Source organism: Vitis riparia, chromosome 3, assembly GCF_004353265.1.
Source record: "Vitis riparia cultivar Riparia Gloire de Montpellier isolate 1030 chromosome 3, EGFV_Vit.rip_1.0, whole genome shotgun sequence".
NCBI lineage: Eukaryota > Viridiplantae > Streptophyta > Magnoliopsida > Vitales > Vitaceae > Vitis > Vitis riparia.
In genome coordinates this window covers 3,254,498-3,393,987 of record NC_048433.1, presented here as the reverse complement: position 1 = coordinate 3,393,987, position 139,490 = coordinate 3,254,498, and the positions used below count along the sequence as shown (strand labels likewise).

The following is a 139,490-nucleotide window of genomic DNA, read 5'->3' as shown; positions in this document are numbered from 1 at the left end:
AACAGTTGGTGGTCCTTCCCCAAAAAGTTGGGAGGGTCCCTCACAAAGTCTGGACCATCGCTAGTCTCTTTTTCAAGAATCAAAGCCCAGATCTTTGATGGCTTCTCCTGGGCACCAGACGCCCTTTTACTTTGCTTTAGGGCACTATACCTTCCCCGGAACCCTAGAACTCCACCACCCATTTTTGGTCCATCCATTAGAATGCTGCAATTTGCATATATAGAATTTTAAATGGAGGCACTGTCTTTATATATATATTTCAGGATAAGCAGATAGACTATATGAGATTTGTACCAACCAAAGGGAATAATTTCTCTCTTTAGTTATTCATATACATATACATACTCCCCACGGCATGGTTGATAGCTACGTATTTGTCACATTCATGTTGGCTTAAATAAAAAAATAAAAAAATAAAAAAATAAATAAAAAATCCCGACTCCGAAAGCTTAAACTATTCGATAATAAATTAATAATATATACCAAATCGGGTAAATGATTAACCCTATAAGTGATAAGAAATACCATTTCATCCTATGCATGGCTTCAAATGGCATGAAGAAAAGGTATGGCTTTTTGAAATTTTAGTCATACATTCGTCAAGGGTCTTCATCTTGTGGATGGAGCTCGACGTTGATGACACATGGTTTCGAGATGGAAAATGGATAGAATTATTGGAATGGTTAATGTCATAATCTTGTTGGTCATAAAGACATAAACAGCCTGCAAGTGGGACAGATTTAGATTAGATTTGGTGTGCCATATCTTAAGGGGGACCTGTAATATGAATATGTGATACCATATGCCATGTGAAGCAGTACAAAATGGAGTCGATAAGTCCTTTTTTTTTTAGGCCCTGGGAATAAAGATACATGGACATGCAGCACCTAAACTTGGGCTCATTCACATTTTTATACCTACCATAATTGTTTTTATTTAGTGATATCATCATTTTATTGACTCATAGGAACAAAATTTATGCCCCTTGATTGTTGTTTGGACCATCTCCTTGGTTATCATATATGAATTTCACATCAATAATGTTTTTTCAATTTCTTTACAAAATATTTTTTCTAAATAAATGGAAAAATAATGAGGAAGAAGAAACATATTTAATACCATTTTCTTAAATTTGTAAGCAAATTAAAATATTAAGACCTTGTTTGGTTTGATTTTTGAGAAGTCAAAAACTCTTATTTAAGTTTTATTAAAAGTTTTTATACCTATTTGTTTAATTTTATTCAAAAAGCTTATAACTTAGGAAAAAAAAGTTTAATTTGAAAATTAGGAAAATATTGTTTCTCGTAAAAACTTGATTATGACTTATATAAAAATTATAATTTTGACTTTGGTTTCAACTTTTAATTAAGATGGTATTTGTTTTTTGACTGAATAGAAAATATCAAAATATTTGACTTTTTCTATTTATTTAAAAGTAACTTATTGACATCATTTAATATAAGTAAAGTAAATTTGTTATCAATAGGTTCAATTTAGTTATGTTGAATGATGTCAATAGGTTATTTTTAATTGAATAAAAGAAGTCAAATATTTTGATCTTTTCTATTCAAATAAAAAATAAATATCATCTAAAACTAAAATCGAGACAAACAAGACTTTAATCTACGGTAAAAGTGCTTTTTGATTGAAGCTAAACTAGATATTACATCGGTATTACTTATTCGAGAAATGTAATGAGATCAAAGACACGAATTATAGATAGACAATAGGTACAAGAAGGCAATTATTCAATAAGCACACTTTTTAGTTTCTTACCCTACACTTAAGACAGTTGTAGGTACTTATAAGCCTAGACCAAGTTGCATGATATATATGGCATAGGAAAAGAAAAAAGGTGAATATGATATGAAAAATATTATTATAAAATTTTGTTATGATAAATAGTGTGGTATAATTTTCCTTTGCCTAATACATTATGCATTAGAGCTTGTCCTGGGCAAATGATGGACACAGACTTTGATTCCCAGAGAAAAAATCAAGTTGAAATGACTCTAAGTATAAACCAGAGTTGGAGGCCAATTCCAAAGGGTACTTTAATTGTACAAGGAGAGGATCAAACTTCAAAATCTAACAGGATGGAGAAGATATAAGAGGAGTGGTAAAGAACAGAAGGCTAAAATTATTATATTATAATGATAACTCAAAACAGCTGGATGTCTCAAAATCATATTGACTTTGTTTACACCCAACCAAACACCATCATAATCTTGAAAGACTCCATCCCCCACCATCTTTACAGTTGGAGGAACCCACATTTTAAAAGAGCCCCCACAATCAATGCCCAAGGACTCCTCTACAGACCCTCCCAATCAAATTCATGGACCCCTTTTGCTGGGTCTCAATGGCATCATTTTATAATGAGTGAAGTTGAAGAAAATAATAAAAGCAAGGTGACTCTCCATAACAAAATATCAATTAGTGTCATTATGAGGACTAACATTATTGGCCAATAAATGGGTTCATATCTTATTGTCTCAATAAACTTAGCAAACTAATATGCTTACTCTCTAATCAAAGGCACACACATTAATCATTATAAAAAAATTTGCCCACTTTTACCAAAGATTAATGCAACCACTCTCAATGATTAGCAAGAGAATTCCCTCATTTGAGCCATGAAAATATGAAGCTATGAAAGTGGAGACATGAGAGAATTGAAGATGGTTAATCAAGTGAATAAGGATATATATTTGAGTGTTTGATGTTGTTGGAGGTATAATAATGTCGTTTTCAAGTCAAAAAATGAGTCACTTAGATGATGCTGATGATCAAATGTTATAAAAAGTTCAATCTATTCTTGTTTGATATCATTTGATTTTCAAATGAGATAGTTAAAACTCAATCTAAGAATTGACATTAGAACTGGGATCATGAGTTTGAGTCACGGGAGTTTCAAGTTGAGGGATTGATTGTTGAGGTGCAACAGTATCGCTCTTAAGCTCAATGATGGGTTATCTCAAATGATGGTGAACGAATGTCATTAAAGACTTAGTATATCATTATTAAATATCAATTAATTTTCAAACAAGATGGTTAAAATCTAATCACATGTGTCATGATCAATAAACTTTGCACAACTTCTATAATTATAAAGTGGTACCACCCCCCACTTTCCATCATCTTCAAGCTTCAATTCTCCAAGTTTAGTGTCCCACTGTCCTTTTGATGATGCTCTCCATGGGACATCATATTAATGTTATTTCTGATTCATGTTTGGAAGACAATAGGGAAGGGTGTGAAGGCTAGCCTAATTTGGGGACATGCCAAGGTGTATGATATATACTTGTGGTCAGTGGTTGGCATTGAAGCTTACTGCTTCTTCTCATGCAATAACTTTTTTGAGTTGTATATGATTTCCATGACAAATAGGAGTTTAAACTATATATTGAAAAAAAAAAAAAATCATACCTCAAATTAATGTCAAGGATTGTCTTTGGCCCCATGAAGACCCCTCAGAAGCAATCACTACCATGACCTACGCAGTATTAAATCCTCATCATCATCCAAATTATCAAAAAATTTATGCTTTAGAAATAGAGGTGATGATCATAGAGAGATAGGAGCGATGAATAATGAGTCGACAACTATCGATCCTCGGTAGGTATAAAGGGTCTTGGGGGGACACAAGCCAAGAATGAGTTGGAGCATACAAGGAAAATAGTGTAATGGTAAGAAGATGAACTGGTTTTGGTGGCTAAAAGAAATGGGGACACACCCATATGGGCTTATGAATTGGAAAATCAAACCTCCTAACTCTAAAAAATGCTTAAAGATGCCTTAAATTTCACTATGATAACCTCTCTTCAACCATATGAAGTTCATGAATTTAGGCTCTTCATGTCCTTGTACATAATGGGTTACCTCTGAAACTTCATGTGAGGCTGTCTCTCCAATTTCCTTTAGTTTTACATCATCACCCAACTCCAATTCCAAACAAACTTCAACTAGAAAGGGACAGCAGGGTAACATAGCTATCAAGGCCAGAATGAGGGGTAACTTCTCTTTTAGGCTTTTGCTTTTGGACTAGGACTAGGCATTGGAGTTGGTTGATGAAGCATCTCAAATGGGGTTTACTTTTAGGACCCTTTTTTAGGGTCTAATGGATGAAGGCACTGGTGGATGGAAATGGTCTTTAGGGTACTGTGCCACACCACTCAAAAAAGGGGTGTTGGAGAATTTTCAGTGGTCACTAAGAAAAGCCAGTTGGAAAATTGTGAAATGCTCCCTTTGGCCTTTTTCTTCCCTAAAGTTCCCCTGTCAAGCTATGGTGGATGTGTCATTAAAGTATATAGTACAAAATTTTGTAGTATGGTTTTTTATTTCCCAATTTTACCTTGCAAATGAAGAAAAGGAATTGTGGGCCTTTTTCACTTTTGAAGGATAAAATATTAAAATCCCAAAGCAATAAGAATTTCTAGTACAAAATTTTCAAAAGTTGAAGCAATTGGTCCCAAATAAATGTTAAAGAAGAGTGTATTTCTTCTCATCTTCATATACCATCACATACTGGATTTCTTTTCAAAATTGGAATACCACATTCCAAAGATCTTATGGTATCACTTCAAAAATGCAACTTTGTGAGGAGGCAAATTTTTGAGCATTTCCTCCAAACAAGAACAAGAAATGGTCAGCATTGAATTTTGAAGAAGTTAGACCCACATTACTCTCAATTCAAATGAGCAAGTAGAAGAACAATTCCCTACAAAAATGTGCACTTTTTTCTTATTCTAATGAGGTAGATCTCAGAACTCCATCATGCCTCATGGCTTCAAGATTTGAGTAGAGTAAAGCCAAACTGCAGCCCAATCTTGAAGGTTGGTTGTGAACTTTAGCACAGAAGCTAGAGGCACACATGCAAATGTGGGGAAGGAGGAATTGGACCAGAGTGGAAAAGGGAGTTGAGGGGCAAGAAGAAAGATTGAATAAGGATTGAGTTCCCTTTTGATTTTTGTTTTTATCAAAGGAAAATTTGTAGGAAGAGTGGGTATGTTGGTTTGGGGAAGATGATGTTTGGACATGAAACTTGTCTTTGCTATTGCAATCTGACATATAAAAATCATGTCTTTGACCTCCCCTTTTTGCTTATTGACTCATCTCCTACTGATTCATGCACCCAACCATCCCCCTCTAAAAAGCAAGAATCATTTCTCCTCCATATGTCTCCTTCCTTATCCTCAATTCCCTAATCATCATTCTTTCTCTTTCTTTTTTCATCTAAATTTCTAGATTTCATTTCCTAACATGCACTAAAAGACACTAAAACCATGATTTGGAAAAGGTAATATTAATATGAAAGTTTTATTAAATATAAAACAATTTACATTCACAAAAATCAATAGAATCATTACTTTAACTTTTTTGTTTTTCAAAAACCAAAATAATTCCAAGAAAATTTTAATGAAAAAAATGTAAAAAAAAATTATTTTCTTATCTTTGATTTACTATTAAAAAAAATTAAATACAATAAAAATTAATCAGAAACTCATGCATTTTTTAATTATTTAATCTTTATATAAAAGAATTGAAATAAATAAAATAAATTTGAATTAATAAATAAAAATTAATTTCTTGAGTTTATTTATTTTTTCTTTCCTTCGCATTTTTCTTTAAATTTTTTATGAACCAAACATATTCTCATCATCATAATTAAAATTTTATACATATATTTGCATTTTTAATAATATTTTATAAATAAAACTTAAAATTAAAATTTTTATTTTTAGTGAAAAAATTCTTAATATTTAAATTTTATTAAATATGAAACAATTTAATGTACATTTTTTGGGGTTTTTTTAAGTAAAAAAAATCATATAAAATTAAAACATTTTATAAAAAAAAATGTAAATTTACTTTATACCTTTAGAAGACATTTCCAAAATTTTTAAAATTTGAGGCACTAAAAATTTTTTATACCTTAGTTTTTTTTTAAACAATTTTTAAAATCGTTATTTTTTTTCAGTGTAATTTTCTTTTTTTAATATAAGCCTCTAAAAATTCATCTTATATAAAAATTATTACTATTTAAAACAAAAACAAAAGATATACATCCAAAATGGATACCTAATGCTTATATTATCAATAAAAATTTTATTAAATCTAAATTTAATGTGGACATAAAAGAAGAATGTTTTATTTTTTGCAATACATAAATAAAAGTCTGGCACATCAATGTACAAGCCTTTAAATGAATTGCCTTTTTGGAGATGGATAGGAATAAAAGCTAATGTGATCCAGCAGGCTGGTTTTGACATTTTACCAAGAAAAGTACACAAGAAAATGAAATAAAGGAAGAGAAAAATAATAATAATTAGAAAGAGTGGAGTATTGATACATAGCTTTCATACACTTTTTTGCCTGAGAAGTCTGAAATCACAACAAAAGGGCCAACCCCAGCTGGGAAGAAGTGCCCTTTGAGATGGGCAGATGGGTCTGTATGCCCTTTGAGATTATACCCTTTCATGGTCCCACCCACCTCTTGCCTGGCCCTAAGAGGAAAATTCTTCAATTTTGTTGGGCAGTGTCTCCCTACCTATGGAGGGTATAGGCCTGTGCCCTTCCTTTGGTCTACCATTCATTATTTCATTTGCTATTTTTTTTCTTTTTTTTTTATAAAAAAAAAAAAAAAAATCTTTTCTTTCCCCATCCATGCTATAGTTTTCTTTAATTATTGATTTAGCAAAAAAAAAATTTCAAGTTCCAAAGTCATGCATGCATAAATGTTCTGGGCAATATCCAAATTAATTAGTATTTATTTTTCTTTAAAAAATGTTTTTTATAAGTCCAAATAATTCTTAGAATAAAATTATATCTTAATTTTAAAATACCTATATTATTTTAAAAATATTAAAATTTTAATCACACATTTTATTAGGACACGTGCCAGTGTGAGCAGCAGACACCAAGGCAAATGAAAATTTCTGAAATATTTTCTGTCTAATTATTATTATTATGGAACTAAATTAATAAATTCAAGTATATAGATATAATAGAAAAAGAAAAAGTATGCATGAATGATCTGATGGGCAGAAGAGCAATTTCCCAAGAATCCCACAACATTATTTATGAGAAAAAACAAAAATAATAAAACTAAGAATATTAATATGGATTTCTTATAAGATCATTAGATGTCACGCGATTCAATGTACCTAGGTCACGTCCTCCCAAGTGAGGTATGATTTTAAACATATTTAATGAAAGCCCATTTACCATTAAAAATATAATTATTTAAAATATTTATTTTCAAATTGTTAGAGTTTGGTGACCCGAATTTTCTTTAACCCAACTCGATATGAATCAACCCGACCTCGTAGCCGACCATTAATCTCAATGAGGGTGCATTGGTTCCACTCCTGCGGTATGAACCAACTTTATTTATTACTCTCTCTCTCTCTCTCTCACACACATATGTATATATATATATATATATATATATATATAATGAATATTTTTAAGGTTATAATGATGATTATACTTCTTCTATAGTCACTTACAATTTCCCCCCTTATAACAATTTTTTGGCATAATGGATCTTCTTTTCCTTTATCCATGCTTTTTTCCTTATAGAGTTTTCCATGTAAATCTATATATATATATATATATATTTTTTTTCTTATTATCTATTCTCGTTATTTCATAATACAAATTAAGAGTTTTGGAAAAATTTTAAAAATTTTAAAATTTCTTTATAATAAATTTTCTAAAAGATATTTTTTTATCTTACCTAACATAGATAAAAACATAGGTAATTTTTGTGTATGTATTTTTAAATCATTTAGTTTTTTTTATATGAATAAGAGGATAAATAAGGGGAATAAATTTGAAAAATTATATAAAAATAATTTATTAATTTTAAATATTTTTTCTTTTTTCCTGTTATTTTTAATTTCTATCTTCTTTTCTTTATTTTTTTTTCAATTTTTTTAAGAACCAAACATTTAAATGACTATCCACAAAAAAATAAAAATAAAAAATATGAGAAAAATATTATATCAAAAAATTATTCACAAACCAACTCTAAGAAAAAGATCTAATACACTAGAAAGAATATAACATACAATCCCATGTAAAAAATTTAGTATATGGAATTATATTTGAAGTTGTATAATTATGTTAGGGTTTTAAAAAGCTATTTTGGTTCTTTATTAAAAAAAAAGTAATTCTTTAATATTTTTTAGAAACCAAATATACCCTTAAAGTTCTTTTCTACAAGTGAGTTTTCCTTCCTCTCCTTCTCCTCCTCTATGACATAAAAAAACAAAAAATAAATAAGTAAATAAAGAAGAAGAGGGGAAAGATTTTGATAGAAAAAAGAAATGTACGAAATGGGGCCTTAGAGATGAAGAAAGAAGTGGAGATGCATGTGTGAAGAGAGAGGAAGAAGCATTAAAAGAGAGAAGGGAGCCCATAGTTTGAGTTGGTAAATGTAATGATTAGAAATGGGAAGGCAAGGGAATGGGGTATGAGACAGAAGAGGAGTCTCTGGAGATGTCTCTCTTTAATAGGAGGAGATCAGGAGAGGAGAAGAGAAGGTAGAAGGGGAGGCTTGGCTTGGGGCTTGACCTCTCCCTTGGATCTGCTGCTGCAATGATGCTCTATGATATACCTATCTATCTTCTTCCAATGTATCTCTAATCTCTCCTCCATTATTTTATTTTTATTTTCATTTATCCATCAAAGATAAGATAAGAGAGAGAGAGAGAGAGAGGGAAACTAACTCCATATACGAATAAACTATTTCAATGTCAATGAGTGGTTCGTCCCTGTGTTTCTGCAACACCTTCCTCATATGCTGACAAATGCCTTTGCATTGAATTTTGGACTGCACACCCACCATTCACAAACCCCAATTCCTCCGCCCCTTTTTATTTTCCTCTCTGATTTGGTGTGGTTGAACCTCATTGGACCACATTCTCTGCACAATCCATGGGCATTGAAACATATGAGCCCATAGATTTCAGGGAGCCAAAGTTTGGAAATCATTTTCAACTTCTTAATTTCAGTGTAAAATAAAAAAAACAAATTCATAGAATCTAGGAGAGAATGGGCATGAGATATTCAAATGGAAAATGATGTCTTTCATTTGATATAATGTCAAGATTATTTGTTTCATTCGTAACTTTTAGCCAAGTTTATTTTTCAAATTATATATATATATATATATATATATAATAAATTTAATGTCAATAAAATATTTTTATATTTTATTTCTGTTGCACTTATTTTTATTTATGTAAATAATTAATAATTTAAAATTTTATAAAATGATAATTAATTTTAATTATATTTGATATTTTTGGAGCACACCCCACACATTTAATTTTTATTGACAAATTAATACCATTGTGCTCAAAATTATTATGATTGTTGCCTTTGAAAATTTGATAAAGAACAAAATTATACATATATATATATATATATATATATATATATATATATATATATATATATATATATAAAAGCAACCAAATTGCCATGCAGTTCCAAAATGACCAAAGTGGACATACTTTGATACCATACAATTTGTACAATAAATCTCTATATAAGGTAGTATTATACTTAAAAAGGAAAGAAGAAGCATTAAAGATAGAAATACATTGTCTTTATGTAAAGAAAGGAGAAGAAAAACACAAAGCAAAGAAAAGGAGAAATGGATAGGGGTAGGGGGGTAGGGGGTGGTTTTCTGTGATGAAGCCCACAGAGAAAGTGACTGAAAAAATAGGATAGAGAAAGAGAGGCCCCATTTGCCTTTAGTTTTGGTATTGAGTCATGTGTGAATGTGTGGAATTGAGAGTGAGTAAGTGAGAGAAAGAAAGCAAAGAGAGGCTTACTAATAAAGTAGAGGAAAAGGATTTGGAGAAGTTGATGATAGGGCCCCCATTAGGTGATAATGGAAGTAGCCTTCATCCTCTCTGGCCTTGTTCCCACCATCCCCCTGATTATATCTCCCTTTTCCCCTCCCATTCTTTCACTCTCCTCGATCTAAATACCTTTTACAACAAAAATTCTCGTAAATGGACTGTCGATAATTTCTGCTATCTATGATAATGACATATGATCTTATTCTAATTTAGACTTAGAAATGATAAAATCATCCTTAAATTGACTACATCTCAGTTTCCATCTTATCGGTATAATTATCGTTTCAAATATTTTTTTTTTGACAACTCCATTTAACTAATCCATCAATCAGTCTCGAGTAGTAGAAACATCGTTTTATTTTAATGTAGCCAAGAGTTTCAAGGGCTTTCATCATTTTGAAGTCAAATAAAGACTATTAATTAAGCAATAATAGATGTTAATCACGTTGTTGACTAATAAGAATAAATCTTTGCTAGAATCAAATCTAAAATCTAATATGGAGTTGATGGTTGTGCGGAAAGTCCATGCATTTGAGATATTTGGGGAAGGACTTTTTTTTGGGGGGTTTATGTAATTAGTAGAGATAGTTAGGGCTTTAAGTAGAAAGTTAGATATATGATTCTGACAATTAATGACAAAGGTATAACGATAGTGAAAGTATTAATGTATTATTATTAAAAAAATGAAAATATACTATTTTTAGGACTGACATCTTCCCTAACACCCGCAGAATCTTCAGCTAAAGCATGCAATCCTATGATTGCCGTAGTCCACGCCCCACAACGCGTGTGGAGAGCACTGTCTAGTGGGAGGAGGGCTGTGATTCCACGCTTCTCTGGAGGGTTAGGGTAGCCTAAAGCTTTCTGACATACCCTACAACTACCGGCCAATCAGAGGGCAGCCCTAGGCCCGTTTTTAGGGGGGTCGTCACGATCCACGTCATCAGTCTGACACGTCAAATGGGAGGCACCGGAGAGTGACACGTGTCGGAAAACCATGTGAGCGGAAGCGGAATGGGCCTGGGCCCGTTAGCCCAAAACCCCGTTTTCTTGAGGATCACCTCGTTTTTCAGTCCTCTGGACAAGCCCACGTGGTGGTCATGTCAGTGGGGCCCATCACCCACGGCCTCTGGTTATGGATACATTCGATCTTTCTCTCTATCTCACTCCTATCTTTCTCTCTCTCATTTATTCCGGCGAGAAGGGTCAGAATCCGGTAATTGCTGTCAGACTTCTCCGGTCACTTTTTTCACTTATATATACCCCACCCTCCTTACTCTTTTAGCCTTACACAATTCTTATTATTTTTTTCTCTTCTGCTCCCACACTAACTTCAACGCCGGCGACAAGCGCAAGTTAGTAATAGCCGTGTAAACACACGGTTACATGCTTACATAGGCGCAAGGTAGCAACGCCACCCCTTATGAAGGAGTATATAGCTGCCTAAAGCACCAAATTTGTACTAGGAAAGCACACTGCGTAGGAAGCAAGGGTGGTTAATGATGAACATGGCGTCGCCGGAGATGCTGCACTGCCTAAGTACGTCAGGGAATGTTGCCGGAAACGGTACCGACATGACTGTTTTCGAGAGGCAGAGAGTCCGGATGAAGTGGCAGCAAGAGCAGTTTCAGCAGCAGCAGCAGCAGCAACAGCAGAGCTATTTTGGTGGAAATGAGTTTAGTATGTTTTCCATGGGTGGTCAGGTTGGACAAGCTCAGCAGTTTCATGGGTTGATCAACGGTGACTCAGCGGGCGTCGGGGACTTGTTGGGCCGGGCGGTGAAGGCGGACCCCGGTTTGGAAAATGTGTGGCCGGAGTTTGGGAAATTGACGATGCCCGGAACCGGATTTAATGTGGAGAACGCAGGATTTGAGTCTGCAGGAATACTGAATTGCTCGGGGTTTGAGATGAATCATACTACTTCGAGAACCTCCAGTTGCCCACTAGCGGCGGCGGAGGCTAAAGTTCGGGAGTCTGTTTTGCCAGAGAAGATAGCTTCGGCGGTCGGAAGAGAGAGCTTCAAGAAGAGAAAGGCTGATAAGGTGCAGAGCCCAAAGGTATGCTTCTTCTGTTGTCTAAACCTTTGGAGGGTTTTGATCATTTGGTTTTTCTCTGATACAAGCCCGGAAAGTATAGATTTTTCAGTTCCTTTTTACCTTCTCTTCACTCATTTCTTGTCTCTCAAAATGACTCAATTCTCCCGTCTTGTCCTGTATGGTCTCCACAACTCTGTTTCTGCTCTGTCATTCACTTACATCCATCTAAGGCCCCATTGCCTTTGTTCACTTCACAAATCACTCAACTTGCTCATCAAAAACTGGGTCTGTTCAGGTTGTTGCAGAAGAGGAAACCAAAGATAAGAGGATTAAGGGATATGCAGAGGATGGGGAGTCCAAGATCACTGAGGCAAACAATAACAAAAACAGCACCACCACCACTACAACCACCGCAACCACCACCACCACCAACAACAACAATAGAGAAACATCAGCAGATACTTCAAAGGTTTCAGAAGTTCAAAAACCCGACTACATTCATGTTCGAGCACGGCGAGGCCAGGCCACTGACAGCCACAGCCTGGCTGAAAGAGTAAGTAGCAAGTTCATAAACGATTTTCCGCATGGTTTACCTTCTCTTGAGTAGTTTATCTAACTTATGTTGTGTGTGCCCTGTGTAGGTGAGAAGGGAGAAAATCAGCGAGAGAATGAAATATCTGCAAGATTTAGTTCCGGGATGCAACAAGATCACAGGGAAAGCCGGAATGCTCGATGAAATCATCAATTATGTACAATCTCTTCAACGACAAGTAGAGGTAAAGGGCCACAGACTCATCAATCTTAATACACAAAATATATCTACACATATATCTCCATGTTGCTGAATTCAGTCTAATTATCGAACCACTTTGTAAACAGTTTCTATCCATGAAACTAGCAGCTGTGAATCCCAGACTTGACTTCAACATCGACAACTTCCTAGCAAAAGAGGTGAGGGAGCCTAAAAATCAGTAAATCCATGCAAACATGCTAGTTTTTCATGATTCTCCTGTTTGTTCTAATTTCTAACTGTCATTTGCTTTTATGTCAACAGGTGTTTCCTGCTTGTGCAGCCAATTTTCCAACCATCGGAATGTCATCAGAAATGACTAACCCTTCATATCTTCACTATGATCCAATACAGCAAGTGGCTACATGTGGGGTGGAAATGGGAATAAATCCCGCAGAAATCGCGCTCCGCAGAACCATAAGCGCCCCAGTATCAATCCCTGATACTTTTCTGGACTCCTGCTTCACTGTAAATTTCCCATACTTGGTCTCTCACTAGTGTTGACATTTCTTTTCTCTTTTGGTATCGTCTCTCACATAGACCGCTTGCTTTACAGCAAATCCAGCCCTCTTCAACCTGGGATGCTGATTTACCAAACCTTTACGGCCCAGAATTTCATCAAGGAAGATTAATGTCCTTCCCATCTCAGGCAGCATTTACAGGTAAATACAATGAAAATGTCTTGTCAATGTTCTGATAATAAAGTAACAAATGACGCGAATGGATTAAAATATAGATGATAGAGACCATAAAGAGACCCACAAACGCTCAGCACTGGAGGGCTGGTCCGGTCCTATCTCTGGTTTTTTTTTTAAAAATGAAGAAATTGCTTATAAGGATCTTTCTTTTTACTGTCTTTTTTCCTCCTATATATCTTTTGAATGACCATATATTCCATATACTGTTCTTCCAAAAAGAAAAAGCTACTAAAGGAATTATGCATTAGGACTTGTTCAAGACATCTAACTGTTTACGATTCACAAGTTCAGACAAAATCAACGGTTCTAATGCCTGATCAGAAAGAATAAAATTATAGTGTCATTGGATAATAGGGGGAGATACTCTTCCATTTCTATGACAATTACATTTTCTCTAATCCGTAAACGAACATGTCACCTTGAATTGTTGGATCTAAAGGGGTTAAACTCACTTTTGCAGGTCCCATTGATGCTAGCAATCTAAAGATGGAGATGTGAATCGGAACATTAATCATACGATTTCTTGGATGAGTTTAATCCATATGCCATTTCGCCCTGATTCTTTTTCGATTTTTTTCTCCAAGTACATAAAGTATAATGTATGTATACTGCAGCATACTATAAATAATATCGATACGTATTGACCTCAATTGTTTCTTGTTAGCATCTTATAATAACTACAACATTATGAGACTCGTTCACACCATAGGTACCAAAAAAGTTTGATGGTGATGGAGGAGGGGACCGAGGAATTAGGGTTGAAGGCAAGTTTTAGTGTTGGGTGGGGCAAGGGAGCTAGGTTGAAATGGATGAAGGCAAGGAAAGGTGGTGTCATTCAGCAATCCTTTGCAATTACCCTTTTCTGATATCCTTGCTGGTGCTAGTCATATAACTGTTTCGAGGACTAAACTACCCTTGTAATCAGTTGAAAGACAAAACAATCCAAAGGTACACCAGTGCCACATACTATGATTGGGATTACAAGAATTGCCACAAAAATTAAGTGTTACTGAAGAAGAAATGCAACGTACTAATCCAGTGGCACAACTTGTCCCTGTGTTGGATACACCTAAGAGACAACTACCAGCATTCCAGTGAAGGACACAGAGCATGAGCCCACTGGTGGACCTCTTGGTTCTCTTTTGGTACAGAATAATGCATGTAGATTGAGACCGATGATTAGACAATGAGCCAGAATTTCTTTCTTTTTTCCTTTCTTTTCTTTTTTAGAGCTATCTTCCAGCTGAATCATGAGATAATTCATGCTTCAGACATCCTACGCAAGTCCTGTGTGAATAAGCAAGCAAAAATCATATCAACAACGCGTAAGAAAAAGGTGTCATTGCCCAAAGGTATCTGGGCCCTTCACATCTAAGCTCATGTCAGATGCTGAGAGCTCAGAATCAGTTAAAAGTAGCTTAGGCCTTCTTCACATTAAAGAGTTGTCCCATTTCAAATTCATATCAGTTTTAAACCATAAAACAAACTCATAGTATGATAATATCACCCATCAACTAAGCGGAAAGCTACTTTCCACGTGCCCGATTTACGTACATAAATCAGCGTCTTATCATTATTAATCACAACTATGATAGTTATCGTTAAGGAGGTTTACAGTTGTATCAGTTGGCAAGAAAACTTTGTTCACAATTGGAAGAGTAAAGTATTCATTTTGGAGCTTATGAAATGAATAGAGAGGTGAAGGAGAACTCTTAGGAAAGGAAGAGTATCCTTTTGTAAAGTTCTTTAATGCTTGACATTGTCTTAAAGATGAAACTAAAGTTTTCCAAAGTCTTTTAATATTTGAATATAGCCGTTATTAACGACTAAAAGCTTTGTATCCTTTGTCCTCATCTATGATGTTCTGGTTCTCAAATGGTCACAATTCACTGAACTACAACAGCCCTACTAGGATAAAGCAAAAATATAAAGGGTCAGTCCAAAAGTCATTCTACACAAGAATGTCACAGGGGGTAGAAAAGGAGCATCAACCAAGGATTAATCCTCTCCCTGTTTTGTTTCAAATGGACCTTAATATTTCTAAAATTCTTTCCCTTCCCTATTTTGTTTTGTGTATAAGAATTTGAACCTTTTTAGTGGTCTTGGGTAGGATTGAACCCTGTTTGTTAGGGTAGAAAGTTTGGAATAACTTTATTAGCAACATATAACATTCAGGTCACAGCATAAAGAAACACAATGAAAAGGGTAATTTGGATAAAGAATCTGTTTTTTTTTTTTCTTTGATAGGCAAACAGAGAATATATTAAACAGCATCTAATAAAAAAGGACGCATTCTATGCATACAGGCGGTATACAAAAGGCACCAATTTGGATAGACATCTCCAACAATGAGAAGTTCTAATTCTTCTATATTTCTAACATACTTGATCCTCTCATTCAAGATTTAAAACTTAAGAAAGGAGCTTTTCAGTGTTGGGTTGCCGCTGCAGAGGGCAGGGCCCAGCAGACGTTGCCTGCACCTTAACTGCATCTTCTTGTCCCTTGGATTGTAGGAAGCTGAGCTTTCCTTCGTTTTCAAGCTATTCATAATAGTGAGAAGGGTGGGGCCAGACCAATCCATAGGCAAGATCTCTTTGATTCTCTTTGCTTCATGGATGGAGAGAGATGATTTTGCCTTTTCTCTTTCCTGGGCCCACTTAAGCTAGTGTGATATTTTCCCTTGTTAAAGAGGTTACCACTCTTCTCACTTTTCACACAACGCAGTTCCAAAGAATAAATGCTAAAACTCACAAACACAGATTCTCTCAGCCATGTGCAGATATGAGTACAACTTTCAAGGGCCAATACTTGTTAGGAGAAATGTTATGTCTGCTCCCAAGTTTTATCCTTTTCTTGGCATGAGAATCCTAAAAACTTCCTTAACATGATCCTAAAAAATAGATGGTTGTTTGGTTAATAAGAAGAAACCAAACAAGGCTGGCACAAGAAGTCGGTTCGTTCAACCTCATGCCAATTTTTGAGCAGAAGGCCCATAGTAGGATAGTCCTCAAATTTGTCATTGCTGGGACCAACTCGACTACAATTTTGTTGGGCAATACAAGGCCAGGCCATTCCCAGCAGAGTCCCCAGTCTAGATCAACAGGACCCCTGCCTGTTTCTAAAAATAACCTGGAATCCCAGGCTCATCCACATCCTATATAAAATGAAGAACCAGACTAGCGAGGATGATAGGGCTGGATTGTGACCCACCTTATGTTAGAAATTTCTTTTCCATACTCCTACTGAGCAGCAGAAGATTAAAGACATGATGTTACTGCTAATGGGCTATTTTAAGTGGAATTAGGCTAAGTGGCAGTTAGATCCATGAGGCGTACAAGTGATAAATCCTAAAGCCTGAGCCAAACTTTGGTAATGAAAGCTGATTATAGGTCAACAGTTTCCACTATCAGCTAAATTGGCATAAAGGGTTGGCATTAGCAGGATCGTTTCTTTCTCCGAATCATAAACGGAAGTAAAATAATCAGGGTTTATAATTTATATTGCAGCTTATTGTATCAAAAAAAGGAGTAATAATACAATGATAATAAGTCACCTTAAAGAGGTGACTTTAGAATTGGAATGATTGGGACAGAAAATATATAGAAAGTGAAATTAATAAAGTCTGAATACTGGAGTTTTTCTTTTTTTTTTTTGTTTTTGGGAATAAAGGATATCCAGCCCATTCGCATCAAGATCAGTAGCACTGCAGCTGCAGCTTAATACTTTCTTGCACTTGCCCATGCTTCATGTCAAAGGCCGCTAATCAACATTTCTTAAGCCTTTAACTAAGACATATATGCACAATGGTCAAGCACTAAATTCCACTGAAGATTCTTTTCATAACATATCGGCTGAATAAGCAGGCAGTGGAGGCACACAACCTCGACAGAATGTAGATATTAGAATAACTAATTTGGATTATATATAGCTATAAAATTTTCAAATAAAATTTGTAATGAGATTATAGTTAAAATTTAATACCATAATGTTACAAATTTGAACAAGCTATCAGTTCTATTAATAACTTCAATAAATATAAATACACTCAAATGGCATTATGGTTTCCATGCAAGGGATGGAATCTATATGGGTGGGCAAATAAATTGTTCTATCCCATCACAGTTTCTAGCTTCATTGGCCATCCGAGCATTTTGTTTGAGACATCATTTCATTTGGTTCTTCCAGATTTTGCAATGGCTAGGCTTCACACACCCTCTGTTGAACTCTTTTAATAAGAATTGCCTTCCACAATTTAATGATTATTTTTCCAGGAAAGTTGAAATCCTGAACCTAGAATGCAAAGATGCAAATCAAATTGGGAAGATAAGCAAGTGCAATATTTTTTTTTTCTCCAAAGCTTGATCTGATCCTTCCACAGGACAGGAACTGAAGAAGAATGCTCTTCAAGCTCTGGAAGTTTGGGAAAGTAATAAGAAGCAGCAATTGTAGTGGCCTAGTCCTAACAAAACTTGAGATGGTTGGAAGTCAGCTGAATGCAGGCCAGCTAAATCATTTGAAAGCAAATTGCTCAAATTTGTATATTCGTCGTCTTATGAATTTGAGAAGGCCAAAGTTTTCTCATGCAGATAAGAATAGCCATCTAATATGTACACCTAAAAATTCCACAGAACCATACATCAAACCCATCATCCTAGATTCATTTACAGTATTCCAGCTAATACAAAGATATCAGTTAACAATACCATATTCAGTGCAATTCACATAGAATATCAAAAGAAAAACATATCTTCCATGCATTTCAGATTACATAAATGACAAAACCAACTTTGTCTTCTGCCCAAGCTCTACTATGATTCACTAGCATAACTCTTCAGGACTTACAGTTTCTTATCTGTCCATGGTTCCACCAGTTCAATGTTCCTCTCAAGCTTCTCCTAAAATCCAAAACAATAACTTACATGTAAAATTCCTTAAAAATTTAAACTCACTATAAGAAATTCAAGGGTTCAATAAATTTAAAATAATACCAATCCCAGGAACAATTATAACAGGCGCTGCTGTACAGTTGTGGAATACATGCTCGCTCACACTTCCCTGCAGCACACTGTACAAAAACCCCACAATAAGATATGTTTTTGAGCGCACACACAGAGTGAAGGGAGAGAGAGAGAGAGAGAAAACCTTTGAAGTAAACTTCGGCCTCTGGTACCCATCACCACAGCTACTGGCAGTATCCTTTCTGCTTCTTTGCAAATTGCCTTACCTGCATCCCCTTCTACGATCCTAGCCACAGTCCTCACCTGCTTCCATGTAGATCATACAAAATCCTTGATAAAAATATTCACATACCAACACAGTATTATTGTAAATTCTTGGCTCATAGTTGACGTGGGATTTTGTTCGTACAAGCAGTCCTGTTGGATTTTTCGTCTTTTGAAATGGTTTGGTTTAGGTTTATCTAATTTGATCAAGGCTCACATTTAACCAAACTTTAAAGGAAGCATATGATCAATTTGGGTAACAGGAAACAGGGATCAGGGAGGCAGAGTATGTTTATGACAGGTGCTCAGAAGTGCATATGAAGTGTTGAATTCAGAACACATTATCCAAACTGAGAATTAACAAATGATTGATTGCATGTAAATAATTTAACCATGGAGAATAACCACAGGCAATTGTTAAATTGGAGTACAGGTAATGAACTGGGATACTAATTTACAGAGGATTCACTTGTACGTAAACAAATTCGTTCATGAGATACAAAAATTTGATATTGTTAAATCCTATGCACTGAAACTTGAGTGCAGAATTGCATGACATCTAAATGCTGAATAAAATCATTATGTTGGGACCAAGACAGTGCCACTTGACAAAAGGGTTGAAAAAATTGGGCAACCAGAATTGAATTACTTGAGCCAAGGAAGGCATTATCACCAACCGCATGTCTTGAGAAGATGATAATGAAAACCCCAAGATCCAGAACAATCTATTTCAAATTTTTAAAAAGGAATTGCCACCATATAACCCACTAACATATGGAAGCACAAAACAATCTAATCATCCTAATCTCCTCATCATGTAGATAACCTTGGAATTTAATTTACATAATCTTACTTTGAGTTGGAGAATGTGACAGAAAAGGCTATATTCTTTTTTATTTCATCCCTTAGCTCAAACTTCTGTGATATGCAGAGTAGGTATATGCATGTACCGACTCTCAAACAAGGGAATTGGTATGGAAAGTAATATACAAATTGAAACTCCTAATTTCTGCCATTAAAAAAGTGGGATAAAGAAAAGAGATTTCGTCACTTTGCTTATTCTTCCGATCACAATTTTGAAGAAATAGCTACTCACCATGGCAACTTCATAAGCCTCTATCGCAAGCTTCTCCATTAGTGCTCGACTTGACTCGTAAACAACCTCATTCGACACGCCTGAAATAAAACCTAGAAAAATTAGGGAAAAAATGGGGGAAAAAATTCCAAACGAAGATGAAGATGAAAAGAGACATACTGGATACGGCGTTAACGAGGTGAATGGTATCAGCGAGTCTGCAGAGGTGGATAAGAGTCCAATCAAAGGCTAGCTTGCTGTTGGGACCATGATCGACGGCCACAATGATGTCACGGCCTCTCCTCCTCTCGCCAGTCTCTCTCCCGAGTTCCGGCGGGGGCACCACCGGAATCAGCGACGGCAGCTTCACTTCTCTCCATCCGTACTCTTCTACGTCTTCCTTCACCGGTTCCATCTCTCCCTCTCCCTGTCTGTCTTGCTGGTAGTCGCGACACCTGGTTTTGTTATTGGGCAGCCGCCCCTGAATTTCCGTGTGGCCGTTGAATATGGTGGAAATGTCAATGATCCGCGTATCTTGAAAACCTTTTCCGGAAAATTCAATTACTTCGGTAAGCGAAATCTCATTTTGATAACGGTAAAAATTTAATTAGCTTTTTCATTTCTAAAAGCAAAAAAGAACATAGAGGCGGAATAATTAAAATTTTTAAATAGTAAAATACAACGTAAACAGTTTCCATTAATTGTTTCCGCAAATAGTGAATACATTTTATTTGTAGTAATTATAATATTTTTATTCTCTCTCCAAAATTTTGCAATCCGATTTATCTTATTGGTAAATTTGAGGCTTGTTTGATAAAAAAAGGCTCAACTTAGTAAATACTAAAGAATTTTTCTAATTATCCAATAATTACTTAGGGATAATAATGAGATGATTTTTTTTTTCACCTACATTACCCTTAATGAGAAGAGTTTAGGATATAGATAAAAGAAATTTATCACTAATTCGAGAAATCTTTAAAAACCTAAATAGATTGTAGTATGACTTTGTCCCACCCATCTTATCCTAATTATACATAATTTTAAATTAAAAAGGTTAGTTGATTTTTTTTATTTTTCAACTTTTTTTTAACATAAATAAATATTATTTTTCACAAAAATAAATTATAAAACATTTTAAATATTTTTTATTTAAAAATCATATTTATTTTTAATAAAATTTAAATTTTAAAAACAAAAAAAAAAGAAAAAGAAAAAAAATGGAATGGGATGGGTATAAGAATTTCTTATACCGGTGTGTTTTAAATTTTTTAATAGAGATGAAAATATGTACTAACGTTCAAGCTTTGAAAATGTGTCGGGTGTTACATTAATTTTAAAACAAAAAATGTATATTTTTTAAATTTCGTTAGGTATTTTTATTTGACTCAAAGAACTAATAATACATTTGATGATTATTTTAAAAATTGATTATAATCTTTCTAATACAGTAATACTTAATAATACTTTGAATCACTTCCAAAAATTATTATCAAACAAAATTTTAAATAAATAAAAATGATAAGAACAATAATTTACGATGTAAAATAAAATTCAGTTAAAATTATATTTTTAAATTATTTAATTTCCGTAAAGAAAAAGTAAATAAAATTTAAAACACAAATAAAAATAATTTATTAATATTTTATCTCTTTTTTTTTTCACTCTTGCTAGCCTACTCCTTTTCCTCAAATTTTCCTTTTACCAAACATGGCGCTCTCTAACAAACAAGTTTAAGACTATATTTACCGTGCATTTTCTAATGTGTAGAAGTGGTTTTTTCTTCTTTTTTTTTTTTTGTTTCAAATTAAGTGTTAGTTTGGATAATTTTTTATTTGTAATATACAATTACTTTATGTTTTGTAAAAATTCTAAAATTTTATATAAAAATTATTACCATTTTCCAATTTTAAAAATAGAAAATCAAAAGCATATTTCTTAGATAGGGGGAAAATGTAAAAAATAAAAAGAAAAAAAATATATATATATACATATATTTAAAATTAATAAATTATTTATATATATATTATTTTAAATACATTTTATTTATATTAATTTTTAATATAAAAATAAAATAATTTAGAAATGCATAAAATTTTCATTAATTTTTATTACAGTCGGTTTTTTATATTTTTATTACTACAGTAAAATAAAACATTCTGGTCTAAAATAGATAATTTTAAGGTAAATAAAAAAAAGATTAATTTTACAAATTAGAGATGATTTGACCCTTTTAATTAAATAGTTCCTTCTTCCATCCTCAAGCAAAGCACACAAAAATAATTTAATTGCATTCCCACGTCAATTCAAGAGAAATATAAACAGGGGAAAAAAATAAAAATAAAAATTCATAAGCTATTTTATTCAATCTTGGAACTTATTATTTTATTCATTTTATATAAAAATATAATAATTAAAAAAGCCTAAAATTTCAAGTACATTTAATTTAATTTTATATTTTTTTTATGATAAATTAACCGAAATAATTTTTAAATTATTTTATTGTTCTCCTCTTCCTGGACCACACGTAGCAGCATTAGAAACGCCCAGAAGAAAAACCAAAAAGCATTTTGGCCTCCGGCGTAAATGGATCCAACAGCATGAAAGGTAATAATAAAAGTAACAAATAAATAAATGAATAATGAAAGAGGAAAAGAAAAGAGAAGAAAGAGGAAGGTGCTCAGAATGTATTGAATGGATAAGAAAGTATCCTCAATGAATTTTCAGATTAACGAGATCTTTTAACCTTCATCACAGCACCTCCTCTTTCTATGCATATCCATGGAACAGAGACAGACAAATTAGGGTTTGCTTTTCTCGCTGGAGGCTGAGGAGACTAAAGGAAAGGGAAAAGAAAAAGAGGAAAAGAATCAGCTGATTTAGGGTTTTAGGCTCGCGTCTGGATTATTTATAGGGAAATGAGAGTGGACTTGGGCCGGATCTCGGAACATTTCATATTTGGGCTTTTAGTTCTCTTCATTTGACTATTTGGGCTAGGCAACGGGCCCAAATTTTGAGTGGAGCAGAAAAATTGAATTCCCATGTCTGCTCTCCTACTACTATAAACAAATGAATTATGTTTTTACATAAATTTATATATCAATTTATCTTTGAATTTTAAATATGTTTTTAAAACTAAAAATTAAAATAAATTATATATTTAATTCTACTTTTTTTTCTAACTTGAACTCACATCAAATTGGGCCTCAAAGCAAAATCCCAAGGGCTTGTTTGGGATCATTTTTATTTTTCACTTTAGATGAGAGTAAAGTAAAAATTAAATTAATAATTTTAAAAAATAAATTTTATATTATAAATGTTTTATTAAACATAAAATGACTTTTTCCATGATTCCTTGCATCAATTTTTTTTTTTCTAAGTTATAAACTTCTTTAGTAAAAAAAAAAAAAAATTAAAAATACTTTTTAATAGCTTGTCTAAGCATCACATTTTAAGACACTCTAATTCGTGAATCCCGGAGACTTCTCTGGTGGTAAACTCAAAATTGCTGGTCTACTCACAGTTTGGTGGCAGTGGTTGTTGGTTGTTACAGGTTTGGAAAAACACAAACCCTGAAAGCATTTTTCAAAAACAGTTTTGATTCTTGTTCCCCAAGCACCACTCTCTGGCACCTGCTTCTTCATACAGCAACATCCCTTTTCTCCCCCCTTCATTCATGCAGATACATGTAGCCATCTCTCTACTTTAACTGTAAGCAACCCACCAATTCAGCCATCTATCCATTGACTTTCCTCAGGCTTTCCGTTATAATAAGGCCTAGCCCACCAAGTCATGCATTCACCTTCATTTTTTTTCTTTTTTTCATCAAAAGCCAGTAGTTTAATTTAATCCCATTTTTATTAATTCTCTGCACTCCCTCCAAGACAGAAAATTTCGACTTCTGCACATGGGTTTTGCTGCTGCGGCAATGAAGATGGTTCATCGTGGTTATATTGTTGTCCTTTTGGTTGAACTGCTTGTTTTCTGTTCTTTCATGGCTTCCTCCGCCACAAGCTCGAATGACATGTCTACAGCCATTCTCATAAGGGTTGACCAGTCCGGAAATGGAGATTATGGCAAGATTCAAGATGCCATTGATGCTGTTCCATCTAATAACTCACAGCTTTATTTCATCTTGGTCAAGCCAGGAACATACAGGTTGGTTTGCAGCTGTTCAAATAAAAATCAGGTTATATACCCTTTTAAGAATTCGGTTTCTGATATCTGATGCGAATCTCTCTCTCTCTCTTGTTTGTTTGTTTTTAATCAAATGGTTGAGCAGAGAAAAGATTGTTGTGCCTGCTGACAAGCCCTTCATAACATTGAGTGGCACACAGGCCTCTACTACCATAATAACATGGGGTGATGGAGGGGAGATATTTGAATCTCCAACACTCTCCATATTGGCTTCTGATTTTGTTGGAAGATATCTCACAATTCAGGTATTTGTTCTGATCATTTCAGTGTTTGAGTTCTTTCCCATGTTCTATACCGAATTTCCCAGAAATCACATGTTCTGTAGGTTAATTATTAGTCACATCCCTTGATTTTTCTGTAAATGAACTGAAGTCCTATGAGGTTTTTCCATGAAAACTGAATCAGCCCATTGTTTTCAGATAGGATTTGAAATGAGTTCTTTCTGCTAAATGACCTTGCAGGTGGGAAACTGCCCAAAAAAAAATGTGTAACAGTTGTTGGCCTTCACAAACAGTTATTTAGATCCAAACTCTTACTGAAATTTGCAATTTATATGATGATTGTTTACAGAATACATTTGGGACAAGCGGCAAAGCTGTTGCAGTAAGGCTATCGGGCGACAGAGCTGCATTCTACAACTGCAGGATCCTGTCTTATCAGGACACTCTCCTGGATGATGCTGGAAGACATTACTACAGAAACTGCTACATTGAAGGAGCCACTGATTTCATCTGTGGAAGTGCTGCTTCTCTCTTTGAAGTAAGTTTAATTTCTACTAGGTTTCAGGGGAAAGAAGTCTGAGTTGATATGCTTTGTTTCAGAATTTTCACCCAGTTGGGATGATGTTCTTGCAGAAGTGTCACCTGCATTCACTCTCTGAAGGAAATGGAGCCATCACTGCCCAACAAAGAGGATCTACTTCAGAGAACACTGGCTTTACCTTCTTGGGCTGCAAGATCACAGGCATTGGAACTCCTTACCTTGGAAGGCCATGGGGTCCTTACTCTAGGGTGGTGTTTGCTCTATCCTTCATGTCCAGTGTGGTACAGCCACAGGGATGGGATGACTGGGGAGACTCCAACAAGCAAAGGTATATATGTCATATGCCCTCCCGACCCAACCGTGTAAATATAGTCCGAATCAATGGACCCACGGCTTTAAAAAATGTACTTTTTTTTCTCTATCTAATTTAGGATATCACAGTCATCTCTACAAACACACAACATCCTTGTTGTATTTTATGAAATTGTAGAGTCAAACAAAAACACTTATTACATAATCAAACAAACAAACTCCCGTACCAAGGAAATCAACTTTGATACTATTTATAATATTCCACTCCCAATTATGTAAATATTGTCAATTTTGGACTCAATATGCTCTCACAACTTAAAAAAATTCTACATGGGTAAAGGAGTCTATATATACATACTATGATATCACACTTAATTCTTTCAAAATTGAAATTTCCTTCTCTAAGTTTGTCGATTATTGATTTTTTGATGGTGTATTTTGCTGTGCTTTTGGTTTTACAGCACAGTATACTATGGCGAATACAAGTGTTATGGTCCTGGTGCCAATAGAACGGAAAGAGTTGAATGGTCGCGGAGCCTATCAAGCGATGAAGCCGTACCCTTCCTGACGAAGGAGATGATAGGAGGGCAGGGCTGGCTTAGACCTGCACCAACCCACTTCATGAGAGGCTCTAGTGTTATCACCATGAATACTGATGGAAAAAACTAGAACAACACAGGATTTGTCAACTGATTGTTTGATTAATTTGGACTTCAGAATCTAACGAATTGTCTCTGTAATTGATAAACTATTCTTTGTAATTCAATAGAAAATTTTATTTGGTTGTACATGTTGATCTTCTTCACTTAATAATAAAAGGGCAATATGAGATCTCTTGTTCTGATAAAGTAGATAAAAGACAAGTGACATCAATGAGGTACAGTGTGAATAAGATTTATGATTATGTGCATACTTTTGTATGAAAGAACAACATCTGCCTGCAGTATTATGTTGGCCCACATGCTGTACACATCTTATTTTTTACCTGCGTAACAGAGGCTAAGATGAAGTAGATGGTGGAGGATACATATGCCCATTCATTGAATAATGGGTGAATTCAGTTCATTACCCAGAAGAAATCAAGATTAACCTTCTACCGCCCTGTTTGTATGATTTCAGATGCCTTCCGATGGAGGTTGAGCAAAATGGTAAAATCTCTTTAGCAATACCATAATCAAGAATAAAAACCGTAACAATCCACTCCCTTCCCTGTAGATATTGTTCATTGTGAGTTTGATGAATCTTCTCATGGCTTTAAAAGTGACCCACACCCTATATGGACGGCGAGACCAAACAAACTCTCACACTAGGGTCCGGATCAACTCTCCCTTCTGTATAGATATTATCCTTATTGGACTCAATAGATCTTTATAGCTTTCAATGCATCTACATGGTTATGGTTAAGAGAAATATATGTATAAATTTTTTCAAAAACTTTTTCTTCAACGGAGTATCATAATAATAGCTGTGGGATCATTAATGCAATATTATCTACCAAACCCTTTTAAAATTCAAGCATTACTAACTGCATCCACACTACAACTACTCACATCCAATCCAAGAATCATGCACCAACAGATATTTCATGGCTGATGGGCCATTCGCAGGCTCACCAATTTCCATGGACAACAACACTGAATTAATTAAGAAAACGATACAACTCTCCAGAGAGAATGTTAAAAGGGAATAGTAAAACTTAATAGCTAGTTGGCAACGTATCAACCACTTGGAAGTTGGAACCTTTCAAATCCCTAACGTACATTCAATGTCAAAATTGACGTTTGTCATGCATCAGTCTATGAAAATGAAATCGGTTGCTAAATATTTCAGACATATTCCCCAGAGTTACCCCGTTCTTTTTCTTTTTCATGATTCAAGGGAAAACAAAGCAGCGGCATCAATCATTCTTACCATTTTTTAGATCAAACTCAACCTTAACTTTATCACCAATCTAACAGCATTACATGACTTCTAATGAAACAAAACTATTTTACATCTGAGATGGCATTCTTTGACAGTGGATGCCTGCTTGTATAATAACAGTATCTAACGAATAACATATACTGCCATGAAAGCCACAACCAGTCTATTATTTCTGGCAGTTTTATTTGGAGTTGAACTCAGGATCAGCTTCACTTATTCAATCTTAATCCCATCGATGGTTATATTCATACAGTTGACCCTTGGTACCAAGGTTACCCAGATGTTCTCATCTTCGTCTGCCTCCAAGTCTTGTAATAATTCAGAGATCGATCCCTAATTTGATACTACTCTTCCTCATTACTGGCCAAACACCATGAGGAAGGCTAACAAAGGTCCCTGCAAACGCTATGAACTCTGGAGCTACCTTTGATGTCTCATTAAGTACTGCATTCACAAACACATCAAACTTAACATAAATGTCCGCCTTGACCTCAATTCATACACAACCAAGACGACCTCTTCTTCTTTGAAATCTTTCTATTTCTTGCTCCTATGCTTCTGTGGCCTATGGACCTTTACTCTTATGGTGGTGTCGATATATGGTGACATTCATAACTAGTCACCATAAACATAGGGTGTCACTACAACATAGAGTCACATTCTCCACTAACACCATAGAGGGTACTAATTGATGACGTATTTGGAAGTAACATCAAAGCAGATAAATGGTGACTCATTCAGAAGTGACACCATATATTTCTAGTGATGATGGAATGTCACATTAAATGCATCATCTTTGAGTTATGATGTCACATTAAATGCATCACATTTGAGTTATGGTGTCACATCATTGTAAATTATTGTAGAAGATATTATTGGTTTTAGTTGTAGATTTTTGTAATGCTTATGAATTAATAAGATTAACCTGTTTATATTTTGTCCATAAATATAACAATCATATTATATTTAACTCATTTTTTTGTAATGTTTCTAGAATAACTCATAATACATTGATCATCTAATAATATTTGTATATCAAATGTTCACAAAAAGATAGTACATCCAACATATCAAACCCATCAAAACTAAAAAAGAAGAGTGAATATATACCAAAACATGATTTAGAAATATTAAAGATCCCAAGATTCATGTATACCTCCATTTTATAAGCATAAAACCGGCTAACTATAAAATGACATAAAAGTCCCATTTAAAAACCTAAATTTCTCAGTACCAATTAAAGTAACGTTTATGTCCTACAATGTATGACATAAGAGTTGCATTTAAAAACCCAAAATCTTGTTGTCTTCTTCTTTCTTTTTATTCTCCATTCCACCCTCCCAAGAGTGCATACTTGCATTTCATAATTTAATGAGTTTTATAGATTTTTATTGAAGAAAATAAACATGGATCGATGTTATCATAAATGAACAAATCTAAGAACTATTTTTTTTTCCAAACAAAAACATTATTCAAAGAATAAGCAATACTATACAATACCTATGGAAAAATTCATGTAGTAGCTAAGGGACTCACCATGCATGGTGATCATGATGCATCAACATGATTCATGATTAGTTGTAGCACAAAAGTAGCCCATTCTCCTCTAATTTTATCGAATTCTACTTGAGAATATGTTTTTTTTATCACCAAACTGAAATCAAATAAGAAAATAACATTAAAATGCATAACATTTGGAAGGCTAAAACTATGTACAATTTATTAAATAAGTAATACCTTTGAAGCAATAATTGTAGGATAAAAAATTATCTCTTTAATGAATCTCATAACAAAGTAGTCACATTTGAACCCTCCTTCTTGTCTTGGACACTAATTGATCAATTATAAAATAACATTAGTACTCATATATATAAACGGTGCAAATGCATAAGCTAATGTGTAAAGAAAAATTGTTGGATGTCACCTACACTAGTTGCCAAGATGGCTCCCTCTTAGATGTTTTCTTTGCAGATATTCGAAGAGTCCTATGTAAATAAGTTCAATGGGTACATTTTTAAAATAGGTAAATGTTATAGGTTTTAATATATATAAATAATAAAAAAAATGTGTTTGAGGTGAATGTATTTTTTTTTTAAAATAATACTATGAAAAATAATAAGAAGAACTTACATGTTTACGATATTCTTTAAGTCTTCACTTGGTTTGTGATGCATAGGGTCAAGATAGTGGACTGTCATTTTCCTTGGCTCAATCACTACCAAGATCCAATGAAAGCTAAAACATTAAAAACAAAAGTAGCATTTAATTAGAAATATAAATCAATCATAAAACCTCAAATTAAAGTATAATATTCGTCACTTACTTGGGGTTGTAGGGCATGAAAACATATTTAGCATCTTGGCACTCTATCAAGCGCTTTGACAACAATTGTGCTCTTTTCTCTATTTGAGGAGTACTAAAGCCTGCTCGTGATATTGTAAAAGGATTAACAAATTTAAATTATGATTCCTTTTTGGCAATATGTAGTTGATAATACATGTGCCTAATATTGTATCAAAACACCAAAAGAAAATTATCATTAGTCATATCCAATCTCGATCAACATGGGCAACTCATATTAAAAAAATAAAAACAAATGAAAATAAAAGGTGCACACCATAAATAGAAGGAGATGCAGTTTGATGACACCTCTAAAGATGAAATAATGTATTCACAATTCTCTCTAGATATATATGTTTGAAATTCAACACCAAATAGTGAAATGGGGAGTTGTATTGGGTATGTCTTGTCATTACTAAGACAACCATCCACAAATTTCTGAAAATTTTTAATGACTTAATGATTTTGAGGCTTAGATTTTCCAATAATTGTTATCTTCACTATCTTCTTCTTTTCTTTATCCAACACCTATGAAAAGGGAAGGAATGTTAGTAATATATACTCCTAAACAATAAAATATCAAGTTACAATCAAATTTACTATAGGCATAAAATGACATACTCGAGGATGTTCAGTTTCAAGTATGACAAGGCTTGTTGGCTAGTCAAGCTCAAAGCCAAATATTAAATTTAAGTACTAAAATTTTAATTTTTAAATACTAAAAGTTATAAGTAATAAAAACAAATAACTAATAAAAACAAAAGTTACAAGCTCACTTTTTGTAGTGAATTCACCTTTAAAAAAATTAAATTCTATTTAAAATAAAAATGTATGGTAATTTCAAAATCATTTTTGATGAAATAATTTTTTTTAAAATTACACTACCTCTACAAAATGCCTATCTATGAATGGATAGATTTTACCCTATACATGAACTTTCATAATCAAATTTAAGTATCTTAAATTTTTTTTAGATATGAGTAAAACTCTAATATATAAAATATTGTATACAATATTCTCACTAACATATACTACCTAAAATATTTTAAATAGGAAAAATAATCCATATATACCTCCGATAAAAAACTTACTGTAGGACCTCAGACGCTACCAACTCTCCTAAAAGTAATTGCTTGTAGGAAAGGCGCATACCCTAACCTTATAGCACATTCACCCAAGTGCCCACGACGAACACAAGGGGAGTTGATGGACGCGGCCAACCCTCCAATCTGCCAACAATCTCCCCCCCAGCGACACCCCTAGGGTTCGAACCCGTGACCTCAACTCTGATACCACTTGTAAGACCTCAGGCGCTACCAACTCTTCTAAAAGTAATTACTTGTAGGAAAAGCGAATACCCTAACCTTATAACGCATTCACCCAAGCGCCCACGACGAACGCAAGGGGAGTTGATGGACGCGGCCAACCCTTTGATCTGCCAACACTTACTATTTCATTTTATTTTAGTTATTTTTTTTTTAATAAGACAACAACAAAAAGGGATAGTTATGTCATGTCAATATGTTTATATGGTAGAAAGAAGGTAATTGATACAAGGCAACCAATTTATTGTATATTCTCTTTTGGTAAGGAATATTATGTGAAATATTCATTTATATTCTTTTGTGAAAATAGATTTTCATATACTAGATGAGAATTTAAAAATATTTCTATAAATTTTAATTTGTGCATATTCAAATATTAACCACGATCCTACTCTGGGATATACAAGGAAACTAGCGTGAGAAAATTTTCAATATTTCATTAGAATCTGTAGGGAGGGTTTGGCAACCATGAAACCAGAGAGAATATCCAAAGAAACTATCAAACCTTCCTTTCCAACCCCACATTCCCAAAGATGGTACAAGTTCTCCGTATTCGATCAAATGAGTTATGGCGTGTATATTCCCATCATCCTATTCTACACCAGCAATGGCGATGATAACCCAATTACCTTTTCCCATAGATTAAGTGGGCTCAAGAAATCCCTCTCTGAAACTCTAACTCGATACTATCCACTAGCTTGGAGGATTGGGGATGGTGGGAGTATTGTCTTCTCGGATCGGTCCTTTTGGGGTTGGATACTCTCAACGAAATTCTATATCTCATTCCCACTTAGATACAAATAGAAAAATCATTCTTTTTTTTTTCTCTCTCTCGTTTTTGAGAAAGGATGAAGATTATATGGCAGTATATTTCAACAAAATTTTGTACCTGTCATTCTCACACAAATACATATTAAAAATCATTCATTTTTTCTTGTTTTTCACATGTTTTTAAGGAATCGGCCATGTGTTTGGTTCAGATTAAAAATTGAATTAATCTACAAGTTTTTTCTTCTATGCTAGAAGTTTAAACCTAAGTTTTTCTTCCCTACAACTCAAGAAAACGCAGTTCACAAAAATCATAATACAAAGATGTTGAAACAATCAATATAATGACATTAATAAAAGAAAAAAGATGATAGATCTAAGAGATTTTGGGTTACCTGGGAGTCCACAAAGAGAAGAATGTCGGTTGTGAGCGTGTTGACTATAGGTGAGAGAAAAGGTAGAAGAAGATTATGATTTTATATATAGGATTTATATACTAAGATTTTTTGGATTGTGGGTGGCATATGGAAACAATGAGCTTTTTATATATTGTCTCTCATTATTAATCCTAAAAGTGGGCTCAATTGGGCTCATTAAGTTATAATACTTAAAAAAATTTATTTTATATGATGTCACTTCTCGAAAAATGACACTACAAATATAAAACTAATATCATCTAACCACCTTAATTGAATATTTTTTATCTGATGTGTCACATTTATTAATTATAAACCCTATGATGTCATTATTTTAAAAGTGACACCATAAATAGTGACACCATAAATTATTTTTGTAGTAGTGGTTTAACCATGGGGTCCAAAGGCTACTGATACAATGAGGCTGCTTGGAAGGGTTGATCAACCTTGCTCATCTTCTTAAAAAATGATGGGGATTAATGAGCACCTGATTGTGGCATTGCCCTTTTATTGGAGCAGCCTCACAAGGGCAATGCCACAATCAGTTCCCAGCATAACAATGATGAATCAACCTTCTATCGAAATCTCTTCAGCAATGCCACAATCAAGGACAAGCTTTTCTTCATTAATGCGGGTCCCAGCATAACAATGATGGGGATTAGTCCCTACCAAACCCTTTTACAATTCAAGCACTACTAATTGCATGCACACTACAACCAATCACATCCAATCCATGAATCACCAGCTAATATTTCACGGCTGCTGGGCCTTTTGCAGGCCACCAATTTCCATGGACAGCAACACTGAATTAATTGGGAAAATGATACAATCTATGAACCAACTCTCCAGAGAGATCGTTGGAAGGGAATAGTAAAACTTATTGGCCTCCTGCTGACAACTTATCATGTAAATGCATCAAACTACAAGATTTCCATTTCTCTTTTGACTGTTTGTTCCAGTTGTCTCACAGTCTATGAAAATGAAACCAGTTGATAAATATTTCAGGCATTTTCCCCAGAGCTAGCCTACTTGAATGGATATTTAAAGTTCTTTTTCTCTTCTTTTCTTTCTTTCCTTTTTTTTTTTTTTTTTTTTTCATAATTAATGAGAAAACTAAGCTAGCTGTTTCAATCATTCTTTTCATTTTTTTATCAGGCTCACCCTTAGCTTTATCACCAACCAAACTGCATTACATGACTTGTAATGGAACAGAAAGTTATTTTACATCTGAAATGGCATTCTTTTACAGTGGATGCCTGCTTGTATATTAACAGTATCTAACAAATAATATATACTGCCATGAAAGCCAAAACTAATCTATTATTTTTGACAGTTTTATTTGGAGTTGAACCCAAGATCAGGTTCACTTATTCAATGTATTCAATCCTAATCCCATCAATGGTTACATTCATACAGTCTTCAGCTCTTGGTATCAAGGTTACCCAGATGCTCTCATCTTCATCTGCCTCCAAGTCTTGTAATAATTCTGAGATCCCCAATTTAAGATTACTCTTCCTCCTCATTACTGGCCAAACACCAATAGGAATGTTAACAAAGGTCCCTGCAAACTCTCTGAACTCTGGACCAACCATTAATGTCTCATCAACTGCATTCACATACACATCAAACTTAACATAACTGTCCTCCTTGACCTCAATTCCATACACAACCATGACCTCTTCTTCTTTGAAATCTTTCTGTTTCTTGCTCCTATGCTTCTTTGGCCTATGGACCTTTACCCTTATGGTGGTGTCCAGAGTTCGACCATGGGGTCCAAAGTGTGCTGATAAGAAGGGGCTGCTTGGAAGTTCCTGGTTGTTCTCATGATCAAGGTCTCTCATTTTTAGTATGTCACGGGCAATCTTGGGAGGGACTGAAGGCGGAGGACGGGCGTTGAGCCATGGCAGCTCGACCTCCTCATAAGCATACCTGAGCCTTGTTATGTTGACAACATCCTGGAATTTGATCCTCACAAGCTGGCTTTTCTCATCATGGAAGAAAAAGTAAGAATCTAGCCATTCAGTGTCAGTGATCTCTGAATTGTAGTACTCCCCTTGGAGCCTCCTCCAAACTTCCCAAAGACGGTCTACATTCCCATGGTGTCCATAGAAGATGGGGTCCCTTCCAGCAGAGTAGAATGAGCCCATGTCCTCCCTTCCAGGATTCAAACCGGTACCGGTCCAATCGTGTAATGTATTATGAGGTGCAAGCTCTATGGTGCCGGGTCCTTCACAGAAGCCTCCCTCACCTCCCTTATAAGGACAACCCATGAAGAGTTCAGTCGTCTTCGCACCTGATACCATTTGGGTATACATCAGCGCCATGTTGATCTTTATCTGCTCCTCAGGTCCCAATCCTTTCTCCTGTAAATTGTAGTTCAAGTCCACAACTTGGGGTGGAAGATGAGAATTCTCCCGATCAGTATCAACTAATGAACCAGTCACGTACATTTCAGGGATCACCATGCCATCAGGGTTGTCCCAGTTCCAAAACGGCAAAGCAAAACTGTCATCTCCGATCAGACTCCCGAGGATTCGCTCATGGAAGTAGAGCATCATTCTGTGCCAGGGAAAGAACAGCCATGATCTGTGGACATGAAGAGGAATATCTGAGTTTTTCTGCTTATAGGCGCCGGTGCAGTAAATACAATGGAGGTTCGCTTGGCGAAGGAAGCTCCTTGGATCATCATAAGGAAGGGATTTCATTATTGATACGGCGTTTCTGTACTTGGCTATGTAGTCATCATCAACGAGATGGGCCGCCCGGCGCAGGCGTAAAGGCGAGGAGGGATCGGGGAACTGGAAATCGATGAAGGGCTCTTCTGATTCGGGTTTTGGAGGGCAGCAGTACACGGAGAGACCAGGCAGAGGAACAGATTCATGGCACGTTGTTAAGTTAGGAGAAACAACATTCTTTGCATGTTTCTTTGCATCAACATCATGGTGTTGTGGGGAAATTTCTCCGACTGATATGCCCAGAATCATGTTCTTGAGATCCCTGAACTCATGGAAACCAAAGCCATGATCAGTCAAATGAACTCAGAATCTTGATCTTGTGGGAATGAAAATTTTGGAATGTTTCAGAGAAGACAAAAATAATCTTTCAGGAGCTTTAAAAAACCTTCTAGATGTTTTTTTTTTTTTTAATTTAATTAAAGGATGTTTTAAGCTGTAAATTTTGTAACTTATTTTTCATATTTTCAAATATTTTTAAAAAAATTTATTTTATATTTCGTTTTAATCTTTCTTTGTTCACATTATATATATATATATATATATATATATATATATATATATATATATATAATATAATAAAAAATTAAATAAAACCTATAAAAATGAATTATCAAAATCTTACCAAGAATAGTCCAAAATAATTATTTGGTACTACGTGGTACCATAAAATTCTCCTAAAGATAATATCTAACCTTAAATACATTTCAACCGCATCTATAGGTATTGGTATTGACGGGAAATTTATTTGGAAAAGTCCATAGTCGTGGCCACCCTTATATTATCTTTTACTTGTGTTACCTATAGCCACACTTTCTCATGGTCAAATTTCACGAAGAAATGAAGTCTTTTTATAGGTATGATTAATTTTTTAGGTTATGTTTGGTCTCGAAAAATATTAAAAAAAAAAAAAAATGTAAAAAAAAAATTATTTTCTTATATTTGATTACCCTGTAAAAAATAAAAATATATATATAATTACAATTGGTAAAAAACTTATATATTTTTAAATTATTTAATCTTTATATCAATGAATTAAAATAAGTAAAATAAATTGAAGTAGTAAATAAAAATAATTTATTTAACTTTTAACATATTTTTTATTTTTATTTTTATATTTTTTAATTTTATTTATTTTTTTATAATGTATTTTGAGTAATAATTGAAAATATGAACATTGTAGATAAATTCATAATACTTTTACATAAAATAGAAAAAATTGTTTCCTATATTTGTGTTCAAAACATAATTTTGTTTTTGAAAAACAATTTACAACTTTCCTTTTAAGAACTATCATCAAAACTGTTTTTTAAGATCTTCCAGAAGACTCAATTATAAATCCAGCAAAGGCCAACTAGCCAACAGCCAAGATTGAAGTAAGAAAAAAGAGAAAGAAAACATACCCCATAAATGCATACTGGTCTTCAGAAACACCATGGATGTAAACCCTCACAGACAAACACAACATGAGGGTTAAGGTGACACCAAAACCCCATCTTCTTGCTTCCCTGTTTAAGAGACCACATCCTACTTCCATAATCCCCCACTTTCTCAGCTCCCAAACACCTCCTCCCCTAAAAGTGACATGTGCCTGATTTGATCCTGATGGTTCTAGGTTCTAACTTATGTAACATGAACAAACTGAACAAGAAAGAAACCACAGTGAGGAAGATGCAAACGAAGACTGAGTATGCATGCCTGAAGTTCACTCCTGATGCTCTCTCTTTGAATAAGATCAGGAAATATGTAAGGGGCCCATGTCTTTAATGATTATTATCCTCCTGAGTCGTGACTCATTTCGATACTGTGTGATAGTGAATGGCATCCAGTGTATCTCACTCAAGTTCCTATCTTAGGTTAAATTGAGATTTGAGAGTAGGGGTTCATGACATATATACATGTTGAATTCTCAGCCATACACAACAACTCTTGCCTCTTTAACTGCCATGGCTCTGTCAGGACAGTTGAACTTTTTTTCAAGGCAATAAATTCAGGACAGACCAGAGACACAGCATTCCTGACCCTGCATGAACAAAATAAGAGAATTGTTGACTTCTTTGTAAGAGAGTCTAGACATCAAAAGAGACTTTACAAAGAAAAAAACGACAATGTTCACAGAGAATAAGTCACATGTGACTCTCGATTGATCTTCGAAATCAAGAAAACGTTATTACCGTCTTTCAAATTACGATCAAGGTGAAAGAATTAAAGGGATATGTTTTTTTGTAAAGAATATTAGTACGAAGATTATACCCATAATTTTATCAATTTTAATAAAATCTTTGTTTAACATTTTTTTTTTATTGTTTTGCTTTAAATTGCAGGACATTCATGAAATTTGTCCGTAGTTGATTTTTCTTTTCTCTTAATGACCCGTCCAGAGAAATGGGCTTGAATTAGGGAAGATGTGTTTCAATCTCCACCATTTTCTCTCTCTCTTAAATGAATGGTAACTGTTCAAAAGCAAGCGTGATTGCCTTCAAACAGTTCTGAAACTGGTGCATCTTAGCAAGGATGGACCACCCACACATGAATAATTCAAAACCAAAAGCATATTTTTGGTGAAGTGATAGCATGAGGAACGAGTTTGAGAATAATCATTCATTTGGCCATTGCAGATTTTGAGCCCACATTCAATCAATGACAATTCTAGCATTGAATTTGGCTTCCTTTCTGATTAGCCATGTCGCCTTCCTTTTCCACACCAAGCAGCCTAAAAGATTAATAACCTAAAAGAACAAAACTCTTTTTGATAATTGTTTTCGAAAACTGTTTTAAAAAACAGTTTTAAACAGTCAGCACTGAAAGCAATTTTGTCTACAAGCATGTGATACTATAGTTCTTAACCAGCCTGGCACACCAACTTTCCTCCACCGAAAGCAAGATTCATCTGCCAGTCAATTTTACTATTTACTATTCATTCATGGATGGTTACTATTTACCATTGGAGTCAAAAGTTGCATAGTGACTTATCGTCCACTATGTACTGTTTTTTATTCTTTTTTTCAGTTATTTAAGGAGGTTTGATCCTTAGTTGTAAACACAATTGAATTTTCACTCTTCTTCCCGTCTTAAGTTCTCCCTTCTCTCCTCTTCCTCTCTCATTATGTAAGCTCTTAAGCCCAAAAGCTTTCTTCAAAGCTTTTCCTGGCCTTTCCCATCGTAAGAAATTTCATCTCCTTGTTTCTCCTAATATGTATATTTTTTTTTAAGTTATGTAATATAAAGTTTTATATTTCTTTTCTGTAAATTTCTTTATTAAATATCCTGTGTATTTTATTTTAATTCTTAGCATAATTCATGTTTTCATTGCATATTACCTCATCGTGAGTGTCTATGGTATCAAAGTCATAAGAAGTGTTGTATATTTGAAGAGCTTATTTTGATTTCCTTATAGGAGGAAGGATACCCTCACAGTCTTCTTCGTTATCCGGAAGGTAATTTGATGTAGAATCATCTGATTCAGAATAAAAGTAATCTTGGGAAAAACTTGCTTTTGCTAAGAATTTTCTAAACAATTTTCGAAAATTGTTTTATAATAAATATTTTGTTATTTATTTGAAAATTTAAAATATTTAACTTGTTTTTGTTGTCTTTAAATATATTTTAAAACTAATTTTTATAATGCTTTATTTTAATCCTTCTTTATTCTTTATGTTTGTACAATTTTTAAAATAAACCTCAACAAACAAATGAAAACAGTTAAAAAATATTTTCAAAAAACAACATTTTTTTTGTTTTTAAGAATATAAACCATTTTCTATTTTATAGTTATCAAACTTGTTTTCCTTTTTTCTTTTTTGGGACAACAAAAAACTATTTTGGAAAACAATTATATAGCCAAACTCATTTGAATGTAGTGGACAACAACGGGCCAAGAATTGATGTGTATTCGAATCATTCGATACACTTTATTGTTGTTGTGATATATATTTATATATATATATATATATAGTATCAAATATAACTCTAGAAAGATTAAAAGTAATTAGAATTGTAATTGTACATACTTGTAAAGAACTCATATGTGACAATGGTATGATAATATGATATGTTACATAGATTGTTACTAGTACTCACTTTTTTAATCTTAAACCAAATTGTAAAGGTGGTTCAATGCAAATTTGGGCTTGGTTGTGCTAGAGAACTAGAAGATAAGACTGTTTCTCCCTCATCATCATTTAATATTTTTTTCAAATGTTTTAGAAGAAAATGCAAAAAAATACTTGGTTAAAAGAGTTGAAATAATCCCTAAATTGTGAATATTACTCTTCTCATGTTTTTACTTAAAAAATAATTCATTTTTTACATAAATACTCTTTTGCCATTTCAAATATTTACTTGTAGGCTTTCAAAGAAAAAAGTTATTTTTACAAGAAAATAATAAGGACGTTTTATCAACAAAAAAAAAAAAAAAAAATTGGTTAAATTTCAAAAATTAAGTTTTGACCATCTTAATCAAATAACCCAAAATACAAAACCTCTTGATTCTTGACCAATCTTTATAGGTAGGAAAATTGTGCCAACAGAGCAAACACTATCACAAACTCTATAAGAGAAGAAAAGGAAACAGATGGAAACAGATTGAGAAATCCAAAAACACTCATTGATAAATCAAAGAAAAAGAATAGAACCAAGAGTACTTTTGTTCAGAGCTTGAGCAAATCCCTGAGTTTCCACTTCATTTACAGTATAAGAATGGAAAATGACAAAACCACACAACAAAATCTCAGTTGTTATCAAGCAATATGGGAAAAGCAGACATCTATATGTGTATCCATGTATATATATACCAGACCCCCTCCTCTCTGAAAAACCCAGTAAGACAGAGATATGATTGTTCAATTCTTCAAGAAAGTCAAAATCAGGCATATCAATATCAAGACAAAGATGAGAGCTCCAAGACAATAAGTCCATTTCATCGACCTTTTCTTTAACTGCTTAGCAGAATCAAGCTTCTTTGTCCCCTCACTGATGTAATCTCCAGCCTGAGCCACATTCTGCTCGATATCATTGACCTCTTCCCCTTGTCTCTCAACCAAAACAGCCATGTCCAGAAAAACTTGATGGAGCTCTGTCAAGCTTCTCTGTATCTCCTTCAGAGCCTCATGCCTCTCCTGATTCTCCATTACCAAATCTGCCTTCCCATCAAAAACATTCACTTGCCCACCTCCCAAAATCATCTTCTCTACGACTTCCTCACTGGGTTCCTCTCCAGTGGCATTGAAGTACCTCCTCTTGAGACATTCTTTGTGGTCTTTCACAATCTGGTCTCTCAAGGACTGAAAATCATTCATCATGTCTCTTAGCTTAATTCTCAACCCATTTGTCACTGACATTCTGGTTCTATCAATTGGGCTTCCTTCCTTGTAAGCAGCTGATATACTGCGATTATCGATATTGGATTGATCAAGTGATCCCAATCTTGCTTTGATATTTTTCGCCTTTCGAAGAATAGTTACCATGTCTGAGTTTATTCGGTCTCTGAGCCCTCGAAGAACTTTAGCACTGTGCGTAGATTTTGACTCTTCATTTAGGTCTTGTAGGTCTAGAAGGAGATTGACGATCTCTTCCATATCTGTCTTGATTGCACCCACTTCTTCGAAGAAGTTAGTAAGGTTGTGTTCATCTGTTGGGTCGAGTTTTCCCATCTCGATGTCTGGCTCAGATTCGAGATCTTTCATGGCCTGTTTCTTCAATTCAACATAACTGAGGAACGATTTTGTCATAAGATCATTCATCTTGACAGATGTTTGTGAATACCCACCTGGAAATTAATCTGAAATCGTCAGTTTCTTAGAACGTTCATCGAATTTGAAATAAAAAATGAGAAAATTCAAATTGGTAAAACGAAAAATCTCATATGGAGAAACATAGATTTGAATAGTGAAACAGAGAAGTTAAATAGAAGATACCACAGATTCGGTCAAGATGAAGGAAAAGTGATGGGGTTGTACTGATGCTGGTATTTCTTTGATAAATGGGATTATGATTTCTCCAACAAGGGATCTGAAACCAGAGGGATTAATCATTCAAAGCAGTTGAATCAAAGACAGAGATCAATCTTGGTTCTGTTTTTGGTTCTCAAGAAAACTGAGGAAAAGAAAATGACATTGAAATTTCGCATCGTCAGTTGTTTGACGGGAAAAAAAATATGAAAACCAAAATCCTATTTCAAGCATCCAAAACAACACAACATCATGACACAATTTTCTTCAATTTTCTCATCAACCAAACAAAGGTCAAGAAAAACAAAAATGAGTCTTCGAGAAAATGAAAATAGATGCACACCAACCATCACAATATCTTTACATCTTCAAAACCCAATGATTGATCAGAGAAAAAAAAAATCCAAAGAAACAACCGAATAAATTAGGAACAATACAAACCTTGAAGAAATCGAATGAGTGCCCTCAAAGATCTTTTCTCCGAGATGGAGCTTTGAAACGTCGAAGATCGATGGGAAGGTTGAGAGCTCTGAGCTCGGAGCTTTGAAGGGATTCAGAATGAAGAGAGAGACTGCAACTTATAAAGATTAGGGCGATTGCTACCGTTATGTTTTCTTCTTGGTTTCAAATTTCAAATTTGAGACCTCCGTGAAAGGACCGTTATATTAGGGCGTTCGTTTTGTCCACGTGGCATGTTAGTCAATGCACTTATTTCAGATTTTCCCATTCTCTTTTTATTTATCTGTTTGTATTCTTAAAAAAAATTAATGTGAAGGGAAAAAGAATTAATTCCCAAAGCATCATGAAAAATATGAATTATTTGAAAATAGCTATAATATTCGCTTCTTTATTCTTCCAAAGAAAATAAATAAAGTAAAAAAAAAATCAGATTAAATTTTCTTATTTATTTAATTTAAAGCGTTTTTCACGGGAATTTTCAACACTATTATTTTTTAAAGTGTTTTTTAAATTTTTTTCAAACGCTTTTTTGTTTTCAAAAACAATGTTTATTTATTTATTTATTTTAATTTTGCTTCCTAAAATCACTTTCATACTCAAGTCTCGGCTTCTTGTTTCCTGTGAAGAGGTCTGCAACTGGAGTGGAAGATGGGAAAGAGCAGAGTACTGATAATCGGAGCAACCGGAAATCTAGGGCACCAACTCGCCAAAGCCAGCCTCCAATCTTCACATCCAACCTTCGCTCTCGTCAGAGACTCTGCTTTCTCTCATCCTCACAAGCGCCAAATCCTCCAAACCCTCTCCGACGCCGGAGCCACTCTTCTTGAGGTCTCTCCTTTTCAGTCTCTCTCGCATTTCCGTCTTGGGCCTCAATTATTGAATTGTTGTTTGTTTGAATTATAGGGTTCGATTGAAGATGAATCGAGCCTCGTTGAAGCGATGAAGCAAGTGGATGTAGTGATTTGCGCTGTTTCCTCCAAGCAGGTTCTGGATCAGAAGCCTGTTATTAAAGCTATCAAACGAGCTGGTTGCATCAAGGTCATTTTTCTCTGCTTTTTGGTGATTCTGGAGACTCTGGCAGAGATTTTAGGTAGAGATTCAATAGTGTTATCATTTTATTTCGTTGTGCACAGACAGCGTGATGCTTGCGGCAAAAAGAATAGGAAAATTGCACAGCTTCTAAAGAAAAGAAAATTGCACAAACCCTTTTCTAGGTCAAACTTGTTGATATGTTGAATTTTTGGTTAGAAAAGATAATAAATAAAGATCAATTGAAACGGAGAGAGAGAGAGAGATAAGATTTATTAACAATGAAAAATTGAAACTACGCGAAGGAGAAGAATCACATCACATGAACAAACAAATTTTCTTAGGGAGAGGGTTCTTTACATTGCTCTTGGTTGATGACATAGGTGAAAATGGCTGTTTTTTTCCTCAATTAGCTGCCATCATTTGTAGTACACAGTTTGGTTGCTGGTAAAATCTCGGAAGCATCATATATGGTGGAAGCTTTTAGTCAAATTCATTGATCATCATTGTGGGGGAGGGGTAATAGGTAACAGGGAGATGTTCATATGGGGAATTCTGTATTTTACGAATTTACTTCCTTAGATTGGACTAAATTTGAACTTGTTGACTTCTGTATTTTACATATCTACTGAGATGGAGGAAGATTCTGTTGTCCACTAAAGACTAAACTAATAAATAAATAGTACCAGGATTGTCTAAGTATAAGATTAAAATAAGTATGAATGAAGCTCATATTGATTGTTTGTATTTTATGTACATGTGTGTAGGCATGGAAACTGGTCCCATTGTTATACTAATAAATAATACTGGAATTATGTGCAAGATTAGACTAAGTATGAATGAAACTTCTATTGATTATTTGTATTTTTTGTTTGTGTGAGAGACTGAGACTGGTCCTCTTGTCTACTAAGGTGATAATACTAATAAATTGTTGAAGATGTTGTCTTGATTATGTTGAAGATTGTGCTGACTTCCCTGATTATGACTTCCTTTCAAGATTGTGTACAAATTGTATTTTAATTAGTTGCCTTTTATATATAGATGACCCTAGAAATTAATTTCGTGAAATTAGCATAATCTTGGAAAATAAGTGTCCAGCTTTACCTATTCATGTACATTTTTTTCATATATGGAGTACACAATTTTTCTGAAGCATTTTCTTCTTCATAATTAATACTGAAATTGCCTGTGTAGATTGGACATGTGAATGAAACTTCTATTTACTATTTTTGTATTGGGTGTGTGGGAGATAGGGAGAGAGAGAGAGAGAGAGAGTTGTCCAATAATGTGCTAATATTAATAAATTTGAATTTATGCAGAAGTTCATTCCCTCAGAATTTGGACTCGATCCAGAAAAAACTCAAATGTCTGATTTGGACCATGGGTTTTATTCAAGGAAAGCTGAAATTCGGCATCTTATAGAAGCTGAAGGCATACCCTATACCTGCATCTCATGCAATTTCTTCATGAACTATTTACTTCCATCACTAGTTCAATTGGGTGCAAAGACCCCTCCCATGGATAAGGTCACCATTTTTGGGAATGGAAATGTTAAAGGTGTGGTTAGTCAACATATGGCTCAACTCCATCTTCTTATTTTAGCCTGCTAGTGAGTTGTAATTTTACTTAGGAGTCAAGGAGATTTGGTAATTGATGGTATTATATGGGGTCCTTCTCTGCAGGTGTCTTTGTGAAGCAAAGTGACATTGCTGCCTTCACCATTAGTGCAGTGGATGATCCGCGAACTCTGAATAAGGTGGTGTATCTGAGGCCACCAGGAAATGTTTACTCCATGAACGAGCTGGTTGAGCTTTGGGAAAGTAAGATTGGAAAAAAGCTTGAGAAGGTTTATGTAACAGAAGAGGAGCTTCTTAAGAAAATTAAAGGTATGCTAGAAATATAAAAAGAAGTTTAATGAATGGAAAAAAAAAAGTAATTGGATTTAAATATGAAGAATTTTATAGTTGCCTTTTGCCTTCTGACGTTAGAAAAAACAGGGGTAAGATAAGCTAGTAGCAAAGTTCTTGTAAGTATCAAGTTCAATTCTGAATTCCACATCTTTGTGCAGAATTTGTTGTAACTTCTGCAAATTCTGGAATTTTCTTTTCAAATAGAACCTATTGGTTCCAGACAATGGAATTCAAATTTTCTGAGCAAATCCCTTTCTTCCCCCCCTAAATGCCCTCTGTCTGAAACCCAGTGGAAGTATCTCTTAGAGCCATTTACCATTTATTGCCAAAATGAAGCTCCATAAAGTATTTGGAAATTACCTCGAGCATGATTCAGCTTTAATTTGCTTAGATACACCAAATTCACCTATGGTAGAGGGAATGGTCATTCATGAAGTCCTCATATAGGTATTTTCATAAATGGTATTGCAACTTGAGAGCAAAAAATAAACTTGTTAAATGCTGTGACAACAAAGTGGAACAGTTTCATTTTCATGCTACATTTTAAAAATAGCTTTTCTTATTTTGTTATGCCCTAAATTATGTTGGCAATTATACCGAGCATCAATATCTTAATTTGAAGCTGGTACTTGCCCTATATTTAGGCATTGCTGAAGAAGAACACAGCCCCTTCCTTAGCAGTGCTTAACATAGATTCAATTTCATTTTGTGATTGAAAAATTGTTTATATTTCTAAGACTGTTGGGACATGGGGTTGGGTTAGTATCTCCATCTTTAGGCAGTGAAAAGGAAAGATACTCTTGAGACTTTTTCATGGCAAAAATGTGTTATTTCTTATTCCATTTGGTTTCTTATTGGTCAAGTTCTGGAATGAGAGAAATAGAATGCCTCTCTCTTTCTGTCATTTTGCTTGAACCATTCTGGCTGTCCTATATTATACCTAGTTTGAAGTTCTGTACTAAATATTTGTGGCTTATTTGCATGCCAGAGACTCCATTTCCAGACAACATGGATATGGTATTTATATATTCGGCTTTCGTGAAGGGAGACCAGACATATTTTGATATTGAGGCATCCGGTGGAGTTGATGGGACACAACTGTATCCACACCAGAAATATACTACAATCAGCGAATATTTAGACACCCTCCTGGAAGAAAAGTAACCTCTGTTCTTCATAAACATAACCTCTGTTCTTCATAAACTAGTCCTTAATTATTTCCTCACTTCTTTATGGATCGACAAGAAACTTCTAAATTCAAATTAAACACTGTAAACTTGAACAACTTCTTGAGTTGCATGTATCTGTTGGTAGAGCTGAAGGACAGATGGATTGCAAATGGATTTTGTTTAGGGCAGTTATTATTTTTGAAGTTGTGGAGAGATTCAGAAATGGTGATAGATGCCTTCAATGAGCAGAAAGTTACCCTCTGCAACTGCAATTAATTTTATAAATGGCATGGAAATGAATATGGAATATGCATATTTCTGATAATGCTCATCTCTCCATGTCTCTTTTGGCCTTCCTTGAAGTCTACTTTATAAATTATTCTCCTGTTATGTTTTCATCTTCCATCTTATGAAAGGCTGTGGGGCAAGGGATTCATCACATGCTGGCAAAATAATGTAGATTATCTAAATAATTTGTGGAAATTATAATAGAAGTGAGATTTTCTTGATTACTGTTGAGAAAAATGGAGTCATCCCTATATTTGGTTATTGGAAAATTTTAGGGAAAGAAAATAAGAATATAAATTTAATATTTTTTTGTATTTTTTATGGTAAGTCAAATATGAAAAAAACATTTTAAAACTTTTTTTTTTTTTTTAGTACTTTTCAGTAACATCATGTTTAAAAATGTTTCATTTGTTATTGCTATTTTAACCCATCTACTACATGCTTACGCACAGCTCAGATGATCTTTAACCACATTCAATAACCTCTAATCATGTGTTAATAATAATAATAATAATAATAATAATAATAGAAAAATATGAAAATTTGAAAAAGAAAAAGGGAAAAGTTCTACCATCTCCTTGTAAATTATAGAGAACAGAGGAAAAAAAGAACTTTACCTAATATTAAGTAGATTTTATTGGACATAACTCCATATTTTACTTATGTTAATTGAAAAAGAAAAAGGGGAATAATACGAAAAGAAAAAGGGAAAAATATTAAAATAATACTATTAAAAATGTGGGAAAATTTTTACCAAAAATTGAATAATAATATGAAAGTTTGAAAAAGAAAAAGGGGAATAATATGCCAAAAATTGGAAAAGAAAAAGGGAAAAATATGCCAAAAATTGAAAAGGAAAAGGGAAAGTTAAAGTTTTACCAAAAATTGAAAAAGAAAAAGGGAAAAGTTTCACTTAGCTTTATAGAGAATAAAAGAAAAGAAAAAAAAAACCTTTCTTGAAAAGGGAAAATTGAAAAAGACACAAAAGGAAAAAGTTTTACCATCTCCTTGTAAAGTTATAGAGAATAAAGGAAAAAAACTTTTCTTAAAAATGGAAAATCGAGAAAAGAAAGGGAAAAATTTTACCATTATTATAAGGAATAAAATAAAAATAGGAAAAACTTTTCCTTTTTGGACCATCATTTTTCACTTGCTCACCTAATATTAAGCAGGTTTATTGGACATAACTCCTTATTTTACTCATGTTAAATGTAGAAACTAAAATCGTGAACTTAGGCATATAATTTGCATATTAAAATTTCTATCCATTCAAGTAAATGGATAGACACGGGAAAATAAAAGAACCTTGTATGTAAAAGTTTGGTGAAGGTTTGTTGGGCTCGATCAAAGCATATGTGTTTGGTGGAGTTCAAGATGCGTTCTTGTCAGTTGTCACCTTCTACCTAACCCCCTCCGTCACACGATTTTCTCTTTTAGATTGTTCTCTCTTTTTCATTTTTCTATCAATATTCTTTCAAAGTACACATGAAATTATTTTTTTCTTAGATGTTTGAATTAAAATTCTTAAATTTATTTAAAATAATAAAAAGGAGAATCACGTAATTTATTTTATTAAAATATTGCTTTCAAATTAATAATCTGGACCCATTTTCAATGAGATGAACATGGACGCATTCATGAACTTCATTACCAAAACAGAGATTTCCACTAAAATACAAGGCTAGTTCTGTAATTACACATTCTTATAGCATGTAGTTCTATATCTGCTCTGCTCATCAGTGCTTAGTGCTTAGTGTTTACTCGTCTGGGCGCCATCTTTCACGCCGTCTTTTCAATTCCACATTTCTCGCGGAGATTGGCCGGAAGGGATCACGATGTCCGACAAGAGCAAGATTCTCGTAATCGGAGGCACCGGCTACATCGGAAAATTCATCGTAGCTGCTAGCGCCAGGTTAGGTCACCCTACCTTCGCTCTCATCAGAGAATCCACTGTTTCTCATCCTTCAAAGTCGGGAATCATCGAGAGTTTCAAGAGCTCCGGCGTTAGTTTGGTCTATGTACGTACTACTCGCTCTTATGTCTGGTCATTTTTTCTTTTCTAATTTTGACTTATTTTAGTTGCCGAGAACATGAGTAAAGTCAATTTGGAGTTCTAGTATTCTCGGATGTTTAAGTTCCCGAAGAAACAAAAACTGAAAATCGTCGTTAATCCGGAAAGAAAAGGGAATGTACGGATCCGCATGAAAAGAAAAGAGAAGTTTGGATGTTTATGCTTTCAAGTTGTTTTGGTTTCAGCAAAGTGAAAAAAACACACCCTGTCTTGAATTCCTACCTTTCAATTGGAGGATTAGAGTTATGAAAGAGTTGGTTGATTGGTTATGTTATGTTGCAGGGAGATCTATATGATCACGAGAGTTTGGTGAAGGCGATTAAGCAGGTGGATGTGGTCATCTCGACCGTTGGTCGCGCACAGTTGTCGGATCAAGTCAAGATCATTGCTGCCATCAAAGAAGCTGGAAATGTCAAGGTAAAGTTGTCCAAATTGACGAAATTTCTCTCCTCCTTTTCTCCTTTTCTCCTTTTCTTCTTTCTAATTCCTTCTTTTCTTTGCAAATCCAGTACTATGATATTTATTATTGGAATTTGTCATAATTTGTTGGTGATATCTTTATCCTTTGTGCATGATGTAATAATACCTCCTTTCGAAATGTTGAAAGTGCATGAAAGAACATTTCATATGCATGATATTCATTGAGGATCAACAATCTTGTCTAGATCCATGCGAGTTGACAGAGGTTGGATTGAGTTGAGTCTCAACTCTTAGATGCTTTAAAATCAATATTAATTTTTTTTTTATGTAAAAAGGAAAATATTTTAAATAATAATTCCCTTTAATAGGGCATGCTATACCACTTCCAATCCATAGTAACCCATGTTTTTTTTCATAGGCTAAAAACAAACTATATTAACATAGAAGCACCTAACAAACTATATCCTCCCGTTTTCATTTAGGTTATGTTTGGTCCTTGGAAATTTTGAGGGAAAATGCAAAGAAAAGAAAATAGAGAGGAAAAGTAGAAGGAAAGAAAAAGTGAAGAAAAATAAAAAATGGGTTTAAAGTTAATAAATTATTTCTATGTGTTTCTTCAAACTTGTTTCACTTATTTCCCTTCATTATATAATGATTAAATATACATAAATTTCTAACTAATTTTAATTAAATTTGATTTTCTTTTATATTTTTTGTAGTGAAACCAAACATGAGAAAACCATTTTATTTAACTTTTTTTTCTTTCCTTAGTACTTAACAGGAGCCAAATTTAGCCTTTGGTTTTTTTCTTCCATTTTTTAAGCATCCTGATTAGGGCGCATTTTCCTTCCATGAATGAAATTTAGTAGTTTTTTTCTTCCCATTTTTTACTTAGTTTTTTCTTTCACTTGTTAAGCATCCTGATCTGTGCACTTTTTCCTTCCATCATATGAATTGCTAATTTTATGTCTTTATCTGAACACTTGTATCCCATATAGGATCCCTGTTTGTGAGCTAAAATGACTAAATATATATGACTGGTTTTTCAATCTATTGAGTTATACAGCTTTTCTTAAAGTGTCTTATTTCATCCAGAGATTCTTCCCATCAGAGTTTGGAAATGATGTGGACCGTGTCCATGCGGTTGGGCCAGCAAAAAGAGCATTTGAGATAAAGGCTCAAATCCGCCGAACTATTGAGGCTGAAGGAATTCCCTACACCTATGTGTCCTCCAACTTCTTTGCTGCCTTTTTCCTTCCTACATTATCACAGCCTGGAGCCACCGCTCCCCCAAGGGATAAAGTTATTATTTTGGGAGATGGGAATCCAAAAGGTAAGCAACCTCTGAAAATCATCCAACAACTGAATTTCCCATTGCATTTTCTCCTTTTGATGTTAGAATGCACTGGCTCATATAATCAGCGACATCTGATGATAGTAGGCTTAAAAAGTAATACTAATCAGTGGGTTATGTAAATGAGCATGGGATCCTTTTGAGAGTGTTAATTTACCATTTCACCAACCAATAGCTGCATATTATCTTTCCAGGCAGAAAAATCCATGGGTTTGCCAGTGTTGTTGAGGTGAGAATGGTCCGTATTCCTGAAAATCAGAATGTGGCTATTTGAAACCTGGACAACCCCTCTCCACTCCCCCCTTCCCCAGCTGGTTAAACCTGTTCACCCAGAAACAAAACCTTCCAACAGTTGAGGTCAACTGCTTGGGTGCTACATTACAAGTGAGCCATAATCCAGGAAACTAGCATGATCCATGTGGCCTGGAGTGGTTGAACTGAAGGGACCATCATGCATTTTTAGTAATTAATCATTATTATTTGATTTTAAACTGAACTGGATGGGCTAAAGCCTCTTTTTTATATTGACAGTCCTCTTGGGTTGCTTTCCAGCTGAGAGTTTTTGACATAAGCATTAAATGAAAAAGAATAACTTGGTTTCACATCAAAATAATTTCAAGTTTGTGTTCTTCAAACGAAAAAAGTGGAATTTCCGAGTAGTCCAAGCTTGAAGGAATGGGAAGATGATTCTACTTTATTTTACTCATTTCATTTTTGCATCTCCAGCTGTTTTTAACAAGGAGGATGACATTGGCACCTATACTATTAAAGCTGCGGATGATCCTAGAGCCTTGAACAAAATCCTTTACATTAGGCCTCCTCAGAACACCTACTCATTCAACGAAATTGTCTCCTTATGGGAAAAGAAGATTGGAAAAACCCTTGAGAAGATATATGTTCCAGAGGAGCAAGTTCTGAAGAACATCCAAGGTTAGTGAGAAAAATCTTCTTTTTTTAAAAGTGTTCATACTTTGGTTTTCCTAGTTAATTTAAATTGGAATAGAGATTGGGAATGAAACATTCTCGTTATGCTACCTTGTTAAAATGAAATTGGTTCTTGATTCAATTGTTTTAACTTAGAAAATGTTAGCTGGCCTGCTGGTAAAATCAGGTGATCATGCCCCAGACCTCGATTAGGGTCTTCCTTATATATTCATATGACAGACTAACAATTTGCAATTGCTCAATGGATTTGAAAAATGAAGGAAGTAAAAGAAAAGAAAGAAAGAGGAGTTGGTTGAATTTGCAAGCATTACGTGTTTATATGAATTTTGGATAAAAAAGGCCTGTTTTGGTAAAATAATATTGAGTTTGGGTCATGTTTCAAACCATTGTTCAAAATTTGGCTTCATTATAAAATCAGAAAATGCATTTTCAACCTATGATTACAAAAATGGAAAAAAATAAAATAAAAATGGCACGTAGATGGCATCAAGAGTTTTGGCTTGAAAAATAAGTTTGGGAAGGCTCCTACATAGGGTAATTTTTTTACCATAGAGGCCATTTTTTGGCCCCAAACAATGTTTATATAGTTGATCTTTTAGACCATGTTTGGTTATCAGAAAGTATTAAGGAAAGAAAAAAATATTAAAGAAAATAATTTTCTTATGCTTGATTTCATTATAGAAAATATGAAAGAAAATCAATTATAATTAAAATTAATTAAAAATTTATACATTTTAAAATTGTTTAATTTTTATATAATAGTGGGAAATGGGTGAAATGAGTTTGAAATAGCATTTAAAAATAATTTATTGATTTTGAATCCATTTTTGTATTTTTTTTCTTTCCACTTTTCCTCTCTATTTTCTTTTCTTTGCATTTTCACTCAAATTATTCGAAACCAAACATAGTCTTAATGATGACAAATGTCTTCAAACTAATGGGTTTTCCTTGTTTCTTGCAGAAGCCTCTTTTCCACTCAATGTGATATTATCTATCAGTCACTCTGTTTTCATTAAGGGAGACCACACCAACTTTGAGATCGAGCCATCATTTGGAGTGGAGGCTTCAGAGCTATATCCCGATGTCAAATACACAACTGTGGATGAGTACCTTGACCAGTTTGTGTGAGAGGTAATTTCTGGTCCTGGTAGTTTTCATTGTCATGTTCTAAATAAGCAAGCATGTGTGGCCTCATTGAGCATATTCTGTAGTAGGATGATGTGTCTTTGTGATCTTATGCAAGTAGAAGTTTCTGGAATTAGATTTTCTTAGCCTTTTCAATTCATCTTCTCTGGTACCCTAATAGAGATGGAGCTTTGTTATAGTTCCTTTGCCTGCTTCTTGGCATTTTGAACAAAGTAAGGCAATTTAAAAAAAATATTTTTCAAAATTTCCATTCAAGGTTAAGGCTTGTGCATCAGCGGTGGGGGTTGATAATAAAAAATGACAATTATATATAAAGTTGTTTTTGGCTAGAAATGAATATATAATTTTTGTTTCTTCAAATAGGGTAAATTATCATTTTCCAACCTTAGGCCCCTATGTTCTATTGTTATAAAAGTATTAAACTTAGTTTTAAAGAATTAAAGTGACAGAATAAAAGGGAACCAAATGATGATTTAATAATATTTTTAAAAACTATTAAATTGTTTTTTGCTTATATTTTTTTATTTATTTTTCATTTAAGTCAGTTTTGACAATAAGGATATTTTTGGAAACATTGATTTGAGTACATAAAACTTAAAATATTTTTCTAAGGTTTTGAATTTTTCTATTTAGCTAAAAGTAACCTATTAATGCCGTACAATATAATTAAAGTAAATTTGTATATATTTTGATTTTTTCTATTCAGTCAAAAAATAAACACCATCTTAGTCCCTCTCACTTATAAAACAGAAAGTAAAAGAAAATCACTACATTTCTACCATCTTTTTATAAAACTAAAGAGAATAAAAGAAGGCGTATATTTTTTTGTTTTTTAAGATATCCAACATTCATAATCTAGTTTTTTAGCGGATCATTTTCCTTTCCTTTATTTATTTATTTATTTTTTAATTTCCTCCTTAATATGCAAGAAAACATTTTAAACTTGAATAAAGTGTGGAGTTTCATTCTTCAATGAGAGGAGTGAAAGGAATTTACAGTGGATAGTCCATAAAGGCATATATTAATGGCAAATAAAGGCTCAACCAAATCATCAGTTCAATTTTTCTTTACATTCATAACACATGACATTTGACCCTAAGCTATAATATTACCAATGTATATTTAGTCGATCATTTCTATTGTAAACTTATACAATGTAAAATAACACGAGTAATAGGTTATATAAATTCTTTGTATTTATGATTTTAGAGTATCCATTGCTACACCAAATTTTTATTTTTATTCTTTTTTACCTTTAACGGGTCAAAGTCTTTTGACATTTTACCAAATAACCAATGAAGCTATTTGGATGGAAATCTTTCTCAAACCAAATTAGCACCACGGAGTTGATTGATGTAGTGATGTAACTACGATTAAAAACTTTCCATTGTGAAGAGTTTAGTTCCGCATGCTTCTTTATATACTACTATGACTTAGCACATGTAACAACGGTCGTATCTTTGCCCTTCTACAACAATTTGAAAGGAGAAGGAAAGTACTAATACGAGATATGGAATATTGGCTATATTAAAAGTAAGATAATTAGGTTAATTTCACTTATTTCCCTCAAGTTTTGGTTAAATATACCTAGTTTTTATAAGTTTAAAATATCGTCAAATACTTCCTTTATTTTGAGTTAGAAGATAGGTAAGTGAAATAATCTGTGAGAAGGGTAAAGAAGGTATTTGATGAAATTTCAAACTAATATGAACTAAATATATTTAGTCAAAACCTCATGAAAAGTCAACAAAATTAACCTTAAAATAATTTGTTATTTCATCTCATGTTAGATTGTAGTTTGGAGTCTATTTTCGTTTTGTGGTTTGTGCTACTAGGGCATTAGAGTCATGGTCTCACCCAAAAAAACTTAATGTCGATTACTCAAGGTCATGCATCTTAACCTCATGGGAAAGGCTATAAAAACGATCAAAGAACAAAAAACTATTAGTGAATACATCCAAATCTTCGAAAGTATTGTTGATGAACTTACTATTATTGGTTCACTCTTGCACGATGATGATATGGTGGTTTACATTCTCAATGAATTAGGTTCAAAATACAAAGAGACCACTGTTGTTGTGAGAGCTCATGATACTGCTATCTCATTTAAAGAATTGCATGATAAGGCAATGGACTATTTAAAAAGAAAAGAAGATAAGAAAGAGACCAACCCCCTGATAGGAGATCATCAAATAATACTTTCAAGGGAAGTCATTGAATAAAGAGAAGGGTTAAGATGAGAATCAACGAAACAATTCTAGGCCTTAAAACCACAACTATTGGAATTGGGACAATCTAAATTACAACAATCAATAGGTTGGACACCTTTCTCCAAATGATAACCAATAACGTCTACACGAGTAGGTATTGGTGGATAAGAAATTTACATACTCAAAACCATTTAAGGGTTAACGACAAATTGAGCTCAAAGTTACCTATGCATTCATGTAGAATGTGGTGGAAAAAAGCAATCCCACATTAAAAGATTAGTAGTCAGAAAAAGTACTTTATAAGTATTTTGTAAGGTAAAAAGAAAACATGGTTTTTAACCTCAACTCACATATGCATGGACCTAACTGGATGAATGTGTACATGGGCATAACATAGGCTCACGTGTGCACAAGCCACATTGGATAGGTGTGATCCTACACCCACCTTCTTTTAGGTTTAATAAAAAATACACGGTTTTAAAAATTGGATCGAACCGGTAGGTCATAATTTCGATCTGGTTTGATGAATTAGGTCGAAAAGTAGTCAAACTGGAATTGGACCGGTTGAATTGACGATTTGACCGTTGAACCGTTCAACCTTTCTTTTATTTTTATTTTTTTTTTCCAATAAACCCTCTCACCCTACTACCCTAGCTGCTTCTTCCCACTATCGTTGATTGCTGATTGGTCGGACGTCGCTCCCTCACTGGCAGAACGAACCCCTTCCCCCCCCCCCCCCCCCCACACGATTTTAATTTTAAAACTAATTTTCTGATTTTCAAATAAAATTTTAATTTTTAAATAATACATACATTTTTATTTTTATTTTAATAATTTATAAATTATATATTTATGACGTTACTGGTTCAACTGCCAGTCCGATTAATGAATCGTGAACCAGTAATTTTTTTTATTTAATAATCGGTCCAATTTTAAAACATTGAAAAAAGGTCACCAACAACATAAAGTGAGATCTTCTTTAGACGCCTTTTCCATTTCTTATTAGATAGGTGCAACTCTTTCGATGGAAGTATTTCTTAGAAGATTACTAGTCGAAAAAGTACTTTATAAGTATTTTGTAAGCTTAAAAGAAAACATGGGTTTTTACATAAACTCACATATGCATATATCCAACTAGATGAATGTGGACTTGGGCCTAACATAGGCTCACATGTGCACAAGCCACACCAGATATGTGTGAGCCTAACCCCACATGCTTCTAGGTTTAATAAAAAAGGCACCAACATGAAGTGATACATTTTTTAGACGTCATTCCCATCTCTTATTAGATAGGTGCAACTCTTTTGATGGAAGCGTTTCTTTAAGGGACATCTCCATCTTTTAAAAAGGGGTCCGTTCCATAACATTTCATGATTCCAACAATCATCCCTCTCTCCCTTAATTCCAAATAAGCATGGTGCATTCCTAAATATTATCCATTTTGAATTATATTCCAATCCAAGTTAAGTGTAGTGCATTCTCAAATATAGTATTCTATTTAAGTCATGTGTCCATTTAAAGGGTCTAATTTTAAACATCCAAGATTTTGTAAAGAATACAAAAACATTGTTCAATTCATCGTTTTTTATAATTTGAAATGTTACTGTCACAAAAATAAAAATCATCATTCTATCGTGGAGTAGCAATAAACATTTGACCATGACAATTTTATATTAAATAGATAAATTCAAATCTTAGCATCAATCGATCACGTTTTAATTTGTATTTGCTTTAAGGACGTGAAAATGACCGTTCGCGTAAATTTTATCAACCTATCAATTAGACAACTTTGTGGGATCCCCAAGCAATATTTGCTTGATACTTGCAAATCAAATGCACGTTGAGCAAATGACAATTCAGTAGGAGAGGAGAAGGGGTGGTTATCCACGATAAGTCTCTAAAATATATTATTAAACATGGGTGGAGAATAAAAACGTGCAATAATGATTAAAATTTTATTAACCAAGATCTAAGGCAAATCTATGATATATATCAATATGGCCAAACGGAGTCAAAAGTGTGCAATAAGATATGAGAGCTAGAGATAAAATTAAACGTGACAAAAATAAAATAAAATATTAATGATTGCTACAATATATATATTATATGCTCTTGTCAAATTAAAGATGGTGTAGTCTTGTAAATTGGACTAATCTTGTCACGACCCAAATTCCGGGCGACCCAAAATTTGACCCGTGACCCCAGGTCAAAGGTTTGACCCTAAGGGTTCCTCCTATTCCACGTTGGCAGTCAACCAAAACACTCTGGATTTTTTTTTTTTTTACATCCCACTAAAATTATCATAAACTACAATATCCCAAAACTACTCAAAACAACAAGATTAAACAAATATTCATTATGATCCAAAATAAAAGTTCACAATTGACAACTTAATCAAAATAAAGTTTCATAACAAATCCGTGTGTCATAATTACTAAAACAAATCCCAAAATCCAAAAAAAAAAAACACAATAACAGAAAATGTCATGCTTCACTAGGCCGCTCCAGGAGCATCCTGAAGTCCTCCCTGCCCCACCTGTGGATCCTCAGGAGAGATATCTGCATCTAAAAAGGTGTAACAAGGAAGGGGTGAGCATTTCCACATTGCTCAGTAGGGTGCCTAACACCCAAGGGGTTAAGGGGATTACTAAGTTTCAAAGAATACGAAAAGGACACTTCAACACAAAATGAATAATTCAACAGTATCAATCAATCACATAGTTTAATATATAATATTATACACAATTTCACAATATTCAACAATTACATGAATGCACATGAACGTGTGACACACAGTCATACAATGCACTATTTTTCTCGGGCTTTCACCGAAGGATACGCGTCCGCACCCAAATACACTCCTCATTCGGAGTCTTCTCGAGGTAAACTTTTGGGTCTTTCACCCTAGGGATCTCTCTCCCTTCTTAGTTCGCCTCACACGGGCTTTCACTTTTCATCACTATTTTATTTTATTTTTCCATTTCATACACTTTTCACAATTTTTTTTTTCATACAACCATGATGCAAATGAATGCCACAATTCCAATGTTCCTCAATAATTCAACAATCTCAACATTCCCTAACAATCCAATAAAATAATTTCACACATTAAAATTTCCGATAATATCCCAAATAAATATTAAAAAATTTGCATATCAAAAATCTTGAAATTTTACCACACTTACAAAATTTTTCAACCCTTCTAATAATTTTTAATATCCAAAATTAACTAACTTTTTACCCTAAAATTTCCGAAAATATTCTAACCAATACCTAAAAATTCACAAATCATTATATTTGAGACTTAACCCAAATTTTGGAATTTTCCAACCCATCTAATAATTTTTTTAACATTTCCAAACAATTAATTATCAATCAAAATCAATTTCCCGATATTCCAAAATTTCCAAACAAATTCCAAATATTCTAGAAAAATTCATACAACACCCATAATTCCTAATTAACTCATAATGACAATATTTACAATTTTTTTTTAAGGGAAAAACATAAAAATTTAAGTTTTAGGGTTAGGGTCCCCTACCACAAATCTGAGAATTTGGCCGTTAAAAACGAAATCATCCACTGTAGACTTGTTCCTCTAGTCGAATAGAGTACTTCCTCCGAATTTGGGCCGAAACGGAGATCGTTTGGCCGTCCAAACGGCCGGTCAAAGATCCGGCGAGTGCCCTAATTTATGCACAGTAGCCTTTCTGTCTCTCTCTCCCCGCCCCGTGCTGCAGTTTTCCAATTCCCTTTTTTTTTTTTTTAACAGCCCACTTCACATGGCTTTTAAAAACCACCAGCCCACTTACACATGGCTTTTAAAAGCCACCAGCCACTTAAGCCCGTATCCAAGCCCAACTCAATATCTAAGCCCAATCCATTATTATTATTATTATTTTCTTTTACAACCCATTACAAACAGCCAATATTCAAAGACCAATGAATATTTTTATTTTATTTCTTTTATATTCTTTTCTTTTGTTTATTCTAATTGTTTTATTTGATTTCCAATTCATTTTTTTTTAACACACAATTTATTTATGAACACCAATCTAAAACTAAATTTTCTCAATTTTATTATTCATCAATTTAATTTAATTTTTCTTAATTAATTCTAATTAATAATTTTTTTTAATTAATTCATTTTTTTTAATTTTCCGGAAAATTTCAATTTCTAAAATCCTAAGAAATTTTCTACCTTAAGGCTGACATGGCATAAAATTTCAACTCATTTAATTGACCGACACAATAAAACGAAATTTACCAATCCGAAATTGACACGTGTTCTCCAAACAATTTTTTTTTTTACTTTTCAACCATCACACACAATAAGACTTTTCAAACTAAAAATGCTAACGTGGCATAAAATACCCGGTCATTACAAATCTAAGCCGATTTTCAAACAAATATGAATTGGGACAGGTGAATCATACAAAGATCGAGCCATATGATGACCAAAGCGGGAATTACTGCTGAAAGAAAAGGCTAGTTTCGTAATTACATAATCTATATAGCCTCAAGCTTTGTTCTATAAGAACACTGCAGTAGTGCACTACTCGTCAGTCGTCAGTGCTTCCTGCTTACTAGCCTTTTCCAATTCCACATTTCTTGCCGGAGATTGGTCGGAAAAACTCACAATGGCCGAAAAGAGCAAGATTCTCATCATCGGCGGCACTGGATACGTCGGAAAATTTATCGTTGCTGCCAGCGCTAGGTCCGGTCACCCTACCTTCGCTCTCGTCAGAGAATCCACCGTTTCGAATTCTTCCAAGTCGGAAATCATTGAGAGTTTCAAGAGTTCCGGCGTGACTTTGGTATATGTACGTACTGTTCGCTCTCATTTCTCGCCATTTTTTCTTTTCTAGTTTTTGTTTCTTTTGGCCGCGGAGAAAATGAACGAAGTTCATTGGAGTTGGATGTTTAAGTTCCTAAGAAAAAGAAAACTGAGACTCTTCACTCATCCAGAAAGAAAGAAAAAGTAGTGTTCCGCAGGAAAAGAAAAGACAATTTTGAATGTTTATGTTTTGATTTGTTTTGGTTTCATCAAAGTGGAAACACACACCTATTTTTGAATTCTTACTTCTTATTGGAGAATTAGAGCTCTGAAATAATTTTTTGATTGGTTATGTTATGTTGCAGGGAGATCTACACGATCACGAGAGTTTGGTGAAGGCCATTAAGCAAGTGGATGTGGTCATCTCGACCGTTGGTCGCGCACAGTTCTCGGATCAAGTCAAGATCATTGCTGCCATCAAAGAAGCTGGAAATGTCAAGGTAAAGTCGTCCAAATTGACGAAATCTCTTCCTCTCCTTTTCTTCTTTCTATTTCCATCTCTTCTTTGCAAATACAAGTTACTATGATTTTTATTGTTGGAATTTGTAATAATTTGTCGGTAATACCTTCATCCTTTGCGCATGATGTAGTAATACCATCTTTAGAAATGTTGAGAGTGTTGAAAGTGCATGAAAGAACAGTCCATCTTCACAATATTCATTGAGGATGGATGAACAATTTTGTCTTGCTGGATCCATGTTAATTGACTGAGGTTGAGCTTAGATGTTTGAAAGTCGATTTTAATTCTTTAGGTATAAAAAATTATCCTTGTTAATAAAAAATATTTGGGTTGGGGATTTTTTATCCATGAGAAACAGAAAGAAAAGGATAGAACTCTAAGACAAAGCCATTCTTTTAAAAAAATCATTTGTGGACAGTGGTAAAAGATAATTTTATTCATAAGGTTCAATAATGCAAGAGCATTTTTTGAAAGTCGGCAAGCTCATGGGTCGAATGAAGGCCTTGGGGGAAATCGATGAGGAGGACAATGATAAAAGCGAGGCATCATCCAAGGAAGGAGGGGACAATGAGGTGGATAGGATATTATTATTTTTATCTTCTCTTCTATCTTTTATGCTTTGTTTTATTATTTCTTCATATGATTATTCATTTTTTGTTCTTAGGCTCCAATAGGGTTTTTGTCCTGGAATGGCTTTACACCCATAGGCTATGTCCCTGAAGGCCTAGCTGCTAGGGACCAATTATAATAGGGTCCTTTCAAGGAGGTTCTCAAACTTGGTTTTTACTTTGCACCCTTAGGCTAATGCCCTTGAAGATCTAGCCGCTAGGGGTCAGCTGTAATAGGAACATTTCAGGAAGGTTCTTGACCTATATTGACTTTGTGCCCTTAGGCTAATGCCCTTGAGGGTTTGGCAGCTAGGGGCAAGTTAAAATAGGATCGTTTCAAGGAGGTTCTTGACCTTTTGTTGGATTAATATATAGATACTGATGGGCAACATGATATACATTGTGGGCTTAAATCCTAACAACTTAAGTTTTAGGTAAATCGGTTGTCCAACATGGCATAAGATCCTTTTTTGGTTGGAAATCATGTGTTCAAAATTCACCATTTATTCATTTTCTCAATTTATTGAATCCATGTGTAAGGAAGCTATACTTATGCAACAAACATAGGGTACTGGATGACTTGATATACGTTATGTCAAATGACTAATTTAATAGTGTCAAATGTTCTGAGCACTAATTAAATAAATAAAAATTAAAAATTAAAACTGAAGTGATTCAGGACAGAGTGAGGTTTGGTGGGTTTTTATTTTTTTATTTTTTTTGTTTTACCTTTTTTGTTTTAGTTTTTTCTTCCACTTTTTAAGCATCCTGATTGGTGCACTTTTTCCTTTCATGAATGAAGTTTGGTAGTTTTTTTCTTCACCTTCTCCATTTAGTTTTTTCTCACTTTTTAAGCATCCTGATCGGTGCACTTCTTCCTTCCATCATTTGAATTGCTAATTGTAACTTTATTCTTGCTGAACACTTGTATCAAGTTCATCATAGTGTATCCCATGGATGATCCCCGTCTGTGAGCTATTATAACTGAATAGATATGACTGGTTTTTCATCCATCAAGTCATATGGCTTCTTCTCAAAGTGCTTTACTTCCTCCAGAGATTCTTCCCATCAGAGTTTGGAAATGATGTGGACCGTATCCATGCGGTTGGCCCTGCAAAAACGGCATTTGGGATAAAGGCTCAGATCCGCCGCGCTATTGAGGCTGAAGGAATTCCCTACACCTACGTGTCCTCCAACTTCTCTGCTGGCTTTTTCCTTCCTAGATTATCACAGCTTGAAGCCACCGCTGCCTTTTTCGTTTCTAGATTATCACAGCCTGGAGCCACTGGTCCCCCCAGGGATAAAATTATTATTCCAGGAGATGGTAATCCAAAAGGTAAGCAACCTCTGAAAATCATAGAACAACTGAAATTCCTGTTTCATTTTCTTCTTTTGACCTTAGAATGCACTCGCTCCCATAATCAAAGACATCTGATGATAGTGGGCTTAAAAGGTAATACTAATCAATGGGTTATTTGAATGAGCATTCATCAACCACTAGCTGCATATTATCTTCTCCAAGCAGAAAATTTGATGGGGTTGCCAGTGTTGTTGAGGCGAGAATGGTCTGTATTCCTGAAAATCAAAATGTGGCTATTTGAAAACTGGACAGTTGGGGTCAACTGCTTGGGTGTGACACTGCAGTTGAGCCATAATCCAGGAAACTAGCATGATCCAGGTGACCTGGAGGGGTTGAACTGAAGGAACCATTATGCATTTCCAGTAACTAATAATTACTATTGAATTTTAAACTGAACAGGATGGGCTAAAGCCTCTTTTTTTTTTTATCAACAGTTCTCTGGGATTTGCTTTCCAACTGAGAGTTTTTGAAAAAATAAGCATTAAATGAAAACAATAACTTGGTTTCATATGAAAATAATTTTAAGTTTGTGTTTTGTAAAAGAAAAAAGGTGGAATTACAGAGTAGTCTAAGCTTGAAGGAATAAGAAGGTGATTCTATTCTATCTTACTCATTTTCACTTTTGCATCTCCAGCTGTTTTTAACAAGGATGATGACATTGGCACCTATACTATTAAAGCTGTGGATGATCCTAGAACCTTGAACAAAAACCTTTACGTCAGGCCTCCTCAGAACACCTACTCATACAACGAAATTGTCTCCTTGTGGGAAAAGAAGATTGGAAAAACCCTTGAGAAGATATACGTTCCAGAGGAGCAAGTTCTGAAGAACATCCAAGGTTAGTGAGAAACATTTTTCTTTTTGGAAGTGTTCAAGCTTTGGTTTTCCTAGTGAATTTAAATTGGAACAGATATTGTGAATAGAACATTCTCTTTATGCTAGATTGTTAAAATGAAATTGGTTCTTGGTTAAATTGTTTTAACTTAGAAAATGTTAGCTGACCTGCTGGTAAAATCTGGTGATCATGCCCTGGACCTCGATTGAAGTCGACTAAAATGCTTTTAAAATCGAAATAATGACTTCCCTTTGAGAAATGACCAATTTTGGACATTTTTACTCTTCTTTCTTTCCTCCAAAAATGTCCCTTCCATTTTTTTATACCTAGCCTTCTCCTTCTCTCTAAGTTCATGTTCTATCTCTTTTTCTGGTGAAGTCCAAACCCTTGAACAAACATTAGAGCCTTATCTATTTCAAATTTTAGGAGTTGTTTTTTGTTAGGGGTTTTGCAACTTCATTTGAACTTCTACAATATAGAAGATGAGGTCAGATCTTCTATCTCTCTTTGTTTTTCGTCATTGTTTTTTGCTAAGGTTTTTTGTAGTTTCATGTAAATTTCTATAGTGATGAAAATGAGATCGAATCTCGTCTTTCTCTTTGTTTTTAGTTTGGTTTTTTGTCATTGTTTTTGGCTAGAGGTTTTTTTTTTTTTTTTTTGGGGGGGGGGGGGGGGGGGGGGGGGGGGTTATTTTACAATTTCATTTGAACTTCTACAATGTTGAAAACGAGATCATATAGAAAGTTATCATTGACTAAATCTCTCATCTAACTTTATTTTTACCGAGTCCGATGTTTTGGTAATTAAGTGCAAATGAACATTTTAATTAAGACCTTGATCTTATTCAAGTTCTTTGTAGGTGAAATGAAAACTTAACCCCGATCGAGTTCTTTTTAAATGAAACTTAACCAGAGGATGGTTCAAGTTACCATAATCAGGTTCTTTGTAGATGAAATAGAAATCTAACTCCACTTAAGTTTTTTGTAAATAAAACTTAACCATAGTGGATTTCATATTACTATTATGATTGAAAATTTAACGCTAACTAAGTTTTTTACAACCAAACATAACACTAGTGCAATTCAGCTAACCAATCTTAATGAAAATTTCACCTTAGTTAAATTCGTAATAAATAAAATTTAATCATAGAACACTTTAGGTGAACATCACGAATGAGAATGAGAAGTTGTTTGAGAGATAAGAAAATTCAGTGGGATATTATGAAATGAGATCGAGTTTTTTTGGAGTGTCATTAAATGAAAAAGAAATAGAGCAAGTTTAAGATAAGGCCAAAAAAAAAAAAAAAGTTGGGAAGAAAAAGACTAGGTTTGATTATATGATTATTTTGACTGTTGAGATCTCTCAACAAAATTGAAAAAAGGGTTATTTTTACAATTTGATAATTATTTTGACTTGTGTGTCCAAACACTCTTTTCAAAATGCATTTTCAACTAACATTTAAAAAGGAAAAAATTAAATTAAATGACTCCTAGGTGACATGAAGAGGCCTAGCTTGATAATAAGTTCAAGAAGGTATCCACATATGATAATTTTTCGGTCATAGAGGCTATTTTGGCCCCAAAATCTTTATATAGTTGATCTGTTAATGATGGCTAAAATCTTCATATTGATGGGTTTTCCTCTGTTTCTTGCAGAAGCCTCTTTTCCACTCAATGCAATATTATCAATCGATCACTCTGTTTTCATTAAGGGAGACCAAACCAACTTTGAGATCGAGCCATCATTTGGAGTGGAGGCCTCAGAGCTATATCCCGATGTCAAATACACAACTGTGGATGAGTTGCTCAACCAGCTTGTTTGAGAGGTAGACTTTGGTCCTGGTAGTTTTCACTGTCATGCTGCACTATCTAAACAAGTAAACATGTGCAGCTGTCTTAATATATGTTGTGTGGAAAATAGTGGGTTATTTCCTTGTCTATGCCATTGGGCATATTCTGTAATAGGACAATGTGCCTTTCTAATCTTATGCAAGTAGAAGTTTCTGGAATTAGATTTTCTATGCCTTTGTAATTTATCTTCTTTGGTACCTTATTAGAGATGGAGCTATACAAAAAGGAGTACCTAGCTCCTAATATAATATTTCTAGCTCAAAAGAGGGAGCTTGAAAGAATCAGGCTTGATGAAGAAATGCATATAAAACAATTAAAAGGCTTATTCTATTGAGGCAAGAAAAGGCAATAATGTTTAGTTCATGAACTATTCAAGTTTTAAAATCATGATACGAGAAATTTGATAGAATGTCGGTTTATTATGTTATGTTTAGTTTGTTGAATATAATATAATATAAGATAAAAGATGAGATAATATATTTTGTATCATGTTTGGTCGGTAAATGATGGAATAACTCAATCATAGTCTCTTTTGCAATTTTCCTCGCTTTTGTATCTCTATTTGTTAAATACAACAATCCTAAGGTATAACCGACATTATAAATTTATTCTTCTTAATAAAAGAATTAAAAAAATGTATATATAATCATAAACATTATTAATAAAATAATAAAAATTATTTATTAAAATAAAAATAAGAGAAGAATTTCTAAATGATATTAAATACAATATTTTAAAATATTATATTCAATTAGAAATAATATCTCATAATATATATCCTCTCTTTGTCCTGATCCTTTGTCCTTCTAACTTATAGTTATAGATCCCTTGTCCTTTCTCTTTCGTTTCTGAATAAGTGGAACATAATAACATAGTCAAGTAGGAGGCAATGCAACTGAAGGTTCACTAGGTCAATTTATTCTCAATTCATTTCCTCCTACGAATTGTTCATCAATATTTTCTTCTTTAAACTCTTATGATTAGTTGATAAAATTCTAATAATATTTAATAGTCTCATTTTTTTTTTGTAAAGTAGAGTATTTAATCTTAATCCTTTATCCCTTTCAACTAAAAAAGTATAAAAAATAGAGATAGCAACGAGACTAGTTTGAGACGAGTTGATCTCATTTCAACCTTATCTTGTTTATTCAAAATAATTCTCATTTCTATCTTATTTAAAAAATTAAATAGGGCAAGTATGTGAATTTTTCATGCCCATCTCGTCTTATTTATTTATTTATTTTGATTTTTTTAAAATTTAATTACATTAAAATAAATATATTTTATAAATAATTTAATATATATATATATATATCAAATAGGGAAATAAAAATAAAACTAAATTAATTTTATATATAATTTAGACAGGATGAGAAAAGACAATAGCTGGTACCAAGTTTTTAAAAAAAATCCCAAATTTGTTCTAATCCCGTTTATTTAAATTTTAAACCCATTTCATTAAGAACAAGATAGACAAATATATAAAAAAACTCATCTTATTATCATTTCTAATAAAAAGGATGAGTAAGTGTTTAAATTTAAAAATAGAAGACATGTTTTAAAAGGAGATTTTAGTGTTTTATAATTATTTTTTTGGGCCAATGAAATTATAGTGAAAATATTCTAAAAGGTTTAATCATTTCAATTGAAATCTCAAATCCATGTCTTTTGGCTAACTTGGAGTGTCTCGCGGAGACATGTAACTTATTTGAGGTAGCATTTTCTATTGGAAATGTACTAAACTATACTAATAATCCCAGCTATATATTAATAATTACTCACCCATGGAGTAATTACTACTCTACAAAGTCATACCAGAATTTAATAGATCCATTGACTAACGACCTGATAAGAAATTTAATAGGTAGGGAATTTAACCACCCTTTAAGAAGACCAGGTTGTAAGCCTTAATTAAACTAGTATCTTTTTCCTTCTCTCATGCCTTTTCAAAACTCATTTTATAAAATGGCTCAATTTTTCAAATATCTTAAATGCAATAAATGAATAAAGACAGAATGGTGGATTCATAATATGACATCCCACATCCAATAGGAAAAAAAAAATCATGATACTATATATGTAAAGACTCTTCTTAATCATGTAAACATGTTTTAAAACTGTAATGACATTTCAAACTTAAAACGGACAATATTTATACAATTTAGAGTGGATCGTTACAAATGATATCGGAACTGATCTCTGATCTCGATGTGGGAGTTTGTTTGCCCTCGTAGAGAGTGTTTGTCTATTTGACTCCACAATTCCATGAGATATAACAAGAACATTGTGTCTACATGGGAGATGTTGTGACATCCCACATCAGATGGGGGGAAAGTTCATAACACTATATAAGTATACTTTTTTTAAAAAATCTTGTAGAAGCATTTTAAAGTCGTGGGGACCTTTTTAGGTTCTGTGAGTTATTATAAATAATATCAATCTTAATAATGTAGACATTTTTTTAAAGTCAGGAAAGTCATTTTTTGGGTCCAAAATGAACAATATTTACCCGATTGGGAGAGCAAATCATTACACATAACTACATTAAATTATCATTTTGACTCCACAATTTCATGAGATACAACAAGGACGTTGTGTCTGTATGGGGATGTTTGTGACATCCCACATCAGATAGGGGGGAACGTTACACATAACTACATTAAATTATCATTCTGATTCCACAATTCTATGAGATACAACAAGGACGTTGTGTCTGCATGGGGGATGTTACGATGTTTGTAACATCCCACATCAAATAAGGGAGAAAGTTCCTAACACTATCTAAGTATAATTTTTTTTTTTTTTAATATTGCAAATGCATTTTAAAGTCATGATGACCTTTTTAGGTTTTGCGAGTTATTATAAATGGTATAAATCTTAATCCTAGACGTTTTTTTAAAGTTAGGAGAGTCATTATTGAAAGAGCGGGTCGTTACACATAACTATATTAAATTATCATTTCATGTACTCGTTGAGTACATAAAATTTAAATTATTTTTAAAGGGTTTTATTTTATAATTATTTAAAGGGTTTTTATTTTGTAATTATTTTTTACATTAGTGTGTGAAAATACATTTTTTTCTATTTATAAATCTCTCATGTAATATACACTTTTTCACTTCCCAATCTAAACCAATTTTCAAACTAGCGAACTTTGACACATTCATGAATCACACAAAAATCAAGCCACATGCAAAATATAACCAAAACGGAGATTATCGCCAAAACACAAGGCTAGTTCCGTAATTACATAATCCTAATATCCTCGAGCTCTGTCCTATAAGAGCATTGTCTTTGGCCGTTGGTGCCCACCAACTATCCAGTCACCTTTAGCTTAGTCCTCTCAATTCCACATTTCTAGCGGGAGATTCGCCGGAAAAGCTCACAATGTCCGAAAAGAGCAAGATTCTCATAATCGGCGGCACTGGCTACATCGGAAAATTCATCGTCGCTGCCAGCGCTAAGTCCGGTCACCCTACCTTCGCTCTCGTCAGAGAATCCGCCGTTTCGAATCCTTCCAAGTCGGAAATCATTGAGAGTTTCAAGAGCTCCGGCGTGACTTTGGTGTATGTACGTAATATTCGCTCTCATTTCTCGCTATTCTTGGTTTTCTAATTTTTGCTTCTTTTGGCCGCCGAGAAAATGAATGAAATTAATCGGAGTTCTTGAATTTTTGGATGTTTAAGTTCCTAAAAAAACGAAAACTGGAATTCTTCATTCATCCAGAAAGAAAAAAAGTGGCGATCCTCAGGAAAAGAAAAGTTCGGATGTTTATGTTTTAAGTTATTTTGGTTTCAGTAAAGTGAAAAAACACACCTGCTTTTGGATTCTTACTTCTTAACTGGGGAATTAGGGTTATGAAATAGTTTATTGATTGGTTATGTTATGTTGCAGGGTGATCTATACGATCACGAGAGTTTGGTGAAGGCGATTAAGCAGGTGGATGTGGTCATCTCGACCGTTGGTCGCGCACAGTTGTCGGATCAAGTCAAGATCATTGCTGCCATCAAAGAAGCTGGAAATGTCAAGGTAAAGTTGTCCAAATTGACGAAATTTCTCTCCTTTTCTCCTTTTCTTCTTTCTAATTCCCTCTTTTCTTTGCAAATCCAAGTACTATGATATTTATTATTGGAATTTGTCATAATTTGTTGGTGATATCTTTATCCTTTGTGCATAATGTAATAATACCTTCTTTAGAAATGTTGGAAGTGCATGAAAGAACATTCCATATATACAATATTCATTGAGGATCAACAATCTTGATTCTTGTCTAGATCCATGTGCATTGACTCAGGTTGGATTGATGCTTTAAAGTCAATCTTAATTTTTGATGTAAAAAGGAAAAAAATTTAAATACTAATCCCCTTTAATGGGGCATGCTATACCACTTCCAATCCATAGAATAACCCATGTTTTTTTTTGATAGGCTAAAAACAAACTATATTAACAGAGAAGCGCCTAACAAAAAAAGACGCACACCCAATGTAGACAGATGTATACAAAAGGCTTGAAAAAGCAGCAAGACAACTAAACAAGAATGAAGTTTTTTTTTTTTTTTTTCCTCCTATTTTCATTTAGTTTTTATTCTTCCATTTTTTAAGCATCCTGATTAGTGCGCATTTTTCTCCTATGAATGAAGTTTGGTAGTTTTTTTCTTCACATTTCTTACATAGTTTTTTCTTTCACTTTTAAGAATCCTGATCAGTGCACTGCTTCCTTCCATCATTTGAATTGCTAATTGTATGTCTTTATCCTTGCTGAACACTTGTATCAAGTTCGTCAAAGTGTATCCCATGTAGGATCCCTGTCTGTGAGCTAATTTGACTAAATAGATATGACCGGTTTTTCAATCTATTGAGTTATACAGCTTCTTCTTAAAGTGCTTTATTTCATCCAGAGATTCTTCCCATCAGAGTTTGGAAATGATGTGGACCGTGTCCATGCGGTTGAGCCAGCAAAAACAGCATTTGAGATAAAGGCTCAAATCCGCCGCACTATTGAGGCCGAAGGAATTCCCTACACCTATGTGTCCTCCAACACATTTGCTGCCTTTTTCCTTCCTACATTTTCACAGCCTGGAGCCACCGCTCCCCCCAGGGATAAAGTTATTATTTTAGGAGATGGGAATCCAAAAGGTAAGCAACCTCTGAAAATCATACAACTTAATTTCCCATTGCATTTTCTCCTTTTGATGTTAGAATGCACCGGTCCATATATCAGTGACTTCTGATGATAGTGGGCTTAAAAAGTAATACTAATTAGTGGGTTATGTAGATGAGCATGGAATCCTTTTGAGAGTGTAATTTACCATTTCACCAACCAATAGCTGCATATTATCCTTCTCCAGGCAGAAAAATTGATGGGGTTGCCAGTGTTGTTGAGGTGAGAATGGTCTATATTCCTGAAAATCAGAATGTGGCTATTTGAAACCTGGACAACCCCACCCCACTCCTCCTTTCCCCAGCTGGTTAAACCCGTTCACCCAGAAACAAAACCTTCCAACAGTTGAGGTCAACTGCTTGGGTGCTACATTGCAATTGAGCCATAATCCAGGAAACTAGCATGATCCATGTGACCTGGAGTGGTCAAACTGAGGAACCATTGTGCACTTCTAGTAATTAATCATTATTATCTGAACTGGATGGGCTAAAGCCTCTTTTTTTATATTGACAGTCCTCTTGGGTTGCTTTCCAGCTGAGAGTTTTTGACATAAGCATTAAATGAAAACAATAACTTGGTTTCATATCAAAATAATTTCAAGTTTGTGTTCTGTAAACAAAAAAAGTGGAATTACCGAGTAGTCCAAGCTTGAAGGAATAGGAAGATGATTCTACTCTATTTTACTCATTTCATTTTTGCATCTCCAGCTGTTTTTAACAAGGAGGATGACATTGGCACCTATACTATTAAAGCTGCGGATGATCCTAGAACCTTGAACAAAATCCTTTACATCAGGCCTCCTCAGAACACCTACTCATTCAACGAAATTGTCTCCTTATGGGAAAAGAAGATTGGAAAAACCCTTGAGAAGATATATGTTCCAGAGGAGCAAGTTCTGAAGAACATCCAAGGTTAGTGAGAAACATTTTCATTTTTTGAAACTGTTCAAACTTTGGTTTTCCTAGTAATTTAAATTGGAACAGAGATTGGGAATAGAGCATTCCCATTATGCTACATTGTTAAAATGTAATTGGTTCTTGATTCAATTGTTTTAACTTAGAAAATGTTAGCTGGCCTGCTGGTAAAATCAGGTGATCATGCCCCAGACCTCAATTAGGGTCTCCCTTAGATATTCATATGATAGACTAACAATTTGCAATTGCTCAATGGATTTGAAAAATGAAGGGAATAAAAGAAAAGAAAGAAAGAGGAGTTGGTTGAACTTGCAAGCATTACGTGTTTATATGAATTTTGGATAAAAAAAGGCCTGTTTTGGTCAAATAATATTGAGTTTGGGTCATGTTTCAAACCATTGTTCAAAATTTGGCTTCATTATAAAATCAGAAAATGCATTTTCAACCTATGATTATAGAAAGGGAAAAAAATAAAATAAAAATGGCGCGTAGATGGCATCAAGAGTTCTGGCTTGAAAAATAAGTTTGGGAAGGTTCCTACATAGAGTAATTTTTTTACCATAGAGGCCATTTTTTGGCCCCAAACAATGTTTATATAGTTTATCTTTTAGACCATGTTTGGTTCTCAGAAAGTATTAAGGAAAGAAAAAAATATTAAAGAAATAATTTTCTCATACTTGGTTTCATTATAGAAAATATGAAAGAAAATCAATTAAAATTAAAATTAATTAAAAATTTGTACAGTTTAAAATTGTTTAATCTTTATATAATAGTGGGAAATGAGTGAAATGAGTTTGAAATAGCATTTAAAAATAATTTATTGATTTTAAATTCATTTTTTTTATTTTCGTTCATTTTTTCTTTCTTTCCACTTTTCCTCTTTATTTTCTTTTCTTTATATTTTCCCTCAAATTATTCGGAAACCAAACATAGTCTTAATGATGACAAATGTCTTCAAACTAATGGGTTTTCCTCTGTTTCTTGCAGAAGCCTCTTTTCCACTCAATGTGATATTATCTATCAGTCACTCTGTTTTCATTAAGGGAGACCACACCAACTTTGAGATTAAGCCATCATTTGGAGTGGAGGCTTCAGAGCTATATCCCGATGTCAAATACACAATTGTGGATGAGTACCTTGACCAGTTTGTGTGAGAGGTAATTTCTGGTCCTGGTAGTTTTCGTTGTCATGTTGCACCATCTAAATAAGCCAGCATGTGTGGCCTCCTTGTCTATGCCATTGAGCATATTCTGTAGTAGGATGATGTGTCTTTGTGATCTTATGCAAGTAGTAGTTTCTGGAATTAGATTCTCTTAGCCTTTTCAATTCATCTTCTCTGGTACCCTAATAGAGATGGAGCTTTGTTATAGTTCCTATGCCTGCTTCTTGGCATTTTGAACAAAGTAAGGCAATTTAAAAAAAATATTTTTTAAAATATAATAATTCAAAAAATATTTCTAATTCTATGACACCTCGAAAGAATCCAATTAAATATTGTCTTTTGAAGACATAACTTAGTTGAATTTTAAAATTTACCTACCTTTTAAGATATGAAGCTTTGATCATTGAAATGCACAATTTTTATCCTATGTGCTAAATATCTTTGAAACCAAAATTTCCATTCAAGGTTAAGGCTTTTGCGTCAGCGGTGGGGGTTGATAATAAAAAATGACAATTACATATAAAGTTGTTTTTGGCTAGAAATGAATATATAATTTTTGTTTTTTCAAATAGGGTAAATTGTCATTTTCCAACCTTAGGCCCCTATGTTCTATTGTTATAAAAGAATTAAATTTAGTTTTAAAGATTTAAAGTGACAGAATAAAAGGGAACCAAATGATGATTTAATAATATTTTAAAAAACTATTAAATTGTTTTTTGCTTATATATTTTTTATTTATTTTTCATTTAAGTCAATTTTGACGGTAAGGATATTTTTGGAAACATTTATTTGAGTACATAAAACTTAAAATATTTTTCTAAAGTTTTGATTTTTTCTATTTAATTAAAAGTAACCTATTGACATTGTCCATCATAATTAAAGTGAACTTGTATATATTTTGACTTTTTTTGTTCAGTCAAAAAAACAAACACCACCTTAGTCCCCTCTCACTTAATAAACAAAAAGTAGTTTTCAAAAAGAGAGAAAATTGCTGCATTTCTACCATCTTTTTATGAAACTACTGAGAATAAAAGAAGGCATATATTTTTTTTGTTTTTTAGGATATCTAACATTCATAATCTAGTTTTTTAGCGGATCATTTTCCTTTCCTTTATTTATTTATTTATTTTTTTAATTTTTTAATTTCCTCCTTAATATGCAAGAAAACATTTTAAACTTGAATAAGGTGTTGAGTTTCATTCTTCAATGGGAGGAGTGAAAGGAATTTACAGTGGACAGTCCATAAAGGCATATATTAATGGCAAATAAAGGTTCAACCAAATCATCAGTTCAATTTTTATTTACATTCATAACGCATGACATTTGACCCTAAGCTATAATATTACCAATGTATATTAGTCGATCATTTCTATTGTAAACTTATACAATGTAAAATAATACGAGTGATAGGTTATATAAATTCTTTGTATTTATGGTTTTAGAGTATCTATTGCTACAACAAATTTTTATTTTTATTCTTTTCTACCTTTAACGGGTCAAAGTCTTTTGACATTTTACCAAATAACCAATGAAGCTATTTGGATGGAAATCTTTCTCAAACCAAATTAGCACCACAGTGTTGATTGATGTAGTGATGTAACTACGATTAAAAACTTTCCATTGTGAAGAGTTTAGTTCCGCATGCTTCTTTATATACTACTATGACTTAGCACATGTAACAACGGTCATCTCTTTGCCCTTCTACAACAATTTGAAAGGAGAAGGAAAGTACCAATACGAGACATGGAATATTGGCTATATTAAAAGTAAGATAATTAGGATAATTTCACTTACTTTCCCTCAAGTTTTGGTTAAATATACCTAGTTTTTATAAATTTAAAATATCGTCAAATACTTCATTTATTTTGAGTTAGAAGATAGGTAAGTGAAATAATTTGTGAGAAGGGTAGAGAAGGTATTTGATGAAATTTCAAACTAATATGAACTAAATATATTTAATCAAAACCTCATGGAAAGTCAACAAAATTAACCTTAAAATAATTTGTTATTTCATCTCATGTTAGATTGTAGTTTAGAGTCTATTTTTGTTTTGTGGTTTGTGCTACTAGGGCATTAGAGTCATGGTCTCACCCAAAAAAACTTAATGCCAATTACTCAAGGTCATGCATCCTAACCTCATGGGAAAGGCTATAAAAACAATCAAAGAACAAAAAACTATTAGTGAATACATCCAAATCTTCGAAAGTGTTGTTGATGAACTTACTATTATTGGTTCACTCTTGCGCGATGATGATCTGGTGGTTTACACTCTCAATGAATTAGGTTCAAAATACAAAGAGACCACTGTTGTTGTGAGAGTTCGTGATATTGCTATCTCATTTAAAGAAGTGCATGATAAGGTAATGGACTATTTAAAAAGAAAAGAAGATAAGAAAGAGACCAACCCCCTTATAGGAGATCATCAAATAATACTTTCAAGGGAAGTCATTGAATAAAGAGAAGGGTTAAGATGAGAATCAACGAAACAATTCTAGGCCTTAAAACCACAACTATTAGAATTGGGACAATCTAAATTACAACAATCAATAGGTTGGACACCTTTCTCCAAATGATAACCAATAACGTCTACACAAGTAGGTATTGGTGGATAAGAAATTTACGTACTCAAAACCATTTATAGGTTAATGACAAATTGAGCTCAAAGTTACCTATGCATTCATGTAGAATGTGGTGGAAAAAAGCAATCCCACATTAAAAGATTAGTAGTCAGAAAAAGTACTTTATAAGTATTTTGTAAGGTAAAAAGAAAACATGGTTTTTAACCTCAACTCACATATGCATGGACTTAACTGGATGAATGTGTACATGGGCGTAACATAGGCTCACGTGTGCACAAGCCACATTGGATAGGTGTGATCCTACACCCACCTTTTTTTAGGTTTAATAAAAAATACACGGTTTTAAAAATTGGATCGAATCGGCAGGTCACAATTTCGGTCTGGTCCGATGAATTAGGTCAAAAAGTAGTCAAACCGGAATTGGACCGATTGAACCGACGATTTGATCGTTGAACCGTTCGACCTTTCTTTTATTATTATTTTTTTTTTCCAATAACCCCTCTCACCCTACTACCCTAGCTGCTTCTTCCCACTATCATCGATTGCTGATTGGTCGGATGTCGCTCCCTCACTGGCAGAACGAACCCCTTCCCCCTCCCCCCATCACGATTTTAATTTTAATTTTAATTTTAAAACTAATTTTCTGATTTTCAAATAAAATTTTAATTTTTAAACAATACATACATTTTTATTTTTATTTGAATAATTTATAAATTATATATTTATGACGTTACTGGTTCAACTGTCAGTCCGATTAATGAACTGTGAACCAGTAATTTTTTCGATTTAATAACCGGTCCAATTTTAAAAACGTTGAAAAAAGGTCACCAACAACATAAAGTGAGATCTTCTTTAGACGCCTTTTCCATTTCTTATTAAATAGGTGCAACTCTTTTGATGGAAGCGTTTCTTAAAATATCACTAGTCGAAAAAGTACTAATAAGTATTTTGTAAGCTTAAAAGAAAACATGGGTTTTTACATAAACTCACATATGCATATATCCAACTAGATGAATGTGGACTTGGGCTTAACATAGGCTCACATGTGCACAAAGCCACACCAGATATGTGTGAGCCTAACTCCACATGCTTCTAGGTTTAATAAAAAGGGCCACCAACATGAAGTGATACATTTTTCAGACGTCATTCCCATCTCTTATTAGATAGGTGCAACTCTTTTGATGGAAGCGTTTCTTTAAGGGACATCTCCATCTTTTAAAAAGGGGTCCGTTCCATAACATTTCATGATTCCAACAATCATCCCACTCTCCCTTAATTCCAAATAAGCATGGTGCATTCCTAATTGTTATCCATTTTGAATTATATTCCAATCCAAGTTAAGTGTAGTGCATTCCCAAATATAGTATTCCATTTAAGTCACGTGTCTATTTAAAGGGTCTAATTTTAAACATCCAAGATTTTGTAAAGAATACAAAAACATTGTTTAATTCATCATTTCTTATAATTTGAAATGTTACTATAAAAAAAAAGTACTATCATTCTATCGTGAAGTAGCAATAAACATTTGAACATGATAATTTTATTTTAAATACATAAATTCAAATCCTAGCATTAATCCATCGCGTTTTAATTTGTATTTGCTTTAAAAATGTGAAAATGACAGTTTCGTGTAAATTTTGTTAACCTATCAATTAGACAACTTTGTGGGATCCCCAAGCAATATTTACTTGATACTTGCAAATCAAATGCACGTTGAGCAAATGACAAATCAGTAGGTGAGGAAAAGGGGTGGTTATCGACTACAAGTCTCTAAAATATACTATTAAACATGGGTGGAGAATAAAAACGTGCAATAATGATTAAAATTTTATCAACCAAAATCTAAGGCAAATCTATGATATATATCAATATAGCCTAACGGAGTCAAAAGTGTGCAATAAAATAAGATATGAGAGCTAGAGATAAAATTAAACGTGCCAAAAATAAAAATGAAATAAAAAATAAAATAAAATATTAATGATTGCTACAATATATATATATATTATATGCTCTTGTCAAATTAAAGATGGTGTAGTCTTGTAAATTGGACTAATCTAAGCCCGATTTTCAAACAAATATGAATTGGGACACGTGAATCATACAAAGATCGAGCCACATACATATGATGACCAAAGCGGGAATTACTGCTGAAAGATTTCGTAATTACATAATCTGTATAGTCTCAAGCTTTGTTCTATAAGAACACTGCAGTACCGCACTACTCGTCAGTCGTCATTGCTTACTGCTTACTAGCCTTTTCCAATTCCACATTTCTTGCCGGAGATTGGTCGGAAAAACTCACAATGTCCGAAAAGAGCAAGATTCTCATCATCGGCGGCACTGGATACATCGGAAAATTCATCGTTGCTGCCAGCGCTAGGTCCGGTCACCCTACCTTCGCTCTCGTCAGAGAATCCACCGTTTCGAATCCTTCCAAGTCGGAAATCATTGAGAGTTTCAAGAGTTCCGGCGTGACTTTGGTACATGTACGTACTGTTCGCTCTCATTTCTCGCCATTTTTTCTCTTCTAGTTTTTGTTTCTTTTGGCCGCGGAGAAAATGAACGAAGTTCATTGGAGTTGGATGTTTAAGTTCCTAAGAAAAAGAAACTGAGACTCTTCACTCATCCAGAAAGAAAGAAAAAGTAGCGTTCCGCAGGAAAAGAACAGAAAATTTTGGATGTTTATGTTTTGATTTGTTTTGGTTTCAGCAAAGTGGAAACACACACCAATTTTTGAATTCTTACTTCTTATTGAAGAATTACAGCTTTGAAATAGTTTTTTGATTGGTTCTGTTATGTTGCAGGGAGATCTACACGATCACGAGAGTTTGGTGAAGGCGATTAAGCAAGTGGATGTGGTCATCTCGACCGTTGGTCGCGCACAGTTCTCGGATCAAGTCAAGATCATTGCTGCCATCAAAGAAGCTGGAAATATCAAGGTAAAGTCGTCCAAATTGACGAAATCTCTTCCTCTCCTTTTCTTCTTTCTATTTCCATCTCTTATTTGCAAATACAAGTTACTATGATTTTTATTATTGGAATTTGTAATAATTTGTCGGTAATACCTTCATCCTTTGCGCATGATGTAGTAATACCATCTTTAGAAATGTTGAGAGTGTTGAAAGGGCATGGAAGAACATTCCATCTTCACAATATTCATTGAGGATGAACAATCTTGTCTTGCTGGATCCATGTTAATTGACTGAGGTTGGATTGAGTTGAGTCTCAACGCTTAGATGTTTGAAAGTCAGATTTTAATTCTTTAGGTATAAAAAATTATCCTTGTTATAAAAAAATATTTGGGTTGGGGGATTTTTTATCCATGAGAAACAGAAAGAAAAGGATAGAACTCTAAGGCAAAGCCATTCTTTTAAAAAAATCATTTGTGGACAGTGGTAAAAGATAATTTTATTCATAAGGTTCAATAATGCAAGAGCATTTTTTGAAAGTCGGCAAGCTCATGGGTCTAATGAAGGCCTTGGTGGAAATCGATGAGGAGAACAATGATAAAAGCGAGGCATCATCCAAGGAAGGAGGGGACAATGAGGTGACATAGGATATTGTTATTTTTATCTTCTCTTCTATCTTTTATGCTTTGTTTTATTATTTCTTCATATGATTATTCATTTTAGTTCTTATGCTCCAATAGGGGTCTATTGTGATGGGGTCCTTCTGAGGGGGTTCTTGTCCTGGAATGGCTTTACACCCATAGGCTATGTTCCTGAAGGCCTAGCTGCTAGGGACCAATTATAATAGGGTCCTTTCAAGGAGGTTCTCAAACTTGGTTTTTACTTTGCACCCTTAGGCTAATGCCCTTGAAGATCTAGCCGCTAGGGGTCAGCTGTAATAGGAACATTTCAGGAAGGTTCTTGACCTATATTGACTTTGTGCCCTTAGGCTAATGCCCTTGAGGGTTTGGCAGCTAGGGGCAAGTTATAATAGGATCGTTTCAAGGAGGTTCTTGACCTTTCGTTGGATATAGATATTGATGGGCAACATGATTTGCATTGTGGGTTTAAATCCTAACAACTTAGGTTTTAGGTAAATCGATTGTCCAACATGGCATAAGATCCTTTTTTGGTTGGAAATCATGGGTTCAAAATTCACCATTTATTCATTTTCTCAATTTATTGAACCCATGTGTAAGGAGGCTATACTTATGCAACAAACATAGGGTATTGGATGACATGATATACATTATGTCAAATGACTAATTTATTAGTGTCAAATGTTTTGAGCACTAATTAAATAAATAAAAATTAAAAATTAAAACTGAAGTGATTCAGGACAGAATGAGGTTTGGTGGGTTTTTTATTTTTTATTTTTATTTTACCTTTTTTCTTCCACTTTTTAAGCATCCTGATTGGTGCACTTTTTCCTTTCATGAATGAAGTTTGGTAGTTTTTTTCTTCACCTTCTCCATTTAGTTTTTTCTCACTTTTTAAGCATCCTGATCGGTGCACTTCTTCCTTCCATCATTTGAATTGCTAATTGTAACTTTATTCTTGCTGAACACTTGTATCAAGTTCATCATAGTGTATCCCATGGATGATCCCTGTCTGTGAGCTATTATGACTAAATAGATATGACTGGTTTTTCATCTATCAAGTCATATGGCTTCTTCTCAAAGTGCTTTATTTCCTCCAGAGATTCTTCCCATCAGAGTTTGGAAATGATGTGGACCGTATCCATGCTGTTGGCCCTGCAAAAACAGCATTTGGGATAAAAGCTCAGATCCGCCGCGCTATTGAGGCTGAAGGGATTCCCTACACCTACGTGTCCTCCAACTTCTTTGCTGGCTTTTTCCTTCCTAGATTATCACAGCTTGAAGCCACCGCTGCCTTTTTCGTTTCTAGATTATCACAGCCTGGAGCCACTGGTCCCCCCAGGGATAAAATTATTATCCCAGGAGATGGTAATCCAAAAGGTAAGCAACCTCTGAAAATCATAAAACAACTGAAATTCCTGTTTCATTTTCTTCTTTTGACCTTAGAATGCACTCGCTCCCATGATCAATGACATCTGATGATAGTGGGCTTAAAAGGTAATACTAATCAATGGGTTATTTGAATGTGCATTCATCAACCACTAGCTGCATATTATCTTCTCCAAGCAGAAAATTTGATGGGGTTGCCAGTGTTGTTGAGGTGAGAATGGTCTGTATTCCTGAAAATCAAAATGTGGCTATTTGAAAACTGGACAGTTGGGGTCAACTGCTTGGGTGTGACACTGCAGTTGAGCCATAATCCAGGAAACTAGCATGATCCAGGTGACCTGGAGGGGTTGAACTGAAGGAACCATTCTGCATTTCCAGTAACTAATAATTATTATTGGGTTTTAAACTGAACAGGATGGGCTAAAGCCTCTTTTTTTTTTATCAACAGTTCTCTGGGATTTGCTTTCCAACTGAGAGTTTTTGAAAAAATAAGCATTAAATGAAAACAATAACTTGGTTTCATATGAAAATAATTTTAAGTTTGTGTTTTGTAAAAGAAAAAAGGTGGAATTACAGAGTAGTCTAAGCTTGAAGGAATAAGAAGGTGATTCTATTCTATCTTACTCATTTTCACTTTTGCATCTCCAGCTGTCTTTAACAAGGAGGATGACATTGGCACCTATACTATTAAAGCTGTGGATGATCCTAGAACCTTGAACAAAAACCTTTACATCAGGCCTCCTCCGAACACCTACTCATACAACGAAATTGTCTCCTTGTGGGAGAAGAAGATTGGAAAAACCCTTGAGAAGATATACGTTCCAGAGGAGCAAGTTCTGAAGAACATCCAAGGTTAGTGAGAAACATTTTCCTTTTTGGAAGTGTTCAAGCTTTGGTTTTCCTAGTGAATTTAAATTGGAACAGATATTGTGAATAGAACATTCTCTTTATGCTAGATTGTTAAAATGAAATTGGTTCTTGGTTAAATTGTTTGAACTTAGAAAATGTTAGCTGACCTGCTGGTAAAATCTGGTGATCATGCTCTGGACCTCGATTGAAGTCGACTAAAATGCTTTTAAAATCGAAATAATGACTTCCCTTTGAGAAATGACCAATTTTGGACATTTTTACTATTCTTTCTTTCCTCCAAAAATGTCCCTTCCATTTTTTTATACCTAGCCTTCTCTTTCTCTCTAAGTTCATGTTCTATCTCTTTTTCTGGTGAAGTCCAAACCCTCGAACAAACATTAGAGCCTTATCTATTTCAAATTTTAGGAGTTGTTTTTTGTTAGGGGTTTTGCAACTTCATTTGAACTTCTGCAATATAGGAGATGAGGTCAGATCTCCATCTCTCTTTGTTTTTCGTCGTTGTTTTTTGCTAAGGTTTTTTGTAGTTTCATGTAAACTTTTACTGTGACGAAAACGGGATCGAATCTCATCTTTCTCTTTGTTTTTAGTTTGGTTTTTTGTCATTGCTTTTGGCTAGAGGTTTTTTCTTTTTCTTTTTTTTGGGTTATTTTACAATTTCATTTGAACTTCTACAATGTTGAAAACGAGATCATATAGAAAGTTATCATTGACTAAATCTCTCATCTAACTTTATTTTGACCGAGTCCAATGTTTTGGTAATTAAGTGCAAATTAACATTTTAATTAAGACCTTGATCTTATTCAAGTTCTTTGTAGGTGAAATGAAAACTTAACCTCGATCAAGTTCTTTTTAAATGAAACTTAACCAGAGGATGGTTCAAGTTACCATAATCAGGTTCTTTGTAGATGAAATAGAAATCTAACCTCACTTAAGTTTTTTGTAAATAAAACTTAACCATAGTTGGGTTCATATTACTATTATGGTTGAAAATTTAACTCTTAACTAAGTTTTTTACAACTAAACATAACACTAGTGCAATTCAGCTAACCAATCTTAATGGAAATTTCACCTTAGTTAAATTCGTAATAAATAAAATTTAATCCTAGAACACTTCAGATGAACATCATGAATGAGTATGAGAAGCTGTTTGGGAGATGAGAAAATTCAGTGGGATATAATGAAATGAGATCGAGTTTTTTTGGAGTGTCATTAAATGAAAAAGAAATAAAGCAAGTTTAAGATAAGGCCAAAAAAAAAAAAAAAAAAGAAAGGTTGGGAAGAAAAATACTGGGTTTGATTATATGATTATTTTGACTGCTAGGATCTCTCAACAAAATTAAAAAGAAGGGTCATTTTTATAATTTGATAATTATTTTGACTCATGTGTCCAAACACTCTTTTCAAAATGCATTTTCAACTTACATTTAAAAAGGAAAAAATTAAATTAAATGACTCCTAGGTGACATGAAGAGGCCTAGCTTGATAATAAGTTAAAGAAGGTATCCACATATGATAATTTTTCAGTTATAGAGGCTATTTTCGCCCCAAAATCTGTTTATATAGTTGATCTGTTAATGATGGCTAAAATCTTCATATTGTTGGGTTTTCCTCTGTTTCTTGCAGAAGCCTCTGCTCCACTCAATGCAATATTATCAATCGATCACTCTGTTTTCATTAAGGGAGACCAAACCAACTTTGAGATCGAGCCATCATTTGGGGTGGAGGCTTCAGAGCTATATCCCGATGTCAAATACACAACTGTGGATGAGTTGCTCAACCAGCTTGTGTGAGAGGTAGACTTTGGTCCTGGTAGTTTTCACTGTCATGCTGTACTATCTAAACAAGCAAACATGTGCAGCTGTCTTAATATATGTTGTGTGGAAAATAGTGGGTTATTTCCTTGTCTATGCTATTGGGCATATTCTGTAATAGGACAATGTGCCTTTCTAATCTTATGCAAGTAGAAGTTTCTGGAGTTAGATTTTCTTTGCCTTTGTAATTTGTCTTCTTTGGTACCTTATTAGAGATGGAGCTATACAAAAAGGAGTACCTAGCTCCTAATATAATATTTCTAGCTCAAAAGAGGGAGCTTGAAAGAATCAGGCTTGATGAAGAAATGCATATAGAACAATTAAAATGCTTATTCCATTGAGACAAGAAAAGGCAATAATGTTTAGTTCATGAACTATTCAAGTTTTAAAATCACGATACGAGAAATTTGATAGAATGTCGGTCTATTATGTTATGTTTAGTTTGTTGAATATAATATAATATAAGATAAAAGATGAGATAATATATTTTATATCATGTTCGGTCAGTAAATGATGGAATAACTCAATTATAGTCTCTTTTGCTTTTTTCCTCACTTCTTTATCTCTATATGTTAAATACAACAATTCTAAGGTATTTTTTTTTTATGAATAAAAATGGGTTAGAGATCCACCGAAGTGGAGTGCCTTAACCGGATATGTGTTAACAGGAAAGCCCGAAGGCTGTTCCCGGCCCTGTCAGGGGAGATGCCAACCGTCTCTCCTTTCTACGAACACAACAACAATTCTAAGGTATAACCGACATCATAAATTTATTCTTCTTAATAAAAGAATTAAAAAAATGTATGTATAATAAAATTTATAATGATCATATTAATATATAGTATCATTTAATTACTAGTAATGCTTTTAAATATTTAGCATATTAGTATATAATATAATTTAATATATATTATTTATAATCATAAACATTATTAATAAAATAATAAAAATTATTTATTAAATAAAAATAAGAAAAGAATTTCTAAATGATATATACTATTAAATGCAATATTTTAAAATATCATATTCAATTAAAAATAATATCTCATAATATATATCGTCTCTTTGTCCCAATCCTTTGTCCTTCTAACATATAGTTATAGATCCCTTGTCCTTTCTCTTTCGTTTTTGTATAAGTGGAACATAATAACATAGTCAAGTAGGAGGCAATGCAACGGAAGGTTCACTAGGTCAATTTATGCTCAATTCATTTCCTCATACGAATTGTTCATCAATATTTTCTTTTTTAAACTCTTATGACTAGTTGATAAAATTCTAATAATATTTAATAGTCTCATTTTTTTTAAGTAGAATATTTAATCTTAATCCTTAACTTTAATTCATTTATCCCTTTTAACTAAAAAAAAATATAAAAAGTAGAGATAACAACGAGATTGGTTTGAGACGAGTTGATCTCATTTCAATCTTGTCTCGTTTATTCAAAATAATTCTTATTTCTATCTCATTTAAAAAATTAAATTGAACAAGTATGTGATTTTTTCATGCCCATATCGTTTTATTTATTTATTTTTAATTTTAAAAAAATTAATTACATTAAAATAAATATATTTTTATAAATAATTTAATATCCATATATATATATATATATCAAATAGGGAAATAAAAAATAAACTAAATTTATTTTATATATAATTAGGGCCGGATGAGACAAGACAATAACCAATATGTACCAAGTTTTAAAAAAAATCTCAAACCCATTCTAAGTCTATTTATTTAAATTTTAAACCCATTTTATTAAGGGTAAAAGATACTGAAAAAACTTATTTCATTGTTATCTCTAATAAAAAAAAGTGAATAAGTGTTTAAATTTAAAAAGAGAAGACATGTTTTTAAAAGAGATTTTAGTATTCTATAATTATCTTTTTGGGCCGAATGAAATTATAGTGAAAACATTCTAAAAAGGTTTAATCATTTCAATTGAAATCTCATATCCATGTCTTTTGGCTAACTTGGAAGTCAAGTCTTGGAATATGCTGAAATTCGTGAGTGTCTCGCGGAGACATGTAACTTATTTGAGGTAGCATTTGCTATTGGAAATGTAGTAAAATATACTAATAATCCCAGCTTCATATTAATAATTACTCATCCGTAATTACTACTCACTCTACAGAGTCATACCAGAATTTAATAAATCCATTGACTAACAACCAGATAAGAAATTTAATAGGTAGGGAATTTAACCACCCTTTAAGAAGACCGAGTTGTAGGCCTTAATTAAACTAATATCTTTTTCCTTCTCTCATGCTTTTTCAAAACTCATTTCATAAAATCGTCCAATTCTTATACTTTCATCAAAATTCATAAATTTTTCAAATATCTTAAATGCAATAAATGAATAAAGATGAGTGGCAGATTCATAATATGACATCCCACATTCGATAGGAAAAAAATTCATGACACCATATATGTAAAAAGTCTCTTTAATTCTATAGACACATTTTAAAATTATAAGGGCCCTTTCGGGTCTAAAACAGATAATATTTATACGATTGGGAGCGGATTGTTAAAAATGGTATCATAATTGATTTTTCATCTCAGTGTGAGAGTTTGTTTGACCTTGTAGGAAGTGTTTGTCTATTTAGCTCTATAATTCCATGAGACACAACAAGGACGTTGTGTCTACATGGAGGATGTTTGTGACATCCTACATTGGATAGGGGGAAAGTTCCTAATACTATATAAGTATGAACTTTTTTTAATCTTGTAAACGTGTTTTTAAATCGCGAAGACCCCTTTAGGTTCAAAACAAACAATATTTACACGATTGGATACAGGTTATTATAAATGGTATCAAAGTCGATCATCGACCCCTGTGTGGGGGTTTGTTTGGCTCCATAGGGAGCGTTTGTCTATTTGACCCCGCAATCCCCTGAGACTCAATCAATCTCTATATATGTAGAAACTCCTCTTAATCCTGTAAACGCAACATTATTTATATGGTTGGGAGCGGATCGTTACACATAACTACATTAAATTATCATTAAAGGGGCTCAAAGCAGACAATATTTACACGATTTGATACAGGTTATTATAAATTGTATTAGAGTTGATCTTCGACCCATGTGTGGGGGTTTGTTTGACTCCATAAAGAGTATTTGTCTATTTAGCCCCGCAATCCCTTGAGATACAATTAAGACGTATATATGTAGAGACTCCTCTTAATCCTATAAACGCATTTTAAAACCGTGAAAGTCATTTTGGGTCCAAAACTAACATTATCTATACAGTTGGGAGCGAGTTATTACACATAACTACATTAAATTATCATTTCATGTACTCTGCATAAAATTTAAATTATTTTTAAAGGGTTTTTATTTTATAATTATTTTTACATTAGTGCGTGAAAAATACATTTTTTTCTATTTATAAATCTCTCATGTAATATAGACTTTTTCACTTTCCAATCTAAACATTTCGGAGTTTTGTAAATTTGACCAATCTAGACCAATTTTCGAACAAGCGAACTTGGACACATTCATGAATCACATAAAAATCAAGCCACGTGCAAAATATAACCAAAACGGAGATTACCGCCAAAACACAAGGCTAGTTCCGTAATTACATATTCCTAATGTCCTCGAGCTCTGTCCTATAAGAGCATTGTCTTTGGCCGTTGGTGCCCACCAACTTTCCAGTCACCTTACGCTTAGTCCTCTCAATTCCACATTTCTCGCAGGAGATTCGCCGGAAAAGCTCACAATGTCCGAAAAGAGCAAGATTCTCATAATAGGCGCCACTGGCTACATCGGAAAATTCATCGTCGCTGCCAGCGCTAAGTCCGGTCACCCTACCTTCGCTCTCGTCAGAGAATCCGCCGTTTCGAATCCTTCCAAGTCGGAAATCATTGAGAGTTTCAAGACCTCCGGCGTGGCTTTGGTGTATGTACGTAATATTCGCTCTCATTTCTCGCCATTCTTGGTTTTCTAATTTTTGCTTCTTTTGTCCGCCGAGAAAATGAATGAAATTAATTGGAGTTCTTGAATTTTTAGATGTTTAAGTTCCTAAAAAAACGAAAACTGGAATTCTTCATTCATCCAGAAAGAAAAAAGTGGTCATCCTCAGGAAAAGAAAGTTTGGATGTTTATGCTTTCAAGTTGTTTTGGTTTCAGCAAAGTGAAAAAAACACACCCTGTCTTGAATTCCTACCTTTCAATTGGAGGATTAGAGTTATGAAAGAGTTGATTGATTGGTTATGTTATGTTGCAGGGAGATCTATACGATCACGAGAGTTTGGTGAAGGCGATTAAGCAAGTGGATGTGGTCATCTCGACCGTTGGTCGCGCACAGTTGTCGGATCAAGTCAAGATCATTGCTGCCATCAAAGAAGCTGGAAATGTCAAGGTAAAGTTGTCCAAATTGACGAAATTTCTCTTTCTCCTTTTCTTCTTTCTAATTCCCTCTTTTCTTTGCAAATCCAAGTACTATGATATTTATTATTGGAATTTGTCATAATTTGTTGGTGATATCTTTATCCTTTGTGCATAATGTAATAATACCTTCTTTAGAAATGTTGGAAGTGCATGAAAGAACATTCCATATATACAATATTCATTGAGGATCAACAATCTTGATTCTTGTCTAGATCCATGTGCATTGACTCAGGTTGGATTGATACTTTAAAGTCAATCTTAATTTTTGATATTAAAAGGAAAAAAATTTAAATAATAATCCCATTTAATGGGGCATGCTATACCACTTCCAATCCATAGTATAACCCATGTTTTTTTTTGATAGGCTAAAAACAAACTATATTAACAGAGAAGCGCCTAACAAAAAAAGATGCACACCTATACAAAAGGCTTTAAAAAGCAGCAAGACAACTAAACAAGAATGAAGTTTTTTTTTTTTTTCCTCCTATTTTCATTTAGTTTTTGTTCTTCCATTTTTTAAGCATGCTGATTAGTGCGCATTTTTCTTCTATGAATGAAGTTTGGTAGTTTTTTTCTTCACATTTATTACATAGTTTTTTCTTTCACTTTTAAGAATCCTGATCAGTGCACTCTTTCCTTCCATCATTTGAATTGCTAATTGTATGTCTTTATCCTTGCTGAACACTTGTATCAAGTTCGTCAAAGTGTATCCCATATAGGATCCCTGTCTGTGAGCTAATATGACTAAATAGATTCAATCTATTGAGTTATACAGCTTCTTCTTGAAGTGCTTTATTTCATCCAGAGATTCTTCCCATCAGAGTTTGGAAATGATGTGGACCGTGTCCATGCGGTTGAGCCAGCAAAAACAGCATTTGAGATAAAGGCTCAAATCCGCCGCACTATTGAGGCTGAAGGAATTCCCTACACCTATCTGTCCTCCAACACATTTGCTGGCTTTTTCCTTCCTACATTTTCACAGCCTGGAGCCACCGCTCCCCCCAGGGATAAAGTTATTATTTTAGGAGATGGGAATCCAAAAGGTAAGCAACCTCTGAAAATCATACAACTTAATTTCCCATTGCATTTTCTCCTTTTGATGTTAGAATGCACCGGTCCATATATCAGTGACTTCTGATGATAGTGGGCTTAAAAAGTAATACTAATCAGTGGGTTATGTAGATGAGCATGGAATCCTTTTGAGAGTGTAATTTTCCATTTCACCAACCAATAGCTGCATATTATCCTTCTCCAGGCAGAAAAATTGATGGGGTTGCCAGTGTTGTTGAGGTGAGAATGGTCTATATTCCTGAAAATCAGAATGTGGCTATTTGAAACCTGGACAACCCCACCCTACTCCCCCTTTCCCCAGCTGGTTAAACCCGTTCACCCAGAAACAAAACCTTCCAACAGTTGAGGTCAACTGCTTGGGTGCTACATTGCAATTGAGCCATAATCCAGGAAACTAGCATGATCCATGTGACCTGGAGTGGTCAAACTGAGGAACCATTGTGCACTTCTAGTAATTAATCATTATTATCTGAACTGGATGGGCTAAAGCCTCTTTTTTTATATTGACAGTCCTCTTGGGTTGCTTTCCAGCTGAGAGTTTTTGACATAAGCATTAAATGAAAACAATAACTTGGTTTCATATCAAAATAATTTCAAGTTTGTGTTCTGTAAACAAAAAAAGTGGAATTACCGAGTAGTCCAAGCTTGAAGGAATAGGAAGATGATTCTACTCTATTTTACTCATTTCATTTTTGCATCTCCAGCTGTTTTTAACAAGGAGGATGACATTGGCACCTATACTATTAAAGCTGCGGATGATCCTAGAACCTTGAGCAAAATCCTTTACATCAGGCCTCCTCAGAACACCTACTCATTCAACGAAATTGTCTCCTTATGGGAAAAGAAGATTGGAAAAACCCTTGAGAAGATATATGTTCCAGAGGAGCAAGTTCTGAAGAACATCCAAGGTTAGTGAGAAACATTTTCATTTTTTGAAACTGTTCAAACTTTGGTTTTCCTAGTAATTTAAATTGGAACAGAGATTAGGAATAGAGCATTCCCATTATGCTACATTGTTAAAATGTAATTGGTTCTTGATTCAATTCTTTTTACTTAGAAAATGTTAGCTGGCCTGCTGGTAAAATCTGGTGATCATGCCCCAGACCGTAATTAAGGTCTTCCTAAGAGATTCATTTGACAGACTAACAATTCACTATTGCTCATTGGATTTGAAAAAAGAAGGGAATAAAAAAAAGAAAGAAAGAGGAGTTGGTTGAACTTGGAAGCATCACGTGTTTATATGAATTTTGGGTAAAAAAAGGCCTGTTTTGGTCAAATGATATTGAGTTTGGGTCATGTTTCAAGCCATTGTTCAAAATGTGGCTTCACATAAATCAGAAACCGCATTTTCAAAATGCAGTTTCAACCTATGACTAAAAAAGGGAAAAAATAAAAAATTGTGCCTAGGTGGCATCAAGAGTTCTAGTTTGATGGTAAGTTTGGGAAGGTTCCTACATAGGATAATTTTTTTACCACAGAGGCCATTTTTTGGCCCTAAACTCTGTTCATATAGTTGATGTTTTAATGATGGCAAATGTCTTCAGATTGATGGGTTTTCCTCTGTTTCTTGCAGAAGCCTCTGTTCCACTCAATGTGATGTTAGCAATCAGTCACTCTGTTTTCATTAAGGGAGACCACACCAACTTTGAGATCAAGCCATCATTTGGAGTGGAGGCTTCAGAGCTATATCCTGATGTCAAATACACAACTGTGGATGAGTACCTCAACCAGTTTGTGTGAGAGGTAATTCCTGGTTCTGGTAGTTTTCATTCTCATGCTGCACCATTAAATAAAGAAACATGTGTTCCAGAGTGACTGAAGAACATCCAAGGTTAGTGAGAAACATTTTCCTTTTTGGGAGTGTTCCAGCTTTGGTTTTCCTAGTGAATTTAAATTGGAACAGAGATTGTGAATATGACATTCCCTTTATGCTAGATTGTTAAAATGAAATTGGTTTTTGATTCAATTGTTTTGAGTTAGAAAATGTTAGCTGGACTGCTGGTAAAATCTGCTGATCATGCCCCAGACCTCGATTGAAGTCGACTAAAATACTTTTAAAATCGAAATAATGACTTCCCTTATTCATTCGTTAGAGAAATGACCAATTTTGGACTTTTTTACTCTGCTTTACTTCCTCCAAAAATGTTCCTTCTATTTTTTATATCTAGCTTTCTCCTTCTCTCTAAGTTCTTCCTTCTATTTTTGATACCTAGCTTTCTCCTTCTCTCTAAGTTCATGTTCCATCTCTTTTTCCAGTGAAGTCCAAACCCCTGAACAAACATTAGAGCCCTTTACATTTCAAATTTTAGGAGTTGTTTTTTGTTTGGTTGCAGCTTCATTTGAACTTCTACAATATAGAAGATGAGGTCAGATCTCCATCTCTCTCTTTGTTTCTAGTTAGCGTTTTTTCTTGTTGTTTTTGGATGAAGCTTTTTGTTGAGGTTTTTTGTTGTTGTTTTTTGTTAGGAGTTTCATGTAAACTTCTACAATGGCGAAGATGAGATCGAATCTCATCTTTCTCTTTGTTTTTAGTTGGGTTTTATGTCATTGTTTTTTGTTAGGATTATTTTGCAATTTCATTTGAACTTCTACAACGTCAAAGATGAGATCAAATAGAAAGCTGTTATTTACTAAATCTCTTATCCAACTCTATTTTTATCGAGCCCTATGTTTCGGTAGTTAAGTGAAAATGAGCATTTTAACAAGATCTTGATCTTATTCAAGTTCTTTGTAGGTGAAACAAAAACTTAACCCTAATTAAGTTCTTTTTAAATGAAACTTAACCAGAGTATAGTTCAGGTTACCATAATCAAGTCCTTTGTAAATGAAATAGAAATCTAACCCCACATAAGTTTTTTGTAAATAAAACTTAACTTAGTGGAGTTCATAGTACTATTATGATTGAAAATTTAACTCTAATTAAGTTTTTTGCAACCAAACATAACACTTGTGCAATTTAGCTTATCATTCTCAATCAAAATTTGACCTTAGTTAAATTCGTAATAAATAAAACTTAACACTTCAGTTGAACATCAAGAATGAGAATGAGGATTTGTTTGAGAGATAAGAAAATTGGGTGGGACATTATGAAATGAGATCAAGTTTTCCTAGAGTGTCATCCATTGAAAAAGAAACAAAGCAAGTTTAAGATAAGGCCAGAAAAATGAAAAAATTAAGTTGGAGGTCACACTTAAAAATGAAGTCATGGTAATGCAAGAGACTCAGTTAGAGAGTTAGGAAGGAGAGAGATAAATAAAAAAAATGAACTGAAAAGATAAATGAGTTTGGAGAAATTGAGAAATGTATAGAATGAATAAAATAAGTAGGGAGATGATCTTTCTGAAAGAAAACAAACTACAGCAGGGTAAAAGTGTTTAAAGAAGAACATCTCCCAATAAAATTAAAGAGAGGGGTCATTTTTGCAATTTGATAATTATTTTGACCCATACATGCAAAAACCCTTTTCAAAATGTGGTTTCTAACATAATTTTGGAAAGGAAAAAATTAAATTAAATGACTCCTGCTTGACATGAAGAGGTCTACCTTGATAATAAGTTTAAGATGGTCTCCACAAAGGATAATTTTTCAGCCATAGAGGCCATTTTGGCCCCAAAATCCGTTTATATAGTTGATCTGTTAATGATGGCTAAGACCTTTAGATTAATGGGTTTTCCATTGTTTCTTGCAGAAGCCTCAGCTCCACTCAAGGCAATATTATCAATCGATCACTCTGTTTTCGTTAAGGGTGACCAGACCAACTTCGAGATCGATCCATCATTTGGAGTGGAGGCTTCAGAGCTATATCCTGATGTCAAATAGTATGAGGTTAGACTCTGGTCCTGATAGTTTTCAACCTTTTCATTTTCATGCTGCACTATCTAAATAAGCAAACATGTGTGGCTGTCTTAATTCATGTTGTGTGGAAAATAGTGGATTATTTCCTTGTCTATGCCATTGGGCATATTCTGTAGTAGGACAATGTGCCTTTCTAATCTTATCCAAGTAGAAGTTTCTGGAATTAGATTTTTTATCTTCTCTGATACCTGATTAGAGATGGAGCTATACAGAACGGAACACCTAGCTCCTACTATAATATTTCTAGCTCAAGAGAGGGAGCTTGAAAGAAACAGGCTTGATGAAGAAATAAATGTATATAAAACAATTACAAGGCTTATTCTATTGAGACAAGAAAAGGCAATGATGTAATTCATGAACTATTCAAGTTTGAAATTTGATACAACGGTTGTCCTTTATGTCTTGTTTAGTTTGTTAAATATAATCAAATATAATATAAGATAAAAAGATAAAATAATATATCTTATATGGTCCATGAATGGTAGGTAGAATAAGTGGAATCCACCTTTTATTTAGTTTATATGTATGTCATAATGCAGTAATATATATATTAAATACCCCGATCGCATCTTCCCACACTTTTGTATATTAAATACAACAATCCTTAAGTATAGCTGACATCATAAATGTATTCTTCTTAATAAATGTATGTATAATAAAATTTATAATGATAATAGTAATATATAATATCATTAATTACGAGTAATGCTTTTAAATATTTAGCATATTACTATATAATATAATTAAAATACTTAAATATTTAGCGCTTTACTATAATATTAAATATGTGTTCATTATATGTAGGTAAATAAAACAAAAAAAATATTAAAATTAAAATTAAATTAATTATTTTGACTTAATACTTAAAATTCTTTTTAAATATTAGTTGTGAAATTAAGTTATTTCATCAAATATGTTTAATCTATTTAATAACTTAAATTGAGTTATTAAATTACTTTAACTCGTTAAGTTGATTTATTAAACATCCTCTTATAATTATCATTTTTATCGGATCAAATTATAGTAAAAACTTTGGAAAAAGGTAATCATTTCAATGGGGTAAGCATGCATTTAAATTTTAAAAAAGTTGTGTTTTTAAAAGAGATTTTAGTGTTTTATAATGAATTAATTGGTTAAAATGATGAAATAATTTTCATATTTATAAATTTAACATTTTTCTTATTTTTGCTTGAAAAATAATTATTTTTGACAAAAATACCCTTGATTATTTTAAGTATTTATATATAGGTTTTAAAAAAATTATTTTTACAAGAAAAGAATAAGAGTATTTTAATCAAAATATGATTAAAAAAAAAGGGTTAGATTTTTAGTGTCCTTTTAATCAAATAACCCTTTTATAATTATTTTTTAACCAATGAAATTATATGGAAAACATTTGAAAAGGTTTAATCATTTCAATTGGAATCTGATATCCAAGTCTTTTGGCTCGCTTGGAAGTTGTCTTGGAATCTGCGAAAGTTCTCGAGCGTCTCGCTGTGACGTGTAACTTCTTCGAGGTAGCATTTGCTATTGGAAATGTAGTAAAATATAATAATAATCCCTGCTTCATATTAATAATTACTCTCCCGTAGACTAATTACTACACACCCCACCAAGTCATACCAGAATTTAATAAATCCATTGACTAAAAGACTTGGCAAGAAGTTTCATAGCAATAAAAAAGAAGACTTGAGTTTAGGTAGGGAATCTAACCACCCTTCAAGAAGACCGGCTTGTATGCCTTAATTAAACCAATATCTTTTTTCCTTTCTCTCTCATGCTTTTTCAAAACTCAATTTATGAAATTGTTGAATTGTTATGTTTTTATTAAAATTCATAATTTTTAAAAATTTGTAAATGCAATAAATGAATATAAAGGCCAAGTCTTTGGGTTTGTATTTATATAATATTTTCAATTCAAATTTATAAAATATTTTATAAATTTTACGTAATTATCTAAAAATAATTATCATTTCATATACTTTTTAGTTAAAGGTAAAACCGGTTTGATATTTGAAAGAATATGTGTGTAAGTCTACAAGAAGGAACAAAATTGAGAGAATATTGGAACAATAAATGTAGAGGAAGAGATAAATGCAAATATGAAATATACATTTGAATGTAATATAGGGATTTTGGTGAATGATTTATTTTTTATTTCAGTAGAAGATATCTTCCTACCATCAATGGAGGATTTCCCGCTATCAAAAGGTATCATCTTTGATAATTTAAGTACTATATTTTAATGATATATGTATTACTATTAACCATTTTAGATATTATCTTTAATCGATGAATGCTTGAAACTTGAATTATTTTTAAAAAATTAATATTTTATAATTAATTTTATACTAATGTGAAAAAACACAATTTTTTTCCCTTTACTAACGGAATGTACACTTTTTTCGCATTCCAAACCAAACATTTTGGTAGTTATGTAAATTTGACCGATTCCAACCCATTGTCAAACAAATGAACTTGGACACATTCGTGTATCACATAAAAATGAAGCCACATACAAAAATAGCCAAAACGGAAGTTACGGCTCAAACACAAGGCAGTTCCGTAATTACACAATCTTAATATCCTCAAGCTCTGTCCTATAAGATCGTCGTCCTTTGTCATTGGAGCCCATCCACTTCCCGGCGACCTTTTACCTTAGTCTTCTCATTCCACATTTCTCGCCGGAGATTCGCCCGAAAAAAGTTAACAATGTCCGAAAAGAGCAAGATTCTCATCATCGGCGGCACTGGCTACATCGGAAAGTTTATCGTCGCTGCCAGCGCTAAGTCCGGTCACCCTACTTTCGCTCTCGTCAGAGAATCCACAGTTTCGGAGAAGTTTGAAATCATTGAGAGTTTCAAGAGCTCCGGCGTGACTTTGGTTTATGTACGTTCTATTCGCTCTCTTTTCTCGCCAGTCTTGCTTTTCCAACTTTTGCTTCTTTTGGCCGCCGGGAAAATTAACGAAATTTGTTGGAGTTCTAGAATTTTTTGGATCTTGAAGTTCCTAAAAACACGAAAACTGAAATTCTTCACTCATCCAGAAAGAAAAAAGCGGCGATCCTCGGGAAAAGAAAAGTTCGGATGTTTGTGTTTTAAGTTGTTTGGTTTCAGTGAACTGGAAAAATACACCTATCTTTGGATTCTTACTTCTTAATTGGAGAATTAGGGTTATGAAATAGTTTATTGATTGGTTATGTTATGTTTCAGGGAGATCTATACGATCACGAGAGTTTGGTGAAGGCGATCAAGCAAGTAGATGTTGTGATCTCCACGGTTGGCCACGCACAGTTACCGGATCAAGTGAAGATCATTGCTGCCATCAAAGAAGCTGGAAATGTTAAGGTATAACCGTCCGAACTGATGCAATTACTCCGCTTCTCCTTGTCATTTCTCCCTTCTTTGCAGATCCTAGTACTGTGATATTTATTTATTATTGGCATTTGTAATCATTTGTCGCAAATATCTTTATCCTTTGTGCATGATATGATAACACCTTCCTTAGAAATGTTAAAAGAGTCTTTGAAAGTGTACGAAAGATCTTAACCTTCTTTTCTTGCTAGATCTATGGTATTTCAGTGAGGTTGGATTGAGTTGAGTATTCTTTTCCAAGAAAAAGGTACCATAACCCACTCAATCTCAGCTATTAGATGTTTGAAAATTGCTTTTAATTCTTGATGTAGCCTGATTACAAGTGATCTATTCTTCCCGGCTGAAATGGGGTTTATTGTACTGCTTTCAGGGCCATAATATAACCCCTATTTTGATTATCATAATCAAAGATTTGGTTTGGGAAATAATTTATTTTTTTAGAAATGATTAAACCCCTCAGACGAGGCTACTCTTATAGAAATCATTTGCTGAAAACCGTAAAGACAATTTCATCTACATACAATAAAAATCCTATATTTTCAAAGAGCATAGGAAAAGGAATCAAAAAACCTCAAATTTTAAAGAGGTTATTAGCCCTTCAAGTAGTACTGAAGTATGGCTATTTCCTTCTTTTGGTTAGTATAACAATAAGCCTTTACCATGAGATGTAAAGCTGCAAAAGGAACCCTGGATGTCTAGATCTCTCATAATGGAGATGTGGCTGGATGTCACTTCACCATGAGGTCAGGAGCTCCAAATTGTTTCTTCTAGAATGGGTGCTGTTGAACTTTATGTTGAATGGAGAACCATAAGAACTTGGTATTTACCCTATGAGATGATGGATCCATTTCTGTTACTTAACTATGCAGCTGAGCCTGTCATTGGATATGGATAATTATTCAACGATACGTAGCATTATTTTCTCTCATGGCGGTTGTTCTATTTAGCCTGATTAAATCCTGCCAAATGTTTTGAAATCACTCCCTAGGGATTATAATTAACTAATAAAGATGAAAATTGATCTTGAAGTGATTTGATACAGAATGAAGTTTTGTAGTTCTTTTCTTCCCTTTCATTTAATTTTTTTTCTTTACATGTAAGTATCCTGATCAGTGCACTCTTTCCTTCCACCATTCCAAGTACTAATTGCATGACAACTTTATCCTTGTAGAACACTTGTATCATCTTGTTAACGTTTATCCCATGTATGATCTGTCTGTGAGCTACCATGACTGAATATATATAACTAGTTTTTCATACATTGTCTCAAAGTGCTTTATTTTGTCTAGAGATTCTTCCCATCAGAGTTTGGAAATGATGTGGACCGTGTCCATGCTGTTGAGCCAGCAAAAACAGCATTTGCAACTAAGGCTCAAATCCGCCGCACTATTGAGGCTGAAGGAATTCCCTACACCTATGTATCCTCCAACTTCTTTGCTGGCTATTTCCTTCCTTCATTGTCACAGCCTGGAGCCACTACTCCCCCAAGAGATAAAGTTATTATTCTAGGAGATGGGAATCCAAAGGGTAAGCAACCTTTCTGAAAATGATAAAAGAGTTGAATTTCCCTGTTGCATTTTGTCCTTTTGACATTAAAATACACTGGTGCATCTGCTCTGAAACATCCAATGGTAATGGGTGTGAACAGTAATTCTAATGAAAAGTTATTTAAATGACCATGAAATCCATGTGACTGTTAATTTACCATTTCATAAACTGGTATCTGCATATTATCTTCTCCAGCCAGGGTTGCCAAAGTTGTTGAGGTGAGAATGGCCTGCATTCCTTCAGATCAGAATGTAGCCATTCTAAACCTGGAAAATCCCTCCTCACTCCCCCCTTCTCCAGCTGACCAAACCTGTTCACTCAGAAACAATGCCTTCCAGCAGTTGGGTATGGTGCTTGGGTGCAACAGTGCAATTGAGCTATTACCCAGGCAACTAACAAGATGTTGAACTGAAGGAATCATCATGCATTTCCAGTTATTAATCATTATTAACCTTCTGTTTTTAACTGAATTGGATGGGCTAAGCCTCCTTTATTGAGTCAACAGTTCTCTGGAGTTGGCTTTCCAGCTGTGAGTTTTTTTATCTATATATATATAATGACAAAGAGAACTGAGCAGTCCCAAGATTCTAAGGTAAAGGAAAATGGTTCAACTCCTATCTTACATGTTTCGTTTTTGCATCTCCAGCTGTTTTTAACAAGGAGGATGACATTGGCACCTATACCATCAAAGCTGTGGATGATCCTAGAACTTTGAATAAAATCCTCTACATCAGGCCCCCGCAGAATACTTACTCATTCAATGATATTGTCTCCTTGTGGGAGAAAAAGATTGGGAAAACCCTTGAAAAGATCTACGTACCAGAGGAGCAAGTGCTGAAGAACATCCAAGGTTAGTGGAGATGTTGTTGTTGGTTTTTTTTTTTTTCCTGTTTTAGAAGTCTTCAGACTGCTGCTTTAGTTAATTTAAAATTCAAATAGTAGATTGATAACCAGGCATCTAGTTATGCAAAAATGTTGAAATTAAACTGATTCTTGAATCAGTTGTTTTAACATTGAAACTGCTAGCTGGCCTGCTGGTTAAGTTTGGTGATCCTGACCCAGGCCTCAGTTACATGACAGGGCAACTATTTACTACAACTCAGTGGATTTGAAAAGAGAAAAAAAGGATAACAAACAAACAAAGAGAGTTGGTTAAACTTGGTAGCATATTACATGCTTATTTTGTAGAGCTATCAGTGGTGGCTAAGATCTTCAGATTGAATGGTTTTTTTCTCTGTTTCTTGCAGAAGCCTCTGTTCCACTCAATGTGATATTATCAATCAGTCACTCTGTTTTCATTAAGGGAGACCACACCAACTTTGAGATAGAGCCATCATTTGGAGTTGAGGCTACAGAGCTATATCCCGATGTCAAATACACAACTGTGGATGAGTACCTCAACCAGTTTGTCTGAGACATGAACTCTGTTCCTGGCAGTTTTCATTGTCATGCTGCACCATCCTAGTAAATAAACATGTGTGGCTCTGTCTTAGTCTTTGTTGTGTGAATAATAGTGGGGGCTTTCATTTTCCATGCCACTGAGCATATTCTGTAGCAGGATGATGTGCTTTTATGATCTTATGCCGATCGACGTTTATGAAATTATATTTTTCTTATTTTTTTTGTTTTCATTTTATGTTCCTTGATACTTTATTAGAGATGGAATGAAGTGATTTTAGGAAGTGTTTTTAGTATTTTTACTACTTAAAAATGATTCTTTTGATAAAAAGTTCAATTGTTACAAAGGTTAGAAGTGCCCCCTATAATCACTACCAAACAGTTCCTTAGTTGATTCTTCACTCATGCATGAAATTTGAGACTAGTAAGACCAGTTTTTCATTGATTCATTAGTCCCCTCACACAGTATAAGGAGCAACTAGTGTTGATCAAGGCGATTAGAGTTGTAATGTGAATACCAAAACCGTCCCTTCATATGGTGTTATGTGAATACCAAACAAGTAGGCGGAGCGTGTTAGAAGGTTAAGTCATGCCAAACTCGGTTATGTTAATCTGCTTATTAATATTTTAACCTGTGTCAAAGTTGGCCCAAGGCTTGGTTGAAAATTCTTAACCTATATCAAATTCAGGGCCAATTTGAGTTCTCAATGTTGATTATCAAACAAAACAATTATCGAATTTATAAAATAAGAAATTAAAAGTTAAATATTTTAAAATTATAAAATAAATAATTAGTTACTTATTTAATATAAATAAATATTTATAAACTAAAACTTCAGCTATCAAAGATAATTTAATAATTAAATAAAGTGATAAACTTATTACTCTTATACAATTAAAAAGTAAGAAATATTAGAATTTATTATTATTATTTTTATTTTTTCTATATTTAAATAAAGCAATGTACAATATAATTAATAATAAATAAATAAACCTAGTATTTTCGGCTGGTATTTTTTTTAACCAAAGTCTAATCCTATATGTTCAAATCAAGCAAGGTCCCGTGGCACTCGTCATGGCACGAGTGGTGGCACGCGTCACGTGTCTTGGATCGGCTTGTGGGCACCATGCAAGGTCCCGTGGCACACGTCATGGAACGGGCGGTGGCACGTGTCACGTGTCACGTGTCTTGGCTGGGCTCGTGGGTACCGTGCAAGACCTCGTGACACGCGTCATGGAACGGGCGGTGGCATGCGTCACGTGTCTTGGCTCGACTCGTGGGCACCATGCAAGGTCCCGTGGCACGCGTCATGGCACGAGCGGTGGCACGCGTCACGTGTCTTGGCTCGGCTCAGCTCGTGGACACCAAGCAAGGCCATGTGGCACGCATCATGGCACAGGTGATGACACGCGTCACATGTCTTAGCTCGGTCATGTGGGCACCATGCAAGGCCTCGTGACACGCGTCATGGCACGGGCGGTGTGGCACGCGTCACGTGTCTTGGCTTGGCCCATGGTTGACCATGCCAACCCATCACCGGTTTTGGGCATGAATTAGGTGGGTTGGACTCATTAAGTGTGATGCAATGGCATTGGGCACTGTTCTCATTCATTCCTACTCAGGAATCAAATTATTCTATAACTATGTGGAAAATTGTTTTGACAAAAAAAATAAAAATAAAAACAATGGTTCATAAAATATACAATCACAATGATTAGATCGCCCCTCATTAGCGGATTTCTTCACCTCCCAAATGAAAATATTGGAAACTGATGGAATATTGGTGGTGGATTTTACAAAAAAATTTGAAAAAATATCACAAATATTGGACAGAAAATTTGAAAAAAAAATATTAATTAGATAAAAATAGATTAAAACTCAAAACTATTAGAAAAATTCTATAAAATGGTAAAACTAGTCATAATATGCATATTGAAGTTATTTTATTGAAATATATATATATATATAAAATAAAACTTATAATGTTCACAATAATATAAAATATGTTGATAAGAAACACGAAGTTTGAAAATATATACTTAATACTAATTTGGAGTAAATATTTGGTTTTAATAAATGCTAATAACTTATATATATTACATTTGAATATGATTTTCTTTAATACAAGTATTCAGAACAAAGAAAATCATCTTAATGAAGATGAAATTGATATTATGACATAAATTTTATGTAACATCGATTGTAATAACAAATATGTTATACACAAGTCTCTTAACTTCTACATGCTACCACTCTATAGATGGGAAATTTCATGTTCACTCATATACTTGTTTGAAATCCTTATTATAACTTATTTAAAACGTCATATGACATTTGTATAGAATGATAGTTAGTCATTATAGGTTGAACTTGAGTTCGTTATTTGGTTTGGAGGATACTAGTCATACCTCATAACATAATCGGCATAAATGTTAACTTTGTCCGATGAGGCACAATGTTCACTCCCTATGCTAATAGATCACATTTTGACTTGATCTTTTTAGGTTCATAACCAATTTTTAAAATATTCTAAATTCAATTAATATTTCAAATAAAATGAGGTTCTAGTACCACCCAAGTTACATTTATGAACTTTATTGATAATAAATAAATAGAAAATTGTTCACCTTTTACCTTAAACTTGTATCTATGAATAACTTTTTCAATGAAACATTTTTAGAGTGAGGAATTTTTTTTAACTGAGTTAATAATTGTCATGTTTCGTAACAAAAAAGAAAAAAAAAACAACAATAACAACGACAATATACCATATAAAATAAGTGTAACAAAATAAAAATAGTTATTTGGTAATAATTCTATGAAATCAACTTATGACACATGTCACATGACCTATTCATCGTCAAAATATTAAAGAACATCAATAAATTGATAACCTTGATTGAATAATGTTTTTTATTAGTCCCAACTTGGATAAGGTACTAAATTAATAATTCCCTAGTATGTTATTAAATTCAACTAATTAATTTATAAGATTTTCGTAAAATATATGTCCAATATTACTTGTTCCTTCTTAAAATTAATGTCAACTTGAAAGTTAGTTTGTAATAATAAATATTCAATTTACTTAATTACAATAAAACAATATTAAATTCAATATTTTGAAAAAATAAGGAATACGTTCATAAATTAATAATTTATCAATTAATCAATAAATTATTAAATTATTAAATTATTAAATTATTAAATTATTAATTAACCAATTAATCAATGTTTGCTTAATAATAGATTTTTCTTGGTATTAAAGCTATTAATTTATCAAGGTTTAATGTAAATAAAGAAATAAAGTTTTTGGTAATTAAAATATAATTATTAAAATAAATAAAAATTATGAATTTGAACGTGAAAACACAAATATCAAGCATTCGAAGCTCCAAAACGCAAAATCGAGTAGCCTTCAATTCAAGATCAAGCATTCGTGAACTTGTGAATTTGAGCCAAGCCAAAGTTGCCGAGACAAGTTAAGTCCAAGCACAAACCGAAGAATCCAAACCAAGGTTCGAACTGAATGAATGCTCAAGTTAATTTTCTTGCCAGAAGAATCGGAGGAGTAAATAGAGATTGTGCATCATCCCCCAAGGTCGATTCGAATTTCAAATTTGGCACTAATTTTCCTTTTAAGAAAAATTTGTGTACAGGCGCAATGTCCGAAAAGAGCAAGATTCTCATCATCGGCGGCACCGGCAAAATCGGAAAATTCATTGTTCCTGCCAGCGCTAGGTCCGGTCATCCTACTTTCTCTCTCGTCAGAGAATGCAGCCTTTCGAATCCTGCGAAGTCGAAACTCTTTGAGAGTTACAAGAGCTCCGGCGTGACTCTGCTGTATGTACGTACCATTCGCTCTTATGTCTCGCCATCCAATTTTGACTTCTTTTGCCTGCCGAGAAAATGAACGAAATTAATTGGAGTTCTAGAATTTTAGGATGCTCAAGTTCCTAAAAAAACGAAAACTGTATCGGCAGGAAAAGAAAAAAGAAAAGCAAAGAAAAGTTTTGATGTTTATGTTTGAAATTGTTTGGTTTGAAAAACACACACCTATTTTTGAATTCCAACTTCTTTAATTTGGAGAATTAGAGTTTTGAAATAGTTTATGGATTAGTTATGTTATATGTTGCAGGGAGATCTGTACGATCACGAGAGTTCGGTGAAGGCGATCAAGCAAGTGGATCTCGTGATCTCTTCGGTTGGCCACATGCTGTTGCCGTATCAAGATAGGATCATTGCTGCCATCAAAGAAGCTGGAAATGTCAAAGTAAAACTCACGCAATCTCTCCTCTTCTCCTTCTCATTTCCCTCTCTGCTATGCAAATCCAAGTACTATGATATATATAACTTAGAGATGATAAAGAGTGTTTAAAAGTGTATGAAAGACCAAAGATGATCAACAATTTTGTATTGCTAGATCTATGTTAATTCAGCGAGGTTGGATTGAATTGAGTTTCTTTTCCAAGGAAAAAGTACCATAATCTACTCAATCTCAGTCATCAGATGTTTGAAATTTGCTTTTAATTCTTGATGTAGCCCGATTACAAGAGATCTACTCTTCTTGGACGATAATGGGGCCTATTGTACTGTTTTCATTACCATCAAATTTTGATTATCACAAACAAAGATTTGGTTTCGGAAATGATATATCTTTTTTTATCAATTGGAAGCATAAAGAGATGGTTGAAAGCGGTAAAAGATAATTTCATCAGCATACAATAAAAAACACTTTGATTAAATAATAAGGATGAAAATTAAAGTTGAAGTGGTTTGATACAGAATGAAGCTTAGTAGATTTTTCTGCCTCTCTTCTTCTCCTCCTTGTCAGAAAAGGGTTGCAAAAGGGGACTGCAGTTTTGTTTGTGGCCTAAGGGCGGAGGTTGTTGAAGCGTATGTGAGTATTCCTCCTCTAAATGTGGTTTTGGCTTACGGGAGTTCTACAATGACCTCTTCTGGGGAGGAAAGGGCTCTGGTAGTGGTAGGTGAGGCGAGCCTCAAGGAAAGGGACAATTCAATGGGGTGGCTTAAGTGTGGAGCAGAGTCAGCTAAGGAATGGAAATCATGTTGTCTTGCCCAATTTAGTGACTTTTTGGGCATGTCGACTATTGGTTTTGAGGAGGAAATTCTAGTTTTGCTCAAGAACTGGAAATTGAGGAAAGAATAAAAGGATCAGTGGTCTAGGTCTAAAAAGGTAAAGGTTGAATCCTCAAGGTTTGAAAGGGAACTTAGAAGATTGGAATGTTCCATTAATTTTAAAAGTTCTGAATATGGAAGAGCTCTCTCCCGAGAGAGTAGGGGTATAGTTTCTATGGGTAAATGAAGTTAAAAATCCTCTCTTTGAATGTGAAAGGAGCAAATGATGGTCATAAAAGAAAGATCATCAAATTTGTAGTCAAGACTTAGAAAGTGAATTCGGTTTTTCTCCAAGAAACCAAATTCCAAAGTTTGTCGCGTAGTTTGGTTTGGTCTTTAGGGGTAGGCAGGTTCTTGGAGTGGGGCGCTTTTAATTCTCAGGGTATGACAAGGAGAGGGGTGTTAGTCTTTTGGGATAGTAAGGTGTTAGAGCTTACTGGAATGGAAATTGGAGATTTTTCAGTTTCCTATCGGTTTAAGAATGTGGAGGATGGCTTCTGCAAAGTTTTTACATGTATGTATGGCCTTCTGTTGGGAGGCTTAGGGAAGAGTTCCAGGAGGAGTTGGGAACCATCAAGGGTTTGTGGCAAGATCTGTGGTGCATAGGAGAAGATTTTAATGTCATTAGATTCTTGAGAAAGAGGAATAGAGTTTCAAGACTGTCTTCAACAATGAGAAGGTTCTCAAAAGTCATTGAGGATTTGGAATTGCGGAATCTCCCATTGCAGGTGGGTTCTTTCACGTAGATGGACAGTTTATATAATCAATTAAAGTCAAGGTTGGATAGATTTGTAGTTTTTGAGGATTGGGAGTGCTATTTCAGTGGGGTAGTTCAGTGTGTTCTTCCTAGACCTATTTCTAACCACTGCCCAATCTTGTTGGGCGGCGGATGAGCGAGGAAAGGTCATTTCCCTTTTAGATTTGAGAATATGCGATTGAAGGAAGACAATTTTTTTTTTTTTTTTGGATTTGGTAAGGAGTTGGTGGATGGGTTTCCAATTCAGAGGGTCTTTTAGTTTCACTCTATTTGAAAAACTTAAAGCGCTTAAAGCTACCTTGAAGACTTGGAACAGAGAAGTGTTTGGAAATACCTCTGCTAGAAAGGAATCAACCTTGAAGCATATGGTATTTTGGGATTCTGTAAAAGAAGACAGGATGTTGTCTACAGAAGAGCAAAGTCTCAGAAAGTAGGCTTTGGGGTAGTACAAGAAATGGGTGATAATGGAAGAGACCTATTGGAGGCAAAAGTTTAGAGAGTTATGGTTGAGGGAGGGAGACAGAAATACTGGCTTTTTCCACAAAATGGCTATTGCTGATAAGAGAGGTAACTCTATGGCGAAGATCAAAATAAATGGGACTTGGGTAACGGAAGAGTGAGACATCAAAGATAGAGTGGTTTAGGTTTTCCCTTATTTTTTACTGAAATAGAGGAGTGGAGGCCCAGATGCAATGAGCTACAGGTTTGGATCCTTGGAGAGAAGGATGCAGCAATGTTAGAGGCTCCTTTCTCTGAGGAAGAAGTTTTTGGAGCTCTCTTGGACCTCAATGGAGTAAAGCTCCTGGTTTTGATGGTTTTTCAATGGCGTTTTGGCAGTTCAGTAGGAGTTTTCTAAAAGAGGAAGTTATGGGGTTCTTTAAGGATTTTCATAATCAGGACAAGTTTGTGAAGAACATTAATGTCTCTTTTCTAATTTTAATTCCTAAGAAAGGGGAATCTAGAGATCTCAAGGACTTTAGGTCTATAAGCTTGATGGGTAGCCTTTACAAGTTGTTAGCAAAGGTGTTAGCTAATAAGCTTAAAAATGTGTTTGGAAATACCCCCAGGGACACCTTCTCCGACTGCTACTCCTGATGATTGCGCTCCCACTCCGTCACTGAGTCTCATGACCGACGCACCTCCTGCTGCAACCCCAACTCAAACTCCGGGGGCCCCACCACCAACAGCCACTAAACCACCTCCAGGGACACCTTCTCCCACTAGTAATCCTGATGATTGTGCTTCGACACCATCACCCAACCCTATGACTAGTTCACCAGCTCCTGCAATCCATCTCTAGATGTTTCTCCATCATCTGCCGTCTTTGCAAGTGCCCTTGCCTCCTTGGTGTCCGTGGCCATGAGTTTCTTTCTCTAGATAGAAGAGTAGACTCATATTTGACACTGTTTGAGGTCTGTGGTACAATATTACACTTGAGGTTGGAGTCTTGTACTAGACCTTGTTTGATCTATATATATATATATATGCATCAAGTGCATCCCTGATCAATTATGAATATTTCTATCCTTCTTTACAATATATCTATTTGTACTAAGTAACAATTTTTGTATCATAAAATAAATAAATAATTAATTAATTATAATTTTTTAGCCCATTTAGATTTCTCTAAACGAAATAGATATAAGTTGATCTTTAATTCCATATTTTTCTTCGACTATATCATAAAAGGCCCCGTAGAAAGTTTAATATTAATGAAAGTGTTGTTAAAGATAAATTTTTGAGGTTTGGAGTTTCAAGGATTTAGTCATCAACAAAAGTCATACACCAAGGCTTTAATCAGGCGTAACTTAAGGAAATTTAGAGACCCATTGAGTAGGTTGTAGGACAATTCTTGGAAGAAAGCATGGGATAGTGCTTACTAGTCATGAACTTTCCCCTTAAGTTCTAACCCAACTGGGGCAGGTCCTAATGAATATATAGAGAGGACCAGCACCACCGCTTACCGTGGTATAATCAATCTACCATGAGTTCTTTAGAGGTAGTTCATTCAAGTAAAAAATGACTCATTTTGTCCTAAAGAAAAAGTACTTAGATATAGAAGTACCTCATCTCAATGTTATTGTTACATTGACATATCTAATAAATTATACACGACCAAATATAATATCACATGTTAACTTACATGATATAATTCTGCACCAATTCAAAAACATTAAAATGAGGTCAAACATATACTATGGTACTTTTATGGAACAACCAACATAGATTTATTTTATTTGAAATGATCAAAATTTAAGTTGCTTGATATGTGAATGTTAGTTATATTTCATGTCCTTGCAAAGTTTTATGATCTTAAATAAAGTATTTATTTACTTGTGATAGTATAACAACATATAGAGATCAATTAAGTAAATAATAGTAATCACTTCTTTAAATCATTTCGAGATACTCACATCAATTCATAAAATAAGTTATAAATGGACACAGTTAAGATCAATGATCTAACATATTGGTAATGCAAAAATAAGTTACCCTTGGAAGGGGATATCTAGTCATAGTAAGTCCTCAAAAAGGGAAGATGTTAGTCTGGCAAGAGGTATCCACCAGACTCACTACCTCCAGATCAAACCAAGCTAGCCCATGACCTGGCCACTAGTGGTGTCACCCTAACAAACCGTGTTACCACTTTGCCACTTAGCAAAAAGCCTGCAAATAGCCTGCAATAAAGCCAACCGTCGCCATTCGTTGCCAACCATTGTCTTCCTCAATGTCTCTTACTCTTCAATGGAGAAGCCTGAAATTTACAGAGCCCTCAATAAACAATAAAAATGGGAGTTGGCTCTCATTCTTATTGTCTCTGGTTTATGAGAATTGAGAAGAGAGGTGATTCAAGAATTTCTCTCCAAACTCTATTTGGCAAATAATTTCTAGCGTGTGTTATTTTGTTTCTCCAAGGGCTGTTTGGGTGGCTTGTTTTGAACATAGAGTATGTTATCTAAAACAATTATTAAACAAGTTCTTAATCTTCTCAATTAATTTTGGCTTCTATTTCACCCATCATTTCAATAGGATTATATTGCAATTTGTGGTGGCACTTTAATCATCTTAATTCATTTTGGCCTTCAAATTCTATTTCATCAACGATTTTAACAGGGTTTTGTAGAATTTGTAATTGCGAAGAACTTCAAATCACTTTGTTCCCTAGCCCTAGATCATATAGGGTGTATGATATCTACCTAGGCGTCTCTAAATCTAATGCAACAGAATATATAACATCAAAAAACCATTATAATAATTAGATATAGAGAATGTAATAATCATATATTTAATTTGAATGTTTTTGAATCGTTTCTAATCTGATGAAGATGTCAAAGACCATTGTAGAAGTTGTCTACCCGGTACTCTTTCATTCGCTCTCTTTCAAGGGTATAAACATGAGAAAATGGTGAACTTTTCTCTTTAGAAGACAAGTAGGGTTTTTCTCTCTGAAGGCTCTTTGGAAGATGATAGAAAGAAGACTAAAACCCTATCCCTTAAGGGGTATTTATAGGGTTCTTTGTTAAACTTAAGTGACTTGATCCTAAATTCGATTTAGGTCACCTAAACCAGTCCACTTGAGTCTTAATTGATTATTTAGTTATATTAGGTTCTAATTAATTAATTAACTCTATCAAAAAAAAAATCATAAGATTTAATGCATCTTTGCATTTTTACCAAAAACATCCTTATGAATAAATTTACTTTATATTTTTCAAATTCATTTTAAAAAATTTTAAATTTTGGGATAGTAAATTTTCTTTAATATTTCAATTTGTTAAATTATTGGAGTTCTTATATCTTATATAAAGAAACTACTATTTTCTCATTTTATAAATAAAAAACAAAAAGCATTTTATAAAACTAAAAAGTGTATCCAAACAAACACTAAGAACCTGTTTGGTTGTATATTTTAAAACAATTTTTTGTTTTTAAAAAATAGAAAACTATTTTTAAAATTTTCTAGCACTGTTTTATTGTTATTATCTTAAAACAATTTTTAAAAACAAAGTGAAATAGATAAAAAAAATTTAGAGAACAAATAAGAATTATTTTCACCAATTTTTAAAAACAGAAGGAAAACATGGATCCGTTTGATCAAACGGACCTTAAGTTACTTGTTTTTAAAAATTGTTTTTAAGTTAAAGAATAAAAAACAGTTTTAAAAAATAAGTTTCATAAAACATGATCAAACGGACCTTAAGTCACTTGATAATGCCTAACATTTATTAGGCAAAACCCCCGAGAAAATTTTGTTTGAATCACAACCAAGCATTTGAAACCTTTGCATTGAAATTTCAAGACCAACCCACTTCATCCATTAGGTTAACAATAGATATGTCCTTAAAACAAATCAGAAGTAACATCATGCATGCATGCATGCAAGTTCCCATCCTTCGCAAACCATTTATGTTGTAGGAAATAAATCCAAATAATAAAGTTGAAGTTTACACATTCTTACATATATAGGCAAACCAATAAAAGGGGAAAAGAAAAAGAGAAAAAGAATTTACAAATCACCAATTTGAAATTGATTCATAGACAACTTCACAATACATAGGTGTTGGGAATTTTCTCCTCTTTATTTGAACTTGCTTCTCTGAAACGAAAAACAATAGTGTTAATCTCCTTCACATCCCATAACCAATAAAATTAAGATGGAGAGATAAGGAAGCAAATAAAACAAGTCAAGACAGAAATAAAGATCAAAGCTTGCAAGTAAAAATGACAAATAATAATAATAAATGATGCCGTTGGATATAATTTTGAGACAAGAATCAAGATGGTCTTTATTGATAAGTTCTGAAATTTTCTTTGCAATATTTTGAGCAAATAATCTGATAGGTTAGGCTATTAAAATATTAATTAGTTAACATTTAGATCATGTTTTTCATTTGTTTCATTTCTCATTCATTAATGTATTTAAAATATTATTTTTTGGAATAAGAAAAGGAATAAAAACTTCATCACTATGAAAATTAAATCTTATTCCTGTTGGAATTTTGGTTTCTCTCTTGTATGTAGTAATATGATTCACCTTTGTACCCGTCTTATTTTTTATTCTCATTCCCATAGATAGAACTTGCCATTAGGATCCAAGATATGCAAAGATCAGCTTCACTTGGAAACACTTTCAGTTGTCTAATTAAGAACCATAATAGATAAAGAAACTAAGAGGAAAAAAGCAAGAAACTAAGAGGAAAAAAGCAGTAGATATCCTATTTGATAATATATAACTTTAGTAAAATTGAATTTTAATTATCTTATATCCAAATTCAATTTAACCAAGTATTAAAAATATAAAAACCATTATCATAATTTTTAATGAGTTTTTGTTAATATTTTAGATATTAATTAAATATATAGAATTTTAAATTTAAAAATAAAATTATAAACATTTTAAAAATCATACATATGGAATAATTTATTTTTTATCATTAAATACATCTAAATTATATTTTTCTATGAAATATATTTTCAAGTGTTATATATTATTAATTTACTGTCGAATATTATAAATTATATTATACATATATTATTTAAAAATAATACCTTAAATAGATGTATTATTTCTTGTTTTATAATCTTTTTTAATTTTTTTCAAAATTTCTTCCACTGATATTTTGTATCAAAATAGTCATCAATATTTCCTAATATATCCATAAAATCGAGTTATCGATATATCTATCAAAACCGATATTTTTTTTCCTTAACTTTTAATAAAGTTTAACAAAGATATTGTAAGAATGACTAACAATCAAGGAGGAATGTTATAAACTTGTAGAAATTTGTGGATGTTACCATCCTTGTATTAAACCTTTCAACTATTCATATAACCTTCATAACTATAAAAAAATATATTAATTATAGTCATTATGATTATAACCCTATAAGTAGAATTAGGGTTTTTAGAAAGAGATAATTTAGAGTTTACTTTTTCTAAATTTCTGCTTTCAGTTCTTCGCTCTATTTTCTTTATTTTTATAATTTATATATATACCCATGGGCCTAATACCTGATCAATCATTGCGCCCATACCACCAAAAACGGGGAAACACTAGGCCCATGGCCCAACAAAAGTCTACTCTAAGCCGAAAACCCCCAGCTCCACCAGAAAAGAGGGAACACTAAGCCCATGCCCAACAAAAGTGTACCCTAAAATGGAATTTGATAATATATAGCATTATATAGTATATATAGGGTCTAAAGATCACATATGACCACCTAAAATCTCTTCTACACGACTGTTGGAGCTTTTTCGAGGTATTTGATCATGTAACAAAACACTTTTAGAATAGAAAAGATTTCAAGTTTAGATGAGGTATTTTTGTAGAAATGGTTTTCATTTTTTTTTATTTAAGATTTCTCTTATTTTATTTTTAAATTTTGCAAGGTGTATATATTATAGGATAAACACTTTAGTAACAGTGTAAATGTGCCAAAATGGACCTATGGATACAAGAAAATAATGTTATGCAAAATGGAAAGATACAGAAAAAGAATATTTATGGAATAGATTAATGTGTGCGATTATGAATGCAATGGAAATGAAAACTAAGATAAATTCTAATTACCTGTAACAAGAGCGACATGAGGTGAAGTGTGATGACCATTCAGTACCATCTACATTTGACTTGTGGGATATGAGATATTTTGTGCCAATATCCTTTCGATAGCATCGTTCTAGAATAGGAGAACATGTGATGTCCAATTTCTGCAATGGTGTCCTTTGGAGCACGTGGTCCGGCAGTCCCTCCAGCTTTGGGTAGTATTCCGTAATCAAGTATTTGAGACATGGCATTATTGACCTCTCTTCTTTTTCTTTTATTTCCCATTGCTTCAATTCATCCAAACGAGAAATAATCAGTTGTTTCAGCTTTGGGAATACTGTTGATGATGATCCCAAAAACTACCTATGTATTTCACACCATACATCTTCCATATCACCAGCTTCTCAAGGACAGGCAGTTGCCCCAAAGGAGGCAAACACGGACATCTTAAGCAAGAGTCGAGGACAAGTATTTTCAGTTGAGCTAACGATGAACCCATCATCCAATTGGGCCACTCTCTATCACCATAATCTAATATACGTAGAGATTTCAAGTTTGGATGGGGTTGTAGAGCTTCAGCCACACCCTTGGTCCCCTCCTTTCTACCAAATTCCAAATCCAAACGTTGGAGGTGTATCTTATTCTTCAATTCTGCTTTTTCTGCCTCCCCAGCATCTTTCACTTCATCTAACCCTTTAATGGAAAGACGTCCTCTTAGGTTGTTCAAGTTTCTCAAGTCTCCTATTTGGTATTCATCATTGCCATCACTACTCACAATGAAAACATGCAGTGTCTGAAGAGAGCTTAATCTTCCAATTCCTTTTGGTAAGCCCTCTAGAACACCATAATTTTCAAGATGCCTCAAATTAATTAGTTTACCCATTGCCTATGGTAGTTTTTGAAGACGGGAACATGCTTGAATATTTAAGGTTTGCAAATCATATAAATCACAAATTGTTTCAGGAAACTTCTTCAATCACCTACAATTTGATAGATTAAGGTATCTTAAATGAATCAATTTTCCTACCTCCTTAGGAAGTTCCTCAATCAACTGATTGCTGCTCAATTCCAATGCCCTGAGACATGTCAAATGCCTTAACAAATTAGGTAAGGCTTCAAGAACACTTGAATTGAATGCTTCCTTAGCCAAGAGGGTGTGTAGATTCTTCATGTTATAAGTGGAGGCGAAATTAGGGGTACTCTCTCGGACAACTAAGGTGGTATGACGAATCTCTTTGGTTGTCAACCTCCACAATAAAGTATTCATTCTGAGTCAAAAATTGAGCAAAATCATGCACTATGTCATGCATCTTACAACCTATTATATTACCATCATCATCTTTTTCAAAACCTTGGAAGAAAGACCGAGCAGCTAAATATTCAAAGTACGTTCTCCCAACCATCTCCATCTCTTTACTCCCATCAGATTTGAGATAGCTTTGTGCCATCCACAACTTGATCAGCTCATCTCTCTCAATAACTGAGTCTTTTGGAAAAATAGCACAAAATGAGAAGCAGCGTTGAATTGCAGGGGACAGATCATAATAACTCAACAACAAAGCAGGGGAAATATCTCTCTCAAACTCATCTAGCTGCCATACTTCACTATTCAATACGTTCTTCCATTCTTCCTCGCTATTTTTTAAGCCCAAGAGGTTCCCTAAAGTTTTTATAGCGAGGGGCAAGCCCTTGCATTTGTCTGCTATTTTCTCACCAATTTCTTTTAATTCTTCCTCTTTCTCCCAAGTACTCCTTTCAGAGAAAGCTATTTGATGGAATAATGCCCGAGATTGCTCCAAAGACAACTCCCCCAAGAGATGCTTGTACGTAGTTCTCATCATCTTAACAACACTCTCTTTGCGTGTGGTCGCCAGAATTCTACTCCCTGCTGCTCCGCAGTGGAGGGTGTTCTTCAGTTGTGCCCACAATTGATTGTCTTCAGTCCACACATCATCTAGCACAAGAAGGAACTTCTTTCCAGAGACACACGTTTGAACTTTTTGTTGTAAAGCTTCCAAATTATGGAGATTAGGAGACGCTTTCTGGATGATTTCAACAATATCCCTAAAAATTCTGGCTGGCTCAAAAGGATCAGAGACACAGACCCATATTCTTTCATCAAAATGGGTCTTCACCTTTCGGTGGTTGTAGGCTAGTCGAGCAAGAGTTGTTTTTCCCATGCCTCCCGTCCCAAATATGGAGACGATGTAGATGCCAGATTTCTCTTGACACATCTTACCCAACAAATGGTCTAATATGATTTTTTTCATCCATATCCCGACCGTACACCTCTGAAATATCAATTGCAGAGGTAGTTATAAGTCGCTGTGGTCGCTCCTCACTCCTACTAGAGACAAAATTAAAATCGGTCCGTTCACTTGCAGCTTGCTTGAAACGGATGAAAGGGGAGGGCATACCGAAGCTTACCTTCGTCTTAGACGTGGAAGCATTTTCAACTCCCTCCATCTGGAATTGAAAAATAGCAATGCTCCACTCATCCAGCACGTCCATCATTTCGTAGGCCATGTCTTTGAGCCTCTCCAACCAACCTTGGACAGATTTTTCCTTCACTTTTCTCCTCTCGGCATCTTCAAGAACATCTCGGACGGAGCGGAGTGTGTTTTTGAGACTTTGAATTTCTGGTTCAACACCCGGAACCAGAGAAACTTGTTCATGAATCTGCTGTTCAACAACCGAAGTTAAGCGTTCCAGCACAATAGAAACGAGGGCATCAGCCATGGGGAGGGTGAAGAAGGTGGGATTGATGAATGAAGAGGAATGGAGGATGAATAAAGGCGAGTGAGACGAAGAGATAACATCTTCAGCTTTTGTGAGTTTAATTATGGTCTATCCTTTTGCAGCATTATTGAGGCAGCTACTTTATTTGAATTGTTGAGCCTTTTAGAGCTTTGCTTTATACGGTTTGTATTATTTGAGGCTAGTGGGGTTACTTTATTTGAATCATCAAGGCTTGCTTGATATGCATGATTGAGGCTAGAGGGGTCATTAAATAATCATACATAGCTTTGAATCAAAATCCAGATAAATTAATCCCATCATCTGACTGAATATTCAGCGTATTAATATAGCCTTCATTTAATTACTTATGGCTCCTTACAATGAGACTAATTAGTAATTGGTTCCAAGTCTCCATTCACCATGGTTGATACATTTAACAAAATAATTCATTGTTCTTATTAAACATATACAATTCATTTTTCACAAGTAAGGAGCAACTTATTAGTGCAACAGTTAAGCAAAACACAGTCCGTCAAATTAATAGGAAATGCTACCAATTTAAAAAGAGTAATTCACATGTCGAGAAAAAAAATTATTTGCCACTCTTTTCCCTTCTCTAGGATTTTCCATCATCCTATAATTTACAAAGCACATCCATATATAAACTATATATATATGAAATAAGGAAAAGAAGGTAGAAGAACAAAATGATTAGCAATATAAGGAAAATGAGTTTGTTGATACTTAAACTCTTACATCTCACAACTCAATTTTGGACTTCCATTGTTGAGAAGTTTAGAGCATCTTTTGTTGTCCTACTTTACTTTTTTCTTTGCATATAGGTAGTTAATCAAACTTGGATATTTGTCCATGTTTGGAACTTAAAGTGGTTTATAGAACTTTAATTGGAAGTATATAGTAATTTATTTCATATTTCTTTTTGTTGCAAGTTTAGCCGCTTCCTTCTTCTTACTTGGGTCTTCCTTTGGGTGCTCATTTAAGGAGGTAGCAGTTTAGGATGGGGTAGAGGAAAGGATGAGGAAAAGACTTTCAATTTAAAAAAGACAATATATTTCCCAATGGGGTAGGTCGACCTTGATCTAAAACACTCTATCCAATATGCCTATCTATTGTATGTCCCTGTTCTATATACCAAGGAGTGTGAGTTTGCAGTTGGAGCATATCCAAAGGGATTTCCTTTGGGGTGGAGGGGCCTTGGAAAGGAAGCCTCATTTAGTAGATTGGTCTATTGTTTGCTCAGATAAATGAAAGGGTGGTTTGGGTGTGAGGAATTTGGCGTTGTTGAATAAGGCTCTTTTATACAAATGGAGCTAGTGTTTTGCGGTGGAGAGAGAGACTTTGTGAAGGCAAGTTATCTGTGGGAAGTATGAGGAAGAAGCAGGTGGTTGGTGATCTTATGATGTAAGAGGTAGCTTTAGGGTTGGTTTGTGGAAAGCTATTAGTAGATATTGGGATTTGATAGGCAACAATATGGTTTATTCTGTGGGGAATGGTAAGAGGGTTCGATTTTGGAAGGACAGGTGGTGTGGAGACGATTCTTTGTATAATTCTTTTCCATCCTTATTTTCTATTTCCTTGGCTAAGGAGGCTTGGGTGGAAGATATGTGGAGCCACTTTGGAGAGGAAGTATGGGTTCCTCGATTCTCTAAGCAGCTTAACAATTAGGAGGTGTTTGATATGGAACATTTTCTCTTAAGATTGCAAGGAAGGAGGGTTTATAGTGATGCGGAAGATCAAGTAGTTTGGACAAAGTCAAAGGATGATAGATTTTCTGTCAAATCTCTCTATAAGGCTTTGGAACTCTATGATGCCTTCGAGGGTGAGTTTTTTTTGCTTGGGAGGCTACGTGAAAAAAGGTCTTAACCTTGGATCGAATTCAGGGGAGAGGGTGCCATTTGGTTAACAGATGTTATTTGTGTCTTTCAGAGGAAGAGTTTATTGATCACATCCTCTTGCGTTGTGAGTTGGCAAGAAGTTTATGGAACTTATTGTTTTTCCTTTTTTGGGGTGTTGTGGGTTCTCACATATTCAGTTAAAGAGGCGTTATTGAGGTGGCTTGGGTTTTGTGTGGGAAAGAAGAGGAAGAAAGTGTGGTTTTTAGTTCCCTTGTGTCCTTTTTGGATAGTTTGGAAGAAAAGAAACAGTAAAGTTTTTGAAAATGAGGGTCATTCGGTTCAAGGATGTAAATCTTTTTTTCTTAGTAACCTATGGGCATGGGCCAAGGGTTTTTTAGACTCTGATCCCCTTCCTTCCTGTATGGATTTTGTAGATTGGTTAGACTCTATTTAAGGGGTTCTTTAACCTTTTTTGTATACCACTTGTGTTCTTTGGGGTGCTTCTTTGATGTGCCTTTTTTCTTTTTATTAATATACTGCTATTTATTCATAAAAAAAAAAAAAAAATGTGTTGTTGAACACTTGTATCAACTTGTCAAAGTGTATACCACTCTGTCTGTGAGCTAATACGACGAAATAGATAAAATCGGTTCTTTGTCCATCGAGTTAAGCGGCTTTTTCTCAAAGTGCTTTATTTTGTCCAGACATTCTTCCCATCAGAGTTTGGAGATGATGTTGACCGTATCGAAGCTGTTGATCCTGCAAAAAAAAACAGCATTTGAGATAAAGGCTAAACTCCGCCGCACTATTGAGGCTGAAGGAATTCCCTACACCTGTGTGTGCAACAACTTATTTGCTGGCTATTTCCTTGCTACCTTGTCACAGTTTGGAGCCACTGCTTCCCCAAGAGATAAAGTTATTATCCTAGGAGATGGAAATCCAAAAGGTAAGCAAACTGTCAAAAAATCATAAAGAGATAACTTCCCTGTTGCATTTTCTACTTTTGGACATTAGAACACTTGGACAACTTAAAGGAAGCAACCATTATCATTACACTAGTTGACAGGCTAAGCAACTTGACATGGCCGCTAGAATGCACAAAGGAAGCATTAATCTGGTCAGAAACATCTAATGATAATAATTGCACGCAGAAGATGATTGGAAAAACCTTGAGAGGATCTACGTTCCCAAGGGGCAAGTTCTGAAGAACATCCAAGGTTAGTGTAGTAGAATTATTTTTCCCGGAAGTACTTGGAAACCTCTACTTTGGTAGTGAATTTGGAATGGGAATGGTACACTACTTTATAACATTATAGCTAGTCACATTACAATCTTAAAACGAAATTTATCCTTGATTCAGCTGTTTTAACTTGGAAAAGCCTAAATGGTGTTCCATACCATTAAAGCCTTCCCAACAAGAGCTTCACATGACACACTGTCAATTCACAACTGCAAAACAAAAACAGAGTCATGGAATTTTGTATTTATTTTCAAGGTAAAGTTGGTATGGTCTCCCTTTCTTATGTGGCAACTTATGAAGGGTTGGAAACTACTTTCCAGAGAAAAATGACCTTCCATATTGACTGGTTTTCTTTTTTGTTTTTTTACTCTGTTTTTGGCAGAAGCCCAATTTCCAGTGAATGTGATATTGGCAATCAATCACTCTGTTTTTGTGAAGGGACTTTGAGATCGAACCATCATTTGGAGCGGAGGCTTCAGAGGAATACCCTGATGTCAAATGCACACTGGAAGAGTAGCTCAAACATCAAGGCGGAGAGATTTAAATATATCTTAAATTAATTTAAATCTAAATAGTATTTAGCAGTATTATATATTAATTTTTTTTAGGACTTGATTCTTAAATGATTATTTTTTAATTATTAATTTTTAAAATAATTTTATCTTAATAAAAAAAAGTAATTTTTGTTTATTTTTATATAAACCCTTAAAACAATTTGTTTCAAAAATTAAGAACATTGAGGTAAATATTATGAGCAGTTGGTGTCCAGAAGAAGGGAGGGAAGTACCAAACAGCGTAAGTTACCACTCACCTTCCAAAAGAGTTTTTGTCCTCTTTTTTTTACATATCTTTCATATTCCTATACATAAGGAGTGCGCAAGAAAAAGTACCTGGCCGTTAATGCTCATTCGTTTTCGCGCCATCTAAGAGAAATGTGACCTAATAGAATGTTAAAATTTAGAAAAAAATCACGTAATAAAGATTTCTACTTAAAGATGAGGTTACTTCTGTAATTACACTCTCGCATATTCCTTATATAAGGAGTGCGCAAGAAAGAGTCTCTGACCATTAGTACTCATTCGTTTTTGCGCCATCTAGAGAAATGTGACCTAATAGAATGTTAAACTTTAGAAAAAAAATCACGTAATAACCACAACAGAGATTTCGACTCAAAGATGAGGTTACTTCTGTAATTACACGTCTTGCATATTGAGTGCACAAGAAAAAGTCCCTGGCCGTTAGTGCTCATTCGTTTTCGCGCCATCTAAGAGAAATGTGACCTAATAGAATGTTAAAATTTAGAAAAAATCACGTAATAACCACTACCGAGATTTCCACTCAAAGATGAGGTTAATTCTGTAATTACTCGTTTTGCATATTCCTCTATAAAGAGTGCGCAAGAAAGAGTCCGTTAGTGCTCATTTGTTTTCGCGCCATCGACCTCTTAGTCGTCTCTGCAATTCCACAATTCTCGCCGATTAACCGTGGAAGTTTAGAATGGCCGACAAGATCCTCATCATCGGCGGCACCGGATACATTGGAAAATTCATTGTCGCCGCCAGCGCCAAGTCCGGTCACCCTACCTTCGCTCTCGTCAGAGACACCACCCTTTCCGATCCTACGAAGTCCCAAATCATCAAGAGTTTCAAGAGCTCCGGCGTCACTTTGGTCCATGTGTGTACAATCCTCTCTCATGCCTCGTCATTCTTTGTTTTTCCAATTTCGGCTCCTTTTGGCTGCCTAGAAAATGAAGGAAATTTCTAGTCCTGGCGTTTTCGGTTTTCGGATCTTTGAGTTGCTAAGAAAACGAAAAATCATAAACGTAACTCGGCTAAAAGGGTTGGGATCATCGGAATTACGATGGTCCGCTTGGTTGATGAGAAAATTCAAAGAAAGAAAAGACAAGAGAAGAGGAGTTTGGATCGTTGTTTTGATTTCAATAATGTGAAAAACTCACCTAGCTTTGAGTTTTACATATTAATTAGTTCTTCTTAGCTTTAGGTTTGTGTAACTGTTTGATTCCTTAATTATTGTTTGGTACAGGGAGATCTAAACGATCACCAGAGTTTGGTAAAGGCGATCAAGGAAGTAGATGTGGTGATATCCACCGTTGGTGGCGGGCAGTTGCAGGATCAAGCGAAGATCATAGCTGCAATCAAAGAAGCTGGAAATGTCAAGGTAAAGCTGCTCAAATTGATGATATTTATTTCTATTTTCGCTTTTCTTGGCAAATCTTATGGAATTTTGTAATTACTGTCAATGTCTTTTGTGTATAATACAATAAAATCTTCTTCTAGGTTAGGGATGTTGAGAGTTTTTCTGATCTCTACGAAGTCAACATAAAAAGGAAAAGTTTAAACCTGAAGTGAGCCTGCCTCTACATATTTAAGAGAGCTCATTATCCCAGTATCACTACATATACAGTGCAAATAACTTCCGATTTGGGAGGGTAGACAAAGTCCGACGGACGGGGATCCGAATACCATTCTCCCTCCCATGTAGATATTATTTGCAGGGGATCGGAACACCATTCTCCCTCCCACACAGTTATTGTTCATTTTGGGTCCAATGGATCTCCCAATTCAAAACAAAACCTACATGTATAGTATCAGGAGTTTTTTTCCCAATATATCATCAGAATACTTGGTTCTTCTTCCTCCTATCATTTCCATTTTTTCTTCCTTTTTGTCTGCCTTTTCTTTTTCTTACAGGTATATATCTTGATAGGATCTCTTATTCCTTCCATCATTCAAACTAAAACTGGTAGCTAGTGTGTGGATCAAATATATATATGATGTCTGTATGAGAACTAATATGACTTAATGGACTACTGGGGATTAATTTTCATACATTGAATGACATGGTTTCTTCTCATAATGCTTTACTTTATCCAGAGATTCCTCCCATCAGAGTTTGGGAATGATGTGGACCGTCTCCATGCTGTTGAGCCAGCAAAATCAGTGTTTGCTACCAAAGTTCAAATCCGTCGAGCTATTGAGGCTGAAGGAATTCCCTATACCTATGTGACATCCAACTTCTTTGCTGGCTATTTCCTTCCTACATTAGTACAACCTGGAGCCACTGCTCCCCCCAAAGATAAAGTTATTATTTTAGGTGATGGAAATCCAAAAGGTGAGCAATATATCTTCTTGGAAATGATGGATGAATTTAACTTTATGTTATATTTTCTCTTTATGACAACAGCATCTTCATTAAACATTCCATGATAGTGGTTCCAAACAGTAATGGTAATGAAGGTTTTTCAATGAGTACGTAATCCATGTGAAAGTGTTATTTAGTATTTACCATTTATCAACAGCCAGCTGCGAATTATTTTCTTCTGGGAGAAAACTCCATGAAGCTAGCTGCCTGTGTTGTTGAGATGAGAACGGTTTGCGTTCTCTCAAATGGCTATTGAAACTTAGACAACCCATCTCCTTCCTCAGCTGGCCAAACAGTTGGAACAAGAAACAAAACCTTCCAGCAGTTTGGCCAACCCCTTGGGTACAACAGTGCAATTGAGCTATGATCCAGACTAGAATGTACTAATGACCTTGAGTGGCTGAACCAAAAGGGACCTTCATATCCAATTACTCATTATTGGCATTCCATTTTTAAATGACTTTTGACATACTCGGCCTCCTTTTGGTCTAACAGCCCTTTTAGGGTTTGCTTTACAGGTGTAATTTCTCCATATATGGAAAAAATGACAACAATTGCTTGTATCTCACATTAAAAAAAAAAACTTAATTTTGTGTTTATAAATGAGAAGTTGAGTTACAGGACAGTTTCAAAGAGGTGGAAGATGATTCAGCTGTGTCTTACTGGTTTCATCCTTGTTTCTCCAGCTGTTTTTAACAAGGAGGATGACATTGGCACCTATACTATCAGGGCTGTGGATGATCCGAGAACCTTGAATAAAATCCTCTACATCAAGCCCCCTCAGAACATTTACTCATTCAACGATCTTGTCTCCTTGTGGGAGAAGAAGATTGGAAAAACCCTGGAGAGGATCCATGTTCCAAAGGAGCAAGTTCTGAAGAACATCCAAGGTTAGTGAATTAGAATTATTTGTCTGGGAAGTACTTGGGAAGCATTTGGAAATCTCTACTTCGGTAGTGTATTTATAATGGGAATGGTATCTACTTATATAACATCTTGGTCACATTAAATTTTTAAATTGAAATTTATTCTTGATTCAGATGTTTTAACTTGGAAAATGCTAAATGGTGTTCCATACCATTAAAGCCTTCCCAAGACCAAGAGCTTCACATGACACACTGACAATTCAAAACTGCAAAACAATAATTTTTTTTTTTTTTTTTCTTTTTGGGCCTGGAAGGAGTTGAGTTCACTTTATTTAATATTTAATATTTAATAAAAATAAATAATTTAATGCTTAATATTATTAAATTGTTTTTAAAATTAATTTAAATTAACTTCTATTTAGATTTAAGTAAAAAAACAAATATCACCTTAATAAAATTTTGGTTCCCATACTTTTGTTGGTTCCATGGTCATTCCTGTCTTTTCATTTTTATTTTCATGTACTAAAGGCATCTCTAAAGCGTATGAATAAATCTAAACCGTTGAAAAAATGGTATTCAACTACAAAGAAATAATACCTACCAGCAAAGTTAAATTTTTATTTTTATTTTTAATTTTACTATTTGGTAACTTATGATTGATCTGAATGATCTTTCATATTGATGGGTTTTTTTATTTTTGGTTTATTTTCCTTTTCCTGCAGAAGCCGAATTTCCAGTGAATGTGATTATGGCAATCAGTCACTCTGTTTTTATAGAGGGTGACCAGACCAACTTCGAAATTGAACCATCATTTGGAGTAGAAGCTTCAGAGCTATACCCTGACGTCAAATACACAACTGTGGATGAGTACCTCAATCAGTTTGCCTGAGACATCAAGGCGGAGAGCCGCAACCTTTTTCTCCTTAATAAAGGTAAAAGCTAATTCTACGATCTTAGTGAGGGTCATACTGCTTTGCAGAGACAGCCTCCCTCGAATCTATGATGTTAGATACCTCGATACCTTTGCAGAGACAACCTGCAGGGTTACTCCTATAATAAAACAGACATTAATCTAATAAGATACGGAGCATGTCATGCTTGAGAAAAATCATTCTAGGCGAAGGGAAAATAAATAAATAAATTTCCTCATCTGCTTGGTTTGGTTCATCCTCTACCACAAAAAACCACACAACAACAGGGGAACATGAGAAAGTATGCATGAACCCTGCACTCAGAAGCCCAACACTTCCGCCATAAATCTTTCTTGTTAACTTTAGAAATTAAAAACAAAAAGCATAAAGGAAAATAATTTAAAAAAAAAAAAAAGGCCAAAAACCCTTTTTGGAAGGGAAGATAAAAAGGGAAGCGATAACTTAGTTATTTCATGACTAACAGGCTATCAGCAGGTCAGTCGTGCATGTTCATCCTATTTCCTTTCCTTCCCCCCTTTCCGCTCTTAGCTGAAGCCTTTGCAGACCCTTTATTACCCTTTTGACCATTTGCGTTCTTTCCCTTCCTGAAACCACCCTTCTTTGAAGGGCCTTTCCCTTGCTTGCTCATTCCTCTTGACCTGGCATCCTTCTTCATGCGCCGATCAACAAGGACTTTACCCTTCCCAGCCCTGACTTGAACCCCTTTCTTTGCAACCACATATTCCTTTTGAGGCCTTTTAGGCGCTGCCTTCTTATAAAGTTGTTCAATCAGCCTCCCCTTTGAACGATCAGAGATGTCAGTCTGGTCTGAAATAGTGTTTGCCTTCTTCCTAACCTTCTCTAGCTTCCTCATTGCTGCCCTTTTCTTTCGGGCTTTGGCCTCTGCTACCTTCTTCGCAGGCCGGGCATCAATTTCTTTAAATTGTGCTCTCATTGCAGCTATCTCCTCTTTGGTCACAGGCTTAATAGTCTGGCAGTGTCTGGCTTCCTCATCCGCAAACCATTGAGGCAAGCCTTTGTCATGAAACATGTACTTATTATAAGCATCATCAAGTATCCTCTCCCTCTCCTTTTTCCTTAGCATCTTCTTTGCACAAGCCAATATCTCAGCTTTTGCATGAATATCTTCATCATCCGATTCGTCCGAGGATGAGTCATCACTCGAATCTGTACTTGGAGCAGGGACAATCTCAAAACCTTCTTCTGCCTTGGAAGCTTCGATTTGAGGGGGATTGATCTCTGAAGGTTTGCGTGCTTTATTTTCCTTGGCCTTCTTTGGGATGGAGAGTGTTTTCTCCTGTCTGTCCACCTCCATTTCATCTTCACTCTCGTGCTTCCCCAAATCTCCCTCCTCTGCTGCTTCAGCAAAGATGTCCTGGCTAAACCACTGATCTGTAATCTCCCTTTGAGTCGGCATTTCCTCTCCATGGAGTGGGACCATGAGAGGATTTGCTTCAAGATCAGCCTGATTGTCGTTATCGGAATCATGATCAGAATGAATTATATCACCATCACCATCCTGCATGGCCAAAAGGGAAAACCCAAGTCAACAAACAAAATTGTACAACCAAAGCAGGTCTAATACCAACATTGCCCTTCCATAATAATATTGATAATAGTTGGATTTACTCATCCCCCTAACAAGAAGATTCAGAAATAAGAAGAAAGAGAAGCATGCAGGAACAGAACCTTGAAACAGATCAGAAACATTTAAGCAGTCATGGGGTGATGGCAAAGTCACTGACTCGTAAGTGGAAAATCAGAAGCATTTAAGGAAGCATAGGGGGAAGTCTTTGAGAAGTGTCATAAAAATAACAAGCCAAAAACCAAAAGTAAACAAAACAAAATGAAAACACCCAAAGAGAAAGCCATCTATGCATATTTTGACAAGCAAGCTCTGTTGGTCTAAGAGATGGAAGAAGGTGGAAGAGTAGATAAAGTTTGTATCTGTACTGATAAACACATTAACCATACCTCCAAAAGTTCATCCTCAGAATGCTTTTTTCTTGCACGCTTACGCTGCTTTGTACTTCCCTCCCTTCTGGCCACAAACTGTTCGTATACTTGATCAAGCATCTCTTCCATTTGCTCATCATATCTAACATCATAATTTAAGCAACAAATACATAGTTTTAATGTGGACATTTCTAAAGCTATCAGAAGTTTAATGTAAGGAACAAGAGAATCACCGTCTCCGTTCTTCATCAGAATCCATATCACTGGCGGAATGCTCCTGGGTTTCCTCACGGGTTCTTTCATCTTCACTATCTACCACACCATCACCCTCATCATACTCAGTGGAATTAACAGCAAGAAGATCTTTCTTCGCCTGAAGGGCAATGATACAAACACAAAATGATGAGAAAGCCAATATAGATATCAAAAAGTGATAATTTCAGTAAAGATTAATTTTAACTTTCAGTAGACAAATAAAATTTCCATTTGCATGACCAGCCAAGTTCACATTAAAAAACACCAAGGAATTCCTCACAATAGATCGTCACATCTTCTAATGAGAAAAGCTCGCACATTGTTGCAGCAGGTTGAAAACATTTCAAAAACTCAAACGTGGCAGCTGCTTTACCATTTTATGCCCAAAATATAGATTAAAGTAATTGGTAAAAAGCCTTAAAGAATCTGTGCGGGAAACAATGCATAGGCACAACATGTATGCATTTGCATACAGCTGCCAACTCCTCCAGCAATTTCAGAGTACTTGATAGTGCAGTGATTATTGTAACATGATGTAGAAGCATAACTAGATATAAAAAATAAAAATGAGAAACCTGATTTTATTTATGAAACCAAATTCTTAAAAAGTATATATGGCAAACTGGAAGCAAACCTTGATTGAAGAAAGAGAGAATAATTCATGGTCAGTATAACCCTCTTCCAGCGCATCTACTTGCATTCCTGTTGCCTTCCGAGCCTTATCCTGAGAAATTCGAAATATAGTAAAGCAAAGAATCAGCTAAAAATTTATGACAATTCTGTGTGCCATGATTTATAATCTCAAAATGGAACACTCAGAACTTTTGAAATGTTTTTTAAGGATCAAAACTGAACGCTAATGCAATCTGAAAATATCGGAGTAATGATGGTGACAGAGATGGCAATCATCAGCAAGCTCGGGTAAGCCAATTGTCAAAACCCATTAAAACATATGCATACCCATACATAAAGTCAGCTTTTCTGATAAAAGAATGCACCAATGAAGGCTTGAATTCAAGGAACCAAGTACAGCTTTTGCAACTTCAGGTCAAAAATTCAGGGCCTATAATGGATCTATATATGTTTCAACCAAGTGTATCCAAACCCAGGCCCACCAATATCTTGCACTCAAGAGTCAAGGCAGTAAGGTGGTTGTGGTAGACTATATTGTTAGCATTGATTTTTTTTTCTTTTTTTTCAATAAAAAAATAGGCACTGATATTGGTTAACCATTAATTCTAGTATCACCAAAAATTATCATGTATTATAGATTAAAGTTCCAAGATACCCATCAATTTTCGTATTAAGACATAAAATAACTTAAGTTTGGTAGTATGGAGAGCACAACAAAAATAACATTGCATTGGTTTCCCAACTCACCTTCTTAATGGTCGCTGCTTGTGTCTCTGTACTATATATACTTACTACATTTATAAACATATGCATGCACACACATTCAGATTATATATATATACACATTCAGATTATATATATATACACACATACAGAGAGAGAGGGAGGCAATGTCCTCAAGGAGGCTATAAACCTTTGCTTGTCTTTTTGCAAGAAGTTTCTTTGTTCTTTTCTTTTTGCGCTCCATAGCATAAGTCAACTCCTCCATTTCATTAAGCATTCTCTCATCTTCATCAACAACTTTCTCATGGTCATCCTCTGCAGCAGTAGAAGTAGCCTTTTGTACAGGGGATAAAGCCTTCCTTACATGCATCCGCCACCTACACGACAACAGAAACATGAAAATATGCAACATGAACCACATCTTATGTCAAATAATGAAGCTCAAGCACCCTTGAACAGATGATTGACTAGAAAAGGCACACGTTGCATGAGCTACAAATACATGGATATAGATACAACAATTTTTATTTGTTCCTCAAATGTATATCAAGAACCCACTTCTCCAGAATTATAGCCAAAACAATGAATTGGAGTGGCACCCATCATCTAATGATTACCAGCACAGGCATCTGAGTCCTAAAACTGTAAAAGTTAGATCATCAGTTGCACTATACTATGAATTGTTTGTGAACCATTACATTATTCTCTTGAACCATCCAAATAAATAGTGAAATAGAACAGATCTGTAAAGTCTAGATGAATGTCCTTCTAGTGGAACTCCGACGAAAGACTCCTCAAATAGAAGTTCACAGGCTATGTGGACCATAAGCTACAAATGTGATGAATTCTGAAAGAATGGTAAAGATAATGCTGCACTAAACTTAATCCAATCCTCATCCAGCTTAAGAATTTTACCCAAAAACTTTCCAAAGCCATGTCATGTCAACCTGATAAAAGTGTGTTTCAAGGTATCATCAACATGTCTTCTTTACATGAATATATATATATATATAGACAAGAAGCCCCATGAGCAGCTCAACTGGCATTGCTGCTATTTAAAAATGGGAGATCCTAAGTTGGGTCTCAAGCTTAGAAGGTCCTTGAGAGAGGAGCCTTGTATTAGGGATTTTCCCAATTTTGATAGTGGGGTTCTGCATTATCACGGGAAAAAATACATATAAGAATAAACTAATGAAAATTGATGAAACCCAGCCACATCCTAACCTCAAATCAAGCTTTACATCACATAGGCCCAAACTCATTTGGAGGCAATACAGGCTACAATGTCATCCCATGGTACAAGTACCATCATCCAATTGGCCACACCAAAATCTTTAAAATCTAGTAAATAAATAATAATAATAAAATAAAATAAAAACACCACTACCACCTCCAAAACCTTATCATCACTGACTGAAACCAAAACAACAAAGGGAGAGGAGGGAGGGGGAAGAGAGAAAAAACCAAGAAAAGTAAATAATGAAGCACATAAACAAATACTGTGCATTGAAGAGAAAAAGAAGACATGTCTGTGTATCTTACTTCAAAAGATGCTTGAAGTCTTGCTTTCCCAAAACACGCAGATCATCACAAAGAGTTTTAACCTTCCAAGAAAACAGCACTCAAGTAGTTAGAACTTCCACAGAAGGACAACATAAATTACATCATTGACAAGACAAGAAAATTACCTCTTCTGTTGTTAAAGCATGATCCTTTATAGGCAGAGAAGCAGGATCATCAAAGCTTATAGAAGTAACTGAACCAAGGATCTCAAGAGGAGTATCAGACCAGATAAAGTTTGTAGCTGAAGAAACTTTCCTCAAAGTTGTGTCCCCATCCTCATACCTGCAACAAGAATGTAATTAGCAACAAACAAAACACAGATCCAGGTTTACATGCACGCATACAAATAACAACAATGTAAAGTATAAACTGAAAATCATGCAAGGCTGTACACTACCACGGTAACTATAAAAGGATATAAGAATCTCAAAACAGTTTCTAAACTCATGTGCAAACATTAAAGAAGGACCCAACCTTGCAATATTGCAGCCAGAAGACCCATTACTTTAAATTCATAGGCACAAACATTTTTTAACAAACTAAAATACAAAAAACATTCACACAAAGAAGCAAAGGCAGTCACGCAATTTTCTGTTTGTTGAATCACTAAAGCAAGAATGATGCCGATCATATGTGAATCTGAAGAAACTGATAAACTCAAATAAGAATCATGTCAAGAACAAGGTTTACCCATCACGGTGTCTCTTTTGCTTTGTTCCCCTAAGTACATCCACCACCTAAATTGTGGAAATTCATACAAACAAGAAACACAACATCAAATTAAAGGTTAGAAAAGGAATATGAAGGTAAATAAGAAAGGTGAGCAGTTCTTAAATTTTTTTCAATAAAATTACCTTTCGAGGTTCTATGGTGCCCTGAAATAAATGCTTCACATCAAGAAGGCGCGGATCAATCTTTGCAGGAGCCTTATACTTAAGGCCCAAAACAAAAATTTCTGCAGAAGTTGAACGACTAGCAGCTGGCTTATCAACCTCAACCTTCTCAAACAGCTGCATATCATATTCAAGAATCACAAACATACGTCATCCATAGAAATCTTCCCAAGATATCTTAGCAAATGATAAAGAAACATTACCTGCTTGAGGCAGTAGAGGACTGAATTGTAGTCTTGTGACCTGAAAACCTATAACAAGACAACAGATGCGAAGCACCTCATATTAAAAGCCTAATTCTTCCCATTTCTAAACCACACAGATTCAGTTAACCTAAAAAAAATATTGAACAGCTTCATGCCAATGCAACATCCATAGGAAACAACACCAAGCACCAAAACACAAAGACAATTGTGAACTATCGACCATAGACATCCATACACCAAAACAAGTAAGAAGGAAATTAACTACACCTTAGTATTAAACTACTGTGAAGGGCAATAAAACACTAACAATTCCTCCTCATATACAAAAATCCTCCATTTCATGCAAAGGTAAAAACATAAGAATCACTATCAAGCCAAATATAATTTTTTTTTGATAGGTATCAAGCCAACTATAACTATTAAGCTTTGTATTTTTTTTTTTTTTGGACAGATAAAGAAAAAGAACTATTAAAAAGAGGCGCCAAATGAGCGACTCAAGGTATGCAATACCTATACACCCGCCACCAAAAACCACAAAAAGAGGAAAAGAAAACATCCAAACAGATGGGGCTAAAACAACCTCAACAAGAGCCCAACCAATCAACAAAACTAACTAAAGTTAGAGTATAATCATCTATGAACAGATTTGTATTTTTTAGCACAGTGAGAAGCATATCTAAGAAACAAATCCGGTTTTAATCATTTCAACTTTGGTTTCTTTTAAGCTTTTCAAAAACCAGATGGAGCCTGCATGAATAAAATGAACTGAAATAAACATGAATTCAACATATTGGGTTCAGTTGTTAAAGAACTTAATTTGGATGCCAAATTCCGTGGAATCCAAAAACCATGCTTTCACTGACGAATTCATTTAGTGGATTCTAGCTCTACAAAATGTAAATTCAATTCCAACTTCTAAATCCAAATCATTAGTGTATAAAGCAAACTAACCATGAAACAAGAACTGTGGGTTTCAATTCCAATACAAATGAAGGATAATTAACAGCATAAGAATCTATATGAATTTTATAATAAACTCTCAAAACTAGAATATACAGAACCGCACAGAACCATGAAACCATAAGCATAGCACATACCTTAGTAACAAATGCACCTTTAGGAGCCAAGAACTGAGTCGCGAGCCTCAACGCATCGATAACCAGCGCATTCTGAGCCGTGGCCTCCTGCGTCCACGCGCCTCCTATATTCGGAGAACCGTCATGGAGAACAATATCGAAAGCGGCGCATCCGTACTCACTCATCAGCTTCTTAACCCTAGCCTTACACGCTGGCTTCGTGATGTCCTCTTCGATGGAGATTGCGCCGCGGACCGGAGCGATAGGATTGAGATCAACGCCGAGGATGAAGCTGCCGACGGGAACGCGTTCGACGGCGGCTTGCATCCAACCGCCAGGTGCAGCGCAGAGGTCGAGGACGGCGCGGGAGGAGCGGAGGAAGTTGTACTTTGAATCGAGCTGAACGAGCTTCCATGCGGCTCGAGAACGGTAACCGTGCTCTTTGGCGAGGTGGTAGAACTTGTCCAAACGGTGCTTGCCCTTCACCTTCCCCATCTCGCAATGGGTTACAGGCTAGGGTTAGGATTAGGGTTTTCGTCGGAAGACAGAGGACTTGGCAGTGCGAAGAGGCTATCGGAGGATTAGGGTTTTGCGGGTTTTGAGGTTTGTCTGCATACGTTTCCTTGGTATTTAAAGGTTTGTTTGGATTTTATTTTAATTTATATCTTTTCTTTTGACTCAATGTACATGCACTAAACAGAATTTTTCAGATCAATCAAAATTATAAAATTTTCATGTATTGCCTAAATCAAATAATAATATGAATTATTGTGAACATTTGGTTTAATTTAACAATTCACTTTTAATTAAACTGTAAAAAAAAAATTAATATTATTTAAATAAATGCAATATCAGATACCATATAATTAATAAAAAAATCTTTCGATATTAAAACCCGACCTTTGTTTTAAAAGACCTCGAACCCGTGTTGTGAAAATCATATATGGTTTTTCCCTATTCACTTCCACTAAAAAAAAAATTGTTGCAACATGTTCTTATATTTTTAAATGTTTTAATAACTTTTATATATAATGTTTTATTTTTAAACATTTTACATTTAATTATATAATTATTTTTTAAAACAATCCTAGTGAAAACAACTAAAATTTATTTTTTGAAAACATTCTGTTTAGAAGGCAGAAACAGATGATGACCTAAATTCCTTAACCATGGCTATATCAAGTCCAGAAATCCATTGGAGATTGTGGTTAATGCTAACCTTTATTTACCATTACTTTTAAAGAGTAATATTAATATTATTATAAATAATTTTAAATAAAAAAATTACTCACAAAATAACTTTTTGTAGAATCAAGCTTAATCAAAATGTAAAATATTCATGGATTTTCATATTAAACTCCCTTTTAAATCAAACTTCAAAAATTACTCAACCCAAGCTTAAAAACAGAGCTTTTACCCATCAAAATCCATCCAAACAGAGCCTGGAGCCCCAAAAAGACAGAATGCAATGAACAAGTTATCAATGAAATAGGAAGATACAAATCTACTCCAAGCTGCCCAAAATTAATAAATAGGCAGTGGCGGATTATGGTTCCATGGGGACTAATAGTGAAGCAATCAGTCAAGAACAAAATCCTACAGATGATATATTTCCCAATCAAAAAGATAATTGAACCTTAATTATGTTGGTGTACAAACAATTTTCAATCCTGCAACATCTGCAAATTTTAACATGGCAGAGGCATCAACTACATGCTAAATCCATAATAAAGTAGTAGATACATGTCACTTCAGAAAGAAGAAATTCTCTGAAGTCCATAAATCATCTTAATTCCTGTTTTGCTTTTCTTTTCCCTCCTTTTCTTGGTTGTTATTTCAGTTGCTGTGGTCATTGATCAGCCGAGGTTCAGTCCATATTGGAGCCACTGCTACTTGCAAAAGATTTTTTGCCGCCATATTTCTGTCAAGAATCCATGAAAACCAGTGGGTTACCTTAAAAATACATCCAAAGCTGCTTCACCAGAGGTAGTTGCATGGGGAGCAAAGATAATTAGGACTTGAAACTCACCTGCTTCCCCATACTGAAGGGAACATACTTGTATTTGATCATGTGTACGATTTGGCGCTTCATTGTAAGGATGAATAAAACAATCCAGTAACACAGTAATATAGGCCAAAATACAGGAACATCAAATGCAGAAAAGAAGGTCAAGACAAATGCCACACAGAAAGCCTTTGTAATGGAGTACCTAGAATCATGAAATAAAAACACAATATTATCCCCTGGCAAGCATATCACATAGGATTCAAATATATAATGTAACAACTCTATCAATTCATCTGGGAAATTCAGGTGTTGAATGAAAGAAAGCAAAATACGATAATGCCAAACATGAATTTTAGGATTGAAGCTGAGGAAATAAATCACCATACAAAGAAAAAAAAATCTTAAAAAGAATTCAGATACAACATAAGAATCATAAAAGAATGCTTGCAGAGATGATGGGGTGACTTCTTGTATGTTTTGTTTTCTGATAAGCAAATAGAGCTCAAATAAAAGAGTGCCAAGAAAAGGGAGCGACCCTATGTATACACGAAGTATACAAAAAAAACCAAACAAAGAACACCAACACGTAACTACAAAAAACAGCCACAAAACCCAGACAACCCACAACTAAAACTATCTAAGAAGTCCAACATTTACAAATTTCCCAAATCTAATGAAACATTTGAGCAGTCCAAGAGGGCTCTAACGAAATTCTCCTTCAACCTATGATCTGAGAACTCTTCACCATTTTAAAGATTCAATGATTGCGCTCTTTCCAAATGCACCAGAACAAACACGGATGCCATTTTCCGAACAAGTCATCTCTTTTTATCCAATCCCTTAACTTGAGGAGCAAATTTCTCACTATCACTGGAAACACCCGATTCATGCCAAACATTGTTAAGAGAGACATCCATAACCCTTTTGTCCTCTCATAGAGAATCAGGATGTGGTCAGTAGACTTTTTGCTCTCTTTTCAAAGACATCTTTTAACCATCAACCATCCTCTCTTCATTAACAGGTCTATAGTTAAAATCTTCCCCCATCTTGCTTCCAAAGTTAAAGAGAGGGGTAAAAAAAAAAAACAACAAGGTCTCATAGGAGCACAAGCAACCTTCCTTAGCTGGGAACTCCACTCTAGTTTCAGCATGCATACAAAGAACTGTAGAATGACTTTACACTGAAAATTCCCTCTTTCCAAATTAAGATATCTTCTTCTACTTCTTACATTTTTCGTGTAAATAAGTTCCAAAAATTGGGATACCCCTCCATTTCCCAATCTTGAAAGGATCTTCTAATTTGCACCAGCCATTGACCTCCACTACCTCCCCCTTCCCACAGGTCTGAAACCATAGCATTCTTATGAGAAGCTAAACTGAACAGCAAAGGAAAAGCTTCTTTCATACAGTAATTCCCCACTCAATTGTCCCACCAAAATTTTACTTGTCCACACACCATTTTTAACCCAAAAGGTTTTTCTTTGGGTGAATTCCTCCCCACCTTTTCTAATGTCTTTCCACAAACTCAGACCAACAGTCTCCTTCACCTCATAGGAATTCCATCCCCTTCCTATTCCCCAAACTTCCCTTTAATGACCTTCCTCCACAAACTCTCCCGCTCAAGGCAAACCTCCACAACCATTTGCCAAGTAAGGCCCTACTAAGAACCTCCAATCTTCTAATGCCCAAACTTCCAAACTTTTTTGTCCTTACAAACCTTAGACTAGTCCACTTTATGCATCTTGTTGCCTTCCCAAAGGGTGACTTCTTGTATGTTTCATGAAGAAAACAAAACAAAGGTTGTTGAGAATTGAATCAGGTAAAATGAAGGTTGAAGAAACTGTTTCTTCTACCAAAATGCACAATCTGAAGAGAGATTTATGCATTAAAAACGATTTTTTCAGAAGTTCACAAGTCGCACAAACCTTTGACATGTGAATCAGGTATGCGTATAAATGAACTGAACTATGAGATATTAAATGAGTAAACGATTTACTATCATTAGGAATGCACATTCTTTTTCCTGCCATATACAATCTTTTGATGAACAGCATACAAAATTACATTGTCATGCCCCACCTAAGTGCACATAGACATATATAATTGAAGCGTGAGTTGAGCATCAGAAAATGAGATAAGGTTAAACAATATAAGTATGCAACCACATTAGGTAAGAACATTCTTTGTTTACATGATTTGCCCCACCATTGCTGACCAAGAATTATCTGACATGCAAATGCAAGACACTCTGCTAGAAATAGGAATTTCAAACACTATGACTCCAGCCAACGATAATGTACAATTTTGAAGCTTGGGCTGCTTCCGCAATTAACTTCTATAAATGCAAACAGCTGGACTTCTAGTTTGATATATTTGCAAACCACAATCACATTTTCATCTTTTTACTACAACTTACAAAGTATGGTCACAAGAAGCATAAAAACCTAATTCAAGTCACAGTTTTTGAGTCTTGCATTCCAATGCCGAGTTTGCAGCAATAGGTTTTCAATAAATCCCAAAACATTTTTACAGAAAATCACTAAATCATGTGAATATGAAATAGCTCTATCATGTAACGTCAAGTAATGTGCAAATCGACTCCATCAAAAGGTGGGTAAATCTTTTGAGCCTCAAGAATCTTTAGTATATTAATGATTAATATAATTTTGCATTGTCTGATTATTCTAGATTCTCTGTCAAATCTTGCCATCATTGAGCACAAATTACAGATCACTTACAGCATCAACAATCCAAACATGAATGAAATCTAAGCGCTCTCTTGATACAAACCACCAATCAAATTAACGCCACCCATAATGAAATGAAGTACATAGGATAGGATATTGCATGCTGAAATGAAAACAACTGATAAATGAAACCTTAAAGCAAAATAATGCAAGGCACCAAACTAACAAAATAAGAAACACATACCAGAACTTAAACTCAGGGAGACGGCGAATGAAAGGCTTGAATTCATCTGAACCTTTTGTGGGCAGTAAAGCCTCATTCGAAGTTTCCAGCTCTGGGTCAACCAGAGGAGATAGGAACCCAATCAACAAATTCAAAAGATATATGCCCAGACCATAAGAAACAACATAAAACCCTTGAACATAATAAACCCTCAAAACATAAATCGCAGCCACAACTAGGGTTCCAACCCATCTATACACCGGGTGAGGAGTAGTTTTATCCAGATAATACTGAAAAAGCCTGGACGCATCAGTTTTCCATTGGATCACAGGTGACACTGCCGAGGGACCACCACCTCCGGTTCCCTCCATGAAAATCAACCTTCACACTCCTGTAGATCTAATAGAAAGCACCAATCAACTCAAGCAAACACACTTACAACAAAAATACTACACACATTATCACTTAGTTTCTACTTGGTTTCAAATTAAATGTACGGAACAAATTAAAATCAATCCAATATCTTCCATTGCCTCCCTATAAATTAAGCTTCACCCTCCATCAGATCTAGCAATCCAACAAATCAAGCATTTGCTCATGTTAAACAAGGGAAAATGCAAGAAAAAGAAATTGGAATCCCATAATTTCCCCTTGCTTCGGAACCGGAAAACCCTCAAACCCAATCAAGCTGAATCCAACTAATTAGCTGGGTTGAGTTGAACTTTCAATATTTTTCAGAAACCTCAACCTAAAAAATAAAAAAATAAAAGCAAGACCCATGATTTCTCTATCTCTAATTTCTTATACTTCCCCATCTTTTCTCAGCAACCAAACAAAAAAAGAAAAAGAAAAAAGCCCCATGGCCTCAGAAGAAACAGATCCACAATCTCCAAACCCTATATTCCAATCAACAGAAAATCTGAAAAATATTATCAGGAAAAAAAAAAAAAAAAAAAAATTGATAGATCAAGCAAAAGAAAACAAATAAGAGGAATCCAATGGAAAACCAAGACAAATCGGCCAGTGGGGACTGAAACTCACCTCTTCAGTGACTGCAGAGAGCTGTAGCAGAGAAGAACGGAGATAAATTTTTGGCAACGGAATGCAAAAGCAAGTGTATGAAGGCCTTGGGGGCCTTTTTGACATTTTGTCTCCAGTTACCGACAGCGACGCGTTTTCTTGGACGGAATCACCGGCATTTTTAGGGTAGATTCTTTACTCCCGTGGTAATTTTCAGTTATCTACTGCGGTAAGAAAAAAAAATGACCGCTTGGTAAAGACTCGGTTGACTTGATCTTCTCAAAGGAAAAAACAAAAATGGTACCTTGCTAAAAATAGGGATATTTGATTAAATGGGTGGCTGAAACCTAATTTTAAAATTTTAATTCTTTAGACTTATTTTGATAAAAATATTTTTATTTTTATTTTTATAAAAATATATATTTTTAAAATCTACATGTAAATACTTAAAATGATAAAAAAAATATTTATATAAAAAATAGATTAATCTTTAAGAAAAAATATAGACCCATTTTTTACATAAATGTCCTCAATATATTAATTATTTACATGTGTTTTAAAAAAATTAAAAGAATGTATAAGGATATTTTTGTTCAAATATAATATTTTTTAAAATTAAAAAAAAGTTGAGGATTAGATTTACAAAATAAGATGATTTCATCTCTTTTTAAAAGTAATAATATAAAGTTGAATTTGATTTTCATTATTTTCATTTTATTTTTGTGAATAAATGTGAAGGAAATAAAATAGAGATAAAAAGTAAAAAATAAAAATAAAGGAAAATAAAAAATAAGTTTAAATTTAAAAAATTATTTTTATATATTTTTTTTTTCGAACTCGTTTGGCTTATTTCTCTCTATTATAACAAGATTAAGTAATTTAAAAATACATAAATTTTAAATTAATTTTAATTATATTTTATTTTTTTATATATTTTTTATAATGAAACTAAATATGAGAAAATTCTTTTCCTTAATATTTTTTTCTAACATTTTTTGGGAACCAAACATAGCCTAAATGTTTTTATTTAATTAAAAGGATGAAATCATCCCAATTCTAACCCTCCATTATTTTTTAGCCCAACAAAATATATATTTTTGATAAAATAAAACATTAATTTTTATTATAAAAACAATATTTTCTTTTAAAACTAAAATTTATATAAAAATAAATAAATTATTTTTCAAATTCAAAAATTATAAAAGTTAAATTTGTTTGTATGGATGAAGTATTAATCATATCTCATAAGAGAAGGTTTCTAATATTATATAAGTATGAGTTTTTCTTAATCTTGTACACATATTTTAAAGTCATGAATGAATCAAACAATATGTATATAATTGGATACGAGTCATTACATTTAATCCATTAATTTTTATATTAATTATCCTAAAAAAATGAATAATTTTTATCTTAATTATATTGAGAAAAAAAAGAAAGAATATTCGTGATAAGATATCTTTAATGAGTCTTTTATCTTATCTTTTTAATATTTGAATTTATTTTTTTATTGTTAAACTATTTTTTAGATAATAATTTTTTTTTTTTTTTTTACATTCAACAAATGCAGATAAATTACGGTGGTTGGTAAACAGTAAATCTAATTGGACTTATCCAGGATTGGGCTTTTAACCGAGATAGAATATGGGCATCTTGGAATATGGCCGGCTATAATGGTCAAGTTAGGAACTTTGACCAGATTTAGTCTCCGCTGCTTCCTCCTCTTCTTTCGTTTTTGCATTACTACTTCCTTTTTCTCTCTTTCATCCTGTTATAATATTTCTAACTTAAAAATCGCAAGTTATGAATCCATATATCTCCTACATTTCCACCTAAGATGCCTAATAAAATACCACTTCCAACTTTTACGCCAAATTGAGTTTTAATATTTTTAAATATGTTTTAAAAATAATTTTATATTTATTACTTTATTTTTAATTATGAAATATATTTATATGATTATTTTTAAAATTAATTCTTAAAAAAATAAGTGAAAATAACTAAAAGATATTTTTTTAAAATATCCAATGTTCCATAAGGATTGGTATTTTCTCGAAACATTTTAAGTCAATTTAAAAATACAAAATGTGGATGTACGGCACATATTTTGTAAAATTTTAGTCATGCCAAAATTAGCAAAACAAAATAGGAAAAATAATGCGAACAAAATATTTATTGAAATTAAAATATATTGTGGGTGCAATCTCAAAAATAATATCATTTCCAAAAGAATATTTTCACTCTAATTCTTTTGCTTTGATTGGCTTATTCTCGAACTCTTTTGCTTTGATTGGCTTATTCTCAAACTTGTTGTTTACGGAACTTGCAGGGAGATTTGATAAAACTCTTTCTTTTGTTGTGAAGCCTCTTTTCCCGTACAAAGTTACCTTTGGATTTTTTATTTCTCAATTTCCCGAAAATACCTCTATTTATAGATGAAGATAGGGAATTTGAGTTTTATCAAGATAATAACAATAATAATAATTTTCTTTTTATTATTATTATCATTTTTTATAGTTGGAGATTAAGGAAACTTATAGGATTTTTTTTTTTTAATTTATTCATTTTGAAGATTAAATTAGTGGTAATTTAACCCACTTCAAGACGCATCACGTACATGTGTTGTCATGTGGATGGATAAGTCTTGAAATATATATTTTTTTTTCAAAAAAATATTTTAATAGAAAGTTTCCTATTTTTTAAAAAAAAATATTTCTTTCTTTTTTTTCAAACTTCACTTCGTTTTCTTACTTGCTTCACACTTTGAATCATCTTCCAATTCGTTTTCCTTCTTACTTTACATTTTTAATCATCTTCCAATTTGTCATAAAGTTGAGTAACTTGACTTGAACTTTTTCATAAAGTTCTTTTAATCATTGAGTGTTCTTCGATCTAACTTGAGAAACCCAACTTGAATTCACCGTAAGAAATCTTTTCCTCTTCAAACTTGTAAGTTTATATATATATATATCATGCCATACCAAGAACATGTCGTGGGTGGCATGTCAAATTCAATGGAAACGTGCCACAACGGTGTTGCATTGAAACACCTACATATATATATATATATATATATATATATATATATATATATATATATATATATATATATATATATATATATATATTTGAGCTTCAATTGGTGTATGGATGAATATCTAGTAAATATCCATTTACGTGATCTCCTAAAAAGTGAAAGGAGATTTTCTTTTAATATATATATAACATGTATGAAAAAAGTCAACATTTCATAAGTGATTTCCATACATTTATATATATGTTGACACGTGTTTTCCTTAATTTTATTTATTTATTTATTTTTAATTACCTTAATAGTTGAGAGGAATTTTTTTTAATAAAATTAAATATCCATAAAAAAAATGAATATTTAAAAATTGACCATCGTGTAATTAAGTCATAACGGTGACACGAAGCGGTGCTATATTTTCGGCATTTATATGCTAAAGTCTTCACCCATACAAATTGGTTTGACTTGAATGCATAATGGTGTTCAAGTTTTAATATTTAATTAAAACCTATAATAATACTTGGTATCTATGCAAACAAGTTATAGCTATGATGCTACGCAGTGTTGTATTTTCGGCACTTATATGCTAAAGTTTTCACTCATGCAAATTGGCTTGACTTGAATGCATTGTAATATTTCAAGGGAGAAAAAAACCTTCCTTTTTTTGAACGCTCGTCGACCTCCATTATTTGCAAAGGTGAATTTGATTTCGGGTAATTTAATATAATTAATTAAAAATTAAAAAATTTCCTTAATACTTGAGGAGAATTTTTAACAAAATTAAATATCTATAAAAAAAATATGAATAGTTAAGATTTGACCCTCATGTAAATTGGCTTGACTTGAATGCATAGTGGTGTTCAAGTTTTAATATTTAATTAAAATCAGAATAATACTTGGTATCTATGCAAATAAGTTTAACAAAATTAAATATCCATAAAAAAATATGAATATTTAAGATTTGACCCTCATGTAAATTGGCTTGACTTGAATGCATAGTGGTGTTCAAGTTTTAATATTTAATTAAAATTAGAATAATACTTGGTATCTATACAAATAAGTTATGACCCTGATGCTACACGGTGTTGTATTTTCAGCACTTAGTATGACTTGAGTGTTAAGGTCTTCACCCATGTGAATTGGCCTGACGTAAATGCATAGTGGCATTTAAAAACATAGACTCATATTTTATTCATCTTTTTTTCTACCTTTTTTTTTGTGTAGGATGGTGTTCTTCAAATGTTTCAAGGAGAAGACCGTAACCATTCTTGAGGATGATAGTGAAGATTTTGAGGAAGGGACTACTTTGTCAGTGTATAAGTCACTTATTGACCTTCAATCTTTGTCAGTGCCAATGACAAAGGACCCATTACACATTTTTTCCAGGTCCCGAGTTTCATCTTGCAAGCTTACAAATATCAGCAATTCAAAACTTAATAAGGTGAAACCTATTTCTGATGTTCTGTTGTTGAATTCCTCTCACCCAACTACTACCGAGGTTCATAATGAATTTGGATTGTTGGGTTCTCATGTTCGTGACGGAGAAGCCAAATGGGGAAGCTCATTCAAAGTACTTGGGGAATCCTTCTTTACCAAAGGATATTGGGAATGGGTTGAGGAGGTATTGGGTCGACATAGACCATTCCTTAAATGATGTAAGCTTTATGAAGCTATTTTTGCATCCTTATTTAGTTATGATCGTCATGCCTCTATGATTAGGGCCTTTTGCGAACGTTGGTGTCCTACCACTAACACCTTGCATACTTCCATTGGAGAGGTTTCCATCTCTCTTTGGGACTTGTATCATATTGCTGGACTACCCATCAGTGGATCTTTTTATGATGAGATGGTACTGAGCGCAGAAGAGTTATCTAATGATGCAACAAAGTCCTCATTCCCACCAAGTTGTCGAAACTTATTCCTTGCATATCATCAAATTTGCTCTGAGACGAAAGGGAAGTCTTCAGTCAAGTTAGCCTCTTGGGTGTCATTTTGGTACAAAGGCTCTATGAAGTATGCAAAATCTCCAAAGAAAAGTACAAGGAATAAAGCGCAGAGGCCTAAGGAGACTCATAACCCCTCCGGAGAAATTGATCCTATTAAATCCCGTACTCAGTCGGAGATGGAAGTTTTTTACAACCTTGGCGTAGCTGAGACAGATGTTAAAGAAACAAACTTGGCCACTTTCTTAGCATGTTGGTTATGTAAGTTTGTTCTTCCTTAAGGGGGTGTCAATTTGATTCGTCCTAGAGTCTTCAAAGTAGCTAGTAGAATGGCTCAAGGTGAGACATTTAGCCTTGTTGTTCCGGTGTTGGCAAGCATTTACAACAGCTTAAGTGAAATCGCTTTGTTTTTCGAAACCTAGGACTAATGCATCTATTTTTCCTATTCATCACTTATACGGATGGTTAGGTGAATATTTCAACACCCATTTCATTTTTCCTTCTTGGAACCATCCCCCACGGATGACTTATTACACTAGCGAGTTTTCTACTAAGTGTTTTGATGATTTGCAAGCTCAGGCTTTGATAATGTCTTGCAAAGGCATAAAGTTGGACCACTTGGCATTGCGCTGCAAGGAGCGTGTGCACTAGACCGATAATGAATCTATTAGTGTTACAAAAGTTTTTTATCTCATAAGTCTTCGCTCGAGCTATTTATCTTTGCGAGAAGGTAACCATTGGAGATACAACATATGATGAATTGACACTTTTAGCAGTTGCAGGTTTAATTGTTGAACAACAATCTCCATGCCCTACTGTGGTTGCTCCTTCTACTTCCATTCACACGTTCGATGTCAAACAAATCATCCTTAATGCCTAACGCCAATCAATACTTATGATAGGAGAAGACATTAAGGAGATGATTATCAAAACTTCCAATGAGTGTCTCCCATTATTAAGAGGAAAAATTGATGAGTTTTTCAATGCTATCACAAAGATTGGAGTGAACCCTTCACCATTGAAGTTTCAGATTGAGAAGTACATGGAAAGTGTAGATCACCTCGATGTAATGCAACACACCCATTCTATGAAGATATATCTAGAAGTACAAAGCGAATGTTTAGCTATTGTTGTGTCTCAGATTGTGGATACTCTAAACTCTGAGGGTGTACAGGCAAACCGTCATCAATCATTTAAAGGTCGACTTAGCTACTCTCAATGCTAAACACGAAGCACTTAAGAAGGAATTGGAGCAACTAGGTATACAAAAGTAGTGTCTTCACAACTCAATCTTGGAGATCGATAAAATTATAGCCAATAAACAGAATGATGTTTCTCGCTTGAGGAAATAACACGTCATTATCGCCCAAACCCCCATGCTTACTGATGTTGATGTCAAGACTTTAGAGACACTTCAAGAAGCCTTAAAAACTCAACGTGATGAGCTTGCATGCTTGGTGTGGATGTGATTGTTGTACATTTTTACTTAGTTTTAACTCTCATTCTTTTCCTTCATTCATTATTATTATTATTTATTAAGATGTAATAAAGTCTAGCATTTGTTGAGCCAGATTAGTGGTAAATGATTTTCCTAAAAATAC

The 139,490-nt window shown here is 34.0% G+C and overlaps 16 protein-coding genes, 2 non-coding genes and 1 pseudogene across 29 annotated transcripts; 11 read left to right on the top strand and 8 right to left on the bottom strand.

The window, feature by feature from the left end:
- Window positions 1–11,055: 11,055 nt before the first annotated feature.
- LOC117911184 (transcription factor bHLH63-like) lies at window positions 11,056–14,103 on the top strand. Its single transcript, XM_034825435.1, has 7 exons — window positions 11,056–11,935; window positions 12,210–12,467; window positions 12,556–12,690; window positions 12,794–12,865; window positions 12,969–13,172; window positions 13,261–13,366; window positions 13,863–14,103. The coding sequence occupies exons 1-7, from the start codon at window positions 11,378–11,380 to the stop codon at window positions 13,898–13,900; spliced, it is 1,371 nt and encodes a 456-aa protein (XP_034681326.1). The 5' UTR covers window positions 11,056–11,377; the 3' UTR covers window positions 13,901–14,103.
- A 3,905-nt stretch (window positions 14,104–18,008) lies between these two features.
- Window positions 18,009–20,199, bottom strand: LOC117911185. The gene is made up of 5 exons (XM_034825436.1): window positions 19,880–20,199; window positions 19,721–19,800; window positions 18,545–18,663; window positions 18,391–18,467; window positions 18,009–18,297 (listed from the first exon to the last, which is right to left on the bottom strand). The coding sequence occupies exons 1-5, from the start codon at window positions 20,112–20,114 to the stop codon at window positions 18,287–18,289; spliced, it is 522 nt and encodes a 173-aa protein (XP_034681327.1). The 5' UTR covers window positions 20,115–20,199; the 3' UTR covers window positions 18,009–18,286.
- A 2,175-nt stretch (window positions 20,200–22,374) lies between these two features.
- Window positions 22,375–22,455, bottom strand: LOC117911930. The gene has a single exon (XR_004650951.1). It is a non-coding gene; the product is annotated as a small nucleolar RNA U30 (small nucleolar RNA).
- A 1,180-nt stretch (window positions 22,456–23,635) lies between these two features.
- LOC117911853 (putative pectinesterase 11) lies at window positions 23,636–25,781 on the top strand. The gene is made up of 5 exons (XM_034826275.1): window positions 23,636–23,854; window positions 23,979–24,138; window positions 24,464–24,652; window positions 24,748–24,983; window positions 25,429–25,781. Exons 1-5 carry the CDS (start codon window positions 23,691–23,693, stop codon window positions 25,634–25,636), a joined length of 957 nt encoding a protein of 318 aa, XP_034682166.1. The 5' UTR covers window positions 23,636–23,690; the 3' UTR covers window positions 25,637–25,781.
- A 7,184-nt stretch (window positions 25,782–32,965) lies between these two features.
- LOC117910836 (polyphenol oxidase I, chloroplastic-like) lies at window positions 32,966–36,159 on the bottom strand. Its single transcript, XM_034825011.1, has 2 exons — window positions 35,875–36,159; window positions 32,966–34,736 (listed from the first exon to the last, which is right to left on the bottom strand). The coding sequence occupies exons 1-2, from the start codon at window positions 36,006–36,008 to the stop codon at window positions 33,107–33,109; spliced, it is 1,764 nt and encodes a 587-aa protein (XP_034680902.1). The 5' UTR covers window positions 36,009–36,159; the 3' UTR covers window positions 32,966–33,106.
- A 2,896-nt stretch (window positions 36,160–39,055) lies between these two features.
- Window positions 39,056–40,984, bottom strand: LOC117910839 (syntaxin-112-like). 3 transcript variants are annotated; one of them, XM_034825014.1, is made up of 3 exons: window positions 40,861–40,984; window positions 40,387–40,480; window positions 39,056–40,238 (listed from the first exon to the last, which is right to left on the bottom strand). In XM_034825014.1, exon 3 carries the CDS (start codon window positions 40,210–40,212, stop codon window positions 39,313–39,315), a length of 900 nt encoding a protein of 299 aa, XP_034680905.1. In that variant the 5' UTR covers window positions 40,213–40,238; window positions 40,387–40,480; window positions 40,861–40,984; the 3' UTR covers window positions 39,056–39,312. The 3 variants fall into 3 exon arrangements, with proteins under 3 accessions (XP_034680905.1, XP_034680907.1, XP_034680906.1); XM_034825016.1 differs by lacking the exon at window positions 40,387–40,480; XM_034825015.1 differs by lacking the exon at window positions 40,861–40,984 and having other exon boundaries at window positions 40,387–40,853.
- Window positions 40,985–41,478: 494 nt separating this feature from the next.
- On the top strand, window positions 41,479–45,342 carry LOC117910623 (probable pinoresinol-lariciresinol reductase 3). 2 transcript variants are annotated; one of them, XM_034824719.1, is made up of 5 exons: window positions 41,479–41,706; window positions 41,782–41,916; window positions 43,227–43,464; window positions 43,590–43,793; window positions 44,806–45,342. In XM_034824719.1, the coding sequence occupies exons 1-5, from the start codon at window positions 41,527–41,529 to the stop codon at window positions 44,979–44,981; spliced, it is 933 nt and encodes a 310-aa protein (XP_034680610.1). In that variant the 5' UTR covers window positions 41,479–41,526; the 3' UTR covers window positions 44,982–45,342. The 2 variants fall into 2 exon arrangements, with proteins under 2 accessions (XP_034680610.1, XP_034680619.1); XM_034824728.1 differs by lacking the exon at window positions 43,227–43,464 and having other exon boundaries at window positions 41,782–41,968.
- Window positions 45,343–47,020: 1,678 nt separating this feature from the next.
- Window positions 47,021–70,774, top strand: LOC117911458 (phenylcoumaran benzylic ether reductase Pyrc5-like). Of its 4 annotated transcripts, none has more exons than XM_034825844.1 (6): window positions 47,022–47,292; window positions 47,628–47,762; window positions 48,861–49,098; window positions 49,846–50,049; window positions 51,026–51,211; window positions 70,618–70,774. In XM_034825844.1, the coding sequence occupies exons 1-5, from the start codon at window positions 47,110–47,112 to the stop codon at window positions 51,190–51,192; spliced, it is 927 nt and encodes a 308-aa protein (XP_034681735.1). In that variant the 5' UTR covers window positions 47,022–47,109; the 3' UTR covers window positions 51,193–51,211; window positions 70,618–70,774. The 4 variants fall into 4 exon arrangements, with proteins under 4 accessions (XP_034681736.1, XP_034681735.1, XP_034681734.1 ...); XM_034825843.1 differs by having other exon boundaries at window positions 51,026–51,228; window positions 70,635–70,774; XM_034825845.1 differs by lacking the exon at window positions 70,618–70,774 and having other exon boundaries at window positions 47,021–47,292; window positions 51,029–51,388.
- LOC117911455 (phenylcoumaran benzylic ether reductase Pyrc5-like) lies at window positions 57,987–63,531 on the top strand. The gene is made up of 5 exons (XM_034825834.1): window positions 57,987–58,243; window positions 58,563–58,697; window positions 60,382–60,661; window positions 61,320–61,523; window positions 63,176–63,531. Exons 1-5 carry the CDS (start codon window positions 58,061–58,063, stop codon window positions 63,340–63,342), a joined length of 969 nt encoding a protein of 322 aa, XP_034681725.1. The 5' UTR covers window positions 57,987–58,060; the 3' UTR covers window positions 63,343–63,531.
- On the top strand, window positions 66,699–70,747 carry LOC117911457 (phenylcoumaran benzylic ether reductase Pyrc5-like). 3 transcript variants are annotated; one of them, XM_034825840.1, is made up of 5 exons: window positions 66,699–66,940; window positions 67,265–67,399; window positions 68,268–68,505; window positions 69,238–69,441; window positions 70,435–70,747. In XM_034825840.1, exons 1-5 carry the CDS (start codon window positions 66,758–66,760, stop codon window positions 70,596–70,598), a joined length of 924 nt encoding a protein of 307 aa, XP_034681731.1. In that variant the 5' UTR covers window positions 66,699–66,757; the 3' UTR covers window positions 70,599–70,747. The 3 variants fall into 3 exon arrangements, with proteins under 3 accessions (XP_034681731.1, XP_034681730.1, XP_034681732.1); XM_034825839.1 differs by having other exon boundaries at window positions 70,432–70,747; XM_034825841.1 differs by having other exon boundaries at window positions 70,488–70,580.
- Window positions 70,775–75,408: 4,634 nt separating the features above from the next.
- On the top strand, window positions 75,409–80,977 carry LOC117911454 (phenylcoumaran benzylic ether reductase Pyrc5-like). Its single transcript, XM_034825833.1, has 5 exons — window positions 75,409–75,671; window positions 75,990–76,124; window positions 77,833–78,112; window positions 78,770–78,973; window positions 80,615–80,977. Exons 1-5 carry the CDS (start codon window positions 75,489–75,491, stop codon window positions 80,779–80,781), a joined length of 969 nt encoding a protein of 322 aa, XP_034681724.1. The 5' UTR covers window positions 75,409–75,488; the 3' UTR covers window positions 80,782–80,977.
- Window positions 80,978–81,410: 433 nt separating this feature from the next.
- On the bottom strand, window positions 81,411–81,537 carry LOC117911929. Its single transcript, XR_004650950.1, has one exon. It is a non-coding gene; the product is annotated as a U6atac minor spliceosomal RNA (small nuclear RNA).
- Window positions 81,538–84,458: 2,921 nt separating this feature from the next.
- LOC117911456 (phenylcoumaran benzylic ether reductase Pyrc5-like) lies at window positions 84,459–90,515 on the top strand. 3 transcript variants are annotated; one of them, XM_034825836.1, is made up of 7 exons: window positions 84,459–84,705; window positions 85,030–85,164; window positions 85,969–86,236; window positions 86,969–87,172; window positions 87,838–88,007; window positions 88,598–88,630; window positions 89,953–90,515. In XM_034825836.1, the coding sequence occupies exons 1-5, from the start codon at window positions 84,523–84,525 to the stop codon at window positions 88,002–88,004; spliced, it is 957 nt and encodes a 318-aa protein (XP_034681727.1). In that variant the 5' UTR covers window positions 84,459–84,522; the 3' UTR covers window positions 88,005–88,007; window positions 88,598–88,630; window positions 89,953–90,515. The 3 variants fall into 3 exon arrangements, with proteins under 3 accessions (XP_034681727.1, XP_034681726.1, XP_034681729.1); XM_034825835.1 differs by lacking the exon at window positions 88,598–88,630; XM_034825838.1 differs by lacking the exon at window positions 88,598–88,630 and having other exon boundaries at window positions 85,999–86,236; window positions 89,953–90,494.
- Window positions 90,516–92,710: 2,195 nt separating this feature from the next.
- On the top strand, window positions 92,711–96,672 carry LOC117911459 (phenylcoumaran benzylic ether reductase Pyrc5). The gene is made up of 5 exons (XM_034825846.1): window positions 92,711–93,008; window positions 93,332–93,466; window positions 94,783–95,020; window positions 95,688–95,891; window positions 96,289–96,672. Exons 1-5 carry the CDS (start codon window positions 92,832–92,834, stop codon window positions 96,453–96,455), a joined length of 921 nt encoding a protein of 306 aa, XP_034681737.1. The 5' UTR covers window positions 92,711–92,831; the 3' UTR covers window positions 96,456–96,672.
- A 3,225-nt stretch (window positions 96,673–99,897) lies between these two features.
- LOC117911611 lies at window positions 99,898–115,233 on the top strand (annotated as a pseudogene).
- LOC117910824 (disease resistance protein RGA2-like) lies at window positions 106,727–111,731 on the bottom strand. The gene is made up of 3 exons (XM_034824995.1): window positions 111,309–111,731; window positions 108,906–111,172; window positions 106,727–106,930 (listed from the first exon to the last, which is right to left on the bottom strand). Exons 1-2 carry the CDS (start codon window positions 111,618–111,620, stop codon window positions 110,072–110,074), a joined length of 1,413 nt encoding a protein of 470 aa, XP_034680886.1. The 5' UTR covers window positions 111,621–111,731; the 3' UTR covers window positions 106,727–106,930; window positions 108,906–110,071.
- Window positions 115,234–116,123: 890 nt separating the features above from the next.
- LOC117910825 (phenylcoumaran benzylic ether reductase Pyrc5-like) lies at window positions 116,124–119,832 on the top strand. Its single transcript, XM_034824996.1, has 5 exons — window positions 116,124–116,390; window positions 116,760–116,894; window positions 117,611–117,848; window positions 118,565–118,768; window positions 119,467–119,832. The coding sequence occupies exons 1-5, from the start codon at window positions 116,214–116,216 to the stop codon at window positions 119,631–119,633; spliced, it is 921 nt and encodes a 306-aa protein (XP_034680887.1). The 5' UTR covers window positions 116,124–116,213; the 3' UTR covers window positions 119,634–119,832.
- Window positions 119,833–119,858: 26 nt separating this feature from the next.
- Window positions 119,859–127,592, bottom strand: LOC117910823 (adoMet-dependent rRNA methyltransferase spb1). The gene is made up of 11 exons (XM_034824994.1): window positions 127,003–127,592; window positions 125,903–125,950; window positions 125,661–125,816; window positions 125,497–125,543; window positions 124,932–125,088; window positions 124,786–124,847; window positions 123,434–123,620; window positions 122,522–122,611; window positions 121,866–122,005; window positions 121,651–121,774; window positions 119,859–121,195 (listed from the first exon to the last, which is right to left on the bottom strand). The coding sequence occupies exons 1-11, from the start codon at window positions 127,474–127,476 to the stop codon at window positions 120,152–120,154; spliced, it is 2,529 nt and encodes an 842-aa protein (XP_034680885.1). The 5' UTR covers window positions 127,477–127,592; the 3' UTR covers window positions 119,859–120,151.
- Window positions 127,593–128,563: 971 nt separating this feature from the next.
- Window positions 128,564–133,042, bottom strand: LOC117911413 (protein RER1B-like). Of its 2 annotated transcripts, none has more exons than XM_034825777.1 (4): window positions 132,940–133,042; window positions 131,920–132,297; window positions 129,011–129,191; window positions 128,564–128,902 (listed from the first exon to the last, which is right to left on the bottom strand). In XM_034825777.1, the coding sequence occupies exons 2-4, from the start codon at window positions 132,267–132,269 to the stop codon at window positions 128,849–128,851; spliced, it is 585 nt and encodes a 194-aa protein (XP_034681668.1). In that variant the 5' UTR covers window positions 132,270–132,297; window positions 132,940–133,042; the 3' UTR covers window positions 128,564–128,848. The 2 variants fall into 2 exon arrangements, with proteins under 2 accessions (XP_034681668.1, XP_034681669.1); XM_034825778.1 differs by having other exon boundaries at window positions 131,920–132,289; window positions 132,940–133,020.
- Between the last annotated feature and the right edge of the window lie 6,448 nt (window positions 133,043–139,490).

Excerpts from the sequence above, each read along its gene's own strand:
- LOC117911459 (XM_034825846.1), top strand. The coding sequence starts at position 92,832 with ATGTCCGAAAAGAGCAAGATTCTCATCATCGGCGGCACTGGCTACATC. Across the intron at positions 93,009-93,331 it reads CCGGCGTGACTTTGGTTTAT|GGAGATCTATACGATCACGA; the intron begins GTACGTTCTATT and ends GTTATGTTTCAG. Across the intron at positions 95,892-96,288 it reads AGTGCTGAAGAACATCCAAG|AAGCCTCTGTTCCACTCAAT; the intron begins GTTAGTGGAGAT and ends TGTTTCTTGCAG.
- LOC117911458 (XM_034825844.1), top strand. The coding sequence starts at position 47,110 with ATGTCCGACAAGAGCAAGATTCTCGTAATCGGAGGCACCGGCTACATC. Across the intron at positions 47,293-47,627 it reads CCGGCGTTAGTTTGGTCTAT|GGAGATCTATATGATCACGA; the intron begins GTACGTACTACT and ends GTTATGTTGCAG. Across the intron at positions 49,099-49,845 it reads GGGAGATGGGAATCCAAAAG|CTGTTTTTAACAAGGAGGAT; the intron begins GTAAGCAACCTC and ends TTGCATCTCCAG.
- LOC117911413 (XM_034825777.1), bottom strand. The coding sequence starts at position 132,269 with ATGGAGGGAACCGGAGGTGGTGGTCCCTCGGCAGTGTCACCTGTGATC. Across the intron at positions 129,192-131,919 it reads CTCCCTGAGTTTAAGTTCTG|GTACTCCATTACAAAGGCTT; the intron begins GTATGTGTTTCT and ends TCATGATTCTAG. Across the intron at positions 128,903-129,010 it reads CCTTCAGTATGGGGAAGCAG|AAATATGGCGGCAAAAAATC; the intron begins GTGAGTTTCAAG and ends GATTCTTGACAG.
- LOC117910825 (XM_034824996.1), top strand. The coding sequence starts at position 116,214 with ATGGCCGACAAGATCCTCATCATCGGCGGCACCGGATACATTGGAAAA. Across the intron at positions 116,895-117,610 it reads AAGAAGCTGGAAATGTCAAG|AGATTCCTCCCATCAGAGTT; the intron begins GTAAAGCTGCTC and ends TACTTTATCCAG. Across the intron at positions 118,769-119,466 it reads AGTTCTGAAGAACATCCAAG|AAGCCGAATTTCCAGTGAAT; the intron begins GTTAGTGAATTA and ends CTTTTCCTGCAG.
- LOC117910836 (XM_034825011.1), bottom strand. The coding sequence starts at position 36,008 with ATGGAAGTAGGATGTGGTCTCTTAAACAGGGAAGCAAGAAGATGGGGT. Across the intron at positions 34,737-35,874 it reads GACCAGTATGCATTTATGGG|GGATCTCAAGAACATGATTC; the intron begins GTATGTTTTCTT and ends CCATGAGTTCAG.
- LOC117911454 (XM_034825833.1), top strand. The coding sequence starts at position 75,489 with ATGTCCGAAAAGAGCAAGATTCTCATCATCGGCGGCACTGGATACATC. Across the intron at positions 78,113-78,769 it reads AGGAGATGGTAATCCAAAAG|CTGTCTTTAACAAGGAGGAT; the intron begins GTAAGCAACCTC and ends TTGCATCTCCAG. Across the intron at positions 78,974-80,614 it reads AGTTCTGAAGAACATCCAAG|AAGCCTCTGCTCCACTCAAT; the intron begins GTTAGTGAGAAA and ends TGTTTCTTGCAG.
- LOC117911455 (XM_034825834.1), top strand. The coding sequence starts at position 58,061 with ATGGCCGAAAAGAGCAAGATTCTCATCATCGGCGGCACTGGATACGTC. Across the intron at positions 58,698-60,381 it reads AAGAAGCTGGAAATGTCAAG|AGATTCTTCCCATCAGAGTT; the intron begins GTAAAGTCGTCC and ends TACTTCCTCCAG. Across the intron at positions 60,662-61,319 it reads AGGAGATGGTAATCCAAAAG|CTGTTTTTAACAAGGATGAT; the intron begins GTAAGCAACCTC and ends TTGCATCTCCAG.
- LOC117911184 (XM_034825435.1), top strand. The coding sequence starts at position 11,378 with ATGATGAACATGGCGTCGCCGGAGATGCTGCACTGCCTAAGTACGTCA. Across the intron at positions 12,866-12,968 it reads ACAACTTCCTAGCAAAAGAG|GTGTTTCCTGCTTGTGCAGC; the intron begins GTGAGGGAGCCT and ends TTATGTCAACAG. Across the intron at positions 13,367-13,862 it reads ATCTCAGGCAGCATTTACAG|GTCCCATTGATGCTAGCAAT; the intron begins GTAAATACAATG and ends TCACTTTTGCAG.
- LOC117910623 (XM_034824719.1), top strand. The coding sequence starts at position 41,527 with ATGGGAAAGAGCAGAGTACTGATAATCGGAGCAACCGGAAATCTAGGG. Across the intron at positions 41,707-41,781 it reads CCGGAGCCACTCTTCTTGAG|GGTTCGATTGAAGATGAATC; the intron begins GTCTCTCCTTTT and ends TTTGAATTATAG. Across the intron at positions 41,917-43,226 it reads AACGAGCTGGTTGCATCAAG|AAGTTCATTCCCTCAGAATT; the intron begins GTCATTTTTCTC and ends GAATTTATGCAG.
- LOC117911185 (XM_034825436.1), bottom strand. The coding sequence starts at position 20,114 with ATGGAACCGGTGAAGGAAGACGTAGAAGAGTACGGATGGAGAGAAGTG. Across the intron at positions 19,801-19,879 it reads CCTCGTTAACGCCGTATCCA|GCGTGTCGAATGAGGTTGTT; the intron begins GTATGTCTCTTT and ends GTTTTATTTCAG. Across the intron at positions 18,664-19,720 it reads AGGCTTATGAAGTTGCCATG|GTGAGGACTGTGGCTAGGAT; the intron begins GTGAGTAGCTAT and ends ACATGGAAGCAG.
- LOC117910824 (XM_034824995.1), bottom strand. The coding sequence starts at position 111,620 with ATGGCTGATGCCCTCGTTTCTATTGTGCTGGAACGCTTAACTTCGGTT. Across the intron at positions 111,173-111,308 it reads CTTCCACGTCTAAGACGAAG|AGGTGTACGGTCGGGATATG; the intron begins GTAAGCTTCGGT and ends TTGATATTTCAG.
- LOC117910823 (XM_034824994.1), bottom strand. The coding sequence starts at position 127,476 with ATGGGGAAGGTGAAGGGCAAGCACCGTTTGGACAAGTTCTACCACCTC. Across the intron at positions 125,089-125,496 it reads CAAAAGAGACACCGTGATGG|GTATGAGGATGGGGACACAA; the intron begins GTAAACCTTGTT and ends TTCTTGTTGCAG. Across the intron at positions 123,621-124,785 it reads GACTTCAAGCATCTTTTGAA|GTGGCGGATGCATGTAAGGA; the intron begins GTAAGATACACA and ends GTTGTCGTGTAG.
- LOC117911456 (XM_034825835.1), top strand. The coding sequence starts at position 84,523 with ATGTCCGAAAAGAGCAAGATTCTCATAATAGGCGCCACTGGCTACATC. Across the intron at positions 84,706-85,029 it reads CCGGCGTGGCTTTGGTGTAT|GGAGATCTATACGATCACGA; the intron begins GTACGTAATATT and ends GTTATGTTGCAG. Across the intron at positions 87,173-87,837 it reads AGTTCTGAAGAACATCCAAG|AAGCCTCTGTTCCACTCAAT; the intron begins GTTAGTGAGAAA and ends TGTTTCTTGCAG.
- LOC117911853 (XM_034826275.1), top strand. The coding sequence starts at position 23,691 with ATGGCTTCCTCCGCCACAAGCTCGAATGACATGTCTACAGCCATTCTC. Across the intron at positions 23,855-23,978 it reads GTCAAGCCAGGAACATACAG|AGAAAAGATTGTTGTGCCTG; the intron begins GTTGGTTTGCAG and ends ATGGTTGAGCAG. Across the intron at positions 24,139-24,463 it reads GAAGATATCTCACAATTCAG|AATACATTTGGGACAAGCGG; the intron begins GTATTTGTTCTG and ends GATTGTTTACAG.
- LOC117911457 (XM_034825839.1), top strand. The coding sequence starts at position 66,758 with ATGTCCGAAAAGAGCAAGATTCTCATAATCGGCGGCACTGGCTACATC. Across the intron at positions 68,506-69,237 it reads AGGAGATGGGAATCCAAAAG|CTGTTTTTAACAAGGAGGAT; the intron begins GTAAGCAACCTC and ends TTGCATCTCCAG. Across the intron at positions 69,442-70,431 it reads AGTTCTGAAGAACATCCAAG|AAGCCTCTTTTCCACTCAAT; the intron begins GTTAGTGAGAAA and ends TGTTTCTTGCAG.
- LOC117910839 (XM_034825014.1), bottom strand. The coding sequence starts at position 40,212 with ATGAATGATCTTATGACAAAATCGTTCCTCAGTTATGTTGAATTGAAG.